The sequence below is a fragment of the Ursus americanus genome, chromosome 22 (assembly GCF_024610735.1).
Source record: "Ursus americanus isolate L20-20 chromosome 22, mUrsAme1.1.p, whole genome shotgun sequence".
NCBI lineage: Eukaryota > Metazoa > Chordata > Mammalia > Carnivora > Ursidae > Ursus > Ursus americanus.
The window spans coordinates 22712736-22854005 of record NC_142148.1 but is presented as its reverse complement, the minus strand read 5'-3'; the positions used below and the strand labels follow the sequence as shown (position 1 = coordinate 22854005).

Here is a 141270-nt window from a genome sequence, read left to right as displayed (position 1 = left end):
CCCGCTCTGGTTCAGAAGTGGTCTCTGGAGTCCAGCTGCCTGGGTTCCTCCCTTGTGTCCTTGGGCAAAGCCACATAACCTCTCTTGTGAAGGGGGGTGATGATAACACCTTTCCCCTAACAGTCACGTCAGGATTAGATGCCTACTGTATGTAAAGCGCTGAGAGTGAAGGCCCAGCCCAGGTAATTAGGCCCATGATATGTGGCCGCTGCTGTTATGTTCCTCGGGCCCTGGCCCCTGAGAAGCTGATTCAGAGGATCTAGGGTAGGTCCTAGGAATATGTATTTAATATTTTTTGCATTGTGGTAAAATCTACGTGACTTATAAAACTTAGCATTTTATCATTTTCACGTGTACAATTCGGTGGCATTAGCTACGTTCAAGTGTTGTGCACCCATCACCACTCTCCATCCTAAAACTTCATCATCCCACACAGAATAGAAATACGTATTTTTAACAGTCCTGCTGCCTCTGAGGGAGCATAGTCTGAGAACGTTTGGTGGCCAGGGATGAGGCTGGCAGAGGCTTCGTTAGTGGACAGAACTGCTCTGTTTCCCAAGGTACCAGCTCCGGGTGTGCGCGTCTGCGCTCTCACCCCGCACCCCCTCCCTGCAGGTGCTGTAACACCTGTGAGGATGTGCGGGAGGCCTATCGCCGTCGGGGCTGGGCCTTCAAGAACCCAGATACTATTGAGCAGTGCCGGCGAGAAGGCTTCAGCCAGAAGATGCAGGAGCAGAAGAATGAAGGCTGCCAAGTGTATGGCTTCTTAGAAGTCAACAAGGTACGGGAGGGACTGAGGCAGGGAAGGGCCAGCTGAGCTGTGGGTTGGCGCCGCTCCACTGTGAACCGACGGCCCACTGAGGCCCTCAGGAGACCAGAGGGAGGATTGGAGAATGAAAGGGAATATCCCCTGCAGGTGGCCGGAAACTTCCACTTCGCTCCCGGGAAGAGCTTCCAGCAGTCCCATGTGCATGGTGAGTGAGCCCGCGTCCGCCGGGGAGTTTTAGAACCCGGATGCCCTGGCGCATTTGAGCGCCCCTTCACCTGCCTGATGTTGTGTGTCTTTGGCCCAGGGGAGACCCTCATCCTGGGGCATCAGGCTAGGGAGCCAGACTGCCTGGGTTCAGAGTTCAGTTTTAGACCTTACTGGCTGTGTGAAACTTGGAGGAAGTTTCTTAACCTTTTTGAGCTCGTTTCCTACTTTGTAAAATGGAGAGGCTGGTCCTTCTCTCCTAGGGCGCTTGTGCTGATGGAGGCTGTGGCACGTAGCCCGGCTGTGGGGGCACTCGTCTAACAGGTAGCTCCTGACGTCAGACGAGCCGCGTGGGAGGCTTTGGGGTCAGCAGAGCGGCGTTGGAACGCAGCTTCAGCCACTCCTGAGTTATGTCAGATCTGAGGAATATGGAGTCCCGCTCTGTTTCTCCTGTAAAATGGGGCTGCAGATACTAGTCCCTCCCTCACAGGGTTGTTTGCAGGGGTGAACAGAGGGGACTTACTCTCATTCGTGTATTCACTCGTGCATTCGCTAGATGTTTAGTAGTCTCCGCGCGCCCCCTCGTAGTCTGGGTGCTGACCGTACAGCACCGAACGAAACAGTCCTCGTCCTCTAGCATTCTACTAGAGAAACAGACTGTAAACAAGTACGTAAAATCTATGGACGGCCAGATGCTACTAAGTCCTATGAACCCAAGAAAGGCAGGATAAAGATGACGGAGGCCAGGGGCTCTGGAGAGATGGTGCGTGTGTGCTGTTGTGTATTGGGCGGGCGGGGAAGGACTGACAGGGCAGCACTGACAGGGCAGCGTTTGAGGAAAGACCTGAGGAAGGTGAAGGAGCTGATCATGAGAGCGTCCGGGCGAAGGGTTGGAAGCAGAGAGAAGAGCAAATGCGAATTTACGAGCTGAGAATGGGCTTGGCGAGTTGGAGGTGCGGTAAGAAGGGGGGTTGCTGGAACACAGCGGGGTGGTGTGGTTAGAGGTAAGGTGAGCCAGGTAACGGGGCCACAGCCCCTAGGGCTTGGGAGGGCACCACAGGCACAGAGCCATCCTAGGGCTCTGAGGAGGTGCTAGGTAGCCAGCACTCTGCTCTGTGGACAAGACTGGGGGCAGGACAGAACCAGAGAAGCCGATGGGAGGCCACGGCCGTGATCCATCTGGGCACAGGATGATGGGGGCTGGGCCAGAGTGGCTGGGCATCGCTGATGTTTGACGGTGATGCTGAGAGGCATGGCTGATGGACGCGATGGGTGAGGGAAGGGGAGGGGTCAAGGTTGACTCCGAAGTTTTGTGGCTGAGGAGTGAGAAGGATGAAGCTGCCATTTAGGAAGAGGGGAAGATTCAGACGAACAGGTTTCGATGGCTGGATGCATAAAGCAGGAATTCAGCATTTGACATTGACAGTGGGCTCTGGGTGTCCTTTTAGACAGCCCAGAGGCAAGTAAGCAGCTGGCTGTTGGATCTGGACGTCAGGGCAGGGGCCCGGCCCCGAGATACAAATGTGGGAGTCCTCGGGTATGTAACCCCGTAGAACGGGATGAGGTCGCCCTGGAGGTGAGGGTAGGCGGAGAGGAGGAGAGCTCCAAGGACAGAGCATGGCGCCTCCACCATCCGAGGACACGGGCATCAGAGGAAGTGGCCGCTGGGACCGGTAAGGAGCACAGGTCAGACAAGAAGCCCGGCCAAGAGGTGGTGTCCTGAAAGCCCGGAGAGGGAGGCGTTTCCAAACCCAGACCAGGTGTTTCTGGACGTCGTGCAAGAGTTGCCCATTGGGTGTATGACCTGGCAGTGGTCGTTATGACCTTGACAGCGGTGTTCGTGGAGTGATAGCACCCATTCTGTGGCTCAGGAAAGAGAGGGAGAGGAGTTGGAGCCGGTGAGTAAGGACCACTCTTCTGTGGAGTTTGCTCAAAAGGGAGGAGAATGGGCTGGAGCTAGAAGAGAAGGTTGGACTCAAGGGAGGGGTTTTGCAAGATGTGGGAGGTAGCAGTCGGTTATATGCGGTGGGAACAGTCTGCAGCAGAGCTGGCCAAAGTCATGCTCCGGGGTGGGCAGGACCGTCACCCGAGTGAGGTCCTGGAGAAGGAAAAAGAAGACAGAATCGAGTGCCTTAGAAGTGTAGAAAGCCCAAACATGGTGAAAGGCAGACGAAGTCGGGACAGGTAAGATGGCAGCTGGGCGATCGGGAGACCATCGGGTAGGGTGACAGGTTGTGGAGGAGAGAGTTGTGGCCAGAGGCTAGAGCCATGGAGAAGAGGTGCGGAAGGGCCACCTTGCACTTCTGTGTGGATCTCGAAGTGGCTTAGACGAGTAGGGAGAGTTGGTATGGTTTGCCACGAGCTGCAAAGCTAGGGGTTTTTAGGGCAGCTCGGGGGACCGTGACCTGGAAGCGGCATTAAAAGAGCAAGGCCTCACTTCAGGCCACGGAGGAGGATAGGTGTGGGGAAGAAATTGTCACGCCTGAGGGGGCTGCAGGGAAAAGTACCTTCACGGGAGGGCCAGGCTGTGGTTGGAGCGAGACGGAGTGGCATGTAGACGCAAAGATGTAGGGGTTTCACTGAGGAGTAGTGGGCCCCCTGGGAGGGTCTGGGAGGGATGGGGGTCGGGATCATATTAGGGGATGTACGGAGCCACGGCGTGATGGGAATCCGGGGATAAGAGATGAACTGGTGGTCCTGAGCTGCCCAGGGGCTAAGGTGAGCGGCAGTAACGGGCCTGCCGGAGATAGCGCTGCTGGTCTGGAAGCCGGTGTGGGGGTGAGGCTGAGTGTGGGGCAGGGGCGGGACGGGGGTCCGGAGCCCCTCTTCTGGAGGGGGCCAGGGGAAGGGTGGTCTCACAGGGATGGTGGGGAGACGGTCCATGTGGAGCTGTTGGCACGGGCTCTGGACGCACGAAGTAGGAGGTCTGGTGGCCCCAGCAGCCGCTCTGCTCCAACGCCTGGGCTCCTGTCCGAGTCAGGGAGCCCAGAGCGAAAGTGCCCTGAATCCTCAGAGGACGTTCAGAACACAGAGCTACAGTTGTCTGAGGCCAGAGATCGCGCTGAGTGGAAGGTCTTGGAGCTAGTTTCTGACATCTTTGTTTCTTTGGGGGTGAGGTGGGCGAGATTATAAAGTTCACCTAGTACTTTTCCATCTTAGGTCCTACCTGGTCCTCAGGACAGCCCTTTGTAGAGATCACTGAGGCCCAGAGAGGGCGAGTGACTTGCCCAAGGTCACACTGCTAGGAAAGTGGCTTATTGGGCTCTAAATCGTTTATTCTTCCTAGGCCACCATACTTCTGCATTCCTCCCTGGCCAGGGAAGAGATTCCCTGGGGACAGGACCAGGAGGAGGCTTGTTAGCTGGGTCCAGACCCTGCTGCTGAGGCAGGAATATTCCAGCCTTCCTTTCTATCATGTGTCTTGCTCCATAGTTCTCATTGTGAAGCTCTCAATCTTTTTTCTCTTCCTCCCTTCTCTCTCCTGCCCTCCCCCATGCTGCAGTCCATGCTGTGGAGAGTAAGTGGCCCTGCCCCCCAAGGAGGCCAAGCCCCTACTTCTGAGGCAGCCTACCTTCCCAGGAGGGGGGAGGTTTGGATGGGCCTGGGATTGGGGTCTTACTTTTCAGGTGGTTCCTCGAATCAGGAGAGATCAGGGCCAGAGGGCAGGAAGCACTGGTTCTGGAATAGACGGTACAGGGTACCCATGGCATTTCCTTTGGGGGCTCTGAAGGTGGGGGCACAGGGGTCAGGGAAATGCTTGGACAGCCTTCTGAGGGCCCACTTCACCTTGGCGTTCAGCGAATGGCCCTCAGCTCTATTTAGTGAGAGACCAGAGTCAGCAGGGTTTGTCTCCTGAGGTGCAAGCAGGGACTTGGTGGGAGTGGAAACCCAGGAGACACCTGTAAAGGGCTCCCTGTATGTGTCGGCGGTGGGGGGGTATCGGGGTGTGTTCTTAAGGCCCCAGGAGGGCGTGGACTTGCACACAGGCCCAAGGCGGGCCTAATGGGCAGCCCTCCAGCAGGGCCAGGCTGGTGGGCGATGAAGGGTCAGAGGAGCCGGGCAGTCACATTCCAAGAGGGGTGAGGAGACCTGAGCAAGGACACTGAGGGAGTCAAGAGGCCAGTCCTGCTCCACCTGGTAACACCTTCTCCCTTCTCTCCTAGTCCATGACTTGCAGAGCTTCGGCCTCGACAATGTACGTACCAGCTAGAAGCGATGCAGGGCGGGTGGGGGTGGGAGATGGTTGCTGCCTTCATGTCTCCACAGGGATGTCCAGGGATGGGGGAGCAGATAAAAATATACCATATTGTGCCAGGCGATCTATCTGAGGGCTAAGAACTGAGATCTGCACAGGCCAGAGATGGGGGACGGGGCTGGACAGGAGCGTCCTGGGCAGAGGGAGTGGAGTACTTCTCAGAACCCGCAGGGGCCGGTATGAAAGAGGAGGCTGGAGAGGTTGGCACCAACCAGACAGTGCAAGCCTCAGGCCAAGCAGCGGTCTGGTCTTCCTCCTGTGGGTGGTGGAAGCTATTGGCCCTTTAACCAGGATCATGATGTAATCAGATTTGCATGTTTTGAAGACCTCTGTAATGGCTGAGGTTGATAAAGACTGCAGCAGGACAGGAGTCAGAGCTGGGAAATCTGGGCTCCCCCCCAGTCTGGGCTTCTCTGGCTTGAGACTTCCAGGCAGAGCTGGCACCTGTCACACCAGGTACATGCCCAGCTTTTCCTTGCTTTGTGCTTGGATGCAGCCAGAACCTCAAACTGGAGGCCCAGAGGCCGTGGACTCCATGAGAAAGGAGTTCCCTGGTGGGGGAGGGGGGTGCTGTGTTGTTCACATTCTCCCAGACAGGACCTCTCCCTCCCTCCCTCCCCTCTCTACACATCCCCTCCCCAGACCCGGGCATCCCTGTCTGCTGCAGAAACTTTGATGGGGTGAGGCCCAGTGGGGCCTTGAGTGCTTGAGGCCAGGTGCTGGTGTTGCTTGCAGATCAACATGACCCACTACATCCGGCACCTGTCATTCGGGGAGGACTACCCGGGCATTGTGAACCCCCTGGACCGCACCAACGTCACCGCACCCCAAGGTACCAGCCTGGGAGGTAGCCCCCGGCTGCCAAAGCCCGGCCCGGGGCCCACGGCCAGTGCTCTCTTCTCCCCGCAGCCTCCATGATGTTCCAGTACTTCGTGAAGGTGGTACCCACGGTGTACATGAAGGTAGACGGGGAGGTGAGTCTGCAGGAGCTCGGGGCTCAGAGTCCCTCCTGGTGCCGAGCACTTGAGGCCTGTGGACCTGGGAAGCGGGGTGCTGCTCTTATCCCCATATGACGGGGAGGTGAGTCTGCAGGAGCTCGGGGATCAGAGTCCCTCCTGGTGCCGAGCACTTGAGTCCTGTGGACCTGGAAAGTGGGGTGCTGCTCTTATCCCCATATGATGGATGCCAAGCTGAGGCGCCCGGTGTGGCGGGGGGTAGGCGGTGTCCCCTCACAGCCAGAGTGCGGGCCCAGACTTGAAAGCACTTGCACTTTTACTTGCCCTCACTGCCTCCATCCATTTCTCTGGTGCTCACTGTCCTCGTGGTCTGCCCTGGGCTGGGGGCTCACCCTTCCCGGGTCCCCTCCTCCCCTTTCTGCTGTGGCCCGTGGAGCAGCGTCCCGGCAGACGGGAAGTCAAGCCTGGCCTTGCCGGGAGCTCCTGGTGCAGCCTTGTGAGTTGCTTCCCGTCCCGAACCCCCACTGAGAGAATCCTCCCCTGTAGCAGGATTGGTAAACTGTAAAGAGCTGGTGACCCAGGGGAGGCCGGGGTGGTGAGGCTGAGAGTGTGTCTGGGTGGCCCCCGGCCTTGCCACGTTCATTGGCAACCTGGGGCCTTGATTTCCCTCTCACACAGTCCGGGTGCTACGGACAAGGGCAGGAGCAGGCGTAGGGACGAGGGGGCTGGGAGCCTGGTCACAGATTCGGCCCGGCCCAGACTCCCGTCCTGTCCCAGGTGCTGAGGACAAACCAGTTCTCTGTGACCAGACACGAGAAGGTCGCCAACGGGCTGATGGGCGACCAGGGGCTTCCCGGAGTCTTCGTGCTGTATGAGCTGTCGCCCATGATGGTGAAGCTGACGGAGAAGCACAGGTGAGGGTGGGGGAAGAGAGGGGCCCGGGACTGCGGGGAGGAGGGGTGCCGGCTGACCTCTCACACCATCCCTCCGCCAGGTCCTTCACGCACTTCCTGACGGGCGTGTGCGCCATCATCGGGGGCATGTTCACAGGTTAGAAGCTCGAGGGCGGCGGGCTGGGGCTGGGGTGTGGTGCGGGATGTGAAGCTTGGGCTCCCTGCCCGAGTTGTAGTTGGGGAAGGAGAGGCACCTCAACAGCCAAGGGGAGAGGCTGGTCTAGCCAGTTAGGTGACAAGGCTCTGGGGTCCAGCCAAGGGCCCAGTGGGGCCAATGCCAGCCCTTGTGTCTCTCCCCAGTGGCTGGACTCATCGATTCGCTCATCTACCACTCGGCTCGAGCGATCCAGAAGAAAATTGATCTCGGGAAGACAACGTAGTTGTCTCCTTCCCCCTCTGTGGTTCTCTTCTTCTCCTGTTTCTCTTTGGCCCTGCTGTCGTTTCCCGGCCTCTTCCCCACCCCACCCCCACTCAGCGTCGGTCTCAGCGCAGGTTGATAAATCTGTTGATTGTGATAGTACTTGCTGGTCTCCATGTGCTTCTTGCATCTGGCCGGAGCCTAGAAACAACCCCTCATCACAGCCACTTACGGAAGGCAGTCGGGACTGACAGATCGGGCCAGATGCCCTCTGGGAGCCCCACGTGGACATCCCCTGGCTAAACCTGTCCTCAGTCCCTTCTCTGCAGTGGTCTTCGGGCCTTTTGGGTTCAGCTCCAGAGCTCCAGGGCTGAGGTGGACCTTTCCAGTATGAGATTCCTGGAGCTACCACGGCCCTCAGGCTCATGACGGTCTGATCCCAGTGGTACTAGGGCCCTGGGTACAGGCTGGGGCTTGCCACCTCTTCAGTGATGGCTAAAGCCGGGGCCTCTCCCTGCCACCCTGGGCTCAGTCTACTGAGAGGGCTCCAGCCAGGTCGTGTGCAGTCTCCTAGGGGTGGAGGCAGAACTGGAAAATGGAGGGATGGTAGCAGTGGCCATTCTGGAGCAGGGCTGGCATCAGACCCCCCGCTGTGGACCTTGTCAGGGCTTCCCATTACAGCCCTTAATCCGTGTGCAGAGCCAGGCCCAGGACCCCACCGCGTGGACATTGTCAGGAATGTCCCGGGGAAGCAGGGACATTACAGCTGGTGAGTTCATCTGATCTCTTCTCAGGGAGTGTCTGGGTAAGACAGTAGTAGGGAGGGAAGTAGAGAGGACAGGAAGCAAAGTGGACGATGTGAGCAAAATCTCTAGAGGCAGAAAGACCTGAGATCCAGGTCTGATGGGATCCCTCACGAGCTGTGTGACCTTGGCCGGGTCTCCTAGAAGTTGCAGATCAGGTTGACAGCTGTAGTGAGCCTTGTTTTTTTGATCAGCCAGAAACCATTCCTACTTGTTAACAGTATGCTGAAATTCCTCTGGGAACCTGTCTACCTTCTCAGCTTCTGTGTTCTGTGTTTGATCTCCCACCCTAAGCTCCAGGGAGGCCCCAGTCACCATCGCCCACCCCCCACCCCACAGTGACCCAGTGCGAGCCAAGCTCTCTCAGGACTAGGAAAGCTTTCTTCTGGATGTGAATGTGGGGAGACGTGAGGTCAGTGCTGCCGTCCTTCAGTTCTGAGGGGGGACCCTGTCTACAAATGAGCTAGCCCCCAGAGGACAGCAGAGCTGAGCCCAGAGGCGGAGAACCCGTCTTAGTGATTTCGTCTGAACCCTGTGACAGGCTGCCAGCTAACCCCCCCGGGGTTGCAGCTATGCAGGCCCCCAGAATCTCTTCTTGCTCAAGCCAGTTTGGGTTGGGATTTCTATTATTTGCAACCAAAAGTGTGCTGATGTGGTTTCTCTGGGCGTTGACGAATAAACAAGCTAACGTATGTAAAGTGCTTAGCTGTCACAGAAGGGCAGAAGCCATAAGCAGGTTAAGTGAAACGGACACAGTCATTGGTGGGCTGCTCAGAGGGCGTGACAGCTCGGTGGCCGGGACTCCTCTTCCTTGAACTTCCTGCCAAGTCCCATTCTTCCTTCCGGCAGCCTCTCACCCCTGGGTGACTCCCCAGCATCTGTCGCCCGGGGACAGCTCTTTTCTGCCCCCTGTATTATCATGTACAGCCAATGTCCAGGCGTCAGAGGGGAAGCACAGTCAAGTTTATTCAGGGAAGCCAGTGAACTCACACAGCTCGTGTGGGTGAGGACTCCCCAGGAGCGGGATTTGAGGGGTGGGAGTTGCGGGAAGAGTGTCCAGGTCAGTTAGGGTCGGGGCTGGTGGAGGGGGCGGAAGACGGCCTGGCTGATCTGGCCGGGCATGGTGTAGACAAGCAGGAGGAGGAAGACGGTGACCAGGGCCAGCAGCAGCAGCAGGAGGCGCCAGCACCGGCGCCAGATGAAGAAGACGAAGGTCTTCAGCGGGTTCACAAACCAGTTGAAGGTTTTCGGGCGGCTGTGGGGGAAGACGAGGTGTCAGGTGCCCCCCGGCTCCCCCTCCGGCTCGAGCCCCGCCTCCCGTGCCTCCCCCTCACTTGGGCTTCTCCAAGGGCTCGGGCTCCTTCCGCCCCTTCCCCACTGGCCGCTTCTCTGCCTCCTCCACGGTCAGCAGCTCAACTCTGCCTCCACCATCCCCTAGAGAAAGAGGAAACAGAGGCCGCGCTCTTAGGTGGGCTCAGGCCCGCCCCCCTCCACCTGCCCTGTCCCTGCCCCATCCCCCCACCTTGAGGATGTGGACGTTGCCCCCGGGGTCGGGTCGGGGTCGGTGAACGCTAAGTCCTCCCGCCGCCTCCTCCGCCTCTTCGTGCCGGCCGCGGCCTCCCGCCGTTCCCGTTCCTCATCCTCCGGCTCCCGCAGCTTCACTACGGGCCACCAGCCCCTCAAGCGGCGGCAGCGAAAGAGGTTGCACCTGGGCCTGGCCCCGTCGCGGGCCAGCCGCACGGAGCAGAGCTCGGGGCCCGGGCTCCCCCCACACCATGTCTGGCAGCTGCAGCTCCAGGGATCCTGCAAGAGCTCTCGGGGTTAGGCGGGAGGTCAAGGTCTGTGTGGGCCCCGGGGGAGGGGCCGCACAGCAGGACTGTGCCCCGGGGCATCAGAAGCTCGTCTGTGGTGCTCAGGCCAGGGCTGCGGGCCACACAGCACAGCCCGGGCGCCAGCAGCTTGTCAGAGCCTGGAGGAGCAGGGCCACGGATGGGACCAGAGTGCCGAAGCAGGGACCATGGTGTCAGAGTCCAAGGTGACCTTGGGTTGGGGACTCTGGGTGGGAATGGAGGTCACAGTGCTCTGGGCTAAGTTCAGTAATGAGGCCAGAAAGCCAAGATTAGTGACCTAGGGTGTGAAACCCAGGTTCAGGACTGGGTTAGAATAGGGAAGGGGGTGGGGGGAGGCAGGAGCAACGAGGGCAGAAATTGGGGCTCCAGGGGTGAGGCAGGAGGAAGGCGAAGCCATACCAAGGAAGTCGTTGGCGGAGATGCGGTCATAGTCCCAGACCTGCAGGACCAGCACCGCCGGCTGTCGGAACTCGGCCTCCTCCAGGGCGAAGGGTCCCGGCCGGCGGACGCTCACCTCCCGCTCCGTGGGCAGGTCGTCGAAGCGGAACACGAAGCGCCAGTTGAAATTCCCCTCCCCAGTCAGAGAGTTGAAGTGAACGTCTGTCTCCTGCTTGTCGTGGTCCAGCCCCTTCACCCAGCTGCAGCCAGGGGCAGGCGCAGGTGGAGGGCTGGGCCCCAGCACAGGAACCCAACCCAGAACCCAGCTCTCCCCCAGCTTGCCCCACCACCACCACCACCAGGCCAGGCTCTTCACCAGCCCTCTGCACTGTCGTGGGCTTCCGGGTCAGTCAGGGACTGACTCCCCTTGGTACACAGCCATGTGCCCGGCTGGCCCACAGGCTCACCTTTTCACATAGATGTCACTGGACAGCTCTCCAGTGAGTGGGTTCACATCATCCAAAACCACGTCCTCCGTGTTCCAGATGATTACTCTGAGCTCACAGCTGGGGAACGTATTAGAGTTTTCAGACTCCTGAGGGATCCTGAGGGGCTGCAGGAAGGACCTAGGCCATGGCCACGACATTCACTGAGCACCTCTGTGTGCCCAGCTGGGTGATCAGGAGATCTGTGGCACTTACAGGGATCACCCCCACCACAGCAGATGGCACCAGGAATGGTCTGTTGACCAAAGCTGGGCCAACAAGTTTCCCCCATAAATTTGGAATCAGGAGCCTGAAACGTTGACTATAACATCAGACACAGAGTTGGGGCCACCACCAGCCAGGGTGACATGCAAGTGGCTGTTCTAGGGTACAGGGGAGAGAAAGCCGGTCTGCAGCGACATGTGGGCGGGAGAGAGACAAAGTGGGGACAGAAGTGTGCAGTCCCTGAGGGGCAAAGGGGGGGGCCCAGCTTTCCTGTACTACCTCAAATAGCCCCGTCCTTGGCTGCCATGGATTTTCCTGGATATCGCTTGTTTTCTCTTGCCCAGCAGCAATTTCCCCTCGTTTGTTGATAGCACCATGATTTTCTGTTGGTGAGCCCCCCACCCTCACCCCCACACTGTCAGTCTGTGTGGTTCTAGTGGGGAAGACCCACCTCTCCCTGGCTCCAGAGGTGGCGACATCCCCTTGGACATCACCCAGGACCGGCCAATCCGTGTATCACAGCCCCCAACCACAAGGACTGGTCAAGGGATCAGCATTTGACACAAGCTGATCCGATGAGAGTCAGCCCTGAGACTTTTGCTCTTACTGGTAAAGACGTGTTTATTTTTCTGCTCAGGGAGTCTAGTTGGTAAGATGTAAGCCTGGCCTGTTAGCAGCCGCCTTGCCCCCAGACTGCAGAAGCCTCCCTGAGAGTGACAGCAAGGAAAGCAGAGCCCAGAGGTAGAAAGCGCCAGATTGCCGACATCTGAGTACATACCCCCTACGCAGAACTCCACTCCAACGAGCTCAAGATGAGCTCAAGTTGGAAGGAGGTTGATTGGTATTTAAACTCTTTCGGTTACAAGTGATGGACCCCCGACTCACAATGGCTTATGAGAAGGAAGGGAATTTAATGGCTCACCTAACTGAAAAGCCTGGGTCAGCAGCCTCTGCCTGCTTCACTGGAGGCCCCCCGAGGGGCAGCCCCCCGCCATGTGCCTGCCCCAGGGGCCAGAGCACTCACCTGATTGGCTGTCGAGGCTTGATGTCAACTGGGGTGGGGCAGGCACATCACAGGGGAAGATATCAATCCACAGATGAAGGGATCCCTGGGAACACAGGACCAGGCTGAAGGGTCCCACTGAGGACCCCACCTCCCATGATAGCCTTGTGGCTAGAGGCTGCGCCTTGCCCCGATGGAGGGAAGAGCTGGGGTCAAGAGGGCACAGTGGGGTAGATCCAAAGGGGGGGTGAGGATGAAGGTAGGGTCTGAAGTGGGGGTTCCAGTGCTGAGTTTAGGTTAAGGATCAGGCCCTGGAGTGGAAGGCTGAGATCAAAAGTAAGATCTGGTGTTCCCAAGGTCCAGATCCTAGGGACCTGCGGTTGAGATCAGATTGGGAGTGCCAGGTCTGAGCCTTGGTGGCCCAGGGGTGGGGATCCTGCAGGAACAAAGTCAGGGGTGGAGGTATGGAGTCCAGGATGGGGGTCTAAGACTGGAATGGGGATGCTGGGGACCAGGAGCAGGAGCCAGAATCGGAAGAGGCCCGGTCGTGCCCAGGTCAAGTCTTGGGGAAAGGGCATGCTGAGGGCCCAGGGTCCAGGAGCAGGTGGCAGTCCTGGGATTCTGGGAGTCCTGGGGTTCTGGGCTTGGGTGCTGAGCCGTCCCTCACCTGCAGCAGCCCTGCGCTGCAGGGGTGGTAGAGGGGCCAAGTCTCCACGTGCTCAGGCACCAGCTGGATCCCAAGCTCCGGCGTCTCTTGCCAGCACCAGCAGTGCCTGCGCCTCCTCGGGGCCCTCACTTGCCACCTTGGGGCTCCCCCTACCTGCAACAGGAGGTGCGGAAGCTTGGGTTCTGCACAGTTCCCAACTCCCCTGCCTTCCTCCCCCACCCCTCAGCAGAGGTGCAAAGCTGAGGTAGCTGCTGTTTGGGACAAAGCCCATGGGCTGGGGCGGGGGGTGCAGGTCAACAGGCGCAGAAAGTGGGGAGATGCTTCTCTAACAACTTTTGCCGGTGAAAAGCCAGCAGTGGAGGGACAGTGGGATTGGAGGGGCCATGGCTTTGCAAAGGCTCTTGTTTAGGGACAGGCCACCAGCCATTTATGAGGCATGAGCTCAATTCTGCAGCCATGTTTTGTCATATGGGACCCCCTATGGCCACCCGTATGTTCTCGAAGCTTGATTAGCTATGCCTCTGAGAGGTCGACTTTGACTCTTCGAGGATCATGCTCACGCACAAAGACCATTTTCTCCCCGCCGTCCAAGAACCTCGTCCTCACTCAGCCAAACTCTCTTCCTCTGCTTGCAGAAGGAGACAGGCTCTTTTGGGGACACACTAGAGTGGGCCCCAGAGGCCCTCTGTACCTTGTTTAACAATCTTGCTCCCTCGGGGTTGTTCATCAGAGAGGGGCTGGTACCTGGGCTCAGGGTCTCAGGCGGTGTCAGAAAGACTTTGCTGCCCACCTTGACAGCCCCGGCTCGGTATTCAGGGCCAGGGAGGCCACAGCGTTGGCACAGCCCCGCCAGGATCTGCGAAGGCCGGAATGCATCACGCCAGGCATTGTACCCGTCCCTGTGGGCAGAAAGGGAAAAATGCCTCAGTTGGGGTCAGCATATGGGCACAGTTGGGCACAGGGGCAGGGATGGGGACCCTTGAGGACATGAGATACAGGTTTATAATTTCAATGCAAGACAGATTAGTCCTCGCTTATGGTAACCATGAAAATCGAAGCTGTACGCCCCATGTTCCAATGGAGGAAATACTGATACTACCTTCATTTTGCAGCTGAGGAAACAGGCTCAGGGAGATCGAGTGACTTACTAGTTATAAGATCCCAAATCCTAAGCCCAGGTCTTGACCACTATGCTATAAGGTCTTGGTCATGGGGAGGTCCCCTTCTATGAAATCAAAGGATCTGGACACACCGATGGGAATGTAAACTTGAATGTCTTTGGTCAGCCTCAGAATGGCTCCTGAGGGTCTGCAGGACTCACGTGTCATACTGGGAGGCCAGCCCACAGTTCGCCCTGTGGTGGCTGTAGAATCGGTTTTCCAGGTCAGTGTGGGTCTCCCCGATGAGGTCGTCAGAACCCACAAGCTCATGATCAAACACAGCCACAGTCAGCTCTGGCTCAGCAGGGAGAGAGACGCTGAGCTCCAGGACCCTAGCCAGGAGGGAGAATGGCTGAGAACACCTCCACGCCCTAGGAGGTGGTCTTGTGGGGGCGGGGGCTCTGGGGGTCTCAGCAGCCTCTGTCCATTCCCTTACCATCACCATGCCAGCTGCCTGATTGGGAGCCCTGGGGCCACGGGGACAGATGGTAAAGGTGCTCCCATTCCCAAGCCCAGGGCCCAGCCTCACTCTCCAAAGATGGGATTCAGCTGCTTGGGGATGTAGCATTTCTTGGTGTCCTGCTGCTGCCGGCCAGCACTCACCACCACGTAAGGGTCTGCCTTGCCGTTGGGGTCCGCAGGAGCCAGGTTGGTAGCCTAGGGGGACAGTATAGGGTGGGGCTGAGAGAAGTGTCACTGTCATAACCCAAGGTTACCCTTGCTGGACCAAAATCTCAGATTAAGTGTAAGCAGCAAGTTACAAGGAGATCTCCCACCATGAGGAATTAACTGAGAGGTTGGACAAGATGACTTTTATTTTCTTTTAATTTAATTATGAAATGTTTAAGACATACAAATAGGTATAATGAAAAATATAATGAAACAGAAAATATGTGGAAAGATGTATAGGGCTTTAATATTCAAATCATAACTTTCTGTATTATTCACTTTTATTTTTTTACAATGATAAAGGTATTTTAACTAATATAAAAGAATAAATCAATGAGCATGTGTGTGCCCAGCTTAAGAAAGAAAACACTACCAACAAATGGAATCCCCTTACCTGATTTAATTCCCCTTTCATCCCTGAAGTAGCCAGAACCCTTTACTTGAGGTTTAGGACTCACACACACAAAAAAAGTGAAAATACTTTTACTGCATGTACACATATCCCTAAGCAATATATAGCACCATTTTGCATGTTTTTTAACTTTATGTATTAAACTTACTTTTCTGTTTTGATAACTACATAGTTTACTAAACATGTAACAAATTACTAAAGTATAATTTATATACGGCAATATACTTTTGGTGTCTCTTACACTCCCATCTGCAGTGTATGAACATTCCAGTTGCTCCACATCTTCAGCAACACTTGGTATCGTCAGTCTTAATTTTCACCGTTCTAGAATATGCAAAGTGGCAGCTCACTGTGGTTTCCATTTGCATCTCTCTGATGACGAGGCATGTAGAGCATCTCTGTATGTGCTTATTCGCCTGTGTGTGACACCTGACTGCCCAGGGCACCTTTCATATGGCAACCAACCAATCCAGAGCCCATGCTCTGAACCATCGCCTCCATCTGGCTCTTTGACTCCAGGACGTAAGCTCCTCTGCCCTAATCACCCCAGAGCCAGGCACCAGACAATTAGAGACAGCAAGACAGCGCCCATACCAAGAGCCTGCTGGAATTTTTCACACTAACCAATCCTAAGCCTGCTTACCCTGCCTTGCCTTGCTTTTCCTGCAGAAACCACAACAGAGGCTCCGGCCCTTGCGTTCTCCTTTAGACTTCCCTGCGTGGCCCTGCACAGCCCAGTCCGCCCCCTCCTCTTGAGAACTGAAACAGACTGTCTTTCAAAGGCAATCACCACCTGATCTGGTGCCTTGCCGTGCGTGGATAAGAACAAAATCCTGGGTACATGATTTGAAAACAGTTCCTGCTTTTAATTTTTTTCTTCTAAAACCACATATTTTCTTGGGAGGCTCAGCACTGTGTTTAAAGAGGTTTTTAAATTTTATCCAGTAGTATTAGCCTTCAGTGAGCAATGCAGGCTTTAACCCTTCGGTGTGCTCTTCCCCTTTGAGACACAGCCGGGGCTGACACTGAGCTCCACTGAGTGATGCCCTCACCCCCTTCCTCACACACACAACTTCAACCACACGGCTCTTGACGGCTCCTCCTCCGGGCTTCCTGCTGGTTTGCAGTTCTAATGCGTTCCTGATTTCACCATAACCAGAAGCTGGATTTTTGCTGTTCTCTTTGGTTTGGGACGATTTTCAGGAAGAGAAAGGGAAAACGCCCTGTTGGTGCCAACTTCTACAAACCAGGAATCATCCAATTTGCTTACTTCACCCAAATTTAAGTTTTTAAGCTTTTGTTTTAATTCCATCTAGTTAACATACAAAGTTCTATTAGTTTCAGGTGTACAATATAGTAATTCAATAATCCCATCCATCATCTGGTGCTCGGCACAAGTGCGCTCCTTAATCCCCTTTACCTGTTTCACCCATCCCCCGACACCCTTCCCCTCTGGTAACCATCAGTTTGTTCTCTATAGTTAAGAGTCTGTTTGTTTCCCTTTGCTCATTTGTGTCTTAAATTCCACATATGAGGGGTGCCCGGGTGACTCAGTCAGTTAAGTGTCTGCCTTCGGCTCAGGTCATGATCCCAGAATCCTGGGATCAAGCCCCGTATCTGGCTCCCTGCTCAGTGCAGAGTCTGCTTCTCCCTCTGCCCCTCCCCCTGCTCATGCTCTTGCTCTGTCTCTGTCTCTCTCACTCAAATAAATAAAATCTTTTAAAAACATTTTTTGTTACAAATAATGCTAGAATGAGCAATACTTACTTGTTTCCTTGTACACGTATGTAAGAATTTGCCTGGTATCATATCTAGAAATATAATTATTAGCCATTGACAATGAAAATCTTCCATTTTCCTAAATATTGCCAAATTATTCTCCAAAAGTGTTATAGCAATTTACATGCTGTGGCGGGCAGAATAGTGCGCCCCCACCACCAAGGATGTCAGCCTTCAAACCCCCTGACCCTGTCGATATGCTACCCGACTCGGCAATGGGGACTTTGCAGATATGGTTAAGAATCATGAAATTGACATTCCATTCTCGACCAAAGCTTCTCTTTAAGTAATTTATTATGAAAAACTGTCACACTAACTTAAAGGAAAGGGTGGAGGGATATATAAATTGTCTGCTAAACAGTCAAATAAAAATACTGAATGTGAAAAAAAATCATGAGATTGTCCCAGTTTATCCAGGTGACCTAATGTAACCACGTCCTTATAAGTGGAAGGGGGAGATGGGAGAGTCCGAGAGAGATTTGGAATGCTACGCTGCTGGCTTTGAAGATGGGGGAAGAGGCTCTGAGCCAAGATACACAGGCAGCCCCCAGGAACTTGAAAAGGCAAGGGAACGATTCTCCCCAAGAGCCTCTGGAATGAATACAGCCCTGCCAACACCTCGATATAACCCAGTAGAACCTATTTCGATTTCTGCCCTTCAGAACTAAAAATAATAAATGTGTGTTGTTTAAGCCACCAAGTTTGTGCTGATTTGTTCCAGCAGCAATAAGAGCCTAGCACGTGTTCCCACCGGCCCTGCGGTGGGCTTCCACAGCCCCCCACCCCCAGCCCTGGTCTGGTAGCCTTGCTCATCTTGCTAACTGAAGGGAAGGAAATCAGCTCTGAGCTTCTCATTGTTTCAGTTATTCGCATGTCCTGAAGGTTTAGGATATTGCATTTAATTATTTAAGAAATTTAAGATGTAGGATTTTTTTAAATGTTTATCGGCCATTCGGGTTTCTCCTTCAGTCAATTGCCTTTTCGTGTTCTTTCTCAAACTTTTTCTGTCTGCTTACGGATTTGTGGAAGTTACTTATGTGTGTTGTAGACACGTAGCCCTTTATTGGTTACGCATCAGGCGGACGGACACCTCACCCCCAGCCGGCAGCTGGTGCTGTCACTTATTTGAAAGTGTTTATGGATGCCCGGAAGTGAATCTGAATGTAGTCACATGTATCATGTGCTTTCTAATTTACATTTCATACTCTTCTATGTATTAAGAAAATCTCCTGCTACCCAAGATCACAAAGATATTTTGATATTTCTATGATTACAGTTTTGCTTTCTATAATCAAACACTTTACAGGATTTTTTGTGGATGCTATACATTAGGAGTCTTGTTTTATTTTTTTCCACATGGATAATCAACTATCGTGGGAGCACTCATAGAACAGTCCCATTTTCCTCCCACTGATCAGCACTGCTGACTCCAGCATAAGCCTCCATCTATGTCTGGGTGTGTTTCGTTAAACCTCTACCCTGACCCATTGGCCTACTTATCAATCCTCATGCCAAAACCACACTGTCTTATTTCCTTATTTAATAAGTATTTACTTATTTAATAATAATTATCTTCCTACATTGTTCCTCAAAATTGTCTTGGCTATTTTTGGCATTTTGTTCTTGCATAGGTATTTTATTTTTTTAACAGTATTTTATTTTTTTAAGTAATCTCTCTGTCCAACATGGGGCTCAAACTCATGACCCTGAAATCAACATCACATGCTCGGGGCGCCTGGGTGGTGCAGTCGTTAAGCGTCTGCCTTCGACTCAGGGTGTGATCCTGGCGTTCTGGGATCGAGCCCCACATCAGGCTCCTCTGCTGGGAGCCTGCTTCTTCCTCTCCCACTCCCCCTGCTTGTGTTCCCTCTCTCACTGGCTGTCTCTGTCTCTGTCAAATAAATAAATAAAATCTTTAAAAAACAAAAAACAAAAAACAGTCACATGCTCTACTGACTGAGCTAACCAGGCATCCCTTTCCATAGATATTTTAGAATTGGCTTGTTAATTCCAGGGTAGCACTCGTGCCTGGCTTATGGTGGACACCATACCATGGGAATGCCAGCCCAATCCTGTTCTCCCTTTGTTTCCACCCCTTTGCCATTCACACTCTTTAGGTAACCAGTGTCCTTAGTTTCCAGTTTATCTTTCCTGTATTTCTGGTGTACAAAGGAGCAAGCATGTATTTTCTTACATCTTCTTCTTTCTTACCTGGAGAGTAGAACACTATAGGGACTCTTGTACTTTGCTGTCTCCACTTTATACTCTGTTCTGGAAATCACTCCGTACCAGTCATAGTCTTATTCTTTGTTCCAGCTGCACAGTACTCTCTTGTATGGACATAGCATGGTTCACTCAACCATTTTGCTATGTATGGGCATTTGATAAAATTTTATGTTTAATGGTCTTCCATTTTTGAAATTTAATTTTATTATTTTCAAAACTGTCCAGTCACTTTTGAAAGCCTTTTGTTCTCTGCTTGTGAAATATATTAGTTGGTTTCCATCTCTACTACTTGAAAATTCAAACATCTAAAACACTTAGAGATTTCATTCTCCTTTGTGTTGTTTTTCTGACAGTTTTTCCTGATAGTTTTTCTTTTCTTTTCTCTTTTCTTTTCTTTTCTTTTTCTTTTTTCTTTCCTTTCCTTCTCTTCTCTTCTCTTCTCTTCTCTTCTCTTCTCTTCTCTTTTCTTTTCTTTTCTTTTTTAATTTGGGTTTGTGAGCCCAAAGTTAGTTACCTAAATCCATGAAACTGGGGAAACCTTGGGATCATTTTAAGCCAGTTTCTTAGCTTTGAGTTTTCTGGACTGAACAGATAATATAAATTGAAGTTTTAAACCAACGTGAGAGCAAAACTCTCATTATAAATTCTTGGGGAAGACATTGTTTTCTATTTCCCCCAGTTGGAGCAGAAGCTGAAACAGACCATTCACCTAACAGGCCCCTTTCCCCGCCGGTAGACTTCCTCTGGCCCACCTTTCACTAAGAGCAGAGCCCCCCCAGGTGCTGCTTCACTCAAGGGTCTTGGTTGTGGCTCCCATCTTCGATAGGCGATTAGAACCCAAGGCTCGGGGTCCAGGTATGCACAAGCCTCTCGAGACAACCTGCACTTCAGAGACTGGGATTCCTGCTGCCTCTTCATCCTGTGCCCATGGGGGATTCTTATTCTTCCATTCCATTGCCCATTCTTATAAGCTTAGCGTTCAGTCGAGATTGTTTATCGAGCAGTTCTCGGTGTGTTACCTCAGGAAGTTATTTCGGACCATCTAGTCCGTGTACTGCTAGAAGCAGAAGACCGAAACGACCCCGACCCCCAAGTTCCACACTAGGATAAGCCACAGAACGTTGCTTTGATTTCTGTCTTACTCACAATCCTTATATTTAAACCACATAAAAGCACAGTATCTATTCTGGTGCTGGGATCGAAGGGGGCAGAGCAGCCCACTCATTCCTCTCATTCCCTGAGATGCCTTTCAGGAAACTTCAGGGCCCCGCTGAGTGCTGTATGAAAACCACAGCAAAGCAAGGACCTGCATGAAGGTATTTGATGACAAGCCACTGTGAAGCTTGAGATTCAGAGCTGCGTTCTTCTTGGAGTTATACTCACCATTCTACAAACTAAGGGTCTAGAACTATGAAAAAGGAGTCAGAAGACCTAAGCGCTAAGTCTGGGTTGTGCATGAGCAAGCTCTGTAACCCTGGGGAGTCTCTTCACTTATGCCTAAGATTCCCCACCTGAAAAATAAAGGAGGTAGACGGTGACCCCTGAGGTTCCTTCCGAATCCTTCAGTCTGTAGTTTCTATGTGCATTACCTTTGCTGGGGTCGGAGGTGTGCTGGGGTGATGGATGCTCACCTTTACCACATATACTCTGACCAGGAGCTTGATGGGCCGGTTCTGTGGGACTCCCCGGGAGATCTGGGGCTCAGAGAATGACACTGCCTCTGATTCAGGGTAAATAAGGAAGGAGCCCTGGGGGACGCCTGGGTGGCACAGCAGTTAAGCGTCTGCCTTCGGCTCAGGGCGTGATCCCAGCGTTATGGGATCGAGCCCCACGTCAGGCTCCTCCGCTATGAGCCTGCTTCTTCCTCTCCCGCTCCCCCTGCTTGTGTTCCCTCTCTCGCTGGCTGTCTCTCTCTCTGTCAGATAAATAAATAAAATCTTTAAAAAAAAAAAAAAAAAAAAGGAAGGAGCCCTGGATTTGGGGAAGACAGAAAAGTTCTTGGGAAGAGAGTCTTTCCCCTGCATCCCCACTTGTACTCCTTGGCCACCCTTCTTTCCCCAAACATACCTTGAACTTGCCCACAGGATGTCCAGACCCTTCTTCCTCTCCATCTCCATCTTGGCCCCCTTGCCCTCGGTACAGGGGAAACACATTCAGCCAGTCTTCAAAGTGGTTAAACTCTTCCTCCAAGGCGCCACTGTAGATCTGAAAGGCAAGGGCCTCGGTGACAGGCCAATGGCCAGAACCCAGCACAGTTCTCTCTCCCGCACACCCACTTACTTTCAGAGCGGCAATTGCTTTCTTCTGGGATACAGAGCCTTTGACTTCAGCCTCACCCTGACCCTGGTTTTGGGCCTCCCCATCCACAGAAATGAGGTTGACCCCATCTGGGAATAGCAGAAATGCCACAATTAAAAATACTGGTGTCAGAGGAGGGAGGGAGACAGAGCAGGAGCAAGAAAGCCAAATCTCCTACCTGACTCTCTGGGATCATACATTTCATCCTCCTCAAAGTTGGTCTAAAATCGAAGGGCAAGTCAGAGATTCTTCCCTTCACTCCCTTTTCCAGGACAGGGAGTTGGGAAACCTCAGTGCAAGGTCAGCTGTGTGAACCACTTTCATTTTCAAAGCTTCAGTTTGTCTAGTCCCGCGCTGCCCAAGACGGTAACCCCCAGCTACGTGTATCTAGTGAGCACGTGAACTGAGATGTGCCATAGTGTAAAATACACACCAGAGTTTAAAGACTTGGTATAAAATAAGAACGTCAAATATCTCATTATTAATTTTATATAATGGTTCCTTGTTGAAATGATATTTTAGATATATTAGGTTAAGCAAAATATAGTATTAAGATCAATTTCACCTCCTTCCTTTCACTTTTTTTTAAATTTGGCTACCTCAAATTTAAAATAACATATGTGGCTCACATATTTCTGACAAGCACAGCCGTAGATAATAGAGTTAGTAATTCTCAGCTTCCAGAACTGTTATGAAGATGAGAAAAGAATCTAATGAAGAGCTCTGAAAAGCTGTAGGGCACCACATTTCACGAGATCCTTCTTCTTGCCATTTACCCTCCCCAACCTCCAGCTGCAGCCTGGGACCCGCCTCTGCCCGCACCTGGCCCTGGTGCTCCTGCAGCGACGCGTAGTACTTGGACCACCAGTCAAGCTCTTCAGGATCTGGGATGTCCTCCTCCAGCTCAGGGCCTTGCTTCAGGACGCTTCCCAGGGGGAGCTTCTTCGGAGGAGCCTAAGGGAGAGAGAACTCAGTGCCCCTAACCCAGCACCACCCTAAGCCCCACCAGCCCCTTCTCCACCCATCTCCCATACCCCATCACCTTCAGAAGCCGTCTGGGCATCCCCACTTCCACCAAGAAGGGATCCAGGGGCTTCTGTCCTGGGAGAGGGGAAATGACACCGGGAGGAGGTCAGGTTGAGTAGAAGTCAGATTCCGTGCCCCACAGGAGGGCCCCCTGGAGCCATCTCAACCAAGAACCAGAGGGGCTTCTGTCTGGTGGCCCCAAGGGGAAAGCCCCTTACCTTGTGGTCCCTTGACCGCTAGGTCCCCTGTCCCCTCCTCTTCTCCTTCCTCCTCACGGGGCTCCTCGTGACCCTGAAGTATGAATCGCAGCATGTGGGAGACAATATGGGAACCCACAAGCACGGTGCGGCCAAAGGCCCGGTGCTTGATCACCAGGATGCTGAGTGGGGGCTGCAGGTAAGGCTGCTCGGGCAAGTCCTGGGGGTGGGGAGAGAGGAACTGGGTCTCTGGAGGCCTGGGGAGGAGGAGAGGCAGCGGCAGAGACGCACAGAAAACAACGCAGCTCAGTCTGCTCTCGCGGCTCAGCTCTGCCACAGCCTCACTGTGTCATGTCTGGTAAGTGACTGAGCCTGTTTTGCTCGCAGAAAGGGGACACAATCCTGGACTCAAAAGACTGTTGTAAATATCAAATGACATCATAGATACAAAACTACTTTGGAGCCTACAAAGCGCTATCAGAAACCTGTGGTGGTGGCTGTTATTATGTAAAGGACGGGTGTTCCGTTTGCTAAGAGAGATTTAGAGCCAGGAAAGTGTGTATGTCCTTTAATACAGGAATTCTGTATCTATCAGTGGGTCCTAAGGGGGAGGGACAATAACAAAAATATCGTATTGCTGGGCTTATATTATAGATGTGTGACAATTGTCGCACAAGGGAGGAAGGAAAGAATGGCGCTATGATGGAGAAAAGTTTTACTGGAACGAAATTACTATGAATCCGAAGTAGGCTGTGAAAAATCAGTCTGCATCCTGCAATCCCTAAAGCAACTACTAAGTGAAAATCAACAAAGGAATTAAAGCAGTACGCTAATAAATATCTGTTCAATACAAAAGAAGGTGGTAAAGGAGGAACAAAAAAATACATGAGACACAGAGAAAACAGACAGCAAAATGGCAGATGTTAATAATAACATCAAATGTGACTTTGATGTGAAAACAAAGGCTAAAGAAATGTAGAAAAAAATGAAATTTCCTCTGCAGCCCATTAACAAGTACTTAAGGCCGGCCCATGACCTTCCTCCAGGAACTCAACTGCCTGGATGCTAACTTTGTTGGAGGCAAAAGGCAACCTTAGCTTGACGGTAGCTCCAGGATCCTGCAAATCTTCTTTAACATAGAAAACATATATGTTAACATATAAAAATCCCTTTGGAAACTTCCTTTATCTCTACCCCCCAAGATACATGTTAGCAATCATCCCCCAAGCATCTGCCCCACTGACGTACACCTGAAAGGTCTCATGATTGAGGTTTTTATTGGACAGTAATAAGTGACCTTTTCCTAACAACAGCTACACCCCCTCACTGTGAGCAGCAGACTCTGGATCTTCCCACAGTCCCGGCCCCGTTCCTCCTCGACCACAGAGAACAGCACATCCTGGGCAGGGATCCGGGCCCAGGCCACACGCCGCCGTCCACTGAGCATCCAGACTAGTGCATCCTGGAGAGGTGGCTGGGGCTGCGGGCAGAGACCCAGGTCACGGATCGAGCTGAGACCACCTGCTCCCCTAGCTTCCACTGGGCAGATGGACAAAATACCCATCTTAGCCCTGACACAGACCCATAAACCCCAGATCCATGTGGCCATCTGCCTCCTAGAGATCTCTCCCCTGGATACCCCACAGGCAACCTCAAAGTCCAACCTGACTTCTTTTGGGTTTTTTTTTTCTGGTTTCTGTGTGTGTGTGTGTGTGTGTGTGTGCGCGCGCGCGTGTGTGTGTGTGTGATATAAAATATGGGTAGCATAAAATTAACCACTGCAACCATTTTTTTAATGATATTTTATTATATTGTGTTAGTCACCATACAGTACATCCCCGGATTCCGATGTAAAGTTCGATGCTTCATTAGTTCACTGCAACCATTTTTGAATGTACGGTTCAGTAGGACGCTGACCTCAATCACTATTGGGCGACCGTCGCCCGCAGGGTAGTCACGGTAGGGAAATGGTGGCCCGGTATTACCTCCCGGGCCAGGAAGCACAGTTTTGCCAAGAGCTTCCTGGCCAGGGCCACCTTCTCTTGCACGGCGTCCTGCCTCAGACGCCGTAGAAGCCGCAGTCCTTGCTTTGCCAACAGGTTCTGGAAGGGCAGGAAGAAAATGTGAGAGGATGGCCCCAGCTAGGTGCCCCTGGCCCCCCTTCCCCAGACCGTACCAGGCTGTGCACCAGCAGTTTCCCTCAGCAGTGATCCAGGGCATTGGGCCGGGTCATGGGCCTATGCTCTGCACTGTGGCAAAACTGTCTGCAGCGAGCAGGGGCAGGCACGGCAGGTGGCAGTCAAAGGAGGGAACGCTGACCCTTAGGGGCCACCTCCCTCAGAGCAGGCCTCCCACCCCCAGACTTCCTCACAGCCCCTCTCTGTCATGTTCTCAAAGAGGCGCCTTTCCTATGCGGACCACTTCCAAATTCGGAGGCCAGCCTCCCCTCGGAGCCCCAGAATGCACTCGTATGTAATTATCTACTGCCTGGCTACTCAAAGCTGCACTAGCGTCACATAGTTAGAAATACAGCATCAGCCCCAGACCTGCTGCTAGAACGCATGTGCTTATACCCTGGTGGATTCCAATGCACACAAAGGCTCAGACGGCTGTGCCTGACAGTCCCAAAACTGACCAGAGGTAGCTCAAACCAAGCGCATGATTTCCGATTACACCCCACCCCCACCCCCAAAAGACCTGCTTTACTTCAAAACTTCAGAGAAACCCTTCACTGCTCTTTCTTTCACTCGCATTCCACATCAATCCATCGGCATATTATTTAGGCTCTACTTTCAAACTATGCTCAGCATCTGACCACTTTTCTCCCTTCCCAGCACCGCCCGAGTCCAAGCCACCATCATTTCCCACCCAGGACTATTGCGACAGCCTCGGAGCTGCTCTCACTATGTCTACTTTTTCCCCCTCCCACCCCGAATATTCTCAATACAGCATCCAGAGCGACCTTTTCAACACTTTTCCAGATTATTTCACTCCTCTCCAGAGGTTTCTCATCTCAGAGTAAACAGCGGAATTCTTAAAAAGGCCCTATGTGATCAGGCTCCCTTGATCTCCCTGTCCTCATCAAATATTACTGCCCCCTCATGCACAACCCAACCATCACACTGGCCGTTCTGCTCCGCTAGGAATACACCCAGCCCATCACCACCTCCAGGCCTTTGTATTAGCTGCTCCCTCTGCTAGAAAGTTCGGCCCCTGGATCTTTGCATGGCTCACTTCCCGTCTTCATTCAGGCCTCTCCTCAAATGTTACCTCCTCTCAGACCTTCTCTCATCATCCCATTTCAACAGCCCCTACCAGTTTCTCTATCCTCATAGTCTGCTTTATCTGTTTCTCCAAATAAAAAGTAATAGAAAGTCTAGGGCACAGACTTCATTCTGATTACCACTGTATCCTCAGGCCCTGGCACCTAATCAATGCTGAGAAAATATTTGCTCGGTAAGGTAAAATGATTTTTTAAAAGATTTTACTTATTTATTTGAGAGGGAGAGAGTACGCAAGAGAGAACACAAGTGGAGGGGAGGGGCAGAGGGAGAGGGAGAAGCAGACCCCCCGTGGAGCAGAGAGCCTGATGTGGGACTCCATCCCAGAATCCCGGGATCATGACCTGAGCCGAAGGCAGACACTTAATGGACTGAGCCACTCAGGGGCCCCAAATTATTTTTGAGACATAACATTTTTGGCCTTTGATGACCCATGATGATTTCTTAAGTTTTTATTATGGAAATTTTCAAAAATATATAAAATAAATAACTCCAAGGATTTTTCACGTAATACTGCTCCCAGAGCTTACACTTTTAGCTTAGAATAATTTCAGCAACAAAATAATTTTAGTAAAGTGAAAAGAGAAACAGTTTAATTGCACTGTATAGAAAATCAAGCAAGGAATTAAATTGGATTAAGCGTGGTTACTCTTTTGGAGATGAAGAGAATGTAGACAGAGAAAAGAGTTTTACAGTGAAATCACGTATCTGCAATATGTACAGGTCAAAAAGAGAGGGGGAGCCGGTAAAAGAGAAGGAATGGCCAAGGAAGCAGAAGGAAAACCGGGGCCATGGAAGCCAACAGGCAGAATCTTTCAAGAAGAGGGTGGGGTCAGCTGCATCCACTGACACTGAGAGGTTGAAAGATGAGGGCAGAAAAGTGGCCACCTACAACCAGGCCCTTGACTGAGTCCTCCTCTCACCCTACCTCTGCATGCTGGAGCTCTCCAGGTCCTCAGATTTCTTTTTTCTCTCCTCCCTAGATAATCTTATCCAGTTTCATCTATGTGTTGACAGCTCAGTTTTTCATTTCTAGTCTAGGAGTCTCCCCAGAACTCAATTCATACAGCTAAGTGCCTAGCAGACATGTCTGCTTATAAGTCTAATAGACATCTCAAAGTTAACATTCCCCCCAAAGGAGCCTCTGATATTCCCTTCGCTCCGATCAGACCATCTCCCTCTCTTGTTTTCCATCGCTCAGTAAATAGCACCATCTACATAGTTGTGCAAGCCAAGATCTTGACAGTCATTCATGACTCTTTGCATATTTTTCTCATGCCCTATACTTTCCATTCACAAGTCCTGAGGTGTCACCTCCAAAATCCAAATTGCTCTTGAATCCATTCACGTCACTCCATGTCCCCTGCAACCACCCTAGATTCCATTCATCATTATTGGTCACCTGAATTATTACAATGTCCTCTTTAGTAATCTCTTTGCTTCCTCTCTTATATCATCCCTCCACCACTGACACTTTTTAAGGATAAGTTAGGGCATATCCCTTCTCTTTTCAAAACCTTCAGTGGCTCTTGATATAAATCAGAGAAGAAGCCAAGGTCATTACAATGACCAATGAGGCTTCTACCTCATTGGTAGAAGATGCTTCTCCCCACCATCATCTTCTTTCCCCCCACACCCTGAAGCCTCATCTACTCTGCTCACTCTGCCACAGTCACACTGGTTCCCTTCCTCCTCCTCAAACACACCAAGCATGTTTCACCACAGTGCCTTTGCACATGCTGTCCCTTCTGGCTGGAACACCCTTACAGCTACAGCTTGCTCCTTTAGCTTCTTCATGTCATTTCACAATGGCCTCTCCTCACCACCCTTTCTAAAATTGCAACACCTCTCTCTCTGATATTTCCTAGCTTTGTTTTCTTCCTAACACTATCCTTATCATAATTCTTCTATTTCTTCCTTTCTGATTACATGTTTCTTATCTGTTTCCATCCAACTCCTGCCCTATCCCCCACCCGAAGATAAATTTCAGGATTTTTTGTGGGCAAGAATGCTTTTTCACTGTTATTCCTGCACCTAAAACAGTGTCTGGCATGATAAGTGTCATAAGTATTTATTGAATAAATGCATTGACAAATCTTTTGAAAAGAGGATCAGAAAAACACTGAAGTTCCTGGAGCAGGTTATAGAATTCAGGGCAGTGAAGGTCAAAGATGGAAGCCACTAGAACAAATGTATGTGGTTACAGTAATGACCTGGTAACCAGGGATCAGTTGATGCTGCAGGAGAGAAAGTGGACAACTGCAGAGCTAATTCCTCCAGGAGGTGAAAGATGAAATCAAGATCACAGCCATGACTGTGGGACAGGGACCCTTCCTCCACTGTAGCAGGAGGGAAGGTGAGCAGATGGATGAAGAGTTGGCAAGGGGGTAGGTTGGATGGAGGAAGGCTGAGGCTTCTATTTTCTCCATGAAGGAGGAGGGGAGGTCAGTAGCTGGAACAAGTGTGGAGGAAAAGAGCAAGGGAGATTTGGGGGAGGGCGGGTAAGGGAGCTTAAGTCTCTAGGAATGGAAGAAAGGGAGCTTACTGGAGGGGAGTGGCCTAACCCCCAATAATTTCCATCAAGCTCCCTTGATACAGATAATCATCTCCTCCTCATTCTTCTGTAAAAGTGCTGAGCACACGCAGGTTCCGGCCGCCCTTGGCTCCAAACAGCCGCCGCGAGCCTCCCTCACCCTACAAGTCGGCGGGGTGACCCGCAGAGTGAAGCGGAGGCTCCCAGCTCACCTGCTCCCCGCCACCAGCTCTTCCAGCGCCTGCTTCAGCCGCATGCAGGCGCCAGGCCCGGGCCTGCGCTGCAGAGTCTCAACCTCCTGCAGCCCCTGGTCCTGCGCAACAGGGTCGAAGGGTCGGATTCACAAGGGTCCCAGACTCCGACCTCTTTTAGACCACACCCCCACCCAGAGCCCAGTCCACTCAGGGCCGCACCTCGCGGCCCAGAGCTTCTTTAGTTCCAACCCGGGTCATGGATCCTTTTTTCTAGCTCTCCACTGGCTCCACGCCTGTGGGGCTGGACCCCCAGTACCTCTACGCGCGTCCTTCGTCCGGCCCCTTCTTGGGTGTAGCAGTTCTGAAGCCCTGTCTTCCCACAGCTTCTGGCCTTCTCAGTTCGCCCGGAGCTGTGCTCTTTGGCTCTCTAGCCTTGCACCTGTGAGGTGCTGGCTCCCCGGTGCTCTACCTAACAGCCTCGCTCCAGAACTCCCTTCAAAGGCCAGTCTTCCCGACAGCCGCAGGCGCTGGCCTCTCCCTGTGCGCGCCCGCCTCGCTCTCACCAGCCTCTCGGCCACTTTCTGCACGCAGTTAGTGCTCTGCAAGCGCCACGTGTGATCCTCCCAGCGGCTCCACACGTGCACGCACGGCTTGCGGTGACGCAGGGGCAAGCAGAAATAGGGCCTGGGCGGGGCAGAGAAGAGCAGAGGCTGCGAGGGGCAGTCCTGGGCCGCTGGGGACCTCCCAACGCCCTCCTTCCAGCCACCAGGAACACTCACCCGTTGCTGTCCATGGGCTCGGGCCGCTGAGCAGGGGTCCCTAGCTCCTCCCCCCCCCCCCACTCCCACGTCCATCTCCAGCAGAGGCTGCGCTTTCCCTGCCACGCCCTCCGCTCCCTCCCCGGCCCTGGACCCTCGGCCCAACTGCTCCTCTCAGTGGCCTGCGCGACCTGGCAGAGCAGCAAGGTCAGGGGGCACGAGGCTGAGGGGCTGACCCCTCCTTCAAACCCCCTCTGCCTCAGTAAAATTCAGAGCCCACCCCTTACTGAGGGTCAACTGTCCCTTCCAGGGGCCTAAGTCTGGAACAAGAGTCACCTCCCTCAGGGAGTGACCCGCAGGGGGTTCGCTAGGCCACACACCATTGGAGATCTCGAAGCTGATGGGCTGGGAGGCCAAGGCAGGGTCAATCATGGTCGCCTCGAAAAGCACACCAAAGAGCAGGAAATCTTGCAAGGGTGCCAGGGCATTCTGAGGAAGGAGGGTCAGGCTACAGTCAGCCCCCACATATCCAGGTTGCAACCTGGACTTTGCCTGGCCACAATGTCCACTGAAAGACATTGCAACCAAGGCCTAGACAGGTCACTACACGTACCCTAACTCTGACTGGTCAGCCCCCTCCCCACATATGTATATTCACAAGAGCACATGTATACACACACTGCATTCTTTATCCAGGCCTCAAAATCCAGACTCCACCTCCTGTGTTAAACTCCTGGGAGCCAGTTACACACCCCAAAGCCGAGAGTGCCTCAGTCCCTTTGCTAAACCCCAGCCCCCACCTCTGGCAGAGGCAGCACCTCCTCCACCCCCACCTCCATGGCACTAGGAATCTCAGGACCATCAGCCCTGGAGCTGCCATCCAAGGACTGTGCGATCCTGGTTGAGGTCTGGCCCCGCCTGGGTTTCTTCTTCTTTCTCATGAGCCGGGACAATCTGGGTCCCTGTGGGACCTGGGGAGGCTCGGGTTCAACTCTCCCTTCGGACACTTGCATGGACACAGCCACCAGCAGGCGGCCACGGAACCAATTGCCTTGGCCAAGGCCTTCATTGAGACTTTGAAGACCATCCCGGAGCCCCCCACTGGGGGGAGATCCATAGAGAGGCACCCATGCCGGGCCAAAGGTGGGGTTAAACCCCGCTGTGGAGGAAAAGAACGGCGTTTTGGAGGGGAGCATGGGGCAGATGGGTACCAGGTCAGTCTATGCAGCACACCCTTATCTCCTGCAAATCCAAGGGGGCGGGGAGTCGGATTGGGCCTTGGCAGCTCCGACATGGAAGTCCGCGAACAGCTGCGGACGGACAGCTACGGACCAAGACCCGAGAACCCCTTCTAAATCAGTCCAGCTCCCAGAGGCGCTAGGGACAAACGGAGCTGTGGCTCTGGGGCCGGAGCCAGAGCCGTGGGGATGGAGTCACGATTGGGGCGCAGCCACGGGTGATCCCTTGAGGGGCGGGATGAACCGACGATGTGTGTGACTGGGACTGTTCAGGTACGTGTAATTCTGTAGGGGAGCACAGCTGGTGTGGTGACTGGACATGCAGCTGTACTTAGAATTTTTGTCACCCGAGGCAACCCGAGAGCGGGGTTTGTAGTCTGGGGGCAACAGGTGAGGCTCCGAAGCGAGGGGCCGGCTTGGAGCACGGGTTTCTAGGGGTGCACCGAACTCTCTAAGCGGAGCGGGGTCGCCGGGACGGCGTTGGCCGTCGGGGGCGGGACCCAGGGCAGGGCGGGCCCGGCGGAGGCAGCCGGCGCCGGCCACAGGCGCTCACCCGCGCGGCCGGGGTGTGAGATCTGCCTCAGGTCCAGCACGTGCGTGGCGACGGCCACATCGACCAGGGGTGCGTAGTCGGAGGCCGCGCGTCAGCGGCGGGAAAAGCTCCACGAAACTCAGCTGCTCGTTCCACTCGGGCGCCGCCGCCTCGCCGCGCACGGACGTCTCGCCCTGAGGGCCGCGGCGAAGGCCGGCGGAGAGGGGTCAGCGCGGGACCAGGGCCTGAGCCTCGGCCGAGTGGGGACGGGAGGGACTTACCTGCTGCCCCAGGAAAGACACGCGCACGTAGGGGTCCAGGAGGACGCGCTGGCCCTGCAGGGCGCGGGCCAGACTCCCCAGCAGCCCCCCGCGCAGCGCCCGCAGCCCCTCCGCTCTGTACACGCGCACGCGCAGCCGCGCACTCTGGGCCGGCACCCCGCGCGGCAGGAGCAGGTTCCTAGGGGAGCGCGGCGCTGAGGCCGGGGGAGGCCGCCGTCTCGGCCCCTCCCCCTCTCCGCCTCCCGGAGGCCACGCGGGGTCCTACTCTCCACCCTCCCACCACCCGCTCTCACCCCAGCTCACTTCTCGATGTCCGAACTGTGCCCTGGGTCCGGGGCTGGCAGCGGAGCCGCGGAGGGGGCAGGTCCCCGCGCGCCCGCACGGACAAAGTGACCTTGACGAAGCCTTTGGTCCCGGCGCGGGTGTCCCGGGGATCTTGCAGCGGAGCCCATTTCTGATAGAAGTGGCCATCTGCGGGCGGAGGGGCGAGCCACGGGTCAGGGGAGACTGGTGGGCTGCACCGGGCGGACGCGGGGCTGAGCTGACCCGGGTTCATGTAGGGAGGAGCGGGAGTGCCCGAAGGAAGAAGCTTTTTTTTTTTTTTTTTTTTTTTTGATTTTATTTATTTATTTGACAGATATAGAGACAGCCAGCGAGAGAGGGAACACAAGCAGGGGGAGTGGGAGAGGAAGAAGCAGGCTCATAGTGGAAGAGCCTGATGTGGGGCTCGATCCCATAACGCCGGGATCACGCCCTGAGCCGAAGGCAGACGCTTAACCGCTGTGCCACCCAGGCGCCTCTCGGAAGAAGCTTCTGTCTCCGAAGTTAGTATCTAGGGATTTGTGCCCAGAGGGTCAATTTCCCCTATCGGGGAGTCTAAAGGAGGGGAGGGTTCGATACCTGGCTGGTCGAAGATAATGCCCAAGTCCATCCTGAAAGTGCCTGTCCGGGAGGCCATAAAGGGGAGGGTCTGCGAATGGAAAGCCTGGGGGAAGGTGGCGTTACTTCTGGAACTTCCTTCAGCTTCCCTCTTTCTCTGGCGGATACCCCTCATCACTATCCGCCTCACCGTGATCTCCAGCAGCAAGTCTTGGAGGCGAAGCCGGGTCTCATGAAATTCGAACAACAAGTACTAGGTTGAAGTGGGGTAACAAGAGAGGTGAGAGAAAGTATATGTGAAGGGTTCACGCCAGCTGGCCCCTGCCTCTTGCAAAGAGAATGCCCTCCTCCCCGTCCCGGCTCCTCTTGGCACCCTTTCCCTCACGGAGCCCCCTCTTAACTTCAGGCACTTGCTCAATTCAACCTAGGCCACGCCCCCCCCCCCCCCCCCGCAGACAGGGTAAATCCTGGGTCCCGCCCGTTCTCTGAGGCCCCACTCTTCTTCCTTGGTCGCAGGCACCTCGTTGTAGAAGGGGCAATTAGTCCCGCGCTGCGTGGCGGTCATTCGGCGCTGCTCCCTGACACGCATGGCCACATAGGGGTTAATGTTGACTCCTACCAGCTTCTGGGCCTCCAGCACTGTGACCCCCACCTGAAGGGGGCAGAAGCAAGAGAAAAGGAAGCCATCTGCCAAAGTAGTGTGTGGAAGTGGGTGGTATTCACCAAGGGTGAGGGCCTAGAGGGAGAGCGGTACCTGGAGGTCCCGAGCTCTGGACACCTGGAGAGGATCCCCTCGAGCCAGACCCAGTGCTCGGCTGCCAGGAAGGGCAAGATCAGCTCTCACTTCTCTAACTCTCCCCAACAACCTACAGACTTGCTCAGTGCTAGGGATAAGACCTCCTCTCCCTCTGAACTTCTGGATTCTCCATCCTTCCAGTCTGCCTGGCATCCATCTCAACCATATACCTCAGATTGGACTCATTCCTGGAGCCCCGAAACCATTCATTCATTCAACAGAGATTTGTTGAACACCTACTCTGTGCCAACCCTATTCTAGGCCCTGGGACACTGAAGTGAACAAGAGACAAAATTCCTTACCCTCATCAAGCTTTCATCCCCTATGTGGGCTCCAGAAGCTCCACGTGTGCCAGCGTAAGTGTGTGTGTGTGAATGGGGCAGGGTGTATGTCTAGGAGTGATGACCCTTGACCCCAGGATATCCACTCCTCATCCATACCTTGGGATTGTGTGACTGTGAGTGTGGATGAGCATGGGCCTACATGTATAAACGTGTGAGGTTGACACACTGGTGGGTGTGGGAGCAGGTGTGCAGCGGGTACAAGTTATCTCTTGAGGTGGCTGAACACGACACCAGAAAGCTCCACATCAGGCTCGTCCTCCAGCTCCAGCTCCAGCTCGTTGTCTTCATCATCCTGCTGAGCTAGGCCTTGAGCTAGCCTGTGGCCCAATGCCACTGCCTGCTGCTCCAGCCGGGCCTCCCCGGGCCTGATAGGAAAGGCCTTCAAGGGACATGTCTGGAACCTGTCATCCATATCTGGGCACCCCTGGACTTCCCTGACCCAAGGACTGACCTCTGACCATTAGACTGACCCCACTAATTTCAGGACTGACCCCTAACCTGGGACCCCTAACTCCAGAATTGACTCCTGATTCTAGGACTGAATTCTCACCCTAGAATTGATTGAATATTGATCCCAGACCCTGGGACTGACCCTGTGTCACTGACTCCTAATCCCAAGACTGACGTGGTGATCCCAGATCATCCCTGCATACTTACTCCAGCTCCTGGAAGCCCACACTGGGGATGATCAGTTCTGAGCTGGAAGGAGGATAAATGAAAGGAGTGAGGGGCTGTGCGTGACTACAGAACTGCAGCCCGGGCAGCATGGGTCCAAGGTCACCACATCCATCAGATCCAGAGAGGAATTAGGTCCCACTTCTCCCTTCCAAGACCTGCCTGGGCTGGGACAGTCTGGCTTTGCTTAGATGGCAGAAGGTGGGGGGGGGGGAAGGGGGGGTACCTGTCCTGGATGGATGCTCCAAAATCCTCCTCTGCCCAGGCTCCAGTTGCACCCTCTGGGGGCTGACACTTCAGGTCAAGCTCCACCTGGATCTGAAACCAGACACACAGTGTGTCACAGCACCCCTTAAACTGCCTGGGGCTAAGAGAAGTCTAAAGACAATGCCTTTTGCTCCATCTGTATTTTGGCCTGCATCTGTGATGACTTTGTGGTTCCTCTCTGGTCATTAACAATATTGGCTAATTACAACCTATTTAGAACTTAGCATGTGCAAGTTACCTCTTGAAAGGGCCAAACATGACTCCAGAATGCTCCTTGCTCTTAGAAATTCATGGCTGTGGGCTTCACAGCACTGCATGATCTGGCCCCTGCCAACCTTTTCAGCCCTGTGTGTCTGCTCCTGACCTGCACCCCAATTATGCCCTCTCAGAGCACTGGGATTTTGCCTCTGCCAGTTCTTCCACCTGGAACATTCTCCCTTCCCACTTAGTTAACTCCTATCATCTTTCCATTCCAAATTCAACCACTACTTCCTCGGGGAACCTTAGCTGACCCCCAAATAGGTTACATCCCTCTGTTATACATTTCCCCAGCCCCCTACCAGCTCTTTTGTAACACCCATCAGTGACAATTTTGCATTTATTCATGTGAATATTTGTTTAATGTTTGCTTCTCTCTTTAGATATGGAACTCTAAGAGGGCAAATCCTTATCTGGCTGTGCTCACCACTCAATCCTCATTGCCTGGAACAGCTTACAATCAGAGCTCAACAAACAACAGACTGACTGAAAAGTTCAACATTTCCTATGACTCCACATACTGTAAATGAGGAAACAGCTTAGTGAAGCTAAATAACTTATCCAAGTTCTCAGCTGGGAAATGGTGGATCTGAGATTTGAACTCAGGTCCATTCCTACCAGGTTATATGACCCTCCATGAAACACCTGGAAAATCCAGCCAGGTTCATCTTTGCCTTCCAGAAGAACTGAGTCTGGTCCTGGGCCAGGGAGCAGAACAGAACTCCTTCTCCTTCCCCTGGTCCTCAGAGCTGAGCCTGGCTCTTAACCCATGTAGGGGCTAGCCCGTGTAGGGGCCACAGTGAAAGGAGTCCTGGCTGGGGGTCCGTGTTATCACTCCTATCTGGGTCTGGGTTTTTCACTCTGAAAAATGGAACTCTCCATCTAGAGGGACTCTCTGGCTTGGGGAGGGCAGGCTGAGGACTGGTGGGACTCACCGGGGTCACTCGCAGATTCTCATCCACTAGGGCCTCCAGTAGCACCAACTGCCCAGTACTCTGTAGTTGCTGCAGGGAGATCACCAGGGTCCCGAGAGACCTGCAGGTGTGGCAAGGAGCAGAAAAATGATGCAGGCTGATGGCCCTATGCCACGTCCAGCCCCACCTGCATCCTTGGCTCCCCCAGGCCTACTTACCTGGGGCTGAACACACGGCTGCAGTTAACCACCTGCACGGATAGACACTCCCCAACCAGCGGAGACCCATAGTGTGGCCAACGAAACAGCTGGGGATAGGAGGAATCTTGTGATACACAACGTTGCCAGTCCAGAGCCTATTCTAACCCGGAAACAGGGTCCAACCCTCCAAACTTGGAGCTAAATCTATGACTAATGTCCCAAACCTGGAACCAACTCCCCCTCCCCCAACGCAGGGTTGACTCCAAACTATGGCTGATCTGAGGGTAACTACCAGTCAAGAACTAATCCCCTCAGTCTTGATTCTGACTGGGTCTGGATTCTCAAGCCTGAGACTGACCCCACTTTCTGAGAACACAGCTCCCAAAACCCAGGAATATGCCCCCCAACTCATCTAAAGAGGGACTTAGTTGGGACACAGATCAGCTTCTCCCCATCCACGACCCTACCCTACTCACCTCACCGACATCTGCTTCTCGACCACCGCGAATTCTCCTTGTTTTTTGGGTGAAGCCTGCTCAGAATTGAAATAGTCATTTATCAGCCCCTCCCCACAAAAAAATCACACACACACACACACACACACACACACACACACACACACACGCCCAGCCCAGGGTCCAGTCCACCCACCCTTAAAGAAAGATAGAAGATGGACAGGGAAAGAGGCAGAGAACTGGGCTGGGAGAGGAAGGAGACAGGCTGGTGAGATGCCTAGGCACTGGACTGAGGGCCTAGGGAATGGAGAAATGGGAGCTCCCCCACCACCACCAGTTGCAAAATCCTTAGACCACCCCTACAAGCCTTACCCCGAAAGCTGAGCCTCACTTGTCGGTCATGGGTGCCTGGCAGCCCTGTCAGTCGCCGCACACGCACGGTCAGAGCCATTGTCCCAGAGCCACTGGCTCTCCCTCTGCCCGCCTGCCCTCCTGCCCACCTGCCCGCTCACCCAATTCGCCTCTGACTCAACTGGACTCACCCAGCAGGTTCAGCAATCCCTGCCCTTTAGTCAAACATACGGGCAGGCCTGGGGGTCATGGTGGAGAGGGAGCCGAAGGACTGAGAGAAGGGGGTAAGGTCCCTGTGGTCAGCTTAGTCCTCCCTGCCTGCACTAGCTTTAGCCTCCACCCTGCATGCACCCTTGTGGAGTGAGAGCTGGGATAAGGTGGAGATGGAGTCAAGGGGAGAGACAGGACCCTAGTCTGTCCCCACGAGCCAATGAGTCCTCAAGGGCACAGGTCTCATGATGCTCCTTATTCATCTCTCTGTCCTTGCCCCACTGAGCAGGTCTGGTACGTGGTAGACCCTCAAAAAAACTGACTAAATAAATGGATGGATTACAAAACGAATCCCCTAGCCCCCAGCATTAGTGCTGCAGGCACTCAACACATTAGAATTAAAAAGTGGTTGAATGTACGTCCCTAGTTTGCACACAGCAAGTGTTCAGAACACTTCTTAACCAGGAGCCAGAGGTCCTTAACTTGAGGACTTGGGGTCTTACTAGTGGGACCATGGATAAGCTCCAGGGGGTCTGAAAATTCTTGAAATTGTCTATAAAATATTGAACAATTGTGCATTTTTCTGGACATAGAGCTCCTCGCTTAGGTTAGTAACCCTGAAACAGATGTGCAGTACTTTTACTGAATGAAGGAATGAATGTATATGGTAGTCTGAACCCATGTGTGATTGTAACTGTGTGTTGAGTGCATATCCATTTAATCATTCTGTTTAATGACACCTGCTATACGCAAGACTTGTGCTATGCCACCACGTAGGGGACGGCCACAGAGGTGAATCAGACATGTTCTGTCTTCCAGTAGCTTCACAGATTCCAACACCACACAAAGTGTAGAAAGTCCAATTCCCATCAGAGCAGGAAAGGTTCAGGATTCAGGAACTCAAGAAGAGGGAGGCCAGAGGCGCTTTCCCTGAGGAGACAGTGTTTAAGATGGGCTTTTGAGGGGGCACCTGCATGGCTCAGTCAGTAGAGCATGTGACTCTTGATCTCAGGGTCATGAGTTCAAGGCCCACATTGGGCAAGGAGGCTACTTAAATAAATGAAAGAAAGAAAGAAAGGAAGGAAGGAAGGAAGGAAGGAAGGAAGGAAGGAAGGAAGGAAGGAAGGAAGGAAGGAAGGAAGGAAAGAAAGAAAGAAAGAAAGAAAAGAAAGGAAGGAAGAAAAAATAAAATGGGCTTTGAGGACAGGAGTTGAGCAGAGGACATCCAGGCAGTGGGAAGGAATGCAGGGTGGGTTCTGGAATCTGTGTTTGTCCTTTTGACCTGTGTACCAGGAATGTATCAAGCAGCAGCACAGATAAGATTAGACCTTCAGAGGAGCTGGGTCTTGCTGTGTGGCCTTGCCCCAGACATAGTCCCTCCTTGTGCTTCAACTTCTCCAACTCAACAGAGGGGTTGGGAGGCCCTGTTCTCCTGTTTCCCAGGTGTTAGCTGCTCAGATAAGCTTTGAGGTCTACAAAATACCAGACAATCAGGCATGGGTTGTTCTATTTTTAAGTAAGGTCCAGGTTAGACCTTAAGGCCCCAGATGTTAGGGGAAGTCTTCATCTCCCCAGTTGACAGACAGGGGCAATGGGATCCAAAGGAAGGCAGAGAGGGGACCAGAATTCTTAGCTTGCAGTGCCTTGGCCTTTCCCTCCCTTCACCCCTGAACTCTGTGGCATATAATCAAGCATCTATTGATGTCACCCCTCTGGAAACTAGTGTGGGCACTTCCCCTTTTTCCCCTCCTCCTCCTCCTCCTCCTCCTCCTCCTCCTCCTCCTCCTCCTCCTCCTTCTTCTTCTTCTTAAGATTTTATTAATATGAGAGGGAGGGAGAGAGAGAGAGCAAGCAATAGCATGAGAGCAGGGAGAGGGAAAAACGTACTCCCCGCTGAGCAGGGAACCCCATGGGGGGATAAATCCCGAGATGCAGAAGTGCTCAACCCACTGAGCCGCCCAGGCATCCTGGCCACTTCCGCTCTGGGCAGGAACACAGGCTGACAAGTTTTCCCTCCCCCTCAGCCCCTCTAAGAACTGTCACTTTCTCTTCCTAACATTCCAAAAAAGATGGGATGTGGCAGAAAGTACTGGGCTTGAGGGCAGGATTTTGGAATAGTAATCTCTATCATACATTGTGTGGACTCTAGAAACTCCTTTCCCGTTTCTGGACCCATTTGCCCAGCTGTGTAATGTGCATGGAATGCACTGCATTGCTTTTCAGTGTGGCCTTTAATCAGGATCACACATATGGTTGTTAAAAATGCACATTCCTGCACCCACTCAAGAAATGCTGAAGTCGAATCTCAAAATGTACCTGGGAACCTGAACATCTTTTCTGCTGCACAGCGGGATCCCGGTCTGGGAACCTCTGGTCTCTTGACTGTGACCATCCGTGATTCCTCATTTCATTTTCAGTAACTCAGGATCTGAGTATGGGTATGGTAGTTGATGGGTACTGAATTCTCACCCCACAGGCCCCTGGTGAATATGGGTCTGGGAGAGGGAAGCACACATCCCAAGGTCAGAGTTCTCTGGCCTGAGGAGGAGAACGAGAGGAGGGGCCTGAAGGGTTTGCCCGCAAAAGAAACTAAATGTTTATTTAGAAGTGCCCTGCCCCTTCTTAACATTATTCATTAAGCCTATCTAGGTCCTGGAGGATACACTAGTGAACAAGACAAAAATCCCTGCCTATTTACGTTTTAGTGGGTGTGACAGGCAATGAAGAAATATGTAAGTAAATATACAGCACGTTGGTGATATGAGCTGAGGAGAAAAACTAAGCAGGAAGGGGGATAGAGAGTCTTTTATGACAAGTGCATAAGATAGGGCGTTCTGGGAAGTGATGTGATGTCATCGCTTGCTTTAACATGGGAAAGAATGAGACTACCGTGGCTCCCAGGGTCGTCACGACTAGCTCTGTGACGCACCCTCAGGGAGTTCCGTAGAGACCATAGGCTCCTTTATGACGTCAGCAGCCGGGCTCAGCTACAGGGGAGAGGGTTGAATCCGGCTGGGGGGCCCGCCGGCTGCACACAGGGTCCGTGGGGTCCCGACGGCGCACATCGGCTGAAGGAGAGCCGAGGGCCTAGGCGGCGGCGGCGGCGACTTTGGCGTCCGTGGGAGGGCGCCCCGGGGTCAGGATGCGGCGGAGCCCCCGCCCGGGCTCGGCCACGTCCCCTCACAAGCACACGCCCAACTTCTACAGCGACAACAGCAACAGCTCAGTGAGCGTCACCTCCGGGGACAGCAGCGGGCACCGGTCAGCTGGGCCGGGGCCCGGGGAGCCCGAGGGCAGAAGAGCCCGGGGCTCGAGCTGCGGTGAGCCCGCCTTGAGCGCAGGAGTGCCCGGAGGAACCACATGGGCTGGAAGCTCTCGGCAGAAGCCGGCGCCTCGGAGCCACAATGGGCCGACCGCCTGTGGCGCGGCAACCGTGAGGGGCGGGGCCTCGGGTGCGGGCGGGGTCGAACCCGGGAGAGCTGAGGGAGGGGGCGGGGCCCAGGGGGCGGAGCTTGGCACGGAATCGGGATGAGATCTATCTAGACACCCCTAGGGGGCGGGGCTTGTAGGGCGAAGAGGGGAGGCATCAAATACGATTCCCTAAGGGGCGGGACCTCGGTGTGATGGACATCCTGGGAAGGGGCGGGGAAATCCTGAGATTGGACACCACTGAGGAGGCGCGGCCTCTGTGTTAGCATAAGTGGCTACAAAGAAATAGGGCAGCATCAAGACTTGCCTGCGCGCCTCCGTTTGGCGGGGGAGCGGGGGGAAACCAGTGTCTTGACTGAGCATTCCCTGAGGGGCGGGGCTTCAGAGTGCAGAGAGACCTAGGGTGGGGATGCGGTGGGACCAGTGCCTGTGGGGGCTGCCCCGCTTCTGGGCTGGGGAACCTGCGGCCTGGTCCCGGGGGAAGAGTGGACCTGCCTTGCGCAAGGCCCCAATGGCGCCCTTGGGCTCCCGCAGAACCGGCTGGCTCTCCCGTAGTCTCTGAGGAGCAGCTCGACCTTCTCTCGACGCTGGATCTGAGGCAGGAGATGCCTCCACCGCGCGTGTCCAAGAACTTCTTGAGTACGGGCCAGGCCAGCCCGGAACCCCTCTGACCCGCCGGCGGCCCTCTCTGAAACCCCAGTTCTCATTTCTGGAGACCCTGCTCGTTCTAAGCCCCGTGCCCGTGTCAGTCTCCAGCCCCTTCCCTGACCCCGATCCACCTTCTCTGAGCCTGAACTCATTCTCCTTGCCCCCATCTAATTCTCCCAGCCCACCCCTCTCTTCCCAAGCCCCTGCTGAACCTCGAACCCCACGCTCTCTGAGCCCTTCTTCATCTCTGTCCCGCTTCTAAGCCCCCTCTCCTCTCCCCAGGCCTGCTGTTGCAGGTGCTGAGCGTGTTGCTGTCCCTGGTAGGAGACGTGCTGGTCATTGTGTACAGGTCAGAGGGAGGGAATGGGGCGGGGAGCAGGGCCGGACCCGCGGAGGCTTGAGCCTGACTCAATCAGACCTGGCTGAGTCGTGTCCGCGGGAGCTGGGTCTAGGGCCCAGCGTGGGGCTGCGGGGTGCGTCAGGGGCCGGGGCCTCAGTCTCCCTCCCGTTCTTCAGGGAGGTCTGTTCCATCCGCTTCCTGCTCACGGCTGTGTCACTGCTGAGCCTCTTTCTGGCAGGTGAGGGGGTGGAGAATCCCCTGGGGTCCCAACCCTGGATGCTGTGCAGCCAAACCTGGCACATTTTCTCCTATATCCCTAAGCCCACTCAACGCCTTCAGCTGCTCACAGTCCCCTTCGGAGCCCACGAGCCCCCCTCAGACGCAGCAGCCCCCCTCAGGCCTTTTCTCTCCTCACCACCCCTTTATGCCAGGGAAAACCTCTCCCTTGGCTTACCCTGAGACCACCCCTCTTTCTCCAGCACTCTGGTGGGGGCTGCTGTACCTGGTCCCTCCTTTGGAGAATGTGAGTCAGGGCAACTCTATCCCAGGGTGGGTGGTTGGCAGGATATGAACCTGGAGATTGTGGGGGTCCCCTGGGCTGTTGGGAGGGGGATATCCGCTCTGGAAGCGCTAATCCTAAGGAAGGAATATAAACAGATCTCTGAAAGATTGTGCCCAGAGGTGGTTGGGGGTCTCTGAGAGGTCCTGGCAGGTCAGGGAAGGGGGGTGGCAGTCCTCAAAAAGAAGGCCCTTTGAGTCAGGCTGCTCCCAGGCTGAAGGGGAGAAGAAAGTGGGTGAGACCTGAACAGCCCTGTATTTTGTCCCTCCCTCTCTCCAATAGGAACCGAAGGAGATGCTGACTCTAAGGTGAAAGAGGGCACCTGGGGTGGGGAATTAGGGGGCTTAAAGGCGTTTCTGTGCGGGGCCTTACGGGAAGTGCCGAGGGGGACAGGGAGCCAACCGTGCCATGCCAACCTCCCGCCTGCAGCGAGTACCACGAGCGTGTGCGCTCCCAGGGGCAGCAACTGCAGCAGCTCCAGGCCGAGCTGAATAAACTACACAAGGAGGTGTCCAGCGTTCGCGCAGCCAACAGCGAGGTGAGGCCTGCAGCCTCCTGTCTGTCCGAAGTGCCGCCCCGTGGCTTCGCACACTGCTCAGTCCAAGGTCCACCTTGGAAGCCCCTTGCCGAGCACCGTTCCCTGGGTCCCGAGCGCTAAGCCCCGCCCCAGAGCCCCGACTTGGGATTTCTCCCAGGACCCACAAAGTCCAACCCAGAGAACCTAGTCCCAGAACTCTGCCCCCCTATAAATCTGCTGCAAGCTCCGTCCCTCCAGGACCCGCCCTCCCTCTTTTCAGAGAGTGGCCAAGATTGTATTCCAGAGGTTGAATGAAGACTTTGTGAGAAAACCCGACTATGCGCTGAGCTCTGTGGGTAAGACCCAGAGACGCTGCAAGACTGAGACTCTGAAACACGGAAAGAGACGGAGACATTGACACAGACACAGACAGACCTACGCTCATGACCGGCCCAAAGAGACCGACCTCAGAGACCTTGCCCCAGCTGTCGGTCAGGCCTGGAAGCCCCTGAATGATTGCTTCTCCCTGCTCCAGGGGCCTCCATTGACCTAGAGAAAACATCACACGACTATGAGGATGCGAACATTGCCTACTTTTGGAATCGCTTCAGCTTCTGGAATTACGCGCGGCCGCCAACGGTTATCCTGGAGGTGGGCCTGGAAACTGGATCGCAGAACCAGACCAGGGGCGGGATGCTGGGGAAAGGACCCAACAGCTCCCGGGAGGTGGGACCCGGCAGAACAGAGGGCGTGGCGCTAGGCGGGGCCCTGACTGGCAGAGGATGGGCCCGGCTGGAGGCGGGGCATGGTGGTGCTGGGGACTGGGGCACTGAACAGGATCTGGCTGGAAAGACACCCGCGCTAGGGGTGGAGGACTAGGCGGGACCGATGAAGAGGTGGAGCTGAGGGCGGGGCCTACCTGAACCAATGCCCAGGCTGGGGAAGGGCCGTAGTCGCTCTGTCCGTGGGTTCTGAAGGTCTACCTGCTCGCCTGCAGCCAGATGTGTTCCCCGGGAATTGCTGGGCTTTTGAAGGCGACCAGGGCCAGGTGGTGATCCGGCTACCGGGTCGTGTGCAACTGAGCGACATCACCCTGCAGCACCCACCACCCAGTGTGGCACACAGCGGGGGAGCCAACAGCGCCCCCCGCGACTTCGCCGTCTACGTGAGTGGGGCTGAGGCTAAGGAGGTGGGGATTTTGCCTAGAAAGTACCAGTCATGAAAACTGGTGTCACTATCTTGAGTCTTCGCTTGCTCACCTGTAAAATGGAGATACTACCACTCTCCTCTCAGGCCTATAGGTTAGAATTACAAACATATCCAAACATTAGGTATGGCTTTATTGAGCACTTATTCTGTGCTAAGTACTTTACCTGGATCCAGTAACATCCCATCAACATCCACGCATCCAGTCATCCAGTCAACAACCTAAAAAGTGCTATCATCTCCCCCCTCACCGATGAGGAAAGTAATGCTCAGAAAGGGGATGTTATTTGCCAAGGTCACACAGCTAACAATTGGCTAGACTAAACTGCAACCTGGTTTCTTGGGAGCCCACATCCCACACTACACTAACACCAAAAAAATACATGAGAGTGCGCATACAACTACTGCCATAGTAGGTCCTCAATAAAGTTTCTTTCTCCCTCTTCCACCTGTGCCTCACTGTTCCTCTACTCACTCTTCACCCACCAGGGCCTCCAGGTTGATGATGAGACTGAAGTTTTCTTGGGGAAATTCACCTTCGATGTGGAGAAATCAGAGATTCAGACTTTCCACCTTCAGGTGTGTGTCTCTGGGGGTAAGGGTGCTAAAGGAATGGAACGGCAAAGGAAGACTGGGGAGGAAGGCAGCCCTTGGGACAGCAGGCCTTGGCACGATCCATTTGTCTCCCCAGAATGACCCTCCAACTGCCTTTCCCAAGGTGAAGATCCAGATTCTAAGCAACTGGGGCCACCCCCGTTTCACATGCTTGTATCGGGTCCGAGCCCACGGCATGCGAATTTCAGAGGGGGCAGGGGACAATGCCACAGGGGAACGCCATTAAACATGCTGATTGTTGGAGTAGAGTGCAGGTCTGTGCTGAAAGAAGTTGGATCCATGCTGAGGTGGGGTGGGGAGGGCTCTGGTTGCCTTTGGCATATAAATACGGTGGGGGATCTACTTTCCAATGCACTCTCCTAATTTGGAGAAGTTCAGATTAATATGATAGCAGCTCATGTTTATGTAGTGCTTACCATATGCAAGAGATGGTGCTCTGAACATTCTACACATTACCTAACCAATACTCGTAACCTCAGTGGGGGAAACCACTCAGGTCAGGAAACGCTCAAGGTCACAGAGCTAGTTAACTGTGCCACAATGGAACCTAAACCTACATACTTCCAGAGGCCACCCACTTTAACTCAGAGCTGCCAGTCAGCCTTAAGTCGTATTTATGCACCTCAATTCCTACCCCCACCCTCTGGGAAAGTCCCCCCAACTCCTGCTAGGTGCAGGTGGAGAGGTTAACTACTGCTTTTCTTAAAGTAAACACTCAAAAACTAAGGAGACTTGAGAACCTCTAGGAAGCATCAGAGTCAGAGTTGATGCAGACCTGGTAGCCCCATCTCAGGCTATCTTTATTGCAAGGCCCAGTACAGTACAGGTGGTCTAGTGTTGATCAGTCCCTGCCCTCAGGGAGCCTGACAGGGGAGGGAGGATGCTCCAGGAAACAATTTCTTTACTGATCCAAGAATTCTTTACTCTAAAGATCAAAGTAGAATTGGAAGAATAAAAGATGGAGGAGACAGGTATCAAAAGATTAAGGGTTCAGGCTGGGCAGAGAATAGAAAAAGAGGACCACCCTGAGCAAAGGAACATACACCATCTTGCCTGTTAGGATTCTTCCCTATGTGTTCATGCACTGGAAGAATACACATACAGATTATGAACAGTGGTTAGATCTCTAGGAAGTAGAATGCATGAGTATGTGTGAGGGTGAAGCACATATCCATTCATTTAAATTTTCAGGATATTACTTTTGTAATTTAAATTACTCTACTGAGGGGCACCTGGGTGGTTCAGTTGGTTGAGCATCTGCTTTGGGCTCAGGTCATGATCCCAGGGTCCTGGGATCTCCTTCCTGCTTTTCCCTCTCCCTCTGCCTGCTGCTTCCCCTGCTTGTGCTCTGTCAAACAAACAAACAAAATCTTAAAAAATAAGTAAAATAAAATAAAACAAAAAACAATAACTCTACTGAGTGCTCTCAAAGCCTAAGGTTAGAAATATGAACTAATACGGCTTCTCTGGAGGGCAGTTTCACAATAGGAACCAAAAGCCTTAAAATTTTTTATATTCTTTTTTTTTTTAAAGATTTTATTTATTTATTTATTTGACAGAGAGAGACAGCCAGCGAGAGAGGGGGAACACAAGGAGGGGGAGTGGGAGAGGAAGAAGCAGGCTCTTAGTGGAGGAGCCTGATGTGGGGCTCAAACCCAGGACGCTGGGATCACGCCCTGAGCCGAAGGCAGATGCTTAACCACTGTGCTACCCAGGCGCCCCATTAAAATTTTTTATATTCTTTAATCATAGTAATTCAATTTCTAAGAATGGAGCCAAAGGATATATCAAATGTAATCAAAGATAATACTTTCAAGGATATTCTTCACACTGTTGTGTATAAAAACTGGAAATAGTATGTAAGAAGATAAACCAATTTTTTAAAAAAGATTTTATTTATTTATTTGAGAGAGTGACAGAGAGACAGGGGGAGGGGCAGAGGGAGACAGAGAAGCAGACTCCTTGCTGAGTGGGGAGCCAGACGTGGGACTTGATCCCAGAACCCTAGGATCATGACCCGAGCTGAAGGCAGATGCTTAACTGACTGAGCCACCCGGGCACCCCACATAATAAGACAAATTATGCTACAAAAATGTGACCAAAAGAAATGGTAATATTTAAGGGAATGTTCAATGTCATGGAAAGTAACTGATGATATATGGATAATTTCTTAAAAAGCAAGCTAGACTGGTATATGTAATCAACTTCCATTATCAAAAGAGTCCTATGGATCAGAAGATACTACAAATGAAAAGGCAATAATTTGGGAGGAATTATTATTATTTTTTTTAAAAGATTTTATTTATTTATTTGACAGAGAGAGAGACAGCGAGAAAGGGAACACAAGCAGGGGGAGTGGGAGAGGAAGAAGCAGGCTCCCAGTGGAAGAGCCTGATGTGGGGCTCGATCCCAGAACTCTGGGATCACGCCCTGAGCCGAAGGCAGATGCTTAATGACTGAGCCACCAAGGCGCCCCTGGGAGGAATTATTTTTAATAAGAATAAAGGCAACAGCAAAAACCTATATATAGGCTATTCAGAAGAAATATAACTCACAAATAAACACATGAAATGGTACTTCACCTTCAAAATTAAATTCAAGCTAAAAATGGAAATATTTCTTGCCTGTCATATTAAACAGAAAAAAGGATAAAAAACTATTATGAAGGGCAATTTACAGTATCTATTAAGATTTTAAATATTCATATCCTTTGATCTAGCATTTCTACTTCTAGGAACGCCCTTCAGAAATGCTGTGGTAAATGCACAGATAAATGTACAAGGACATTCATTACAGTACTTTGTAATATTGTAAAATTGGAGAGGACCCAAATCTCACTAAATAAGGGATTGGCTAAATAAGCTATAAGATACTCATACACAGAATAATATATACGCATTAAAAAGAATAAGGTCACCAATAAGTTCTAATGGGTAAGACACCCAAAACATAATAAAAACAAGGTGCAAAGAGGGCTCCTGGGTGGCTCAGTCGTTAAGCGTCTGCCTTTGGCTCACGTCATGATCCCAATGTTCTGGGATCAAGCCCCACATCGGGCTCCCTGCTCAGCGGGAAGCCTGCTTCTCCCTCTCCCACTCCCCCTGCTTGTGTTACCTCCCTCGCTGCCTGTCAAATAAATAAATAAAATCTTTAAAAAAAAAACAAAACAAACAAGGTGGAAAGAGCGTGTATAATATAATATCCTATTAGAAAAAAAAAAAGTCAGACCTAGGAAAGACAGGAACCCTCACCTGCTATTTTATACAATATTTATATTTGAAATAATTTTGTACTAACTAGCCTACATTTTAAAGCATGTTAAAACAGTAAGTATAATATCCCACTTTTGTAAAATAAAAAACATGTATAGATTATAGATATGCACCAAATATTGTTTTTTGGCACATGGGAGTTTGGATATTATTTTTTCTGTATTTTCTCTTTTATAATGAAAATACAAATTAATTTTCTAGTAAGAAAAAAATTAGCTGTTAAAAAGATTCAGGCTTTTATAGCCTATCTTTAGGATTAGAACCATCACTGCTCCCTCCTCCAGAAGTCTAGCATAGTCCTTAAAACTCATCCTCCCCTAGCATGTTCCATCTTATCTGTGTTCCCAGCTCAGCCCTGTCCTAAGGCAGGGCAGGCTGGGTGTTTGGCTCACATTCAATCCTTTTATTTTTAAAAATAGTGTCTCTAGACTTCTGGCCTGGAATACCCAATTTTTTGCCTAGGCCTATGATGTCAGAGGTGTCCTTCACTCAACAAGCTCTAAGGCAGATAACCCGAAGCTCAGGTAAAATAAACATGGCTAACAGCAAATTCCCACTCAAAAACACAGAGTGGTGGCAAAGCAGTGAGTGGTCTTCAGTGATCTTTATTAAATGAAGGACTCCCAAGGGCAAGCAGGAGGGATCCAGAGCAACAGCAGGAGCAAATATAAAAGTATAAAATGTAAAGTGCAGCACTGGGGAATGTGTGCAGGGTTGAGCCATGCCCACAGGGACCTTGGGGACACAAGGCTGAGGACCAGCCATAGCCCACCCTCTAAGGGAATCTAGGCCTGAGGAGCCTGTGCAGGGCTCTTGGCTGGGGGTGGAAGTGGCTTGAATGGGGCCCAACCTTGGGCCTTGAAGTAGGAGACCAGCTGCATGGGCACTTCTGCAAGCACAGTCTGTGCCAGTGTCTCCCGAGGGGCCTGCCAGGAGAAAAAGGGCAAGGTCAGTGGTGACCCATAACAGCTTCCCAAAGTCTACATTTTCATACCTAAAAAAGGATACAAAGGATATAAACCCAAACCCCCAACCCTGCCCCAATGAAAGGGTGAGTATCCCCACTCAGAGAGAGGTGGAGGGATAAGCTCCTAGGTCTGGTCTGCCCCCAGGCTTGCCCCCACTCACATTCTGGAAGCGGCGGTAGGGCACAAACTGCACAATGTCACGGGCAGCTGCCTCCCCGGAGCGTGCACGCAGGGGTCCGCCATCAGCATCCAGCTGTTCCATGGCCTCGAAGTCAGCACCACCCACACCCACGATGATCACTGACATGGGCAGGTGGGAGGCACGCACCACAGCCTCACAAGTAGCCTCCACATCTGTCACAGCTCCGTCAGTCAGCAGCAACAGCACGAAGTATTGCTGGGGATAAGTCCATTCACAAACTGAGGCAGACCTTCTAAACACCCCAGCCACACATTTCCATACTGATCAGAAGTTTCTTGTTACATATCCCTGAAGGGAACCCTTCACCAAGACCCCACCCCAAAACCCTTGACCCACCACCACCACCACCACCACCTCCCATGATCCTCACCGAGGCAGTCTTCTGATGTGCAGCCTGGGTTGCTAACCCGGCCACATGGTTGATGATGGGTGCAAAGTTGGTGGGGCCATAGAGGCGAACTTGGGGCAGGGCTTGGCGGTAAGCATCCACAATGCCCTGGATGCCTACAGAAGGAAAATACCAATCCTGATCACCCCATCCTGGCTGAGGAGATCTGGGAACTTGGGTGCATTTCATTCCACCATCCCTATAACCCAAGGTACTTAACTTTATCCTCTAGATGGGAGAATTAAGATCAAAGAGAAGAGCACTTGCCCTAAATCACAACTTGAATTAAATCTGATTAAGGGAGTCCCCTGAACAAATCTAAGATAAGATAGTTAAGCATCAGATTGTAACCCACTTAATAAAATAATGAATTATAATCCATTTAATAAAATAAGAATCCCTAGATAATAAATAAATAAATAATGGGAAAGAAGAGGAAATGTAGAAAGAGGAATTACAAGATCATTTGACAATCATTGATTGCGAAAATCATCAATGGGTGCTAAAACTACAGGGTACTAGTTAATGAGTAACTGGATATTGACATAGCCTCAAGGTATCTTCCCCAAAGATACTTATTACAAATAGTGAGCAAACCTGGTAGACTCTACCTTAACCACGTGATCAAAGTTAACATGATGCGTAATAGGATAAATCAGTATCAGGGCCTCCTGACACGGTGTACTGAGAGAACACATAGCATAGCTTCTGTAATATGCCCACTGGAAGTGCACAGTCTGAATCTAATCATAAAGAAGTATCAGGTAAACCCAAACTGCAGGACATTCTACAAATTATCTAGCCTGTAACTTAAAAAACGTCAACATCATAAAAGACAAGAACAACTCTGGAAGCCAAAACAAATGAATGCATTGTATGATCTGAGATTTTCTTTTACTGTAAAAGACAACTGGCAAAACTTGAATAAATTCCAGATTGGATAATGGTATTGATGTTAATCTCCTGATTCTGAGAATTGTACTGTAGTTACGTAAGAGAATTTCTTTGTTTTAGGAAGCATACACTGAAGTATTTAAGGGATTAAGGGTGCAAAGTTGATGGGGCCACAGAGCCAAACTTGGGGCAGGGCTTATTCACTATAATTCTCAAACATTTCAGGAAAAAAAATGTGTACACATGCATACACGTACATACAGATGTAGATATACAGCTATATCCATATACCTAAGAGGGGGGACAGGGAGGGAGAGGAAGGGAGATAGAGAATTTGAGTGACCAAGAGAGAATCAGAAAGCAAGTGTACTAAAAATGTTCATGTTTGGGGAATCTGGGTGAAGGTAAACAATAGCCTCTGTGACCCAGGCCCTGACCGCTGAGCCCCAGTGACCTAAACCCCCTATAACTACTCTCACAACTTTTCTCTAAGTGTGAACTCATGTCCAAAACCCAGGTCAGATCAGGTCAGGTCAAGTTTTCCCCTTTAGTTTGTTGTACACGTGGGGGATACTGGGGAGCCACGAGGTTTGGCCCTCTATAGACAAAAGAGCTTGGGCAAAAAGCACCCAGAAAAGAGCTGCACCAAGGCTTCCACTGATGCCCAGACAGGTACCAGTGAGCTTCCAGCCAAAGATAGTAACGATAATAGCTACCATTTTTTAGAGACTGCTTAGTATGTGCCAGGCTTACTGCTTCAAAGTTTGTATGTATCCTCTCCTTAAATATTCAATATCCTATAATAGTTATCGTTTTAAGAAGCCAAAGCACACTGGCCCCAAGTCACATGGTTTTAGAAAGAGGCAAGATAAAGATCTGAGACCTAGATTTGAGTCCAGAGACCTAGCTCTAAAATCCACTCCTCTGGACGACAGTCAGGTATCTACCCCATTACCCCCACACTCCCTTGTCTGCATAAGCCTGGCCGCCTAGGCGTGGACAGATCTGCCTTACGGTGGAGGATGAAGGAACTCACCTGTGCAGTAAGGGTTACTGGGGTTGAAGTTCAAGGCAAATTCATGGGAGACCTGAGGGCAAGAATGAAAATGAGGTTCTTTCCCCATGACCATCTATGTGCAAAGAAAAAGGACACTATGGTATATACCAACCATTGTATAGGAGCTTTGTAGTCCTGAGCACTTGCCGTACACATGCCTGCAGGGATACATCCCTGCATCTCCACATAAAGCTGGGTGCCACAGAGCAAGTCAACCACATCTCCCCAAATCAGGACCCTGACACTGAAAATAGGAGTTGGGGAAGCAAAAACAGTGCTCACCTGCCAATCAGGGGGTACCTGGGCCCCAAATCCAAATGCTGGGAATAGCTTGTCCCTGTGGGAAGACAGTGAGTTGGAGAAGAGACAGAGAGGGGACTGTGAGCCCAGAGGCTGAAGCATCTGCAGGGAGGGGAATGGGCAAGAGAACAAGTTACTCACGAGTCATAGTCCTGAATCACGCTGCCCACACTCCACAGTGCTGTCAGGTACTCATTGACCCCTGTTGGGCTCAGGTAGTGCAGGGAATCCGGGGAGGAAGGATCTCCATTGGAGCCCGTGAAGTCAATGCCTACCTAGGAGGAGGGGAAGAGGGGAGCTGAAGGTCACTCTGAAACCCAGGTCTGTTCTCTTACCCCTGATAAAGCAACTTACAGTGAAGTTGATTTGACAGCCTCCCATCACATAGTCCAGGAATGAATACTGTGTTTCTACCTGCAGATGAAACCAGGATCATGGCTGGGGTGAAGGGGTTGGGGCCATGGAGCACATGGGTCAGAGCCTGGGTCACATGGGCTATTGCCTCACCTGGCAAATCTTGACACGAACAGTCCCAGAGTTCTTGTAGCTTTTCTTTTTCTGTTGTTTCTCAGGGTGGATACATTCAAACTCAGCCTGGTGAGGAAAGAAAAATTAGGGTAGGAAACTCCTAGAGCATCAGCCGGAACTGGCCTGCCCTCCCTCCCTCTCTCTCTGGGGCTGCAGTCCTTTAGACCCACCTCAACACCCCTGAGCAGGGCTGGCACTCACCGGGACTGCTTGCAGCTGGGCCAAGCTGGTGTAGAAGGTACCAATGAGGTCATGTGAACCATCACTGTCATAGTCTGAGCATCGCACCTGTTGGGGAAGGAGTGGGGGGAGGTGTGTATGTATATACAGAGACCAGGGGTAGGGGGCAGGTGAGAATAAATCCCCCCCACCCCAGGTCCATTCAGGGGGCAAACTCCTCACCTGAATGGGTGTGCTGGGGTCTCCCCCACAGAAATGCTGAAGGGGAACAGAGAAGCGCTTCCATGTAGGGTTCAAGTTGTTCTTGATTACCTGAAGGTAGAGGATAAGGCCCCTAGTGAGCTCTGGGCTGACGTATCAGGAGCTGTCATCCTTCTCTATCCATATGCAGTCTCTCTCTCCCTATTCCAAACCTTGGTAATCACAAGCCCCAGGAGAGTCTCTCCTACCCCGTTCCATCCAATCCCAGGGGTCTCACACCTCAGATCTGTATGCCAGGTGCCATTTCCCATCGCCCTGACGGAAGAACTCCAAGAATGGATCCGATTTTCCCAGGAAGTCCTGTCAATGCCACAGAGACCCCAGTATAAGACTCAGGGAGAGACAACCATTTTGCCAGTCCCCAGCCTCACCCCCCAACACACCACCTGTGCCCCTTAATTCTTAAACCCCCAGGGCTTCCTTCCAGACACACCTTCTTATCTAGGTTTCTGGCTTCTACCTCCATGGTCACTATACGACTATCCTTCATCTCCTGAGCAGATACCTACAAAGGGGAGGCAGGAGACTGTATCCCCTCATGAATTCCTCATTGATGTAAGCCCCTCCCCCACAGAGTTCTTCCTTACCGTGATGGTCCCCCGCCCAGCAGGTTTTCCAGGCTTCAGCATCAAGGGTAGAGTTATTATCTGGCTGGACACAATCTGGGGCAGAGTAAGGGAGCAAAATCTCAGGCAGGGTTAGGTCTTGCTTGAACCCCACCTCCACTTTTCAGACAGTTTGGGCTTTAGGGCTCTTACTGAACATGTGTCTAAAGGATTTTAACCCCTAGGCCTACATACCTGTCCTAAGGAACACTCAGCCCCTCCCAGGAAGTCATCATCCCCCAGCTCAGGTGTCTTGTTGTCTATGTCATAAATGCCAAATCGGAGCTTCTGGACTGTTTCAAAGTGGTACTCAAGCTGCAGAGTCTTGGAGAACTCGGGGCTCGAGCAGTTCCGTACTCGCTCAGTTCGGCCAAGCTGTGGGCAGAGGCCAGTAGCATCACAGTCACACACCCTCCACCCCCAAAACAGTTCTAACCTTCCTCCACAACTTTAACTCCCAAGGCCCTTCTCACCTCAGCCCAGCTGCCCCCTCCCACATCCTGTAAAAGGACGCAGAGTGGGTCAGACTTGGAGCCGATGTCCTTGTCAATGAGGTGGTCACAGGAAATGGATAGCTGAACCAAGGTCACGCAGTGGGCCATCTGAGAAAAAAAGGACCTGAGTCAAGCACTGAGGACCCTTCTCTACCCTTCCCTGACTATATGTCCCAATTTGGGAAGGCCAGCAGACTACCCCCAGGCAGGGCTGAGCCTGAATCCAGCTCCATGACACCCAAGGAAGAGAAGGCTTTAGAGCCTCCATACTCCTCTAATCCCCACAGGTGAGTTCAATAGGACAGGATATGGTGAGCACAACCAACCCTGGTATGATGGGAAGATGCAGAAAAAGTATACTGGCCTTCATCAACAACTTTGAGCCCAAACCGGTCCTCACCCTAAAATCCCTATAATGTTCCCAAGACCCAGAATCCAACCCTGATCTTCTGAAACCAATGAATCTCACTCTGACCCTTTACTGGCCCCAGATCAGACCCTAATCAAAGTTCCAATACCAACATGACCATGATCCAGATACAACTCCCCAAAAAGTTTCTTCTGCCAATGATTTCTCACTAACTCTCAGGCCCTGCATCTTGAGGTGGTGTTAGAATTCTCCTAGCAGGTAATCAGCTGCTCGTGACCAACTCCTCACTAGTCTCACTGCCACTACCCAGTCCAAGCCATCACAATTTCTCACCGGGCTTATCGCATTAGACTCTTTAATTGGTCTCCCTTATCCTACGCCACCTCCACCTCCACCTCACGCCAACAGACTATTCCCAATACAGCAACCAGGGTGATCCTGCCAGTTATAGTACACATCTGCTCAAACCCTCTAAAGATTGCCCATTACTTAGAAAAAATGCAAACTCTACCATGGTCTCCAAGGTCTCGAGAGATCTACATCTCTCTAACCTGATTTCCTAAACCTCTCTTGCTCACTCCATTCTGAACACACAGGTCTGCTTGCCTGCCATTCCTCAAATAAGCTTGTTTCTTCCCTAAATGGCTTGCTGTTTCCTCAATCCCTCTAGGTCCTTATTCAAAATCATCTTATTATGAAGAAAAAGGCTCTCCTTTTCTAGATACTTAAAATTTCTTTTTTTTTTTTTTAAGATTTTATTTATTTATTTGACAGACAGCCAGTGAGAGAGGGAACACAGCAGGGGGAGTGGGAGAGGAAGAAGCAGGCTCCCAGCGGAGGAGCCTGATATGGGACTCGATCCGGGAACGCTGGGATCACGCCCTGAGCCGAAGGCAGACGCTTAACGACTGCGCTACCCAGGCGCCCCTCTAGATACTTAACATTTCAACCCTACTACTACTGATGCATCACATACCCCTTTCCTGCTTTTTCTCTTTAGCATATATAATTGACTGTCTAATATATAACACCTCTTCCCCACTAGAATGTAAACTGAGGGAATGTAAACATGAGAGGGAAGGGATATTTGTCTGCTCTGTTTATTGCCTATCCCAAGCCTCTAGGTAATATTTGCTGAATGAAATCCAAAGGCCATCTTCAATCTCATCTCCCAGCCCAGCCATCTCCAAACCGACTGGCAATCAAGGAGCACTAACTTTTCCAATTTACCCATCTCCTTGGCTGAAACATGATCTTCTTGCATGGATCACGATGACTCCCATGTAACCCCTCCTCCTACAGTCCCCCATAACAATTACCCTTAGACTCCTTACCATCCCTGTGTCCCTGCTGACCTATACACCTTACACCTGCAGACTGTCTGTACCAAAAGTGCGGATGATGTCAGATCTCTCACCCAGCTTCACTCAGCACTCCAGGATTCCCAGCACTACACCCCAGGATGCCTCCAGCCTTAGGCTCCCCTAAACTGACCCTCAGTCAATTCAATCCTTCCCCCAACCTAACCCACAGTTAGTGCTGTTCCCATCTTGGTGCCTCATGGTCTCCATCTGGAGTACTACTATCAACCAATGTTGGAATGACTCTTAACACTTTGGCTTGCTTCACATACTGCCTGTTCATAGCACCTCGGTCTCTGCTTGAAAGCATCCAATGATGGAAAACCCATCACTCTTCTAATCCACTTAGATAGTCCTGCTCCATAAAGTCCTACCCAAATCAACTAAAGTCTGCTAAATTCTCATTTCTACGTATTTGTCCTATTTCTCCCCGGTCTAAACTTCCACAAGGAAAGCCTTATTCCATCTCCCTCTGAGAACCCATCTGATACTTGGAAGCAGTGAAATCCCCAGCTAAAATCTGGAAAAAGAGCCCCAGTTCTTTTGAATGTTGCCCCTAGAATGTGGCTTGTAGACTTTGACCAGCCTGATCATCCCCCTTTTGGAAGTTCCCTAAGAACAGATCCAGAGAAGAACACATACTCCCAAAGGAGTGGGACCACAATTTCCCCAAGTCACAACTGGACTCCATGCTTCTCACTTCACATGTTCTCTGAGGCAGTGTTTGCACAGAACAGAAACAAACGAAGAATGTTCATTTCACTATTGCAGAGAACAGTGAAACTACCTGAGACCACTTAAAGGTCTATCGGGTACTAAGTAAATTATGGTACATTAAAACAATGGAATGCCAAGCAGCAGGTAAAATACGAGGCAGAACTATACTATATTGGTACTATATGAAAAAATAAAGTCGCAAAAAATGGTAAGAAAAGTATGACTCCATTTTAAACTTCAACTGTATGTGTATATACAATAGATTTGAATACATACACAAAATAAATACACAGAAAAATGGAAGGCACACCAAAAATTCCAACTTTCAGGGACACCTCAGGAAAGTGGGATGAAGGTGAGGATTTTATAATCTCTATATACTTCTGTATTATCTCATATTTTATTTTGTATTTTTTAAAGGACTTCATTAGCTTTTTTCCCCAATCCACAACTCAAGTCCTCTCGATTATTCAAAGCCCAAAGCCTCTACCTCTGGTTCAACAACCCCTACCGAACATCAGGGCTCACTGTCTCTTGCCTCCTCACTGGCTTCTCCTCCTTCGCAATGCCTCAGCTAGTCTTCCTTGTGTCAGCTTCCAGAGTCTCTACCCTAACTAGAAGCCCTGCACACATGCCCGTGGCCCTTAGGTTCAGAGCAAAACTCCCTAGAAAGGCCACTCTGTGGCACAACTCCAGAGAGTACATCTACACAGGATTCAGTAGTTGTATAATATGGTGACCCTGCATCCCTACATCAACCTTCAAAGCCCTTCCCAGTCTGCTCTACCTCCTGCTATTCCACCACCCAACCAACTACTCATCCAAAGCTATTTCTGGTTCCTGGAACACACACATGCCGACACCTCTGACTTTCCTATCTAACAAATGCCTTTTCATTCAAAGTTCTGCTATGACATTATTCCTTTATGAAGCCTCACCCACATTCCCCAAGCAATATGTATTATCTCTCCTCTGGAGGATTACACGGGTTCCTCATCATCTTCCTGCAAACACACACAGACACACTTCTCTGTTTATTAGCCGAACAGAAACTAGACCATACCATTTCTCTATTTAAAACTCTGGATTGGCATCCCCAAACACTCAAAGTTCAAAGTTCTTACCATGGTCTACAAGGCCTTCCCTGAAACATCTGATACTTAACTAATCATCTAGCCACACGAGTATGTTCCGGCCAGGTTTCATTTCTGACCCACATACACACAACATCAATCTCATTCCCCGTATCAGAGCTTCTGCACTGTCTTCATCCATAGACATCCAAGAAAACAAGCTCTATTAGAGTAAGAACCATGTCTGATTTGCCTGATCTATCTCCAGTATCTGTAATAGTACCTACCCTATAGCAGGAACTCAGTAAATTAAATATTCGTGATATACCACTGAAACTGCCATATCAAAATTTTTACTTTTGTCCATCTATCCTCATAATCTATGGGCTCCTTGGAAGCAGGGCTGGGTATTATTTCTGTATCCCTAATACCAGTGCTTAGTACATAGTTAGTACCCATAAACATTTGCTGAATAAATGGTAACATGTGCTTTTGCTCAACTTAAACTTTGAGGCCTTTCCCATTTGAAATACTGTCCCAGCAGTAAGTCTTCTCTATCCTTATCTTGTGCAACTGAGCTTTAAAATTTAAATGCAGGACTCCTGGAACTCAGTATCAAGTGACAAATAAAAAATGGGCAAAAAATTTGATCAGATACTTCATAAAAGAAAATAGATGAATTGGAAATATGCAAAGGAAGAATAATCAACATCACCAGTCATCAGGGAAATGCAAATTAAAACCACAAGATATTATCACATACCCATCACAATGGCTAAAAGTAGAAAAACTGACAATGCCAAACGTTGGCAAGGACATGGAAATCTCACACATTGTTAGTAAAAGCATTAAATATACCACTTTGAAAACTGTCTGGCAGCTTATTAGAAAACCAAACACACATCTAGTCCAAAAGCAATTCCACTCCTAGATTTTTATCCAAAAGAAAACATTATGTCCGCAAAAAGATTTGTACAAGAATGTTCATAGCAGCTTTATTCATAATAGCCAAAAATTTGAAACAACTCAAGTGTCCATCAATATGAGAATGAATAAACCATATTTATACATGTAATATAAAACTACTCAATAACAAAAAGAAACAAACTATTAATATCTGCAACATGGATGAATCTGAAACATAAAATACATAGATTCCACTTACAAAGTTTTAAGACAGGCAAAACTAATCTATAGTGAAAAAAATTCAGAATACTGGTTGTTCCTCCCATGTCCCCCAGGGGAGGGGCAGGTATCAACTGAGAAGCAGCAGGAGATAACTCTAGGGGGAATGGAGAAGTTCCTTATCTTGGTAAGAATGTGAATCACAAACGCATTTTTCATTTTCATCTAACGGTACACTTAAGGTATATAAATCTTATTGTATGTAAATGTTACCACCTCCCCCTGCCCAACAAACCTATATGAAATGAATGCAAGACATGCTGAAATATTTATGGGAGAAGTGTGCTCATGTTTGCAATTTCTCTGAAATGCACCAAAAAAAATAAAATGGTATGTTGAATGGATATGTGATAAAACAAATATAGGAGCATTTAAATTATAGAACCTAAACGGTAGATACATGGATATTTCCTGTATAGTTTTTTCAACTTTTCTGTATGCTCAAAGTTTTCACAATAAAATGTTGGGGAAAAATTTAAGTGGAGGACTCAAAGTGGAGAACTCCGGGTTTATCCCTGACACTTTGAGAACTACAAAAGTATTATCAGTAATTATCTGTGGTGGTGAGGTTACAGGCAACAACGGGAGCTGCTGCCTTTTCCCTCACTCTGTGACTTCTCAAAGATCCTAGACAGAGAGGTTTTTGATCTGGGGAAGACACACTGGCAGTGGGCCAGGTGCTTCTTCTGGTTCTAGGCCTCAATTTCTGGTAGACAAGAGCATTCTTCCCCAGTTTATTACCATGTCTACGCTTTCCCCACAACTGGTCCTGTTCTATCCTTTTTCAGTTTCTTCTCGGACCAGACTAAAACCCCAACCAGAATGTTGTAGGCCCACATGTACATATGGGACTGGATTCCATTTCTAAGAGACCAGAGCTTCCTGTGCTACCAGTTGTTTTTTCCCCAATCTCCCTGCTTTGCTTCTCATTGGAATTAGCAATTCTTTATAAGCAAATCTTTATAATGTGTACTTTTCTATCCTTTGAGTCATATTCTCTTTAAATTGTCTAATGCCTGGGATTATTAATCTCTCCCAAATCCTGTTGATCTCCTTTAAAATCTATTTCCAAGCCTACCTCTGTTTAGAAATCTTACAGAATTAAAATTCCTAGTTCATGTCACTTTTCTGTCCTATATCCTTTGAACAGCTACATCCTTAAGCCAGACTCATTTACTTTTCATCTAGTGCCATTATAATTAATCTCATGGGACTTTCAGCCTCCTTTATAGGACTCAAATTTTACAAAACCATACAAAATACTACATTTAAGTGAGTCAAGTCTCAGAAATTTTCTCATTTACTTTTGTAAGAGAGGTCTGGGTAATATTTGCCAGGTCTTTGTGTGCACTCTCTTCTGAACCAGCATATCTTGCTTGCCTGGATGTCTGTAACTAACAGTCTCTTAACTGGTCTCTTCATTTCCATTCTCAGTTCAACAAAGTCAGAGACCTTCCCTAACTCCAACCCAACAAAACCCAGCTTCTCATAAACCTATCAAAATATGCAACTTGTTTATTTATCTATAACCTCTAATAGACTATAGATTCAACAAGAGAAGGGACCAGATCTGTCTTGCTCCCGTTCTAGTGACTCACACATAGCTGGTGCTTTGTAAATATTTGTTAATTACTGCTAGGAAAGGAGTGATAATCCAAGGATCCTCGAAATGACCCAAATCTAGTCCTAGCCTGCTGCTGAAGCCATCAAGGGAGAAATGAGCTTTTTAGGAACACTTAACACAAAAGACTAGCTTGTTATTTCTATGTACTCCCAACACTCCTAACCTTTCCGTTTGGTGCTAGTCAGGACCTGCAAACAGAAACTAAGTATATAGGACCAATCTTTTCTGCCTTTGCTTTCTACCACTTGAAGCCTTGTTCCCTTCTGCTCTCCCTTGTAGGCTGCTTTCCTCCACTTTTCTCCATTGTCAGAAATAAAAAGGAACTGAGTGATCATTTAAAACCAAGTCCCTCAATTCAAGGCAGAGAGGTAAAATGTGATTTAGCTAAGGCCACATACATAGCTAAACAAAACAAGGACTCCTTGTTTCTGACTCCTACCTCGTCTAGAACTTCGGACTAAAGTCATACCCTCCTCTCCTGAAGAACTTTCCTTCTTATATCCAACAGCAATGTAATGTAGTGGGCAAGAGTATGGGTTCTGTGGCGAAGTGACCAGGATCCAAATACTGGCCTTACTTCTCTCCCTTGCCACAATGAGATACTACTACACACTCACCAGAATGATGTCCTACCTATGTAACTTAGGCAAAATACTAAGCCTTGTGTTAGTAAAGTAGGGGATATTATCTTTTTTGGAAGGTTCATATAATGTATGCAAGGTGCTTAGCACAGTCTGGAACTATTATTACCAGTAAGTGTTAGCTATTATCATCCTTCAAGCCTAGCTGTCATATGCTCTTTTTCACAATATCTCCATCACTCAACAATTTCTCACTCTGGACTACTATACTCAATCCACACCACAATTGTATTGTCAACGTTTCCAGCTCCTCACCTGTCTGTAAAACAACGTCTTTAAAACAAACACTGCTTCAGCATCTATTTCACATAGCATAAACCTAAGCACATGATAGCAATTCAAAGCACCTCGAGGGAGGCTTGCAGCAGTGTGCTAGAGCAGGCTTGTATGGTTTGCAGGAGACAAGTGTTAAATACCAGGTAATTTTGTAAATGAATATGGTAAAGTTTTAAGCCACAGAAATTGGGCAAATGCTAAAAATCAGAGCTTCCCTTCCCATAGCTGGCCGGTTTACCTCTGTTGACTGGGAAACCCACTCTGCCAAAAGAGTGACTTGTCCATTTTCTATGGCACCCCCTTCCCTAGCTTGGAGAGTCTAACTCTGCTCTTCATAAATCCATGAACACATCTCTTCTCTTGGATCCAATTCAGTGCCAGTCGAGCTGAAACTCATTGGTCTTTCATGCTCAGGTATCACACTGCCCTCTTCCCTTCCCAAAAGCCTAACAAAGAAAGGAACCAGCCTTCAATCCCATTTCCGGCTTTGAAGAGGAAGAATAGAGCACCAAAATGTCTGGGTGGCAGGATCACTCCTTCAACAAACCAAAGCCATGCTCACATTCCTGTTGCCTACCTTGGCATGCTGGAGCAGCTCAGATGCTCGTTCAAGTCTTGAAAGCCAATCAGGAAATTCTCAACAGGCTCCCAATGGGCAGAGCACCACCCATGGAATACTCTTTGCCCTTCAGATTGGAAAAGACAAACTATGCCCATCACCACAGTTCCTTTCCTTCTCTGCCTCCTCAAGGGACATGGTTAAGGTCAGCAAGTTTTTCTTTACCCCTGTTTCTCCCTTTGTAACTCAGAGATTCCCCAAATTTAAATTAGCAGCCCCAAAGACAGTCCTCACAGGTCACAAACTGAACCAAATATGTAAATCCTTACTATAAGATGATACATTTTTTATTCACACACACGACTACAGGCTACAAAAATTGTGCTTAAAATTAAAATTTTAAGCAATAGTTTGGTTTAGATCCATATAATACTAAGTAGTCTGGCTGCCACTGTATTTGGCAATACTATAAAGCTTAAAATGTGAATGTCACACAAAAAGTGAAAAGCAAGAAAATACGGTACAGTGAATGGTCACAGGGTGTCCCATCCTGCTACATTCTGTGAAGGTCAAAAAAGTTTGGAAGTCAAACTATAACATCCCCAGAAGACTTATCCAAAGTTTGAACAAATACAACCCGTGTCCAACTCTTCAAAGAGAACCTAGCTTGAGGAGCAAATTGGATACGGGGAAAGAAGCAAACTGAGGAAGAACATATGGCCTTCAAGCAAGATAGGACGGTATTGGAGTGGGAGTTTTTCTCTGCCCTAGGACTCTGAATGGGTTTACACAAAGCCTCCACCTGCCTACTTCAAAATAAACATTAGAGTATTGGAGCAAGACCAAAATCCCTTCCCCAGCAGGCTCAAGAAGAGTGTTGCCAGTGGCCTCCTACATCTTCTCCCAAAAGTCAGGGACAGGCAATGGTTGAAGGAGGGGTTCTGCCTCTGGAGTCATGCAGGCAGCCCGTGATTAGAATAATCTCTGCTTACCCTTACTATTAATGAGACTTTGAGCAAGTTACTTTGCTTCTCTTCCCCTGGATTTCCCCACTTGTAAGGTGGGGAAAATAATAATAGTGTCAACTTTACAGGGTTACTGTGAAGATAAAACGAGGCCAACCATGCAAAGTATACCCTGCCTGACACTAACAGAGTAAGTGCCCAATGTGTTAACTGCTCCTCTTCTCAGTGCTCATAAATGGATCCTTTGTGGTACCATTATCTAACCTGTTGGTTCATGGGACAACCAAGAAAAAGGCCTCTCTCTGGTCTACCTGCTCCAGAGGACCTAACCGGTGGGAATGAAGAACCTCTCTACTTTCCTCTCCTAAGGAAATTCTCAAGCGGCAATGTGAGACTGCTGTCAAAATCAGAAAAAGCAGCAGAGCAGTAACCAGACCAAAATTTTGAGTTCCACTGATTTTTCTGTAGTTTAAGCTTCAAATTACCTACAAACTTCCAGAAAGAAACAGAATGGCTGGGTTCACAGAATCACAGAAGCTCGAAACTGGGCATGATGAGATTATCTCATTGTCTAAAACACCGAGGCCAGAGAAAGGAAATGACTAATCCTGGGACATACATTAAGTAATGAACCACAAGTCTGAGAATATGATTTCTATTCCATCCCTTTTAGCAACAGCTCACACCTTGTAATCCAGTCCAACCTGAAATCCACCCGGCCACTCCACATGAGCAGTTGAGGCTCATGTGGCCTCTTCCCATGACCACACCAGCTAGACTTATACTAGATGGAAAAGAATTCTGCACCCATCACGTTTCCCCTAGTTGTCCATCAGGGCAGGAACAGAGGAACTGCTAATCTCCACATGTATAGGACTAGAATTTAAGTTTATTCAAAGGAATAAACCTTAAATAACAAGCACAAACTCTACAAAGTAGAACTCAGCTCAGGAAAATGTGATTTTTGTCAAAATTTTCAGAGAATACCTACTAGGCAGCTAATTCTGCCCCTAGTCTGCCCTGCTGGAATCTACATTCCGTTAATCTACCTTCTTTTAATGAGACCCCTGCCTGTTACCTGCAGAGTGTAGAAGACAACAGTACTGGACCATCTCCCTGAGCATCTCCAGGGCAAGGACATCAACAAGAGCTTGTGCATTTCCAGTGTGCAATGTGATCTATGGCATAAAGAAGCCAAGTGAAAAGCAGCAGACCAGAGCCTTGGGAAAAGAAACCTACCTATTGTTCATAGTGCAAGTCCCTCTTACTGGAATAAATCCACTTGCGAAACATGGGAGGTCTTAAAATGGGTTGTTATTCACAATTTGTAGGTTAGGTTAGTTGAGAAAAGTGAGGGTTTGAACAATAAGGAAAGTGCGTTACAGACACACAATGAGTTGCCCACTTGCCATTGTAGATGGGGTACAGGGCGGGGGTCGGCGGGGGATGGGGGAGATTCTAGTTCTGCTGGATTGGTGGATTAATAATTTCACAATGTAAGAACCAGTTAGCGGGGGGAAAAGGTAACTGTAGCCCATGAATACGGTAACCGAGGCAAGTTAACTGATTCAGAAGACTGCCAACATAACAGGAACGGGAAAGGTTAGGAGGAATGCAACAAAACTCAAATATTCAAAAGCAAAGAAACAGCTGAAAGAGGCAACACAGCTAAAAGAGAAATGACCGGGGTGACTTTTCTCATATTCTAAATCTACTGTCCAGAAGGATGGCCTCCTACCCACAAATGGATACTGAGCATTTGAAATATGCTTAGTTCAAATCACAATGTGCTATAAAGTATAAACTGAAAACAGTACCAAAACAGCTCAATAATTTTATATACTGAAATAGTAACATTTCAGATATACTGGGCTAAAATTTATTATTAATTTCACCTGTTTCTTTTTACCTTTTTCATGGCTACTAGAAAAATTTAAACAAAAGTGACTCTTATTTCTATTGGTCAGTATTGCCTAACACGGTGATCTCCAAAGATCAGATATGGAAGACGAAATTCTGTCGCTCTGTCGATCTAGAATTGCAGTGTTCAATACAGTAGCCACTGGCTGGCTTTTCAAATTTAATAGTAGCTACAGTGGTGGGGCGCCTGGGTGGCTCAGTCGGTTAAGCATCTGACTCCTGACCTTGGCTCAAGTCACGATCTCAGGGTCGTGAGACTGAGCCCCGCTTCAGGCTCCACGCTCAGTGTGCAGTCTGCTTGAGATTCTCTCTCTGGCCCTCTGCCCCCCTACCCGCCCCGGCTCACATGCTCTCTCTCAAAATAAATAAAATCTTAAAAAAAAATAGTAGCTACAGTGGCTAATTAGCATATGAATGCTGACGAGAACATTTCCATTGGACAAGTCTATTGGAATAGCACTGGTCTAGAAGAACAAGAACAAAGAGGTGGACATTTCATATAGAAAGGCCAAAACTCTTTCGAATCAATGCAAAACTAGAAAAGAATCAATTTCAGATAGTGGACTGGGTAAATGGTGAAATCGATGGGGAAATTCACTTAATTCTGGGGCATTTATGAATGTCTTATTAGGCCATTTGGTTATAAGTGGTACGTGGCAGCTAGTCAAAGGGTTATTAAAAAGATAAAAGGTTCTATCCCTCTGGTAAGTCAGAACACCCCTAGTACAATCCTTACCTGCCTGCCTTACTCACCATTCAGCTCAGTCACGCCACTCAGACTACACTGTTTTGGGACAACTTTAAGAGCTTCCAGGACAAACACCATTTTAGGTAGTGCCACTGTGTTCCCTCACACTATTAAACATTTCATTTTACTAAATTAATATATTGTGTCCTCAAGAACCTCGGTTAGAGATCATGCCTTTCCTCAGCTTACACACAAGGCTTCCATTATACTTCCATTATACTTATTTAGCAACTGGCCAGGAAACCCTTATCCATCCAGTTCCTGTAGGACATGAGTGTACCCTGTACATGCACAAGTACAACCGAGCACTTACTTATATAATTTAAAACCTTAGGTCTTTAAGAACAAGCACCTTATTTTGCTTTCTTTTCTACCACAGCGTGGAAGTGCTGGGTGTGTAACACTGCTCAAAGAATTCAGTTAACATGGGTTACTGCTATGGCTAAGCTGATTATCCATGTGAAACTGTCTTAAAAGCTTGGAGGCAACAGACATTTCCAATTCCAACCTGTCAATTCAGCGGTCACAGAAGCAAAGGTAATTGGCAGTATCTACTTCAGAAAGTAAGAGCTGCTTTAGTCTTTCCACTTTAGCCAGATTTATAGCAGAGGGACCCTGCTGGTCCCATAGGCTCACACCACAGAAGGGAGTTATGTATAAAGGACATAACCATCTCTGTACAGCAATACAGTATGTGGGGGAGTGTAGTGGAGGATGGCATTAACTCATTCCCAAGTGGAACAAAAGAAAAATGAAATCAGCAATAGCACCAGTTAGTATGATTTAAGACCCCTTAGGTAGCTGAGTATCTTTACTCTTAAGCCTTCCCCACTCTGCAAGGTCTAAGAGGTGACTTACAGTAGCAAAATGTGGTTGTTACATCTTGCATGTAACACAAATGCTTAAGTGACAAATCTTATTCACTGATCAAGAACCGTGAGCGAGCTCACTGATCAAGAACTGTGAGCGAGCTCACTGATCAAGAACTGTGAGTGAGCTCACATTCTCCCCCCATCCCCCCAAGTTAGGCGGCTAGGCTACAGAGATAGCAGTGAGAAACTCACAGCCCTGGTTACCAGCGGACTTACTTTATAAGCAGGTAAAAGGGAAAAACTGGCAGCATCAGAATGGAGAGGGAATGAAACACTAAGGGGCAGCCTGTCTGAATACAGCACAGCTCAACCCTGGGAGTGTGTTATGCTCCTTCAACATCTGACTGTCCATATTGAACTATGTTCTCTTGCTGGTCATGGCTCTATTTTTCCCCAAGAGTCATCTCCTCCTCCTCCTCTCAACATGAAATAGCAAGCCACTGGCTGACTAGGAAAAATGACTTGAAATATTAAGCTACTAAAATCAGAATCCAGATGTCTGGTACGGCTGGGATGCCAATTCCAATGTCTGCTGTGTCATTTAGCCCACAACTGGTGTTTCCTTAGTCTCTAGGACTTAACTATCAATCAATATTTTCACTAGGGGAAAATCCCTGGACCTCTCAGAATTAAAAGAATGAGATTTTCCCCAGCACTATTTGCTGCCCCCAAATTTTTAGAGTGCTGCCCTTCTGCCCCTGGGCCTACAACACTTTCATCAAGTGGCTTTTTTGCCCCCTCTGGATTCTTCAGTAGTAGAGTAATATGTAGAAAAGCAGTGCCACCTTAGCTGCTCGCTGTTAGTTATGTTGATCCAGAAAAGGAGCCATATTCTAAGATGTTTGTGAGATCCTCTGGCACAAAGTAGCACAAGGCAACAAGAATAAATCCAGGAACAGCACAATAAAGAATTAACATTTACATGAACAGGCACCACTAAGAGATGAACTTGTTCTTACTGTCGAACAGAAGGGTTTTTCCAGAAAGTCACTACAGCATCAGAGAACTGTGCCACTGCCAGAATACACTCTTTCTAGAAATTTTAGAGTAAGTCAATGCGATCTATCAGATTTTATACTGAAAAGACAAAACTGAAATCAACCATTTTTTTAATTAAAAAGATAGTCCTAAGTTTGGACTCTACCATATCCTATAAAAACTCTACATTTGGGGGGTAAGGAGAATGGTGGCGATGCACATAAGTGATAAACCGTTTCTTTTTGTAAAACATCTGAAAGCAGACAACAATGAATTAAACTGAGAGTTTTCTCCTGAGCAAGAAAATGAAATATTATCAGCATACAGTCTATCTGTAGGCAGCTGATTTCACTCTGTGATTTTTCAAATGCTTATTAGTCAAACCTTCATAATTTTAGAACAGTTCAGCAACCACCTGGAATTAAGTATGTTTAAATCTAAACCCCTCTAAAACAACCTGGGTACTGAAGCTCAAATACAGGCTAAAAACTCTTTCATGATAAAGGTAAAAGTTATATATATGTTTCAAGAGCTTTGGTTAAAAGGAATAGCCTGCTAATTTCTCTGCAACTACAATCCAGATTATTTTTAAAGGACTCCGGAGTTCATGGAAACTTTTCATTTGCTAATTTTTTTTTTAAGCAGTTGAACAAATGTGGAAAGGACAAAACCAGAGCATCAACGTCAGAAAGCAGCAAGATTTTTGATTCCTCTCCCCTCTTCCCCACCTCAAAATACCTCACATACTAATGCAAGAATAAGTAGACAAAAAAGCTCTAATTAGAAGTATGTGCAATTGACAATGTATTCTGAAGATTTCTTTTCCCATTCCTTAAAGTAATCAGTTTTTAAAAAGATAATCCCTTTAAGACACCTTCTGTAAAAAGGAGCACATGGTTTCTGGTTCCTTCTCAGTCCACATTACGAAGTGGCTGTCTAGCAAAGCACACGAAATAAAAGTCTGAAAAGGTGGATACCACAGATTTGACCTAGAATTAAGTTTCCTCCCTGCCGTTCCAGGTATCTTCTTTCCACACTTCAGCATTAGCAGACAAGGATAAGCAACAATGGTTACCTCCAAGATCACCAAATCCACCTTTCCAAAGGCACAAAATATTTGTAGGAGTTAAAAACAAACAAACAAAAAACCTGATGGTATAGCTCAGTAGAGTACTCTTGTGTAAAGCATTAAAAGCATCAGCCTCTTTTATTTTGTGACAAGTTTATTGAACAGTATTCAAGACTTCATCGTTATAAACAAAAACCTCTGCTGAATGATGCCAAGGCAGTATTTGCTGGCAATGTCATGGCCATATTGGCAATGAATTATTTTATTGTGTTTGGTTTCTAACGCTTGGACTACTATAGAACTGCCAGTAAAACTAAATGTGGTAATTTTCCAAGAGTGGGAAATAAGTTTTAAAAGTGATCACTGCTAGAAATTCTTTACAGATTTAACTAGCAGCCAACTTTACGGTTTCTTTACTCATTTTTAAGTGGTCTTGAAATTGATGAGTGGATTTATTTTTAAACATTTGACCCACACCTGTACACAATGACAGAATCCAATAAAAAGGACTTTGAGTTTGATTAAGGCTTTCATGGATCCTTATTTTATCCAAGGTATGTCTGCTATGTCCATACACAGCCCTAGACTTTCATCCAGTGGGTTAAGACTGACCTAATTACACTGAACATTACTCTCAGAAATTCTGAATAAAAATTTCCTAATGAAATTTTCACGGTTGATGCTTTGACAACTTGGAGCACAAAGCTAGGAACTACATTTCACTTAACAGTGTTGCATTTTTTTTTAAAGCCACTAATAAATGTACATCCAAACTACAGTATTAAACACAGAATACACCTCCAAATTTTGCTTGTGAACTAAATGTTTCACTGAAGTTCAGAAAAGTTTACAAATTTGCTTATTTATAAAATACATTTTGTAGATATCTCTAATCCTTTAAACTAAAAAAAACCCAAAACACCCAGGCAAGAGGGTGGGAGGAATTAAACCTAATGGAAAAGATTCTCTTCCATTCATGTCAGTCACCAAAGACAAAATTTACACATAAAATTGAAAATATCATGATAGTGTTTACAAATGCACACAACTTTGAGCAAAGCTTTACAAATCCTTCATACCATACAAAGCAAATGAGAAAATAAATTCATTTTCACCCCAAACCTAGTTCTTCTGAGAAAATTTGCAGGAAGAGAGGTATGAGTGATTGCACAGAACATATTTTCAAGAATTTTTTAAAAACTCAAACTCCAATGCCCAGAACAAGATGAACAGTATGCTTAGCAATTAGCACTATAATAAGTCTCAGATACACAAAAATCAAGTTCCAGAGGGCAAAGCATTTAATTACATTTCACAACAAGAGAAGCACTGTTGTGACTCAACCAAATATGAAACATAGTTCTCTCCAAATTCTACACAAACCACTATTTTCTTAATTTATTTAATTTGATGAACAATGAAATCAAGTTTTCCTTTTCAGCATTTATCTAAGATGTAGAAATAACAAAGTAGTAGCAATAAAGTATATGAAGTATTTAATAAGATTGTACGAACATATAACCAAAATAAACTGTGAAAAAAGATAAAGGGCTTTTATCTTCAAACAACCCATTTTTCTAAAATGAAAATAGTCAGCTCTCCAATGGGGAAAATAATCTGCAGTTGAAATAAGACTCCCAAGCAGCGCTGAAGTTTTCTGCACTCGGTCTTTGGAATGAGAAATGATTACTTAACAGAAAACTTAAATTGAACAGCATAAACATCATATTGCTTTTTTAGTTGAGGAGGCAATATCTAGTGATCTGTCAAAGCAAATTTGTATTCATGAATTGTCAAAACACCCACAACACAGCCATGTCTTCTTTGAAAGTCTAAACAATCCTTTCCCTAAACAAAAAATCCTGTACTGTCAATCCTCTAACGTTGTAGTGATGAAAAGGCTTTCCAAATCTTATCACACAAATGAAACTGCTGCCACTCTTAACTCTAAATTACACGAGACGCTGTATTTCAGTGTTCCACTGACTTGCAACACCAAAAAGGCACTATTTTTTTAATAGGAAATATTTCTTTTAAAAGGCTGACCCCTTTGTAAGTACATTGATTTGCAGGAAATGTTGGGGATGTTTCAAACCAAGACAGAGGCCCATGTAAAAGACAAAATTTGTTTTTCATGATCTCTCACCAATCTCCCATTCCATATGTTTATAATATAATGTGACACATCTTTAGAGCATTGTAACTAAGAAGGAAAGTAATCGTAAGTAGAGCCTTTTGTAGCAGTGAGCAGATGTTGTAAGGCAAATGTTTTCATTACAAGGACACTTACCAACCAGAACCCATGTGGTCCTCCTGCCTTAAGTGTCCTGAATGCCAAAGAAGAGTATGAAAGGGCAAAGAATCTCAAATCTCTCCCCTCTGGCAGCTGCACTTGTACTCTGTATGAAGAATTTTTATGAACAGGCTCCTGATCAAACAACTAGACCAAAAAGCCTCCAAGTAACAGGATTAAATGCACATCTATGGAACAGCTTATGACTCTTTTATTCTATAACACTACTGCTAACAAAGCTAACAATTTCAACTTCAGTTTAAAAAAAAAAAAAAACCTAGATATAATGCTCTTTCTTAAAAATGGACTCTCTTTGTTTAGTTACAGGCCAAAATTTCACACAAATTTGGGACAGAAGGAAATTGCCAGAACATTAGTCCATCATGGACAGGACTTCAAATCTGGCATCTTAAACAATGATTATTAGAAATGGTTTCTGGTTTTTGATGCCATCCAAACAACATGAACAATTTTTAAACTGACTAAACTAAAACATGGCGGTCAAACCAAAAAGGCTCTGGTAGGTAGAGGACTCCATATTTTATTTTTGTGGCAGAAGTTCTTATTTCACACAGTTTTAAGTGTGACATTAGAAATCAAAATTCAAGGTTATAGCACAAACCAAGTGTGGAGTTTTATATTAAAACAACAACAACAAAACAGTTCTGCTCATTTACAAATGAGTCAATTAGGCAAACAAAAAAGCAGCAACTTCAGAAGCAGGACTGTCTATACAGCAAGAACCCTCAAGAAGCAATAAAGGTACATACAGTGAATCTGTATACAGAGATTTTATTCAATTTTAAAAGAAAATGAGGACTTTAGACAAAGCTTTGACCCTATAACAAAGCAAATCTGTCCAGCTTTAAACCAAATTCCAAGAGTAGCCAACTTCTATTTTTCAGCAGCTGGCAAGAGCACCTTTAATGAGCTCTATTGACATTTCTATTTTCTTCATCCCATATGGTATAAAACAAAACCAATCTAAACTCCTTGATAAGCTTTATGTGGTCATTTGTGTTTTACAAATGGTTTCTCTAATGGTACGCCAAAATCATTTTTGTGTTCTCTCCAGACAGCTTTACTGTAACATACAGCAATATTTATCCTGGTAGTGAGTCTTCTGTAAACAGTCAACCAATGCTCTATGTTATAGAAACCAATCTATATGCAATTGAAACAATCCACAGGTTCTAACCTGGAAATACTAGGAAAACAATCTGGATGCATTAATCACAGCACTATGAAGATCTACCCTATAAAGAATTGATGTGAACGGCTACCCTAAGACAAGTTTTACTTTCCTTGAGCCTATAGGTCTGTCATTTAAGTCAATGACAGCAGCTGTGGCTTCATCCCGAGATTCGAAGGCCACCATGGCTTCACCTGTGGGCATACCTTTTTCATTGTACTTTAAACACACTGAGCCTGGGATCACTTGATAGCCATAAAAGAAATCTAAAATCTCATCAATAGACACAGTGAAGGGCATATTCTGCACTTTAATTACTGTTGGTCCTGGTTTTCCAGAACTAGATCCAAAGCCAGGGGGACCACCAATGTGAATTGGACCAGGGCCAGGCCCAGGGCCAGGCCCAAAGGCTGGTGGCCCGCTCAAATGCCCAGGGGCACTTCCAAGACCAGGAGGGCCACTTCCAAAGCCAGGGGGGCCACCTAAACTACCAGGGCCATTTCCAAAATTCTGAGGGCCTCCTCCAAATCCTGGCCCACTTAAATTATTTGGTCCACCTCCAAAACCTGGAACATCCAGTCCTAGACCAGGCAAACCACTATTTCCAACTGAAGGCATACCAGGCCTAGCATCACCAAAGGCCCCTCCTAATCCTGGAGGAGGGAGTGGCGGCCCAAAGGCATTCGAACCACCAAAATTACCAGGAAAGTTAAATGGAGGCCCATTGTTCGCCTCCTTAGATCCTACAGTCAGGAAGGCATGCTCTTCACCTCCTGCACCAGGCATTCCTGCACCGGGCATTCCCGCACCAGGCATTCCTGCACCAGGCATTCCCGCACCAGGCATTCCTGCACTGGGCATTCCTGTACCGGGCATTCCTGCACTGGGCATTCCCGCACTGGGCATTCCCACACTGGGCATTCCTGGAACTGCAGGATTACCTGGCACAGGCACCTTTAACCCTTTTTTTCCTTGGGCAGGGGGATTTTTTTCAATCTCTCTCATATCTTCTACAGTAACTACATGAACAAAAGCTTCTCTCCCATTAAGTTTTTTACGGTGTAAGCGTTCAGACTTACGTGCATCATCTTCATTTTTAAACTGAACCAATGCCTGTCCTAGACCTTGCCCATTGCTATCAACAAGAACATGTACAGCATTTTCATCCACTGGGATTCCTTCTAGGAACTGAAGAACATCCATCTTGGTAATGCTGAACGGAATATTTGTTATGTGAGCACAGACTTTGGCAGAGCTGACATCCCCCTCCGGATTTAACATCATTTCCCTCTGGTCATAGCTGAAGTTCTGCAGTCTTTTACGAATCATATCTATCTTTTCTAGCATACCTTTCTTAGTAATTGGATGAACTTGAATAAAGCGATTGCCCATGTATTGTTTATGACGACACAGAGCAGCCTTATAGTCAGCCTCATTCCTGAATTCTACGAAGCCTTCACCAGTTGCTTTCCCATTGGGTCCATAAGCAATATAAATACTATCTTCCACAATATCCAACTTTTTAAAAAAATCAATGACATGTTTGTTTTCCGCTTCAAATGGTAGCCCTTTCAAGTAAACACAAAAACCAGCCTCATGTGGTGATCTTGACCTTGACCTTTTCTGCCCACTCGGCGATTTTGACCTGGGAAGTGTCTGAGGAGGGGGATGGGTTTGTCCAGAAGGTCCTATACTTTGCTTAAAAGTGATATGGCCTCCAGCAGCTACCCACTGTCTCTCTGTGGCAGGACTAACTTCCACATAGCGTTGAATCATCAGCATTCTGTTTCGTTTCAAAGCTTCAAATGTATCTTGAGGGGAGAGAAACTTAACCAATCCATTCCCATTATTTCGACCTACATGATCTTTCAACAAATGCACTGCATCAACACGGAGCCCATGGAAAAAATCTCTGACATCATTTTCCATTGCAGAAAAGGGCATTCCATGCACACTGACATACAGATCATCAGGATTGATGGGAAGTGGTTTCACACTGCTTTGAGAGTTCATCTGGATGGGGTTAACAGGATTCAATGGACCCAGAAACACAGGGTTCAGGTTATTGTTCAGATTCATAGGTGCTCCAGAGCCATTCATTCCAGCAGGTAGAGGTGCCACAGGTGGCGGGTTCAAGGGTGGCATGCCAGACATGGGTGGCAGTGGGGTCATGGGTGGCACAGAAGGGACTGGGGGAATTGGGGGCACAGGAGGCACGGGAGGCAATGTAGGTACCGGAGGAGGAACTGGTATTGGGGGAATGGACGGCATTGGTGGCAAAGATGGCATCGCTGGGATTGGAGGAATTGGTGGTGGTGGGACTGTGTTCATTGGAGATGCTGTGCTCGGAATGGTTGAGCTAAACGTTGGGCTCCCAAAAGAAGCCCCCATATTTGGAGGAGCCGTTCCTATGCTGGCTGTGGAAAATGTCTGTATGTTTTTGTTGCTTTCATGAACAGATGTGGCGGCAGTAACTACACTGGGTGAAGGATTATTAAAGTTAGGTACTGTTGTAGGCAGGTTTACCCTGCCACTCATTCCTGAGCTAGGTGGCGGTCCTGATCTACTAGCATTTGCTGGTGGTATATCTAAGTTGGCAGTTTCAAAACGCCTACGACTCAGTTCAATCATATTCTGCATTTCCGTTTTACTACTCAACAAAAGTGTTACTTTTGACCCTTTAATTGTACCACCTGTGCGCATCATACCAAGCCTTGCATCTTCATCAGTGGCAAAAACGATGAAAGCCTCACCCAGTTCACCCCCTACAATATGCACGCCCCCATCAGGGATGGTCAATCCAGAGAAGAAGTGGCGAATGTCCATGGTCCCCGCCACAATTGGGAGACCTTGCAAACGGATGACCACAGCCATGCTGCGCTGAAACCACACACACCTGCAGATGAGAAAAGGCAACGGCCAGGTCAGACTCCTGTTTATCACACCAAGTTTTTAACTACAAGAATGACCAGCTACCTATTAGGCCCTCAAATATACCCTCAAACTATCACAAGCAATGTAGGGTTTTTTTTTTTAATTTGAATATTCTAAAAACTGAACATTATGTGCCATTTACAGTGTAAAACCTAGACAATTTCAACTTCCAAAAGGAATTAATGCTATAAACAATTAGAAGTTCAGACCCATGACTCAAAAGTTTCAGGGAAAAAACCACCGTAAGAAGTAGAATCACCAATTACATCATTCAGACCACTAATCATTCAGTAAGATTTAAAAGAAATGTGTAAGTCAAATCAGGACACAAAGTTGAACAATCTGCAGGGAAAAACATGGCAAGGATGTATCAAAGTTAGTATTTAATAGTGGCTTAGCATTTTCCTTATAAACATGACAACTTTGTAGAATTACCAGTGTCATTTTATATGACTCAATCTCAAAATGCAAAACAGAAACAGAAAACTGGAATACTAACGAATTACAAATAATACTTAACACTAAAGTAGAGTCAAGTCTCAAAAGAGAACGGATTCCATATTTCAACCTAAAACTCTTCAATCTGCATTACAGCTCTATTTATTAAAGAAAACTATATGTGGAATTATTTATTATAAACAAGGTTGATACATACGAAGAATCCAAAAGAAACACTGAATAACAGCCCAAATCTTATTTATATTCATCACTCCAAAAAGTAGAACCTGGTTGCAGTGCCATTCACCATAGCTGTTTTAATTAAAACTCAGATCCAATGACTCATTTCCAAACTCACCATTAAAAAAACCAAAAAACAAAACAAAAAACACACGCATACACACACACTCAAAAAAGTCTCGTTTTTCCCAAAGAAGGCTGAAAACGAAAAAAGGGTATTTTTTGGTTTTGCTTTTGTTTAAAAAGAACTAGCGTATGAACTTTATTCAGTGACTGTTATAGTCCCTACTCAATATAACTCCTGTGGGATTTCTGGGAGCTCACTACTCTCCTTAAATAATGTCCCGTTCTGAACTTTTTCTTTTTGAGAAGTTTCTCCCAGATTTAAGCAAAATTTCAGTATTTCAGTTCTTATGGCTTCCAAAAGAAAATGCAAGGGAAGCCCTTTGTAAAGTGATATAAAACAAACTCTTAGGACTGGAAAAAATATTAATTTGAAATTTATGTGATCAACAACATAGGATATTTTCCAAGCCATCTTAAATATCAACTTTTAAATATAAACCTATTAAACTAGTTCTGTAACCTCAGAAAAATGATAAATGATTTGAGCTTTGGTTTTATCACTTCTCAGTCAGGAACATTAAAAGAGCAAAGTTTCCTGCTGCAAGCTCTAAGAATTCTGTAACCCCATGAAAGCAGTTTTTCAATGTCGAATATTGTGTGAATTATTAATTTGATACAACAAAATCTGTAATTATATCTCAACTATTATGACTGCTGTACACAAAAACAGAAATATATTGTTTAGCTTTGACAGTCTTCTCACACACATACACAAAAATAAAAGCCACCTTCAAATTTAATCCAGAAAGATGGACGGGCGAACAGAAAATGCTCTTTGTGAGACCATTATAAAACACTAGAAACTTGGGGTATGAGGGAAGCTTTTCGTTTTTGGTTTGCAAGAGTCAACAAGAAAAATCAATATTAAAAAAAATAAATCACACCAACAAACTCTTTTCTTCTTATTTACTACTATTTACAGTCTATATGTAAGCTCATCAAGATTTCAAGATATTAAGGCAAATTCTCATTCCCTACTGTCTGTAGCATATTGGCTACATGCAAAATTAAGATAGCATTCCTGTTCAACTTCAAAAAATGCTTAATCACTTAATCACATCATGAGTAAGTAATCTAGGCACCCAAAATGACTTGAAAGATAGATGTTAGTTTGCACTGGGACAGTAAAATAGGAATCTGATATAGTCCCAAGAACACAAAAATTAAACACAGGGCTAAACTGACATACGCAGTAATTCTTCAAAAACCATCTGCTACTAAGAGAAGGGCTTTAGTGAAGTCTGCACAAGGTACATATGAAAACATGATACTGAAAAATCTGGCCAGATTACCAGCTAGAAAAAGGCTGAGGATTAAACCAAAGAACACAAAAGTTATTCATAAAGCCATCTAAAGAGAAAAACAGTTTTTAGGTTCTGAAAAAATATGAAATAAGATCTGCTACTCTTTTACTAAGTGCCTGTTTGACAGGCAAGTCATTTCAACTATCTTAAGCCTACCACTGTTATTTAACAAGAGGGTTAGAGTCCAATCACTAAAGTTCCATCTGAAGTCAAAATAGGTACTCTAAAACGGATAACCCATTATCTACACCTTTACCTCTAAGAAATATTAAAAAACCATACCAATAACAAGCACCTATATTTGTAATTAATCTGGAATGCTACACTGGAAAAAAAACAAAAAAACAAACAACAACAACAAAAAAAACAGCTTACTGCCTAATAATCAGGAATTCAGCAGAAGAAATGCATCCATATAAAACCGAACCCCGAAGAAAGCAACAACTGTTCAAGGCACCCAGTCTATCCCACCCCCATCCCTCAGATAAAACTGTTAAAAAAAAAGAAAAAGAAAATCCCCCACAATTCAGTTACTACACATATTTTCATGTTACTAAATAAGCTGTCTCATTTTATTTTGTATAAAAACAAACCCTCTATTCAAAATCTCTTACCTGATAAAACAAGAGATGTATTTTCTTAACAAGAAGTAGAGGCCAAGTCAATCCTGTGGGCAACCAATTAAAACCAACTTTTAGACTGCAATAGAGAATAAACGGAGGCAAAAATCAATGCAGGAAACACAAAACAACACGCACAGGCCACACTGAACTGTACATTATGAAGGCGAGTGTGAAACCACCAGAGTACTTCATTAGAATGCATATTAAAAAAAGAAAGAAAGAAAGAAATGTACCAAAATCCCACACATGCTTGTTACTTGGTATTGCTTTCAATTTTGAATATCTCTCAAAACATTATATATTTACATACATCAAGAATGTGCCATAAATTAGTCCAAGAATGAGTCAATTAGAAACTAAAAGTCATAAAGCTCAGCTTCACAGATGGTAATTACTTTTATCACTTGATGATTAAACCAGTCCAGAAAATTCCATTAATGTAAGTCCAACTACAACCTATTTCCTCAGGTCCCACCAAACACTTGATGAAAAAGCACAAATTCACACACAAACAGTTCCAAGGCAAATGACAAAGTCATCAATTCAAGGGTACTTATGGAAATTCTTGCAATTGCTCTTTCAAAATATTTTCCTTTGCACCAAAATAGCATTGAGCATCAAGAAACATAAATTAAGTGAAAGTTCAGGCTATAACGATTAATTTTTCTTCTAACACCAAAACTGTTCCAAGAGACTTGTTAAAAAAAAAAAAAATCTCTAAAAATGTCTGGCATATTAAGAAGACTTCCCAAAGTAAAAACAAGTCACTCATCTCTTACTGGAATTTCTCCCAAATTGGTGAAGTTTGAACAATTCACAAGCAATATATAAGACCAAATAATTAGACAACTACATTCAAAAGATCATTTTTTGATTCAGAGAAACAGAGAAGAAAATCGTCACTGTTAAGTATAAAGATTACCAACAGAACACTACTTAGAACAACACTCATTTTTAACTATCTTTCAAGTTCGGGATACCACCTGCGAGTTTAATATTCAACACCAAAAAGTAAAACATATTAAAAAATTTTAGTGTTACTCCAAATTTTTTCTAAAGGACAAGCTAAACATCTTCTAGACAACTACTCAAATTAATGAAGAGATTGTTTTGCCACAAAAGCTACGCACATAAGTCATGAACAATGCTTTCAAAATCCCAGAGCACTGTATTAATTTTTTATATGTTGTATAAATCAGTTCTAATTAAGTCTAAAGAGTTTTAAAACTCTTTATTTAAAAACCACACCTAGGAGTTTATCTAACAGGTCACAAAGGGAAACATGAAACACAAAAAAGCCTGCTTTTAGGTGAAGGCTATGCTCCATGAGGAAGAGCATCAATTTTGTAATATTAATTTCTAAATGTACAAGTCTGACTCTATAACCAACAGAACCACAGTAATTTTCTAGTTAAGCATTTATGATTAACAGATGATTCCCCCACTGGAAACTCCAATTCAAAAGGTCTGGTATGGGGCCAGGACATGTGCCCTGAAGGTAAGGGAAACAAGTTCCTCAGCCTTTTCCCTTCCAGACCCAAGAAGCCTCCAAATGTTCATCTGGATAGAACAAGTTTAGAGTCAGACAGTTAACATCCAAAGGGAACACACTAGAGCTACTATCAAAAATTTCTAACGGGTTGCCAGAAATTATCCTAACAAGAAGGAAAAGTCTCATTCCACAAGAAAAAGTTGAAGTTCCAGCTGAATTCGGCAAATGCCTCAAATTTTACGTTATTCAATTTAAAGTACAAAATCAATCTAGAAGTAAATTCATGAATCTTTTCTATTTAAGCAAAGGGGAAGGCCCACATCAACCCATAGCAAAGAAAAGTACCCAGGAAGTTCAGGCTAGAAGCTAGAACTTCACAACTTTTGGTGTTACACTTCTTCCTTCAAACAGACAAAGTAAATAGAAACTGAAAACTGAAGTAGTACTTTTGTTTTCAACACCTCACTTTGCAAAGAGCACAATAATTTAATAGAGGCACCACTGTTCTCCAGGAACTACTCATTCCTGTGTCCTGAATGTGAGCTGGTAACAGAATGCAGGATCCCAAAATGAAAAATCCACTTCAACCACCTTAAGACTTGAATTTTAGAAGGGTAAAACAAACAATTCTATGCATCGAAACAACTAAAACACATGTTTTACCTATTTGTAAAGCATAAAGGTACAAAAGAGAAAATGGGCCTGATTTGCCATTAAATTCACTGATATATATATCAGAAGATCTAAAACAAGAAGATTGCTCTAGTATACTTTTCCACTTTGTTAGGAATTAGTCCTAACATAGTGGCTTTGCTTCAGCTTTAGAAATACCAGATACATGAACAAATTACAAATATCTGCTATGAACAGTTAGCATATTATTACGTCACATGTTTTCTTATTTACTAGTCATTTCAAACCCTTGGAATTTCAGAGTAAAATTTCTGACAACAATCCTTTTATCAGGAAGCCAAAGCACAAACCAGTTGAACTTAACCATTCCCACTCTTCATCTGGTGATAAACATCAAAAATAGAATTTCAACTTTGTTCAGTTGTCAGTCTTTAATTAACAATAACCAGAGCTAAGTTCTTTAGATTAAAAAAATACAAAAACCAGCACCCCTCAAATGTTCACCTCAAAGATGAGCAACAGAGAACCAATCATAATGGGCACAATGCTATAAGCCGCATAATCACATTATGGAAGGCATTATGGAAAAAAATCACAGCTTCATCCACTTGAGTTTGTTCCCATCCCCAAATGAATCACATTTCAGATTCTGGGATTATTCTTAATGAAACAATTCTTCTGACACTGAGGGACATGAATCCTTTAGACGGCTCGTTACTCAACTTTCCCATTAACCTCCAGAAAGTTCTCAAAAGTGGCAAACCAAGACATTTCTAAATAAGATATATATTCCTCCTGACAAAAACACTGTATTATTTTTCAATCCCCCGAAATGCCAACAAATACGTTATCTTGATTTAAACTTAAAAGCAACAACATCACTTCTAACCTAGCCAACCACATTCACCCTCACTTAAGACTTAAAAGGTGGCTTGAAATTTAATGAAATAAACTCGTTGCAAACCAAAAGGTGTATGAGTGGTGGTAGTAAAATCCGATAAACTATAAATTAGATGAAGTTATTTTTCTGCTTAGTTGACCTACACATTTAACAACATTCATTTATACCACGAACATTTATTAAACACTTATGGCCGGGACAGGAGATACAGAAATGGACGACAGTCCCTAGATTTTAGGGAGAGATATCTAAGAGCATCTTTTGTGCAATTACTGACACTTAGAAGTTCTTTCTACAACATCTACAGAAGAATTTATTCACCTAAACTGAAAGATGGAGTGGCTCTCTACAAAATGGAATGAAAATGTTATGAACATTGTCACTGGATTCCAGCACCTGAACACTGGTCCACAAAATCAAGTTTCACATCTAAAAATTGTACCAACAACCCCCAAACTCTCAATATGCAATCATCAAAACATTTGGCAGTCACAAGAAAGTGAAAAAAGCCAGAAGTATGCTGATAATAACACATAACAATAGGTTCCAAGTAACTACCACAATGGTTTCTAAAGCTTCACATTTTTCACCTAACAGATATGAACATAAGAAAAATACAAATTATGCATTACAATCCATAAACAAAATAAACATTTAATTGAGCATATAAAGGTCATATAAAACGCATTCCCTGTTTTGTTAATTTTTCCAGCAATAATACTGAGCACATCCTCAACCTTTACATAAGCACGCCAAACATTTCATTTTCTTAAAAAATTACCACAAAATTATTTTAACCACCTGTAACAGTTCTTCCCAACTTTTTAATATTCTTGGAAAATGCCTGAACACAATTACTTCCCACTAAATCCAGAAATGGTCTATTTGGTCAAAACCACCAGATTTCAAAAACGAGTACAACCAGTCTTGTATTACATTTCTATAAAACAAAATCAGCCTTTATGTCCGAACTTGTAGGACATTTCTGAATTGCAAATACTCTGAAATACATTAACAACATAAACTAGATAACAAAGTCCAATGCAATTCATTTTACTAATACTGCATTTTACAAAAACTACACGATTTTAAACCATTCAAGCAAGAAGCTCTAAGAATACTCCAGTCACAAGTCCCTCCTTCAACAATCCCTCAGTTGCAATTACATTTTTTCTCAGGTTATATTGACTGGAATTACACTATTCTTGAATAAATACAGGATGGTTCCTGACAACTACCACAATTTACATTAAATCATCTCTGGAAATCCAGGAATCAAGGACAGTTTTCAAAGTCCAGAAACCTCTCCTATGGAGCCTGCAACTCAGGGTACAAAACTCCCAGCATGTTTTGTGCTGAATAACCCAAAGTTATTCAGCCGCTGAGATTTTTCACTATAAAATACACATTACAGGCACACATGAAGTCCATGCATTTATAGTCTGGCAGCTAAGCCTCCTGCACTGGTGTCCATCCCCGACACTAACCTGTAGATTCTCAACCCCACCCATTTCACGTGGCTGCCAACTAAAACCTCCTTAATAAATTCACCATCAAGAGCACCCAACCTTCACCTCCTATTGGGCCTGCTCCTTTCAGTGCTGGAGGCTCTCTCCCAAGCGATATGTAAAGGTGGTGCTCTTTGCGGTCCCTTCCCTGCTTGGGTATCAAGGGCCTGGCATCTTACTATAATTCTCAGAGGTTTGGGAGGCGTACTCACCCCCACTTTCTCGCTACAGAGGCCGGCTTCTCAAATCGCCGACACCCTCGAGGGTAAGCCCCGCCCAGCGCTGAGCCGTGGAAGCATTTCCTTGCAACCCCCTCCACCTTCAGGCCACGAAGGCGGCCAGTTCTGACTTCCTTCCTAGACTCACAGGAGTGTACCGACTGCAGCTTTCCCCCCACAGGTGTGTCCAGACTCTAGACCCCTTTTCCCGTTCGGCCACAGGAGCCTCCTTTCCACTTCGGATGGAGGGAGTGTCCTCACTATGTTTATCTCCTCACTGCCGGGCACAGAGCTGTAGTTACAATCTCTGTCCTTTTTGGGAAGCATCGAAAATCTCGCTCATTCGGGATGTAGGTGTGTTTTTACTGCAATCCCCGTTAGTTCGCAGGCCGCTGGGCCACCCAGCAGTGGCCTCCTCCCTCTCAGACCACGGGGGCGTCCTCCCTATGGCCTCGTCCCCACTTCGGTATGCAGGCTCATCCTCTCTTGCGTCCTTCCTGCAGCCTCTCAGGCTTCAAAGGCGCAAGCAGCTCCCCAGGCCCCCCCGCAGCCATGCCGCGACCCTTTTGTGTGGGGCGCTCGCTGCGGCGGGCTCGGAGGCCTCCGAAGGCCCCGCCCCGGGCCACCAAGGGGCGGCTCGAGCCCCGCACAGCCCCGCCCGTTCCGGGCTGCGGGAGTCTTACCGGGGAGAGCTGCGCGGCACCCGAACCCAGACCCGAGTTACCCCCCGCGCGAGTGCCTCCGCCCCGCGGCCGACAGCCCCAGCCCGAACGGCTTCCCGGAGCCCACAGCAGCCACCACCTCTTTCGCCGCTTCACAAAATGGCCGACAGCCCGCTCAGCAGCTCCGCGTTCCAGAAGGGGAGGGACGGAATGGAGACGTCACGGGGCGGGGCGGCGCAAGCGCGCTGAGGTGCTTGGGCAATCTCCCGGAAGTTGCGGGTATTTGTGGCGAGAGAACTTTGAGTCTTTGCGTGCGACGTTTGCGCACTAACCCCGCCTAAGGAGAGTGACGTTGCGGGGTGGGTTGGGTTAAGAGTGTCTGGCTCGGCCCCTCGCTGCGGAACTCAGTGCAAATTAATCTTCTTCGATCTTCTGCGAAAGGGAACAAATAGTGCCTTCTTCGCGTGATTGTTTTGAGGATGAAATGGGCCACAAAGTAGTGCCTGGTTCTGTTGATGATGCCCTGGCAGAAGAACCGAAACCTGCTTTTTTTCCCCATTTAAAATTTCAGTCCGGGGGGCCTTACCCACCGGTCCTCGTTAACCCCTCCACGGTTGCACTTTGGTTATTATTTTATTATAGAAAAAAAAAAATTATTCTCATGCTGCTTTGGTCCTAGCCTCCCAGACGCCACTACCCCTGCCTAAACCCTATTATCGTGATGGAAGCCGCTATAGAAACGTAAAGATGGATAGAAATTAAGATGGACACACTAATGCTTCAGCAAGACTTTGAACAATGTCCCCCTCCCTTCTTAAAGCTTCTCTCTTCCCTTCACTTGTTTTTCTGTGGAATACTTTGTTCCAGGAACTCCGCACCAACGTTGTCATCTTGCTTACCTCAAAGTATACTTAGGAATGGGACTCAAATGGCGATTGCTAGTGCTAGTCATGAAACCGCTTTGAAGACATAACCAATAGGGCTGGCGATGCTACCAGATTCCTATCCAAAGCTCCCAGACCCTGTATTTTCCTAAAAAACCCTCAGCCTTTTACCCAGAGCGGGTCTGCAGTTTTGAAGGCAGCTTCCTGGAGCCTCCTTTGCCTGGGAGTAATAAAACTGTCTTTCCTCTTTATCCCAAAACTCTATCTTCGTGTATTATTTCAGTTCTGGAGCACAGAGCCCGGTTTTCAACAACATGATGACTATCACCAAAATTGAACTAATCTTCCAAATCAGAAAGCGAGGAGTCAACTGAGCAAGAAAATCAGGGACTAAGTTCCCCCAACTCCAACAAGTTTTGGAGAAGATTTGTGTGGCAGACTTGCATGGTGCTAGCCCAATTGTCAAAAACAGCAAATTAGAAAACCAGACCACCTTTTTAAACCGAACCTACACTTCTTTACATATACTCTTTGCAGGTATAGTATAATGCATTGAAAATAAAACCTACTAAATGCAATGTTGTATCCAGGACTGGCTCCTGGAATAGAAAAGGGACATTAGTGAGAAAACTGGTGAAATCTGAATAAGATCTGAAGTTTAGTTAATATTAAACGTACAGACGTTAATCTCTTAGTTTTGACAAATATACCATATAGTGTTATATTAGATGTTAAAATTAGAGGAAATTGGGCGATGGACATCTAACTCTGTACTATCTTTGCAAACTTTCTCTAAATCTAAAATTATTCAAAATAAAAAAATTGTTTAAAAACCTCCTCCTCATCCATCTGCATTTACCATACGTTCTAGCTAGTAGCTTTCAAACTTTTTTTTTTTAAGATTTTATTTATTCATTTGACAGAGAGAGAGAGACAGCCAGAGAGAGAGGGAACACAAGCAGGGGGAGTGGGAGAGGAAGAAGCAGGCTCCCAGCAGAGGAGCCTGATGTGGGGCTCGATCCCATAACGCCAGGATCACGCCCTGAGCCGAAGGCAGACGCTTAACGACTGAGCCACCCAGGCGCCCCACTTTCAAACTTTTTTGACCATCACTCACATAATACATTTGCAACCAGGTATACACATTCAAATATATACTCAAAATAAAATGCTTAAGGGGTGCCTGGCTGGCTCAGTCGGTGGAACATGCAACACTTGATCTCAGGGTCTAGGTTGGAGCCCCACATGGATGTAGAAATTACTTAAAAATAGATAAATAAGAGGTGCCTGGGTGGCTCAGTGGGTTAAGCGTCTGACTCTTGATCTCAGCTCAGGTCCTGATCTCAAGGTCAGGGGTTCAGACCCGCACTGGGCCCACATTGGGCGTAGAGCCTACTTGTAGATACATAGATAGATAGATAGATAGATAGATAGATAGATAGATAGATAGATAGATATAGATAGATGATAGATAGGTAGATAAAAGATAGATAGATAGATAGATAGATAGATAGATAGATAGATAGATAGATAGATAGATATAGATAGATGATAGATAGATAAAATCTTTAAAAAACAAAACAAAATACTTAAAATATGTGTGATGTACTCTATTTTTTCTCTTTCTTTTTTTTAGTCCTGGTAACTATTCACCTACAGTCAGACCCACAAATGGAAAAACTACTCTGGCTATATTAGCCTATTGGTTTCTCAAACACATTATGCTTCTTTTAACCTCAGGTCCTTTATTCTTCCAGCTCCTTTTCATTTCTCATTCATCTCTGGTTTTTTCCATGGCTGGAAATCACATTTTTGCTTATGTAACACTTCCTTAAAAAGTCATCTATGGGAATCAAGTGGAGTGGTAGTTTGCTCCTGATTCCCAAGCACAGGTTGGAATTTTCTCTGAGACTTTCATAAAGTCACAAATTAAATAGAGGAAGGTGATTTTATTTCTCTAATCTGAAAATTAACAATTTTTAAAAAGAAACATAAATTATTAGAGTAGTGGGTGGAGTCATATAGATATTTCTAGCTCCATTAGGTCAAAAAAAAAAAATGAAGGGGGACAAGAACAGGAGACAAGCCTTCTAAGAAACTTGCTCTCAGTCTATAATCAACATGAAGAGGTGGGCTTTGGAGCCAAAGAAGAAATTAAATAGTAGTTGATTACGCTTGTTCCTGAAGGAATCAGTCTTGCTGAGCAGTAGTAAGCAACAATTAAAATGTCCACATAGAGCACTGAGGTCTCTGAACAAAGAACCTTCTTCCAGTTTCTCTGGCTCTCCCCACCAAGAACATCCATTCACCATAAGACCAGAGAAGGACTCCTGGAGAGAAATGGTGAGTGATCCCCACCAAAGGAGCTGAGGCTCAGGAAAGATAATTTTCTTGTGTTTCTATCTTGGGCTGATGGTGGGCTGATGCTGAAGTCAACTGGGCTACACCAATTCTGGTTTGAACATGAAACACCCACTGGGTATAACAAGGTACCCAGATGTGCATGGGTTGGTGAGACAGGAGAAGCCAGGTCGGCACAAAGTCAGAGGCCCACTCTTCTAGTGTTGGGTCCACTTGATGCTCTTGAGGTCAATGCCATCCTGCACCATCTCCCAGAGAGGGCTGCCAAAGAAAAGAGACATTGGGTGAGTAAGGGCTTAGATAGGAAACAACAGACATTGGTCTCTGACCCCTGAGCCCTGAATTATCTCCATTCGTTCTTGTCTCTCCACTTTCTTGCCCTGACAGACCCAACATAGTGGTTAGCAAGTCTTTCCCAGCTCTCTCTCTCTTTTTTTCTTTTTAAGATTTTTATTTATTTGAGAGAGAGAGAATGCACGAGCAGGGGAGATGGGGAAAGGGAGAAGCAGACTTCCCGCTGAGCAGGGAGCCCTATGTGGGACTCGACCCCAGGACCCTGGCATAGTGACCTAAGTTGAAGGCAGACGCTTAAGTGGCTTCAACTGAAGCCACTCAGGCACCCTCCCTGACCTCTTTAAATCCTTGTCAGCTCTAGCCTCTCCATAGCTGCCAACAAATAATAACTGAGTACCCCAGGCTCAGCACCAGTGGGGCCAAGCCAGTGGCATCAGGTTGTGGTCACATTCAAGAAGCTCTCAAACCATTCATGAGAGACTATGGGCACAGTTTCCCTGGTGGAACCAAGACCCTTGAAACCTGTGTAAGCAGCAAGTTTCAGCCTCTCTACTCATCCCCATCACACATGGACCACTTTTCAACACTTCTTTCCGGGTTTTGCTCTACCTCTCAGGTCTAGAGCTTAGCCCTAAATTACCTAGATATGCAGCACTCTTAACCAATTCCTACCAGCCTCATCTCCCCAGAGTTGGCATTCTTGGTTCCAATTCAAAGCATCTTTTGGATATTAGACCTGAGTATCCCATCTGACACAAGAACTGCTGCTGATAAATCTATTAAGTTCTGATTCCCTTCATCTTGAATGCCTTAGATAATATTCCCAGACCACATATTACTTCAAGGTATTATGACTGTGGAATTTTGGTTTGGATTTCCCCAGTTAATTTTCTTCTACCCAGTTTTATTCTGTTCTTGGCTAATCCCTCTCCTTATGCCATGCATTCAGAGCCTGCCTTTCTATGTATGACATTTTCCATGGCTCCTTAAAGTTAGCCATCTCCTTTCTGTCCTTTCTCTTTAGAGGTCACTTATTGTCATAGACTCACATTATAAAGCTTTAGCTGAGAGATAATGAGACCAGGCTGAATTCAGTTTGTAAAGGCCAGAAGAAATAGGGTGAAGATGCTGAAGCCACAGATAAGAAAAATAAGGCTTTGCAGCATGGTCAGTAGAAATGCCCTTTGAGTGTGCCAGATAGTACCAAAAAGCCAAGCCAACGAGGAATCTTGAGCCTAAGAAAACTAAGCAAGCTGTAGATATTTAAGCAATACAACTAGACCCTGAGAAGGAAAATCAGAGCCCAGAAAGGCCTAGGAAAGTTCATAAAGGGAAGAAGGGCATATATCCAAACTTCCTCACTCTCAATAACTAGACCAAGAGAATCCTGAAAATTGAATTTAACCAGGATGGAGCCAGACTCTGAAAAAATCCAGAGGCCTCAATGTCCCCAGGAAGAAGTGGAGCTCTATGGCTACTAAGGGAGGCCCTGGTGGCAGCTGGCTGATAAAGCATCTCTTGACCTTGCTTATGAAGCAACTTTACAAAGAACACAGGAATAATAGTTCTTAAACTTTTGAGAATTTGATGAAAACTATGAACTTTCTTTCAAAGAAAATGCAAAACAACACAATATTTAGCATACAATTTCAGGGCTATCATGTACCTCCTGAAGTCTAGCCACAGAACCCAAATTAAGTATCCGTATCTTAAAAGGAGGTTTTCTCTACTTAGTATACAAATCACTAATTTTGTACTGATATTAATACTATGATAATGAAAAACATCTGAATTTATGTAGTTCTTTAGTTTTTAAAAACACTTTGTCCTATTCTGAAAACAAGTAGCCAAGGAGATCCACTATCTGGCTTTGTGGAACTTTTTTTTATTTTTTTATTTTATTTTATTTTTATTTATTTGTTTATTTGTTTGTTTATTTATTTTTAAAGTAAGCTCCATGCCGAATGGGGGGCTTGAGCTCACAACCCCGAGATCAAGAATCACATGCTCTACCGACTAAACCAGCCAGGGGCCCCAACTTTGTAGAACTTCTAAATCCTAAAATCTGAGTTTTCTCGAAAGGCTAGTTTCTGGCAGCGTGAACACATAGCCTGTGGACAAGAGAGGAGCCAGCACTACAATTTCTTCCAAAGGCTCTCTGGTGCATAGTGCATACCTCATTTCTCGAAGACGCTTCACATGGTGAATGCACTTCTCCACTGTGTAATCCACTTCCTCCTCTGTAGTGAAACGGCCAATGCCAAACCTGAAAAAAGGCACAAGAGAAGAGCTCCACATCTGAACTCTGGCACCAGGGTAAATTCATTCAGCAAATACTCAATGAGTATCTATTCCACAAAAGACATGGAAAGAACATAACCAGAGTTTTTCAGAATGTGGGTCTGTGGATCACCCACATTACAGTCACCAGAGAAGTCTTCTATACCTCCTCCAGTTCTAGTGAATCAGAATCTCTGAGTGCGGGGGGCGCCTGGGTGGCACAGCAGTTAAGCATCTGCCTGAGGCTCAGGGCGTGATCCCGGCGTTCTGGAATCGAGCCCCGCATCAGGCTCCTCCGCTATGAGCCTGCTTCTTCCTCTCCCACTCCCCCTGCTTGTGTTCCCTCTCTCGCTGGCTGTCTCTCTCTCTGTTGAATAAATAAATAAAATCTTTAAAAAAAAAAAAAAAGAATCTCTGAGTGTGGGACTCAGAAATCTTCACAACTTCCCAAGTGATACTCACTGAAGTCTGAGAACCGCTGCTCTAGAAACTTTCAAGAAGAATCAAGGGATAAGGAAAACAAGTCTGAGGAGACTATAATAGGAGATGAATAATACAAAAGAGGATGCTTTTCATATAAGTTGCAGCTCAACTGACTGACCTGATAGAAGAGTGAGCTAAATCCTCATCAGTGCCAATTGCTCGAAGGACATAAGAGGGCTCCAGGGATGCAGAGGTGCAGGCACTGAGGAGAAAGACAAGGAGCCTTGCTCAGTTCATCATCAACATCTGCTTTTAACCACAAACCCCTGGTCTTGCTCCCATCCCAGGTCCCTGAAGTCATTACATAGAGATAAAAGAGACATTCTAATCTGGTAGAGCTAAAGGGCCTAATGCTGCCTGCATTTTCTGGAATGTGAACCTAGCTCCTCTGGCCCTTATGGAAGATATCCTCCTTAAGCAAGGACATTACCAAAGCATGACAGAACATGGTACCACATGAGCTGGTTCTGACAACCAGAAGCAGCAGAGAACCAAGTGCTCACTCCTCTATGATTGAACACACCATCAGTACCAGCCTAGATGGCAGCTAAACCCTTGGTGGCCTTTGGAGCATCCTTCAATTCTGGGGGTCTGCAACAGAACTGCTAGTATAACACTAGAACACATGCATGCATCTCCTGGGGCCACAAAAGGCACAAAATTCTACCCCAGGAAGCCCTCTTAAGGCGGCAAACTTCGGCCAGTGCCAAGCCAGCTAAATAACCAGCACTTACAAAATGACCTTTACACTTAGTCAAGAGCTCTTGTGCCTGTCATCTCCACACTAGGAAGCTTAATAATCTGTTACACCACTTAGAGGCCAGGCTAATGAGGCCTGTCATAGTTCCTGTCTATCCAGTCCAACTCACCTCCCTGAGGATAAGGCGACATCCTTGAGTGCCATCAGCAGACTCTCCCCTTCCACATATGCAAAGGAGAGGTTGATACAGCCTGGAGAGAGAATCACTATGAGAGGAGGTTCAAAGTCTCGGGCTCTTCCAGAATGGGGACAGAAAGGGCATGTCCACACCTGGATAATGGTGCTCAGGGTCCCCATTCATCACCACATCTGGAAGGCTCCTCATTATCTTCTGTGTCAGCCGTTCCGCTAACTTTGAGATCCGCTTATGGTCGTACTGAGGAGCAGGCAAGGAAGGACTAAGCATAGTGACCATTAACAGCTCAGAAACACACAAAATGAAGAGCCCTGTTCCTGTGCTCAGAAGTGACTGTGCATCAGACCCGCCTACCATCCTGTGTTATTCATGGAGACCACTGTATGCCCAGCACTGAGCACAGCACCCAGCATGCAAAGGTGTTCAGTAACTGGACACGTGGTTCCAATAAGCTAGAAATGAATGAGCCGATAACTACTGAAAGGACCTGGATTTTGGGGCCCATAACACCTCCCTCAGAACAAGATGCCAGGAGCACTGGGACAACGATGGGTTTCCTAAACCTCCTCTTCCGGCGGAGGTCTGACTCAGTTGTGCTGAGAAGCCTCTAATAGGAGACCCAGCACGGGGAAGAAGTTGAGGAAGGGAACTGCTCTCCCCATACCTCCATCTCTTGCTGTGCCACCTCACATGCGGCCCCCAGCCCCACCACCAAGGGTGTGGGCACTGTCCCAGACCGCATACCCCGCTCCTGCCCCCCTCCACTCTGCAGGGCCTCCACACGCACACGGGGCCGGCGGCGAATGTAGATGGCACCAACCCCTGGGAAACAAAGTTTGTTACGAAAGAGAAAAAAAGAAAAACGCAGATGAAACAAAATATCACTTTTGAAAGGGGTCAAAATATTCTTTCAACTTTTCCTTAAGCTTGAAACTTTTCAAAATAAAAAAATGGAGGAAAAGGAGAAACATCAGTAAAAGCATAATGTTTATAAAAATTATTCAACATCAGGAAGGTAAGTACTAGGAGTAATGGTTTAAAGTGGCTCCCTATGCATTTCTGAAATGACATCATGCAATGCATCATTATTCATAAGAGCAAAATACCAGAAACAACTCAGATATTCATCATCAGGGGAATGGGCAAATAAATTATGATACAGTCCACACAATGAAATACAAAGCTGGTGTATAAAAAAAAGAGGAAGCTCCTTCTGTATTGCCCCTGTAAAATCTCCAAGATACACCGCAAGAAAACTAGTGAAATCTGAATAATCTGTACTTTACTTTAAAAAAATACATTAGGTGAAAAAAGGAAGATGCAGAAAAATGAGTACACTATGCTATTTTTTGAATAAAAACAGATGGGGAGGAGGGGAAATATATTTGTGCTTGTAAAGGCATAGAATAATTCTAGAAAAATATTCAAAAAAGATCCTCCCCCAGAAGAGAACTACATTAATGGTAGAAAGAGGTGAGAGAATTTCTGGCCTTGTACTTTTTTGTAGCTTTCGAATTTGGAACTATGTAAATATACTACCTTGGCTAAACAGAATAAATTTTTTTTAAGATTTATTTATTCATTTGAGAGAGAGAGAGAGCAGAGGGAAGAGCGAGAGGGAGAAGCAGGCTCCCTGCTGAGCACAGAGCCCGATGTGGGGCTTGATCCCAGGACCCCGGGATCATGACCCGAGCCGAAGGCAGACGCTTAACCGACTGAGTCACCTCAGGCACCTCCAGAATATTTTTTTTAAAAAGGGGCGAGTGCCTGGATGGTTCAGTCAGTGGAACATGAAACTCTCAATCTCGGGTTTGTAAATTCGAGCCACACGTTGGGTGTAGAGAGTACATAAAAATAAAATCTTTAAAAAAAGCAAAACACAAAAAACAAAAACCTCTGAGGAAAAAACAGAGAAAGATCAGAGTGGAATTAAAAAATTAGCACAATCTCCCAAAGCGTACCAAAGCTTAAAAATGTATATAACTTAAGGGGCGCCTAGTGACTCAGTCGGATGAGTGTCTGACTCTTGGTTTCAGCTCGGGTCATGGTCTCAGGGTTGTGGGATTGAGCCCCATGTCAGGCTCTGTGCTCAGCAAGGAGTCAGCTGGAGATTATCTCCCTCTCCCTCTGTTCCTCCCCCTGCTTGTGCACTCTCTCTCGCTCACTCTTTCTTTCAAATAAATATAAATAAATAAATAAAATCTTTTTAAAAAAATGTATATAACTTAAGACTTGGCAAACCAACTTATAGGAATTTCATGGCAAAATATGAGCATGAATGTGCAAAGATATTCGCAAAGTAGTCACAGGTTTTAAACAGAGTGGCCACTCGGTAAAGCTCATCTTCTTCCACACAGAACAACTTCTTAGGCAGAGACTGTAGGCACTACCAAACCTGAGGCAGTACTCCCCAAATTTATTACAAAGGACCCCAATATTGAAATAATTTATGTAACAAACTATACTCAATTAAGACATATTTCATGTCCTCATCAAATTTAAGTATCCTCACTATGTGAATCTCTGCAGCTCCCAAGTTCAGAGAGCACATGCTCTGACCCCATGTCTGGATAGTGAAGGACACCATGTTATCTAAATCCACTGAGATCCTGATTTCAGAAAGCAGGAGTCTGGATAGTGAGAGATACCTACACACATTTAAATCCTGATCAGAAATTCTGCTCAATTGGATTTGTCAAAATATATATACCTACAATAAAAGCCAATAAAGCAATGTTTTAATTAAAGATAGAATGCTTATTGGGTTTTTTATAATAATAGCTCACAGAAACACTCTATAACCTCTGGAAGCCTTGAGAAGAAGCCATCTTACACGTTTCCAGTAGCTATCACAGCTTTTTCCTCAGGGTGTATACCCCAAGGACATACCCTGCTAACACAGAAAGTGTACCGGCATTACCAGCCCTCACAGGCCCTCACCCCAGGGACAGAGGAGTTTTATGGCTACCTTCATAAAATAGAAAACAAGATTGGAGTGAAAAGAATTCTAGCGAGGAAAAATTCCTGGGCCAACAGGACCATAGGGAACAGACAAGTATCCTTGAGAGACTAACCGGAACACATTAAATCTAGGCATAAAGACCAAGAGATGTAAAAGCCCAGGGGCGCCTGGGTGGCACAGCGGTTAAGCGTCTGCCTTCGGCTCAGGGCGTGATCCTGGAGTTTCGGGATCGAGCCCCACATCAGGCTCCTCCACTATGAGCCTGCTTCTTCCTCTCCCACTCCCCCTGCTTGTGTTCCCTCTCTTGCTGGCTGTCTCTCTGTCAAATAAATAAATAAAATCTTAAAAAAAAAAAAAAAAAGAGAGAGAGATGTAAAAGCCCAATCTTCCCCTAGGCTACAGAAAGACACAGGTAATGAAGGATTCAAAGAACATTGTTCTAAATATCACAGTGGGGCAGACAAGATAGCTGAACTTATCTAGCTAAATTTCATATGACAAAACCCTTTGTTCCTCAACCAAATAAACCTCTACTTGCTTTCTAAGGATTTTCTAAAGAGACCATGGAACAATGGACTGCTATATACAGTTAAGGGCAAGAGTCTACAAATAGGCAAGTGTTTTTGGTTATTGCTAAAGGACACCTGCATTCTGCAAACACTATGAATGTACAACATCCTCTGAGAACAATGGGAGTCTGAAATGAGTTCAAGGAACATCTGTCAAAGAGTTTACTGGGAGATCTGAGAGAAGGAACTCTAGGAGAAGCTGGTACCTTTGGGACCATAGATTTTATGACCACTGATGCTCATGAGATCAATTTTCATGTCATTGACGTCAAGTGGGATTTTTCCAACAGCCTGGGCTGCATCGGTATGGAAATATACCTTTCTGGAACTGCAAATCCGCCCTGAGGAAACAACAGAAGGGAAGAATCATACCACAATATTGGGAAGTCACCTGACAGTGACCCGACAATGTACCATGAGTTCTAAGGCAAAACTGCATCTGGCATTAGCCTCCAGCCATATAGTAAATAACTTCTCGCTCTCTCTCTTCCTCTCTCTTCCCCTCTCTCCCTCCCACTCTCTCTGTCATTCTCAGCTAGCTTCCTTGACTAGAAAAAGTAAGGGCACATACAAATCACCAAATCAAAACAACCCTGATAGGTGTAAAACTATTACCTCGTTAACGCAGGCCTTTCGATATATCAGATGACCTTTTATATCCTTCTTAATTTAAAGGAAGCAAAGATTAGCAGAACTATTTGCTAATGTGCCTTAGAAGTTACAGGGTGACTCTCCGGCTCCAAGTGAGCATAATAAAGAGATCTACTAAAGTGACAAAGGTGAAAGAGGAAGAGAAAAAGGGATGGTGTTTTGTTTTGGGCAGCAACTGCAGTTAAATGAAAATAACAGAAAGAACACTAGACCTGGATTCAAATACTGCTATGCCATACACAATAGGCCTTTGAACAAGGAACTGAAACTCCCTTTCCCTAGATCTCCCTCCCAGACCACTCCTTCTCCTCATATGGATCCCAGTGGTGGACAAGCATCAAGGCCACCCATGGTACTCACCTATTTCTGCAATGGGCTGCTTCACTCCAATCTCATTGTTCACAGTCATGACTGAGACCAGGCTGGTATCTGGCTGGATGGCAGCCTCTAGTTCCTAAGAGTATCAGGAGCAAGGAGACTATATAGTACCAACAAAGTCCTCCCTAACTCATAATGTAGGCAAGCTTAGTCTTGGAAAGGGGCCTTTCACCACCCACTTATCAGAATGGTTAAAATAAAAATAGTGACAACACAAAATGCTGGCAAGGGTTCAGAGAAACTGCATCATTCACACACTTGGTTATTACTACTAGCAGGAACGTAAAATGGCACAGCCACACTGGAAAATGGTTTAGCAGTTTTTGTCTCTTACTAAACTAAACATGAAATTACCATATGGCCGAGTAATTGCACTGTTGGGCATTTATCTCAGGGAAATGAAAACAGATTCACACAAAAAACCTATACATTAATGTTCACAGCAGCTTTTGTCATAACTGCCAAAACCTAGAAACAATCCAGAGGTCATTCAACAGGTGAATGGTTAAACTGCGGGACTTCCACCACATGGACTACAACTCAGCAATAGAAAGAACAAACTACTGAGACATGTAAACCTAAATGACTTGCCAAAGACTTATGCTAAGTGAAAAAAGCTAGTCCCAAAAGGTTACTCACCATAAACCAAAAGGTTTATGATTCCATTTATATTACATTGGTGAAATGACAAAATTAAAGAAATGGAGATCAAATTAGTGGTTTTAAAAGAACAACATGAAGCATCACTATGGTGATGAAACTAATTTGATGGTGGTGGTAGTTACACAAACCTACACATGATGAGTGAGTACAAGTAAAACTGGGGAAATGAGAACAAGACTGACTGTGTCAATATCAATACCCTGGTTGTGATATTGTACTATACTTTTGCAAGATATTATCATGGGAGAAGTGGGTAAAGGGTACATGAGATCTCTCTGTACTATTTCTCACAACCACATGTGAATCTACAATTATTTAAAAATTTAATAAAAAAAGAGAGAGAGAAGCTTTCCTACGTAAGGTTGTCAGAGTAAGCTGCAAACAACAAAGTAAGTAGCAAAAAACAAGGTTATTGGTGACAACACTGAGGTAGGGACCTCACTGGACTAAAACGTTTCTCTTAACAGAATTATTAATCAGCCTCCCTACATCTTACTTTCCCGGTCACTGGTCTGTTAGAGGGGCTCAATGTCATGTTTCTCTCAGCTTCTTGTTTGCATCTTTCATAGCATTTATCCCAATTTGTAACTACTTCATTTATATGTTTGTTTATATGTTAACTGTCCCCTTCACTAGAATGTATGCTCCCTGAAGGCAGGAACTAAGCTTGTCTTGTTCCTCCCGCTATTCCTAGAGCCAAGCACTATGGCATAAAAAATACTATTTATTATGGTGAAAGAAAAGCACATGGTAAGTATTATGAGAAATAAAAAGCCAGAAAATACATGCTCTTAGTAGTCAAGAGACTTAACTTAGTGGAGAGATAGACATAAACATACAACAGAGCACAGCAGTAAAAAGCCATTAAGGAATTTAGAGAAAAAAAGATATTAATAGGGGTGAGGGCAGTCAAAAAGATATCAGCAAAGAGCTGAACTTGAGCTAAGTGGTTAAAAGAGGGAAAGAATTAAGGAAAGTGCAAAGAAAAGGAGAAGACATCAAGGGTGAGGGGCTATGTGAGAACAGGCCCACAGCAGGATTGGTCACGGCCGATCAGGGAGATGTGAAGGCAGTGTGGCTGAACCGGAGGGTTTTATGAAGGGGCACAGTGATCAACAATACTGGGACACTAGGTGACAACTACCATGTCTATTCTGAGACCAGTATTACCCTGGTATCAAAACCAGACAAAGATATCACAAGAAAACTACAGATCAGGATCCCTGATGACTATAGACACAAAAATCCTTAACAAAACACTAGCAGACTGGGGCACCTGGGTGGCTCAGTCATTTCAATGTTTGCCTTCAGCTCAGGGCATGATCCCAGGACCCTGGGATCGAGTCCCACATCGGGCTCTCTGCTTCTCCTTCTCCCACCAGCTCTTGCTATCTCTCTCTTAAATAAATAAAATCTTTAAAAAACAAACAAACAAAACAAAACAGCACTAGCAAACCAAATCCAGCAACCTATCAATCAATGTATAACACCACTGTATACATGTAATAAACCACATGACTACCTCAATAAACACACAAAAATCAACTGATAAAACCAAAATGCATTCATGATAACCAAAAACAAAAAAGCAAAAAACAAAAACAGACTTGGAGGAGAACTTCTTCAATCTAATAAAGGACATTTATGCAAGAATGGCTATAAAAAATCCACAATTTAGGGGCGCCTAGGTGGCGCAGTCGTTAAGCGTCTGCCTTCGGCTCAGGGCGTGATCCCAGCGATCTGGGATCGAGCCCCACATCAGGCTCCTCTGCTGGGAGCCTGCTTCTTCCTCTCCCACTCCCCCTGCTTGTGTTCCCTCTCTCGCTGGATGTCTCTCTGTCAAATAAATAAATAAAATCTTAAAAAAAAAAAATCCATAATTTACATCATACTTAATGGGGAAAGCTTTTACCCAAGACCAGGAACAAAACGAGGGTGTCTGTTCTCACCACTTCTATTCAACTTTGTACTAGAAGTTCTTGCCAGGCAATTGGGCAAGGAAAAAAAAAAGGCATCCAGGTTGGAAACAAAGTAAAACTCTCTCTACTTGCAAATGACAGGGCTCCGTCTACAAACTGCATCTTAGGATTTGACTAGGGATGCTGGTATCCAAAACCTGGTTAATGAGATGAGTGAATTCACTACCCAAAATGTACATATAAGGATATGGGCCATAAAGGGAAACATTCTTCACAAAAACTACACCTCCTCTTAAGAGGGATGAGAAACATCAGTACAAGGGAGGAGGCCAGAGCTTTCCCATGGTGAGTGTTGAGTCCCTGGCATCCTGCACACACACCCAGTGGTCCTCAGACAAACCAGGAAGCACTGACAAAGCTGAGAACTCCTCCAGAGAAAAAGAAGATAGTACACACTCAAGGGGAACATATGCTCAGTTTCTCTCCCAGGCCTATTTCTCTAAGCTCGCCCTCACCATTAGATCCAGTCCTTCAAGCTCCAGCTGAGGCTGAAGACAGATTTACAGGCTGAAGCCAAGCTCCTCCTGCTTTGCCCCTCCTGACAGCAGCCACTCCTACCTTCAGGTCGATGATCCCACTCTTCTTCACCGGGAGGTATGTGACCTGAAAGCCCTCAGCTTCCAGTGAACGGCAGGAGTCCAAAACACATTTGTGCTCTGTCTGAGTGGTGATCAAGTGCTTCTTCCGTGACTTGTAGAACCTGGCCACCCCCTAGAAATTAGTGGTGGTGGAAGGAAGGAAGGTATACTCAGAGAAACAGAAAGGACTTCAATCCCACTTGAAAGAAAAAGCGGGAAAGAGGTGTATGCTCCACCATCATTTCTGTGACACCAACTGTGTATGTCTTACAATTCAACTGAATTCTGACACTAACTACCCTTAGTTAGTACAAATTCCACAGATTAAGGGGCTCAGTCCCACAAGACTAAGCCCACTTCAGATGTCAGCCACAAGGCCCAGGTGTCACAAGTTAGCCTCTAGTACTTTTGCCCAGCTGGCTACAAATTCAATAATTCAGCCAAATGATGCTCAGAACTCGCTGAAAGCACTACACTATTACAGTTCTGTTATAAAGGATAAAATTCAGGAACAGCCAAATGGAAGAGATGCATAGGGTGAGGCCTGAGGAAAGGATGGGCACAAAGTTTCCATGCCCTGTCTTTGTGAATCTAGGTATGCCACCTGCCCAGCACACCCGTGAGTTCACCAACCTGGAAGATCTTCTTAGCCTTACTGTCGAGTTTTTATGGGGATTTCATGACCAAGGTATGACCGATTAAATCACTGGCCACAGGACTGAGCTCAAGCTCCAGTTCCCCTCTCCTGCCCTGAGGGAAGTAGGGCTGAAAGTTCCAACCCTCTGATCACATGCTTTGTTCTTCTGGAGCAGCCAGCCAGTCCCTTGCAACTAAGAGTCCACCATGAGTCACTACATTACCATAAACTCAGGTATAGCCCAAAGAGATTTATTATGAAAAACAAAAGATATTTCTGTTATTCATGAAACCCAAGGATTTTTGAGGCTCTGTGCCAGGAATTTTTTTATATAAAAAAATATATTTTTTATGATACCACAGGTAGAAAACAGGGAACGTATCTATCCTTGCATCCTAGAAAATTACAGCCTCTCTCTTTATTTCCACTTACTAGTAAAACATGCAAATATGGCAACACTGATACCCAAAGCTGCCAGTGTAGAAGTGAAACTCATACACTCATTACTTGCTGATGGAAGTAATTATGCTATAATCTCTTCAGAAAATCATTTAGAAAGATGTCTTAAGGGGCACCTGGGTGGCACAGCGGTTAGGCGTCTGCCTTCGGCTCAGGGCGTGATCCCAGCGTTATGGGATCGAGCCCCACATCAGGCTCCTCCGCTATGAGCCTGCTTCTTCCTCTCCCACTCCCCCTGCTTGTGCTCCCTCTCTCGCTGGCTGTCTCTATCTCTGTCAAATAAATAAATAAAATCTTAAAAAAAAAAAAAAGCATCTGATTTTGGCTCAGATCATGATCTCAGGGTCCTGGGACAAGCCCCACGTGGGGCTCCCTGCTCAGTGGGGAGTTGGCTTCTCCCTCTACCTCTGCCCCTCCTCCCAGCTTGTGCTGTCTCTCTCTGTCTCAAATAAATAAATAAATAAAATCTTTTTAAAAAAATTTTAAAAAGAAAAAAAAGAAATAAAATGTGGTGGGGCACCTGGGTGGCTCAGTCAGTTAAGCCTCCAACTCTTGATCTCAGCTCAGGTCTCAATCTCAGGGTCATGAGTCAAGCCCCACGTGGGCCTCCACACCCAGTGTGGAGCCTACTTAAAAACAAACAAACAAACAAACAAACAAACAAACAAACAAAAACCACACAACCCAAATCCCCCCACAAGCTTATAACAGAGTACTACATTAAAAGCAGAATATAGGGGCGCCTGGATGGCTCAGTCAGTTAAGTGTCTAACTCTTGGTTTCAGCTCAGGTCATGATCTCAGGGTACTGGGATCCAACCCCTGATGGGCTCCACATTCTTAGTGTGGAATCTGCTGGAGATTCTTTCCCCTCACTCTCCCTCCCCCTCTGCTCCCTACCTGCTCACTCTCTCTCTCAAATAAATAAAATCTTTTAAAAAGCAGAATATAGGGGTACCTGGGTGGCTCAGATGGTTAAGCATCTGCCTTCAGCTCAGGTCACGATCTCCAGGTCCTGGGATCAAACCCTGCAGCAGGCTTCCTGCTCAGCAGGGAGTCTGCTTCTCTCCCTCTCTCTCCTTCTGCCCCTCCCCACTGATCATCCTCTCTAATAAATAAATAAAATCTTTAAATAAAAAAAAAAGAATATAGGGGCATCTGGGTGGCTCAATTGGTTAAGCTCGGGTCATGGTCCTGGGGTCCTGGGATCGAGCCCTGTGTAGGGCTCACTGTTCAGTGGGGAGTTTGTATCTCCCTCTCTCTCTGCCTCTGTCCTCCACTTGTGCTCGCTCGCTCTCTCTCAAGTAAATAAATATAATCTTTTTTTTTAAAGACTTCATTTTTTTATTTGACAGAGTGAGAGATAGAGAGAGAAAATGCATAAGCAAAGGGAGCAGCAGGCAGGCAGAGGGAGAGGGAGAAGCAGGACCCTGGGATCATGACCTGAGCCGAGTACTTAACCCACTGAGCCACCCAGGTGCCCCTAAATAAATAAAATCTTGGAAAATAAAAATAAAAAATACAAAAGCAGAATATAAAATGAATTAGGCCAAAATTATAACTACATAAAAACTGTACATTCTTGAGGATAAGGAACATAAAAAGGAAAACATTTAAAAGTTCCCCACCCCTGGGAAACCCATTCAGGACCCCTCTCACTGTAGAGAGCTTTTTTCCTTTCCTTTCTGTTCTCACTTTCACTTAATAAACTTTCATTTCACTTAAAAAAAAAAAGTTCCCTATCACTTTCTACTCTCTCCTATCTCAGTTACCCACAGTGTTGAATCCTGTAACAACAGATTTACCCATTCAAGAGACCAAGGGAAAAACTGTTACAACTATTCTTTTTTTTTTTTTTTTTTAAGATTTTATTTACTTATTTGACAGAGAGAGAGACAGCCAGTGAGAGAGGGAGCACAAGCAGGGGGAGTGGGAGAGGAAGAAGCAGGCTCCCAGCGGAGGAGCCTGATGCGGGGCTCGATCCCAGGGATCCAGGATCATGTCCTGAGCCAAAGGCAGATGCTTAACGACTGAGCCACCCAGGCGCCCCTGTTACAACTATTCTTGGTAATCCCTGCCTCTAGGTTTGGGGACAGTAGAGACTTTCAAAGTTTTAAAAATGCTCCCCATTCCAGAAATCATCCCCATTTTTTGAAGGGATCTCCACCCTGGTTCTGTGATTTCAGCATTCCAAAGGTAGGACACCTTCTGGCTAACAAAATCGGCTAACAGAATCAAGTAGAGTGCCGAAGACTCTGGAGCTCCTCCCAGGCCCCCTACACCCAGTCTAAACTCAGAAAAACAAATACTGGCAGCACAGTTGAGAGACAAAGGTGAGAGGGGGTGGAGACAGTTGAACCTAGAAAAGTACACACTTTCTCAGAGCCTTGGTATTTACACAAGTGGTCCTGGCAACCAGGCCCAGTCCAATGTGATTAAGGAGCATGAAACACCAGCATGACTACTGAGAGTGGAATTTTATTTTTGTTAGCACCAAAGACCCAAAGATAGAGTGACTGATCTCAGAATGGGTGATGAACGTAGAGGTTGCTTTTAGACAACAGGCTTGAGCAATGGAGACTTGATCAAGGTAAAAGGGCCCAGAGTGACTTCCTTGCTGAAAACAGACATCAGGAGACCCACCTCAAAATAACCACAGGCCCTAACTAAACAATGGACTACTTACAACCAGGCACAGTTGCCAAAAAAGGGAAAATTCCATCCATCCCCATACCTCCTCACCTTCCCCTTTAAAAAGTAGCCCCCACCCACTGCCTTCGTGCAGACCATCTCTCCTTTGCTGTCCTGCCCACCACTCCCCTACTGTGTATTCAATAAACTTCTACCTCCTTTGTTCTGCCTCAGGTGAATCCTTTCACCACCTGTGACACCAGCCTTGACCCAAATGGTTGACCCCACATTTTGGGGGCCCCCATCTGATCGGGAGAGACACCACAATGCAGTAAATACCTGCAGAAGCACAGCAACCAATACCTCAAAATGGGAACATCTAAAGAAACAGGAGGGGCACCTGGCTGGCTCAGTCGTAGAGCATGCAACTTTTGGTCTTGGGGTTATAAATTCAGGCCCTACATTGGGTGTAGAGATTACTTGAAAATATAAAATCCTGGGGTGCCTGGGTGGCTCAGTAGATTAAGCATCCGACTCTTTAAGATTTATTAATTTATTTTAGAGAGTGAGCGCGAGCACAAGCAAGTGCAGGGAGAGGCAGAGGGAAAAGGAGAGAAAGAATCCTCAGGCAGACTTCCCGCTGAGTGGGGAGCCCGACATGGGTTCAACTCGAGAACTCCGAGATCGTGACCTGAGCCAAAATCAAGAGTCAGCCACTTAACTGACTGAGCCACCCAGGCGTCCCTTGGTTAAGCATCCAACTCTTGATTTTGGCTCAGGTCATGATTTCAGAGTCATGAGGCTGAGCCCTGCGTCAGGTTTCACGCTGGGCATGGAACCTGCTTGAGTCTTTCTCTCCTCTTCCTCTGCCCTTCCTCACCAACCCCCACTCATGCATGCTCTCTCTCAAATAATAATAATTATTATTATTTATTTATTTAACAAATTAAAAATTTTTAAAAAGGGGTGCCTGGGTGGCACAGTCAGTTAAACATTGTACTCTTGGTTGGACTCTTGGTTTCTGCTCAGGTCATGATCTCCAAGTCATGGGATCGAGCCCCATGCTGGGCTCTGTGCTCAGCATGGAGTCTACTTGGGCCTTTCTCTCCCTCTGCCTCTCCCCACCTCTAAAATAAATAAATAAATCTTTTTTTTTTTTTTTAAATAAACCTTAAAAAAAGAGAGAGAGAGAAAGAAACAGGAAAAACTTGTTACAAATAGATCTCATCAGAAAGAATAGGGAAGGCTGAGAGGAGGGCAGCCCTAAAATCACGTATATAAGGGTGAAGGTGGTAACCAGAAGCAGAGAAGCAAGCCCAACTGCAAGTGGATTTTGGACTTCGCTGTGATTAGATCAAAAGGATGGTGAAAGGGCACCTAGCTGGCTCAGTCAGTAGAGCATGTGACTCTTGATCTTGGGGTTGTGAGTGGGAGACCCACATTGGATGGAGAAGTTACTTAAAAAAATAAAATCTTAAAAGAAAAAAAGGATGAGGAAAAGGGTTGAGTTACCATTATCCACTCCCTGAAGTAGCTGCCATCCAAAACACCAGTGGTTAATGGTTAAAGAGCCACATCCTTTCATGTCCAACTACCTCACTGAACTTAGTTCAACAGGAACGAAGATTTAAGATGGAGTAGATCACAGAGGGTTGAAGGAAGCTACAAATCAGAAAGAGCTATGTTTGCCTGTGTCTTTTTTCACAATAGGGTAGGAGAGGGTAGCTGGGAAATACATATATGAGCCCAAATGATGGAAGGACACCATCTCCCAAGTCAGGAAAGCCCAGATATGTCCTCTGGTTCTCTTACCTTAATTGCTATGTTGTTAGATTCAGTAGCGCCACTAGTGAAAATGATCTCACGAGGATCAGCCCCAATCAGAGATGCTACTTGCTGCAAATCAAGAAACAGAGATAAATAGCATCAGCTCCCCAGGCAGGAATGCCACTGCAGACATAGCTGGGACAGAGCTCTGGTTCAAGAAAAGCTCCACTGCATCCTATCAACTGCCCAAGAAGAAGCTCTGCACCCACCAGGGTCAGACAATGGGTAGATTCACTTCCATCCCAGATCTGAGGCTCTTTCCCTGTCTAATACAAAATAATAATAATAATAATAATAATAATAATAATATTTATTTTTAAAGATTTTATTTATTTTTCTTACAGATTTTATTTATTTAATTGAGAGAGTGAGAGAACACAAGCAGGGATAGGGGCAGAGGGAGAGGGAGAAGCAGTCTCCCCACTAAGTAGGACCCTGGGATCATGACCTAAGCAGAAGGCAGAGGCTTAACTGACAAAGCCACCCAGGCTCCCCAAAGATTTTATTTTTAAGTAATCTCTACACCCAGCACAGGGCTCAAACTCACAACCCTGAGATCAAGAGTCACATGCTCTACTGACTGAGCCCCAATGTTGGCTTTTTATGTATGTATGTATGTATGTATGTATGTATTTATTTATTTAAGATCTGTTTATTTATTTGAGAGAGTGCGTGCACACAAGCGAGTGGGTGAGAGTGGGGGGTGAGGGGGGAGGGTGGAGAAGCAGAGGAAGAGGGAGAGAGAATCTCAAGCAGACTCCCCACTGAGCATGGCTGAGTGTGGGGCCCAACATGGACCATCTCAGGACCCTGAGATTCTGACCAGAGTTGAAACCACGAATTGGATGTTCAACCGACTGAGCCACCCAGGTGCCCCACGATACTGGCTTTTTTTTTTTTTTTTTTTTTAAGATTTTATTTCTTTATTTGACAGAGAGAGAGACAGCCAGGGAGAGCGGGAACATAAGCAGGGGGAGTGGGAGAGGAAGAAGCAGGCTCCCAGAGGAGGAGCCTGATGCGGGGCTTGATCCCAGAACGCCAGGATCACGCCCTGAGCTGAAGGCAGACGCTTAACAACTTAGCCACCCAGGCACCCCAATACTGGCTTTTTAAAAAGGGGCGCCTGAGTGGCTCAGACAGTTAAGCAACTGAGTCTAGATCTCAGCTCAGGTCTTCATCTCAGGGTCATGAATTCAAGCCCCCCGTCAGGCTTCATGCTGGGTGTGGAACCTACTTAAAAATAATAATAATAAAATAAAAAGCACTTATTGAGCTCTTAGTATGTATAAGCATTGTGTTAATAAACACATCATCAGCAGTATCTCATTGAATCCACACAAAAACCCTAAGGAATAGGAACTAATAAAATCTCCATTTTCAATGTGTGGAAACTGAGGCTTAGAGAAATTAGATAACATTCCAAAGGTCATTTAGTTAGGAAATGTAAAAACTAATAAAATGCCTTCAGAGGGACTCCAAGACCTGCTCTCTAAATCTCTTCCTGAAAGAGCCCCAAACCACTTCCACCTCCACCCAGAGCTATCAACAAAATGCCTCCCACAGTCCACTGAACCTCTGACATCAGAACCTTCTAGGGACTTCTATACTAACCTGGCGAGCATGTTCCATGGCTGCCTCGCTCTCCCAGCCATAAGCATGTGTCCGGGAGTGTGGGTTCCCATAGTAGTTGACTAGGTAAGGGAGCATGGCATCAAGCACCCGAGGGTCCTGGGCACAACAGAACAGATCAGTCTCCTTGAATCCATAGATCACTCAGGCCCCACTCCAGCCCCTCAGACCTGCCCAACCTGCCTCAACACACTCCCAAACCTTCAGACACTGCCTAGATTGAGCCTCAAACATTCCTCCATCCCCTCAGTTACTAAACAAATACCAGCCTAATATACTCCCACTCTCAACCCACCTTAAATCATTCTACCAGATGATTATTCTACCATCTCCTCAGGTAATCTACAAACATTGCCTTGTCCTGACAGCCGTTTCCATTCCTGCCAGGAGATGTGATCTACAAGGGCCAGGAGACTACAAGAGTCCACATGTTGATGAAATCTTCCACTAATATTGAAGTGCTTATCATGTGCCAGGTTCTGTTTAAAGGGCTGCTTTATATCTTTTAATGCATTTAATACTTGCCTAAATTCACATAGTAAGTAGCAATCCAGCTAATTCCAGAGCCTATGCTTTTATTCCTACTATAGTGCCTATACTGAAGTGATTTGACCAAGGTCAATAGCTAGTAAGTAGTAGAGCCATTTCTAGTTTATTACAACTTAAATCTCCTGACTTCTGGCTCATAGCTTTTCCCACAACTTCGCAATGGCTCTCACTTCTGCAGGATCCAGTCATTTCTGTGCATTGTCATTTCTGCAATATAATTGTTATAAACAGCCTTGGGGAAAGCTGTCCCTCCATCCTTACCAGAGGAGTTGTAGCTTGCACATCCATATACAGAGGTCGCAGCACTGACTCCGCCTGTGGAGCAGTGGCTGTATCTGAGGGAACAGCAGACTGGGGAGCATGGTCTGCAACTGACAAAATAAAAAAAAAAATTTTTTTATAAGGTATGGAGTGGCCAAGCGTGAGAAAACCTATGTACACAAGGTATCCAAGACAGCAGAAGGTGAAAGCCGGACGGAGGGGAGATGAGCTGAAAGCATGCTGGGGTTGAAGCGCAATGGAAAAGAAAACAAAACATCAGAGAACTTAAGCAAACTGTAAAGGAAGGGAGAAAGACCATGATCTTGGAGGGGGATGTTGGGACAATATTCAAACTGCTTTTTGGGAGCGGGGAGGGATCTGAAAGGGCAAAGCCATTTACAAGGACTGAGGAGACAGAGTAAGATCTCCATCAAAGATTACTGGGTGGACGACCAGCATCTCTTAAAGTTGGCCAGGAGGGGTTTGAAGGTCGATCGAGCTTCCAAGGATCCGACGGCCTGTGGGGGAGGATCTGAAGGGCGACGCGGCGAAGTCAACCGGTCTGAGGGCGGGCCTGAGGAAGTTTGAGGGGTGCAGCCAGAATGCAGGGTCGGGGGTCTGGGTAACCGGCGAAAGAGGGAGGCTCTGTAATGTTCAGGTGCGTCGCCACGCGAAGGGGGAAGGTCCGCGCCTGCAGGGACGGTGGCGGCGAGCGGGACCCGGAGCGTACCGCGCAGGCGCAGCCCCCGAGTGGGCGCCTCGGACTTGGGCCCCGGAGCGACGGGCACAGCCGCGGCCGCCCGCCTCCAAGCGGTTCGCAGCAGCATGGTCCCGCAGGCAGAGCCCCCCGCCCGAAGCGGCGACAGTCCTCAGCTACGCGCTCCCGGAAGTTCTGCTCCGCGCCCCGGAAATAATTCCTCCGGCCACGGACGCGCTCCGCCTCGCGTTGAGTGTGAGACGTAGAGCTGAGCGACCGAAGCCGAGAACGAGGTGAGGTGGGGGGCACCGCGGCGCGGGGACCCGAACGCTAAGAGGGTGATGGAGTGGGGCTACGCGCTTATTTCCCTCCCTGGACTTGCCCGAACCCTTGGATCAGCTCCCCACCCCTCCTCCTCCCGGCCCTGCCCGACTGGGGGAGGCGGCTAGGCCCATACTCCCCTAACCTTCGAACCCCGCAGATGCCGGTGGCCGTGGGGCCCTACGGACAGTCGCAGCCGAGCTGTTTCGACCGCGTGAAGATGGGCTTTGTGATGGGCTGCGCAGTAGGCATGGCGGCCGGGGCGCTCTTCGGCACCTTTTCCTGTCTCAGGTGAGGGGCGCGGGTGGCGATCTTTGGGCGGGACTGCCGGACCTTCCTGTCCCGCGCCACTTGGCCGGCAGCCTGGATAGAGCCTACTTAGTTTCAATTCTCTCACTGTCCTTTAACGAGCGAGACTGATTTCCTACTCACCTTCAGTCTGGAAGGAAAGGTTGGAAGCCTCGGCGCTTGAGAATACGAGTTCTGACTCAAACTGAAAGTCAGAAAATCTACTTCTGTAACCTTAAGCACGCTGGAGTCTGGGTTTCCTTCAGTGTAGAAAGAGGTCAGTAACATCTGCCTCATAGAGTTTAAGGATCAAGTCAGAGCACACTTAGAACAGAATGTGGTATATATTAAGTGCTCAGTAAATGGTGGTTGCTTCCGTCGCTGCGGTTATTTTTATTTCCAGTTGCGCATAGTGGAACAAAGTTGAGCAATTTTACTGCACTGCAAACAGGATATAGATACGGAGCAGATAAACTCTACACCTACACCCTAGGTTTTCACATGTAGGAGAGATTATTGTTCTCATTTTCCTAGTGTAAGTTACCATTTACTGAGCACTTACTCAGTGTGAATCACTGTTCTAAATGCTGCATGTGTTCTCACAACAGTCCCGTGGTTATGACCCCCCATTTTACAGTTAGCACAGCCTGTAAATTGCAGAGCTGGGGCATGAACACAGATCTGACTCCACAATCATTGCTTTACCACCAGGAAACCATCAGATCTCTTTATTGGAGCGTATGCGCGCGCGTGTGTGGGTCTATCTATCCATCCCGGAGGCAAAAGCAAAACAAAAAACTAGTTTCTCTGCGTACATCAGTTGCCTCCCACAAACTGAAGGCAGATCATAGGATATTCATCAGAATACCCCTAGAGACCCTGACGCATCGTTTTCCTAATCATTACCCACCTCAGGTGGGAAGAGATAGTCTTGGCAGACTTCAAGAGTGCTTGATTTACTATGAAAACAAATTGGAAAAGGGCAGTTAATGCCGTTTCTTGTATTTTTGTTCCCAGTTGGCCCCATCTTCGTTTCCTCCTCTCTTAGGATCGGAATGCGGGGTCGGGAGCTGATGGGCGGCATCGGGAAAACCATGATGCAGAGTGGCGGCACATTTGGCACATTCATGGCCATCGGGATGGGCATCCGATGCTAATCAGGGCAGTGGTTGCCCAGTACAGCTACCCCTTCCCATCAGTCCCAGCTCATGTACTATAATAAAACAAAAGTCTTTGAGTAGTCGGAGTGTTAAAGGCATTTTTTTCTTCTTTCTGCCTATACCCAGCTTAGAGAAAGCTGCTGAGGTGGGCCAATGAGTAGGTTTGAGGTCTGTTTCTCAAATTCTCTGTTAATTCAAAATTTTCCATGCCTGGAACTTTTCATAGATTCTAATAAACTCTTGTTATTCAGCCCCATAAGGTTGATGCTGTTCTCACCATTTTGAAGGTGAAGAACTAAGTCTAGATTTCAAGGTTGCACTGCAAAAGGTAGTGTTAACCCAAGTCTGATTTCCAAAGATATGTTCATCCAGAACATGTCCTTCAGATTTTGTGCAGACTTAATCAGAAAAAGAACAAGTCATCCACTGGAAAAGAAATTCAGATTGACACAATGTAGTTTAATGGCATAAACCTCCCAATTTTCTAACCAGCCATCCGCAAAGATGTTAATTGTATAAAATGATCCCCCCCCTTACACATGTCTGTTAATTGGTTTCATAAGGTAGGAACCTTGTAATAAGGTCAAGTGCCTCTCCACTACTCTGGCCACACAGTCCTTGAGAGATTGTGCTTTCATTGCATCTCAAGGAAAATGGTTATGATAGACATAAGAAACTACGTAGCATATTTGGGGGGTCATAAGGACTCTACCAGAATAGCTACAGCAGCTAGATTTCCCAGTGTGAGATGTTATCTCAGGAATGGATTACCTGTAAAATTCACCCAGAATTCTTTTGAATTATTTTGTCACGCTATTCAAATTACTTGTGCCACATTTGCTTTAATATTGTTTACAACCCAAAATTCATTCTGTGGCAGTCAAGAAATTTTTACCACTTGTCTTTTGCCACCTCTTTTTAACATCTGAGATTATAAAGTCTACCTCTGCAAGCCCAGCTCCCTGGAAAGTAATGACAGAACAAATCAGATAGGACATGAATCAAGAATAAAAAATTTAATTATGAAGATACTAGGAGATATTTTGGAAAGAAAAAAATGCGGACATGTCTGCCCCAAAGCCCATGGCTGCCCACTGAAAAATAAACTCAAATCTTGAAATTTTTCTTTAGGTTCAGTAACCGAAGCAATTAAGAAATTTTAAGTATCCGTCAAAAGGGTTAGTATAAAATTGTGATGCCTCCAAATTCAACTGATTAAATATTTTGACATCTGAATAAACCTATAAACTTTGTGCCTTAAAACTAAGAAATCAACAGAAATAAGGGTGAGGAAATCAATACTGGAAGTTAATTATTCCTTTAGGAGCAACACTGCCTACTCAAAGGTTCTAGGTAGATACAAAAACTTTAAGCAGAATTCAGAATATAAATGATGGCTGATTGCCCAAATACAGTTAAATCAGTTTGGGAAATCAGTTCGATGTTTGAACTTAAACCATTCTGTCTGGTATTTAAATACGGAAACATTTTTTCAGAGATGCCCTAACTAGGAGAGACTTAAAAATATCCAGGTTTGAGGCCTAGGTGATTTGTTTGGTCTTCTTGTTGGAAAATCCCTAAAGGTTTTAATACATTACCCTAATAAGTACAGTGCTAAGATATGGTGAAATGGAGACAACTTGAGGGCAACAGTCTTCCCAGACTCTGCACACTAAGAATTTTCCCCAAGAGGCAAGTCTTGATTACTAAAAGTCAAAGAAACTAATATTCTACTTTCAAGTTTCTATGACTTCAAAACATTTCAAAAATGAAGATTTCTTGTGGCCTTTTTAAGAGAATTTTATTTGAGTGGTTCTTACAAAGGTTGTTGCAATATGAAAGTCATTTGTTTGATAGAAATATCAAGCTGTCTTGTCAAACACACTGAAGTAACCCAAAAATATATTTCAGAGCTCACAGAGCTTAAAAAGAGCAAAGATTATATGCAACCAGACAAAACCTATTTCTGCATTTCCTATTTCTTCCTCAGACTGCTTTGCTTACCAGACTGTCACTAAACATCTTGAGGAAATGCAGGGATCATTTTGTTTGGAATCTTAGACACACCAGAACACATAGTATTTACAAAGAAACTTTTACAGATACATTAATTGAAAAGATACCATCCAGAAATGTAATCTTGAAAACTTTTCTTGCCAACTGATCACAATGCAAGATGAGATGTTAATCAAACAGCCCTTTAGCTGTCTTGGATTTTCCATACACTAAGTGTGTACTCCAGAAACCTCTGATAAACCATTAGCTAAGTATCAACATTAGTGAAACGTGAAATGTAACTGCTGTGTAAAAAGTTAGGCTTCTGAAACATTAAAAACATAATTACATCCCTGTCTGCCTTTTTACATTAAGCACATTTGTTCCCCCCTAGAGCTATTCCTATAGATCCTTAATGTAAATTTCTACATGTACATTTAAAAGGCAGAACAAGAGAACAGCTTTGTATACAGTGGGATTTGCTAGTTAGGGATAATGAGCACACTGCATTCCTGTTAACATTTTTATTTTTTCAAGGTAACAGGAATTGTATACAAATGACAGTAGACCCTTGCCTCTTTATTTTTATCTAAATAAAAGATAACTCAAGATGAATTCTCAAGAAAGAAAAAAAGCTATGTACATAAGGGACTATATCTTCCTTCATCGTCTACTTGGAACCAGTAGTTGTGTTGCTGTCATAGAATCAGGGAAGAGGTTGTGATAAGTTGGAAGAGGTACATATGCTGCTGTTATCATTTTACCTGTTGAAAGAAACAGATATGACGGTTTAGCATTTTCACTTAAATTACATCCTTCATAATAATCACTCAGAAATACAGATCAAACTCACCAGCAAACCACCTGCCATGCAATGCATTGACAGCAGCAATGGCTGCAGCAATTGATGGGCACTTCACATACACGTTGCCCTGAAATACAACAACAAAAAGATAAGGGTGGTATACAATTTTTACAAATTGCCTGTAAAAAAACCCTCAGAGCTCTATAACCAAATACGTGTTTCATTAGCTAATATGTACACCTAGAATTTTACTGAAGTCATTTTATCCTCCCCAAACTTGTATTTTCCATTTTTTTTATGACTTGAAAGCAGCTGAAGAATGAATCAAGATGCCAGGATTTCATGAAAAACTTTCAACTCTAACCAGCAACACTGCTACATGACAGCCTGGTCTAATCTTCAATTATTAGAGGAATCTCCTTATGTTGGAGAATGTATATTTAGTTGCTATGTTAAAATTTCTTTTAACAAAACTTCCTGGGACAGTGGTATTATGTCCCAAGTATGGGTGAAGGCTAAGTTGTAGAAGAGTAACAATATCCTATCTTTATTAATATTAAAACACCTGAGGTGAGGTGCATAAAGGGCAGATTAAACTTTTCTGGCTTTAGCGGGGGAAAAAAATACCTGAGCTGAATTTTTGTCAACATAAATATGAATAACTCCTCCATGTTTATTACATTCTTCAATCACATCATCCTTAATCTCTGTATCCCATCCAACTTCTTCTTCTCTGTAAAAAAAAAAAAAAAAGTATTAAGGTCTATTAGACACCATTAAAACTTCTAAAATGTTACATACTCAGACTTCCAATTAATCCTGGAGTCTGACATACCAGGCTTGATCCCAGGAACCTGAGATCATGACTTGAGCCAAAGTCAGACAATTACCACTGACCCAACCAGGCACCCCAGCTTATAAATTTCTTAACTCTAACATTTAAAATACTAACATATATCAAATGATATGTATACCAAAAGTTTATCATTTCCCAGATAAAGCTAAAATAAAGAATTTAGTGTTATCCAGATGCCTGGGTGGCTCAGTCGGTTAAGCATCTGCCTTCAGCTCCAGGTCATGATCCCAGGGTCCTGGGAATTGAGTCCTGCATCGGGCTCCCTGCTCATTGAGAAGCCTGTTTCTCCCTCTGCCTGCTGGTCCCCTGCTTGTGCTTGCACTCTCTGACAAATAAATAAAATCTTTAAAAAGGGGGGGAGGGGGTGTTACCAAAGGAACACAAGAAATCAAGGCTCTCTTTCTATGATAAACCATGAATATAAACAATGCAAACAGCATGTGACAAATTATATAAAACAATGTTTCATAACATAATGGTTCATTTACCAAAAGCAATGGGATATCTGCATTTACCTTGGAATGTATTGTAAATATGATTCATAAAACAGAAGAGTCTGGACTTATAAAATGGCATTCTAATCATTGTGTCTAAGCATTAGGAAAGAAATTCCTAATTCCTGGCCTGCATTAATCTAAGAAGAATATTTTAAAAGATCCTCTTTATCCTATATGATATTAAAATAATATTAAAATGTAAAAGCCAGGAACTGGTAGCAAAGTAAACTGGCAATAGAAATAAACACAAATACACATATGAATAAACAAAACAAGCAGAAACAAACCCATAGAGAACAAAATGGTGACTGCCAGAGGGGAGAAGGGTGTAGGGATGGGTAAAATGAGTGAAGGGGAGTGGAAAGTACAGGCTTTCAGTTACAGAAATAGTATGTCAACAACGATGAAAAGTACAGGATAGGGAATCCAGTCAATGGTACTGTAATATATAGCTTTATATGGTGACAGATGGTAAGCTACACCTATACAGAGCACAGCGTAAGGTGTAGAGTTGAAGAACAACTGTTATGAGCCTGAAACTAATGTAACACAATGTATGTAAACTAAAAGTGATAAAGATACAAAACTTCTGAGAAAAGGATTTAGATATAACTGGTAAACAAAATCTGCATAACTTTTACTTCAATACCAATCTTACAAACACACTCAAAAGGATGTAGCAATTAAAAAAGCTATTAAAATTAATACCTTAAAAGGATGAAAACTGTTTACTCTTTGAACTGTAAGATATATTGAAGCATCCTAAATGTTAACTTAGAAAAGCTCAATATTAATACTTTCGCAGTACAGTTAACCACTGAACAACACGAATTTCAAGTGCACAAGTCCACCTATACAGTATTCTATTACAAATGTAGTTGCTCTTTAAGATTTTCTTTTCTCTAGCTTACTGTAAGAATGCACTACAGAAAACGTATATATACAAGATACATGTTTATTAACTGTTTATGTCATTGTAAGGCTTTCAGTCAACAGTAGGCCATTAGCAGTTACATTTTAGAGGGGAGTCAAAATTTACACAAGGATTTTTGACTGTGCAGGCAGGGGACTGCACCCATAAACCCCGCATTATTCAAGTGTCAATGGTATACCCTTTTCAACCTGACCAAAGTGTATTACTTACGTCTGAGGGTTAAACATGTTAGAAAGCTGGAAACACTGTGTTGCAAGAGGCTGAACAGAGGCAGCTGCAGCTAAAGCTGAAGCTAAAAAAAAAAAGAGAGAGAAATTAGTTTCATGGAAAATGCATCAGAACAGCCCTGATGAGTAAAATAAAACCAAAACCCCCACTAAATCCCAACTGTGAAACTAGGATAGTCTGTCACTTCCCTAATTTACCTTATTTAATAATGCTATCGAAGTGTGTAATGGTACTGGATTTGAGTTGCCAGAAAACTGAAGCAACCTAACATCTGAAATTGCCAATCCCCAGGAGTTGGAAATTTTATTTTTAGAAGAGAAATTAAACTTTAAGTGTAATCAAAACTCATTCAATTAGATAAATATCAATACAAATCAATCCAGAAAGGCAAAGGATAAAATAGAAGATTGATTTTGTAGAACTGCTTGAGTTTATACTCCAAGAAGCAAAGGATGATGAAAATACAATCTTTTCTTAGATGTCTGCCCATGAATATAGTTCCATATTTTCTTTTAAAATAAACATTATAAACAGACTGTTTAACAGATAAGATGCAGAAAGCCATCCAACCATTTACAATTTAATATCCCAGGAATATAAACCCTATTTCAAAATCAAATGAGTATTTTTTAAATGACTAGGTCACAGCACAAGAAACACTAAAAATAGATCTATAATATTATAATATTCACTATTAAAAATAAAAAACTACCGGACACTAATATCCAGGAGGAACATTTAAAACCCATACTGGTTTTAGGTTTGAAATAAGAGCACTGTCCAAGACAGCTGGCCCATTGCTTTTATATGTGATTCACAAAACATTACCAGTAGCTGTTACAGAACTCACCGTAATCATTATATCTGACCAAATTTCATTCCAATATATAACAACAAACAAAGCTAAGGATAAAACAGTGCATTAGAAATTATAGTAATTAAAATTAACAATCACCTGAGGAAATATCAGAAATTATTTCACTGAATAAAAATTAGGGCCATGCATGAAATACATCATAAAAAATGATTATTTCTGTTATCATTACAAAAGTGCTTTTTGCCCCTTTATTACTTCAATAAACAAGTTTTTTCTTTCATGAAGCTTTGCACTAAAATATAAATGCTAAAAAAGCTAACAGATGTCATATTCTAGTCAGAAAAGGTAAAGATGTAACCATGTTTGTGTTACAATGAATATAAAAATGAGGCCCACTATGTACTTTATCACAAACAAATGGAAGTATTCTTGAAAAAAAAAAAAAACACTAGGTCATTACAAAACAACTGAGGAATACTTTATTTTTTCCATTTTCTTACATGAATTAGGAATACTGAAAAAAATTAGGGAATATGTGATAGGAACATTCCAGCTCAACCTAGATGAATGCAGAACACAATGAATTCAGCATAGAAATTTAGCTAATAGAAAAATCCACTAGTTATACTTTTTAAAAGGATTGAGTGTAACGGTCTCACTTGCTGGAAAAAATTAAAATACGTATTTAATTCCCATCAAGGAACATGGTAGACCTTTTCATATAGAATCATTCTCCTGAACAACTTTTAAGTACAACCTATGAAAGACGGATACTGAATTAGCTCAACAGCAAAATGCTCTAAACAAATGGCAGAGATGTGGTAATCAAAAACAAGAAAAAAATAGTCTACTTTATAATTATTTCAATCGTTGGAAATATGCATGCAATTTAGTTCTGGATAACTGCCTCATTGCTTGGTACTGTTAATAGAAATCACGGACGTTAGAGCCCCTAACCTTATGTTAATTAAGTTCAGACTCCTGTTCTGAAAGATTTGTACTAAAATAACAAATTCCATTTTCTGACTTCTGTATACAACAATCAAAACACAAAGATAAGCATACAGACAAAAATTATCCTAAGTAAACTAAAGCAAATGCACATGCACAGACATTTTAATTTTAATCCATGGAATTGTAATGATTTGGATCAAGCCAACTGAAATATACATTAAGAGATGGCTTACTGTATATACACAATAGGTCATTCTTCAAAAAAAAATCCAAAATCCAAAATGTAACAAGTGATATAATGAACAACTATGTCTTGCTAACACTGACATCTATTTCAAAGACAAATAAAAAGCTCAACTCACCTTCGGTCTGTTGAGAAAGTCTTGTTTGCAAATCTATAACAAAAGAGAATTCTACAGCTCAGTGCAGGAACAATGAAGAGCCTCAACTAACAGGGTAAATGTCAGGAAAGCATTAATAAAAGAGGACTACATAGCAGGGTTTATCAAAATAAACTTATAGTAAAACCTGGCAGCCAAACCTCCTTCCCCATTCCTCATTGACAAGGCTTTGGGGCCTTTTTCTTTCCTCCTATCCTAGAAAACTTACACTTAGGCCTGTCTTCCTACTCCTAGTACTCTTCTGCATCTCCTATGTATTCCACTATACTACTCTTCACATGGGAATAATGGGAAATGGGGAAAGGGAAGCACACCGGTCAGAAAATCCATGAAAACCCTGATCTTGAGAATTCAATTCCAAGTACTTGGGATAGTCAACTCTGGTCGAAAAGATGACAGCTTAATTAGGTCTGATTTCCTGGAATAGTATGGAAATTTAACGAAGCAGGAATAAATTATAACCAAGTTTATTATTATCTATGAAATACAAGAAGAATTTAATCATCTAGTCACTATTATTAATAAACAGAATGGGGATTTTTACCAGTATATTTCCCCATATAGTCATTAAATTCTCCACTGGAAAGCAAGTTAACAGAAAGCTGCTTGGCACTGAAAATAGCAGTAAGTGTAAATAAAAAAGAAAATGTCATTGTGTTTAAAATTATAAAAATACAGGACATAAAAATTGTTTAGATCCAGTAACCTAATTTTCATTAACCTGTGATTTAATTGCAACACTTTATCATCATCTGGGTGTCTTGCTAATTACACAAAAAAATTAAAAATGGGCAAAAATGGCACCTGGCTTAGTCAGTGGACAGTGCAACTGATCTCAGGGTTGTTCAGTTCAATCCCCTCGATGGATGTAGAGGTTACTTAAAAATAAAATCTCAAAAAGGGGGGTCAGTGAAAAGGAAAAGGGATCGGTACCCCAAGTTATGCTGGCATAAAAAATACCTGGGTCCTAGGTGCTCAGAACTGGTATCTGAGGGAGTTGAAGAAATGTAACTGGTGTAATACTGAAAGAACATGAAGATATGACCACAGAAACTGTCAAACTTTGAATTTTAACACAATTTGTCTTTTCTTTCCATACAACAGGAAAAAGGTATAGATATGAAAAAATCTATCCTATGGGATTCCTGGCTGCCTCAGTCAAGAGAGCACAGGACTCTTGATCTCAGGGTTGAGTTCGAGCCCCATGTTGGATGCAGAGTTTACTTAAACAAATGAACCTTTAAAAAAAATCCACCCTATTTTAAGGGTATGTAAATCCCTATCAAGATTTCAAAAATGACTTTATAGGTCATTTGTGACAAGTTAGGAAACAAAGCATAGATTTCATAAAGGACTCTTAGAAACAACTTGTTAAATTTCTAAAATAAAATGGATAGAGTGATGACTCACATTTGGTTTTAAAAAATAGCTTTAAAGAATTTAGGAGAAAGGGCTTTGGACACATGAACACTCAGCAATTTATAGTATTTCAACAAAAAGTAAGGTTTTAATGATGACGATCTGGAGAAAATTACCCAGTTATGGAATTATTACCTAAAAATTGAGTGATTATTAATTTGGTAGCAATAGCAATCTATTGTAAATATAAGTGTAAGAAGACAGAATCAAACTTTATAATCATCTCAATTAACACTAATAAGGGTGAATATAATAAATACAGATAACTGGCTGTTTAACCAATCCACATTCACCTTTAGAGAGTTCTAGTTGATCACAATCAGCCCACCTTAATTATAAACTGCACAGTAAGTGTGCCCAAGAAGGTATAGCCATGTATTAGGCATCGAGAAAAAGTGGCTAAAAATAGTAATAATGTCGAACTTTCAAAAATCTTCAATTAGGTGAAGATATTGTTTATGAAGAACATCGAATAACTATCTGATAGCACACCCAGAATATAACATAAGACTGCTTAGAAATGAATCCTATGTTACTACACCAAATCCCTGAAGTCAGTGGATATTCACTAGCATCTAGTGAAATACCTAGAATATGATAAACAATCAAGCATTTCCTAAATTATTGAAAGAACGATCTGAATAGGAATTAATATGAGGCTACAGTTTTCATATTACATACTAAGTTTAAAGCCACAGACTGAGTTATATTTCTGGAAGGGCTGGATTCCTTAAATGTCTTTGATTAAAGCAAGTGGCATTCTTTGGCTATTTGCTCACTCAAGAAATTAAATGTCTAATACTTATTAATAAATCAAAACAATTACATAGGGGAGTTATACAGTGACTCAAAATACATAAAAATCCATTAATGGTTACGATTTTTCCCCATAAGGATAAACTAGCATGGTTTTATCAGAAATTTTTTAAGATTTGAGAGAAAGAGTGAGCCAGCGTGAGTGGGAGGGGCAGAGGAAGAGGGGGAGAGAATCTCCAGCAGACTCCATGCCCAGTGCGAGGAGACCAACTACGACGTGGGGCTGGATCTAATCACCCTGAGATCATGACCTGAGGTGAAATCAAGAGACCGATGCTTAACCCACTGAACCACCCAGGAGCCCCAGTTTTATCACAAGTTTTATAAATACCTATCAGATTTCAAAATAAATTAATATAACCTGACAGGAGAAACACAGAAACACAAAAGGCAGAATTTCTAAAGTTACTCACAAACTTATGGACATCCACTAAAATGAAACACTGAAGACCCTTCTCTCTTAATAACAAAATATAAAAGCAAAAGTGATCCTCTCCTTTAATTAATGAGTTTTTGATTTAAATGGAAATCATGAATCAACCACATGGACCTTTATGTATATTCAGATGCAGTACTGTGGTCTTAAACTTACATACTGTCAGTTACAGAGTCTCACTTTGTAGATACAATTCATAATACAAAGTGTTATACTTTCTTGGGATATATATTTCCTGTCTTCCAAGGTCCAAAATACAAATGGTTCTTCTTAGATGTTTAGGTCTTCAACATTACAAAATTAAATGCTACCCTAGCTCACAGCTTTGGGTTAGCATCAAGGTTTATAAAAGCAAATTTGAGGTACTTAAGCCATAACGAAAACAATGTTTCATAAACTGAACCCCTGTTACACAACTATAATAAACCACCACTTCTCTATTTTCCTGCCCTCTTCAGGAGCTCCCATTCCCCTAACTGAAAATCTCAAAACAGCATGTACTATTTAGAGGAAACCAGTTTTCTCTGCACTTTTGATACTGTGATTATTTTACATAAAGCTTGACTTAAAGGCCCCTGATAGTTTTTCTGAACTCAAACACTACAAAGAAACATTTTTTGAAACAATATAAATTTCATGTTTAAGAAAAGTTGTATGTTCAAAAAGGTCTAACAGGCGATTCAAACTAAAAAGTGGTATGTAGGGTTAAAAAAAAATTCCCTGATAGCCTATTAGTGAATAATTCTATTCTCCAACTCCAATTCCTTTAAATTTGCAGGCTAGAAAGTACTTGATGAATTGAATTCTCAGTAAGTCCTTTTAAATGCAAAAATTTGGCAAATTTTCGAATTAGGTGAAAAAACAATGATTTCAAATTAGAAAAGATTCAATTCCTACCTGCCACAGCACCAAATGCCAAAGAGCCACTCATTTGTAGAGCCTGCTGTGCTGCTGGTGGAATCTGCAAACCTGTACCTGTGTAAAAGAAAGAGACCTTATAGTCCTTACTGTGTTAAGGGCAGAAAAACCCAATTTTCTGGGCGCTTACTACTACCAAAGTCAGTTAACTGAAAGTATTTACAAGCAGGACATCGTATAATACTGGCAACTATGTTTATTAAATATGAGAATATAATTATTGTAAGAAAGCAAAAGGAATCCTATAATGTATGCTGTGGCACTCCAAAGGCACCACCATAAAGTAGATTCCATTACAACTTTAAGTAACCTCATCTATGAAATTGCATATATTGCCCAAGAATAATGAGGTCAACTCCAAAATAAGAAAAAATATTTTTTCATTTATTAGTCTGTGTGGGTTACCTTTCTCTTACCCTCATCCACAAGAAATCATTCTCAACACACGGAAAAACTTACCTTCTGCAAGTCTTGCCATTAACTGGAGGCGACCAGTTGTTCCCAAGTCAATTCCAGTCCTTTCCAGTTCATCACTGTCCAAAAATGAGCTAGCACTGGAAGCATCAGTACGTTCAGTAACATGACCAACTTTCATTGGTCTTCCTGCTAACTCAAATCCATTAAGTTGTTCCAAAGCCTTCTTGGCACATTCTGAATCAGAAAACTGTATAATTAAGAGAGGGGTGAAAAGTAGAAAGTCCATTATGTTAGTTCACGCATATACCTAAGATAAAGAAATGCTTACTTATTAAGTCTAGTCTATTCAATAATTACATAACTGGGTGGATGATAAAGTAGAAATTTCTAGCTTTACATTAATGTAACACATCATCAGACCACAAGCTCATTCACATCAGCTTTGTTGATGTGATGGACTGAATAACAAGATATTACCAAATGACGACACCTAACCTTTGGAAATATGGAATCTTAGTAACAGAATATGTAATTTTTCCAACATCAAAACACTTTTTAATGTGCTGGAATAAACTAAAATGGTGCTTTGTTTCCTTTCAGAAAAAAAGAACTTTTTAGAAAAATTAAAAAGTTCGCTTGGCTATTATTTTTATTTTTTCTTAAAGATTTTATTTATTTGACAGAGTGGCAGCCAGCCAAAGAGGGAACACAAGCAGGGGGAGTGGGAGAGGAAGAAGTAGGCTTCCAGCGGGGGAGCCTGATGTGGGGCTCGATCCCAGAACGCCAGGATCACACCCTGAGCCGAAGGCAGACGCTTAACGACTAAGCCACTCAGGCGCCCCTCAGCTATTATTTTCAATACAAAATTCTGGGGCATTTTATTGCCAATAAATTCATAAAACTTATTTTTTTCTTTGAATCATGAAAAATCTTAATTCCCAGGATGCAAACACAAACTTAGCTGCACGCTCTGATTTTCATTTAATGGGGGAAAAAAATACTCCCAGCAATTCCATAGCTTAGTATTTCATCAGTATGATTCAAATTTTCTCTTATTTAGATAAAATAAGAAAAATTAGATACTTAACACCAACACACAGCACTATGTAAAAATTTAAATAATCTAGCTCTGTACACAGACAACTAAATCATAGCCAATAGTTCACCCACAGCTGATATTAAAAATGTTTTTTAACAGGGGCACCTGGGTGGCTCAGTCAGTTAAGTCTCACCTGCCTTTGGCTCAGGTCATAATCCCAGGGTCCTGGGATGGAGCCCCATGAGCCATATATCCAGTGGCCTGCTCAGCACGGACACTGCTGCTCTCTCTGCCCCTCCCCCTGCTTGTGCCTTCTCTAATAAAATCTTTAAAAAAATGTTTTTAATAAAATGCTTTGCAAAATATGCTTTATTCTTTACCTAACATTTAATAAGATTTCTAGTAAAACTGCCTGCCTACTAACCAAATATTTAAGCACCAAACCTATTACATAAAAAAGTACTTCAGGTAACACATGATGAAATACTCAATTTCATACAAGTTATGTGTAAAATCCCTTGACCACACACTTTGGGGAAAAAAGAAAATAACCACACACGTTATTAGAAACAAAATGTTATTGGGGCACCTGGGTGGCTCAGTGGGTTAAGCGTCTGCCTTTGGCTCAGGTCATAATCCCAGAGTTTTGGGATTAAGCTCCAAATTGGGCTCCCTGCTCAGTAGAGAGTCGGTTTATCCCTCCCCCTCCCCTCTCGCTTGCTCTCAAATAAAATCTTTATGAAACAACTTTTCTCCTTTCGCCAGTATATAAAGATGAAAATCCTGATGACTGATCTCACGACCCTGAGATCATGACCTGACCCGAAATCAAGAGTCAGATGCCTAACCTACTGAGACACCCAAGCGCCCTAAATTTTATTGAAATTTTGATATAATACAATTATAATTTTTTCATTTCAACTGGGACCTATCTGTATTTAAAAATTTTTTCCCTATGGCAGCAGCAATGGTGACAATCTGCATTTTACACTAGAAATAGCAGTTTTCAGAACCTTCCAAAAGTTCTAACACCAAACATTTGAAAAACTGCTATTATGTAATTGAATTGCATCAGGAAATACAACATAAGAGGGTTTACTTCTAAAGGGGCACCTCCATTTGCAGTTGTTTCAGCTGCCACCTAACACTCTCATCAGGGAATGGACTGCGATGGTTAGCCACAAACTTTTTTTTCTAGATTTCATTTACTTATTTATTTAGAGAGAGCACACATGTGTGAGCAGGGGAAGAAGGAGCAGTGGGAGAGGAAGAGAGAATCTCAAGCAGACTCCATGCCCAGTGCAGAGCCCAATACAGTGCAAGGTGATCAGGACCCTGAGATCAGGACCTGAGCTGAAATCAAGAGCCAGATGCTTAGCCAACTAGGTCACCACGGTTCCCCGGCTCCGCCACCACCCCGACACAAACACTTACTTAATAAACTAATTCGGACTGTGGTTGTGAGATGCACACATATAATAAGAATTTTAAGTAAAACAATATTAAAACACTTTCACTCAACTGACAAAAACGTATCACAGAAGAATTACAGATCAAAGAACTCATAAATGGGGTCATAAACTTCAATTACATGGAGACTTAGCTATGCAAACTGACTATATACTGGATAACAGAAAACTGGCAAAAAGTCAACATTTGGTAGGCATGGCTACTAAAGACAAACTAATTTAAACCATTTGAAAATATTAACCATGCAACCTTCCCCACTATCAATAACTGATGGAAGTTTTACTATGGTACTTTCATCTAAAACCTTGAACTCAATCAACCAAACCTTTAAGTCATAATGTTAATAATGGTGACTGCTTACCGTAATAAATCCATATCCCTTAGATCGACCTGTTTCACTATCCATCATGAGTTGGATACTTTCAATCTAAAAATGTAAGAACATTGTATTAGTGCAAAGGAGGAAGCAAAAGCATTTTTATTCCTTGAAATTTAAAGTCTCTCCCTCCCTCAAAACAAAACAAACCATTATAACCCCTCATTTCCAAAAGAATGCCTGAAAGCCTAGATACTTCCCAAGCAAGAAGTTACGCACTGTGGAGCAGGAAAAAAAAACAACACGTACAATCTTAGTCTTTTGCCTCAAAAACAAACTACTAAATACCAGAGGTCCTTTGTAGACTACAACCAGGTGTTAAAAACGAAATTAACATCGTTTCCTTTCCATTACGCTAAAAACACCAAACATTAATTCTCAACAATACCAGACATGATAAATTGTCCAAGATGTTCTAACTAATATAGGGGCACCTGGCTGGCCCACTCCGTACAGCATGCGACTCTTGGTCTCAGGGCTGTGAGTTCAAGATGCACAGTGGGTACAGAAATTACTTAAAACAAAAATCCTGGGATGCCTGGGTGGCTCAGCCTGTTAAGCATTTGCCTTCGGCTCAGGTCATGATCCCAGTATCCTGGGATCGAGTCCCGCGTAGGAGTCCTTGCTCAGCAGGGAGCCTGCTTCTCCCTCTGCCTGCCACTTCCCCTGCTTGTGCTCTGACAAATAACAGATAACATTTTTTAAATAAATAAAATAAAAAAATTTAAAATCTTACAAACTGGGGCACCTGGGTGGCACAGTTACATGTCTGACTCTTGGTTTCAGCTCAGCTCATGATCTCAGGGTTGACAGATCAAGCCCTGCATTGTGCTCCACTCTCAGCCTGCTTGAGACTCTCTCCCCTCTGCCCCCCCCAAGCCCGCTCTGTCAAATAAATAAAACTTAAAATCTTGAGAATAAAATCAACACTCAACATAATTTTATCACTGCACAACTCTGTGTATACATTAAAAGGCAATGAATTGTTCCCTTTATGTAGATGAAGTACATGGTTTGTGTACTACATCACAGTTATCTCAATAAAGCTAGTTCATATATAGAAAAAATAAAAAATTAAAATACAGCATGGGTGTACTATATTTCTTCATGTCCTGGTAATTTCAGGAATGCATTAACTTTGTAGTGACTAACAAAAAAACAAAACAAAACAAAAAAGACTTGTACTGCCACTAGTTTGTGCTATTTCTAATTTAATAAAACACCCACAATCAACACCCAACTTCTACCATTACTGACTCTTCAAACAGTTCAACAAAGGGGTTGAATGGAAATAGTAAACAAGTATATCCAAGAGCAATGAAGATTAGTAGTGGATACACTGTAACTGTTACTAACATTTTTATTCATGGCCACATAATTAATCTTTTAAACTAGAATATAACTTACTAGCATTAACATTTATTCTAATATAAAATGTCCACACTAAATTGAGGACCAACTGGATAGAAACAGTCTAACTCCTTACTTTAGTAGCTAGAGAAGCTTCTCTACATACCCCTAAATTTTCAGTGAGGCAAAAAACAAGCATCCAAAAAACACCAACGGGGGGGGTACCTGGCTTGCTCAGCCACAAGAGCATGCGACTCTTGATCTTGGGGCCATGAGTTCGGGCTCCCACAATGGGGAAGTAGATTATACTTAAAAAAACAAAACAAAACAAAAACAAAAACCAAAGAACATAATACCCCCCCCAAAAGACCCAACCAAGGAAAAAAAAAATCTTGTTACAAATGCACAGGATACTCTTATGCATGCTGACTTGAAAAAAACCATTGCTTCTAATACTCTATGCATTTCGTTGTAGCATTATGAATGACAACACTAGCAGATTCTCTATCTTCAAATGTTACCTTCTGTCAGAGATACTATCTTAATCTAAGATGCCACAATACCCTTTCAGAACTACCCTTTCCCATCTCAGTATTAACCTCACTGAAACATGACAAAATAGATACATGGAATTACTACACAGTTGTATTTGGATCAAGAACCTACTAAAGGTCATTGAAGATATTGGGACTTACCCTTCCAAAAGGCTCAAAGATTCCTCGAAGCATATCTTCAGTTATGTTAAAGTGTAATGAGCCCACATAAAGCCTCATAGGTCCAGCACTTCCCTTTTGTAGATTGTTTGCCATTGCTGCAGCTCTGTTTTTTTCTGCCTACAAGTTGAATAAGACAAAATGCACATCACACAGCACTAACCCAAATCATTTTAATCATAGAAAAATCCCATTTACTTTAGGTTTGCTTAATAACAAGTGAATCCAAAGTTGAGTGATGAAATTACGCTAAGTTTGGGGTGCCTGGGTGGCTCAGTCGGTTAAGCGTCTGCCTTCGGCTCAAGTCATGATCCCAGGTTCCTGGGATCAAGCCCCACATCAGAGAGCCTGCTTCTCCTTCTCCCTTTGCCCCTGCCCCCTCATGCTCTATCTCAAATAAATACATAAATCTTAAAAAAAAAAAAAAAAGAAAGAAAAAGAAATTACACTAAGTTTATAAAGTCATACACAGCACAAATATTCCACTTACACGTGACTGTGATTAACTGCCCAGAATTAGAATTTTAAGAAAATGGTTCAAATGCCAATTTGCTAAAGAAAACTTCAACTTATTTTATTCAACTTAATATATTTTGCCACAATAAAAAACTTTTAAGTTTTACAAGCATATGCAAGTCATATGCAAAGCAATCATACACTCCATTTCATATGTAAAATGAAATCAATCCTAAAAGTACAGTATGCCATCTAAATGAAATGCATCCTGATACCAGGCATGCTAAATGTGGAAGATAAGACTGTCTCCTGGAATTCATGAATACACTTGTTATTTATTAAAATTAACGTACTCTCAAAATTATTGTGAGAGTACAGTACACACCAACTGGCTAGCTGCCATAAACGGACTTTTTTGTCAATATAAAATCAAATCAAGCAAAGCGTTTAGTTTAGTGGTCATTCATTCCAAGAAGTCTTTCTCAAAGGTAATGGTTATCAATTCATATTCTACCACAAGCTCCTTTTCTTGTTAACAAACTTAGGCATTTTGAGTATCTATGTCCTAAGGACGTTAAAGTTAAATGAATTCAAAAACTCCTTTAATTTAAGGATTCTCAGCCCTCTTCAGGCCAAGCTACACACTATTAAATTTGTCCTGCACTGCAGGAAGTGAATCAAGGAACTAATTTCTCCCATTTCCTAAAAATTATTTTCCTACTGTTTAGATACATTCAAGTGATAAATACCCAATATTAAGTACTTCTAAAATATTTAAATAGGACCTATTACTGTCTTGTAGTTATGGCAGAAACTACTTTTTTTTTTTTTTAAGATTTTTATTTATTTGACAGAGAGGCAGCGAGAGAGGGAACACAAGAAGGGCGAGTGGGAGAAGGAGAAGCAGGCTTCCCACTGAACCCAGAATGCTGGGATCATGACCTGAGTGGAAGGCAGACACTTAACGACTGAGCCACCCAGGTGCCCCAGAAACTACTAACTTGACCAATGTTACATACAGCTTAACAGTGAGAAAAACTGGAATTTCAAGTCAGATCTGGTTCCAAAGCTTGTGCATAACTTTATAGTATCATGTAAATTTGATGAAGTAACCAGATTATTTTGGAGTTACAGGGTACTTATTTCAGTGGTTTAGAAAGCTATCAACATGACTATGTTATTATGTGTTGCTCAAAAATAATTCTTCAAATCCTATATTCTCCATTAAAAAAACACCTGAGCTAGGCAAGCATGACAGGTATCAATAATGGTCTTAATAAAAATAGCTACTGATAAGGAATCCTAAAAATGCTTTTTTTAAAAAAAGATTTTATTTCGGGGCGCCTGGGTGGTGCAGTCGTTAAGTGTCTGCCTTCAGCTCAGGGAGTGATCCCAGAACGAGCCCCACATCAGGCTCCTCCGCTAGGAGCCTGCTTCTTCCTCTCCCACTTCCCCTGCTTGTATTCCCTCTCTCACTGGCTGTCTCTGTCAAATAAATAAATCTTAAAAAAAAAAATTTATTTCTTTGACAGAGAGAGTGAGCACAAGCAGGGGGAGCAAGAGGCAAAGTGAGAGGTAAAGAGGGAGAAGCAGGCTCATAAAGCAGAGAGCCCAATGCAGGGGTCAATCCCAAGACCCTGGGATCATGACCCGAGCCTAAGGCAGACGTTTAATGACTGAGTCACACAGCCGCCCCTAAAAATGCTCTTATAATAAAATGATACATCTTGATTTTTCCACATTTAAATGAACTATTATTAAAACTAATTTCATTTCCTGAAGGCATAAAGTACCAGCAAAGAGGAATTAAACTTCAGAAGACATTTTAAACAGAAAACATTCTCAAGAGTAGTTTGAAACATCTTACAATCAAGAGATGCTAGAAATGACAGCTGCTCAAACTACTCTTAACATTTTATAAAATCTTATATAAGTTGTGTATTATAAAATACTGAAAATACTAAACTTATTAAAAGTGTCAAAATCACTCTATTTGAAAGAAAGGGTAATAAACGTTATTCTTTTTTTTTTTTTAATTTTATTTATTTATTTAACAGAGACAGCCAGCGAGAGAGGGAATACAAGCAGGAGGAGTGGGAGAGAAAGAAGCAGGCTCCTAGTGGAGGAGCCTGATGTGGGGCTCGATCCCAGAGCACCGGGATCAAGCCCTGAGCTGAAGGCAGACGCTTAACGACTGCGCCACCTAGGCGCCCCCAACATGTTCTTAAATGCTTATATCCCTAACTAATAAATTATCACAAATCAGTAAAATTCTAGACCAAATTCTCAGGTCTTTTTCATGAAACAGGTATTTACAATTCATATTAGAATAGGATGTTGTTAAGAATGTACTATTATCGGGGGCGCCTGGGTGGCACAGTCGTTAAGCGTTCTGCCTTCGGCTCAGGGCGTGATCCCGGCGTTATGGGATCGAGCCCCACATCAGGCTCCTCCGCTATGAGCCTGCTTCTTCCTTTCCCACTCCCCCTGCTTGTGTTCCCTCTCTCGCTGGCTGTCTCTATCTCTGTCGAATAAATAAATAAAATCTTCAAAAAAAAAAAAAAAAAAAAAAAAAGAATGTACTATTATCAAAGTAACCAAGACAAAGTTTAAAAAAAAAACCCGAAAACTATTCTGAGGGGGCGCCTGGGTGGCTCTGTCATTAAGCGTCTGCCTTCAGCTTAGGGTGTGATCCCAGCGTTCTGGGATCGAGCCCCGCATCGGACTCCTCCACTGGGAGTCTGCTTCTTCCTCTCCCACTCCCCCTGCTTGTGTTCCCTCTCTCTGTCAAATAAATAAAATCTAAAAAAAAAAAACCTATTCTGAGAACATCCAACCCCAATAATGAATGATTATGTAAAGATACTATAGCTTAACACTAAGCAGCAGGTTTTTGCACTATCGCTAATCAAATTCATAACCAAGAAAATAATTACCTGTGATGCTTGTACTATGATTGGCACTCCTAAAACGCGTTGGCCAGTTAATCCTATTGCTAGAGGCACTGAGCTAACATCAACAAACTCCACATATGCAATTCCTTTGGAACGTCTTGAATTTCTATCAGAAATCATTCTCACATCTCGAACCTAAAAAGAAAACAAACACTTAACATAAGCTTCTGTTTATGCAACCATCCACTGTAAACCACCAAAAAAAAATTTTTACTGATCACGTGGTTTTACTTACAAGTAATCTCTACACCTAACATGCGGCATGAACTCACGGCATGTTTCTCCAAGTAAACTACCCAGGTGTCCCCCAATGTTTTAAATAAGTGAACTTGTCAGTCCATTTCTACTTTCGATGAATGTATGATAATAGTTATTAATTCCAACACTATTAACTTCCAATTGAGGCAAAAACAGATTCTGTTACCCAAAAGTTTCTCTAACTGAATTCTTCCAAATCAAAAGATTTGATGTTTAAATATTCTCTAATTTAACCTAGCAAACTGACAATTATTAAAATGTCATTTGCAATTCCCATTTACTCGACCTCCCTAAATAGACTAAAAACTTACCTTTCCTACTGTAGAGAAAAACTCTTCCAAATCCCTTGGCCGAATTCTTGCTGCCAGCTGCATGCAGAAAACTGTCCTTGCATCTCTTTCCTCAGGAGTTAGATTATCAATAGGTTCCCTAACAGGAATAAAAAAATAATGAGTTTTATAAATTGTATTCTTAAAATAACCTTATAAAGTTCATTTTCAATAAACAGAATAAACTTTACCAATAGTCTGTCACTATTCCCAAGGCCGTTTTCTTTTTTTAAGATTTTATTTCTTTGAGAGAGTGAGGAAGAGAGAGCACGCGTGCGTAAGCAGGTAAGAGGCAGATGGAGGGAGAAGCAGACTACCCCCGCTGAGCAGGGTGCCAGGTGGGATCATGACCTGAGCGGAAGGCAGACACTTAACTGCCTGAGCCACCCAGGTACCCCTCCCAGGCCCACTTTCACTAAGATTTATACAAAATGTCCATAAAATAATTCAGTGTGACTCAATTCCTTCAACAAGATAGTTACTAAATGTTTCTTCTGCTAATATCTTACAGGGTATCAGTACCAAAGTCCATTAGCATCTCAATCTTACAAATGGTTAATTTCTACAGAATGAAAGACCAATCTGAAGCCTGAGAGTTTAAGAATAGTCACAGAAGGGGCGCCTGGGTGGCACAGTGGTTAGGCGTCTGCCTTCGGCTCAGGGCGTGATCCCGGCGTTATGGGATCGAGCCCCACATCAGGCTCCTCTGCTATGAGCCTGCTTCTTCCTCTCCCACTCCCCCTGCTTGTGTTCCCTCTCTCGCTGGCTGTCTCTATCTCTGTCAAATAAATAAATAAAATCTTTAAAAAAAAAAAAAAGTCACAGAAAATAACCACTTACTAGCTACAATGACAGAATGGTCCAAACTAGTGAAAGGATGGCTTTCCAGAACAAAACCATAAAACCATAAAGTGAAATAAAGTTTGACAATCATAAATGACCAACTTGAGATGATGAGAACTATTTTACTCTAATTTCCCCCTGAATTTTTATTTAACAAACTGAGATAGATATACGGAACCATGACCTGGTTGTTTATTCGACCAGTCTTACAAGATTCTACAAATTTAATATCCAAAGCAATGTTTCTTGATGGTTATAAAATACAGAAACAATACCCATATACAAAACAAAAATGAAAAGCAGGAAATTAAATAAATACCAGCAGTGGGATTCAATTTATTCATTTTTACAGATAGCCTTGAAGATCGAAAGCACTTCTGATTATATGGAAGAAACTAAAGAGCCCACGTAAAAGAGCACAAGAGACGAAACTTAGTTTCACAAATTTCAAGGAAAAAAACAGAAGTGCTTATTAACATTACTTAATACAAAACATCACTAAAGGTTAGGTCCTAAGTGAATCCCTAAAGATAAAAGCACAAACATGCTCTTATCCACGTTCTGGACATTTTCAGGAAGGTACTTTTGAGATATTCCACCTACAAAATTCTGGTACATTTCTCCTTGGTCAATCAGCAGGTAATTTTAAAATATGAAACAGGCACAAAGTTAGACTACATCCAGAAAAAGAGAAAACGGGATTTCCTTACGAGAGTAATTACTGAAGAGTAAAAAAAACAAACAAAAAAACAAAACAAAACACCTCAACAGGTTACAAAAAAAGAGCTTTTATTTTTTATTTTTATTTATTTATTTTTAGATTTTATTTATTCATTTGACAGAGATAGAGACAGCCAGTGAGAGAGGGAACACAAGCAGGGGGAGTGGGAGAGGAAGAAGCAGGCTCATAGCAGAGCAGCCTGATGTGGGGCTCTATCCCATAACGCCGGGATCACGCCCTGAGCCGAAGGCAGACGCTTAACGACTGTGCCACCCAGGCACCCCCCACAAAAAAGCTTTTAAAATCATTAAGGTTTTCATCAAATCCTAGAATTAGAATATACCAGATAACAAACGTAACAAATAATGAACTCTAAGTTAAAAGGTGCCCTTTAAGGGAAGTCAGAAAGAGTATCAGTAAAGAACAATGCTGCCGTGTATCAAAATTTTCCCTAAACCAAAATAAATGGTAGACTTCATAAGTAAGTCTTAAGGTTATTTAAGAGGAAAAACAACAAACATTTGATAACTAAAGATTACTTAGAAACAAGTCAACTTGGTATGGATTTGGAAATTAAATACTTTATCTCAGTAAAGAGAGCCAGATTAATAAAACTCATGATTGTTACAACCAATTTCCCATGAGGCTATTAGTAACTCAAAATTTATTAATTCCAAGATAAGCAGAGGCAAGTCTATTTAAAGTTTTCTGTAGTTACCATTAAAATTTAAAAGGGAATTAAGAGCACATGTAGTACCTTACATCTTAGAACTGTAATTACTGCTCCATTCTTATAGAACATTAAAATGAGAACTTACACATGCACATTGATTTAACGCAGTCCAAATTATTAAATGTTAATAAATTTAACAGTAGCAGAAGGTGCAAAAGCTTTACAAAAGCTGAAAGTGCTAAAGAAAAAAAAATAGGGACAACAGCTACCTCACAGGGCTCTTGTCTTTTCTGAATGGACTTTTGCTTCGGGAGCGTCGTCTGCTGCAAAGTTAAAAAGTTTCAGAAATTACCCAAACAAGTACACCACATTAGTTCCTTGAAAAACAATTTAAACAATTCAGAAGTATGTTTAAAAACCTTAATTTGATGCTATGAGGCAACCCAATCTTTCCTCGGATGGCACTGTTAAATTTTGGTCCGGAGCTAAAAAGGAAACACAAAATTACACTAGTTACAGGGTTAGGGTCTTGCTAAGATCGCGTTCATGCGCTCTCCAGCAAGTTTAACATTGTTTAGGCTGATTTTTTCCACCTCAATTATGAAGAGGAAATAAGACTTTTTTTCCTTAACTCTATCCCAGGCAACTGCTCTTATATATAGTTATCTATCCTGGACCACTGAAAGGTGCCGAGACCAAAGGTTACAGCCTCAATATTATTAAGATTCTGAAAATTCTATCATTTTCAGTCTACTGCTTTTTCTTAATTACACATTAATGAATACATTCCTGAGATTTTTTTTTTAAGTGAAAATAAATCACCCTGAACTTCCCTCACACCAGGAGCAACTATAGTTAACAATTTGGTGTGTATCTTTGCAGATCCATTCCCAGGAATTTATGTATTTATATGTATGTATATACATAAAATTGATACACATATTTTGTTTGAGGAGTTTTTAAAAAGGGGACTAATTCTTTATTATCATGAAACTCCCATCTTTTCCATTTAACATTAAGTCTCAGAGACTGCATGAAAGCAGTTTGTGTGTCGTACTTCATGACAAAATATTCCATAGTAAAAATGTAAAGAAAGTTCATTAGATTTCAAAGAATTTGTGAACTTGACATAATTAAGGAATGTTTTCAAGAGATCATAAAACTATCTTAAGATCCAGTTTCATTCTGAATTCTAAAAAGGCCTAATTGTTTTGGGGCCTTTTTATTTATTTTGAAAGACCAAATTAACTTAAAGGGACAGGTCAGATGTCCCTTAGTGCTCATCCTACTCTCCTTTTCAAGAAGGGTTAACAAAATCAAAGTATCTAAGTGGTATGTGATCCATATGTGGACTCATTTTCATGAACTCTAGGCATACCTGCAACACCCAAGCAGCTCCAAATAAAATTTTATATTAAATGGGTCCTTCACAATTCAGACTAATAGTCATAATTAAGAACATAAATTTACTGAATAAATTAAAGATCACATGAAACCACACACAAGAACTAAATCATTTTTAAGTCAGACCAGGATTATAGGCCAACTTCAAATATTCATCACCCAACAGAGATATTACACAGAATTTATTAAAGGTAATCCCTTTCCCCCCTATTTAATTAATTCTGGTAAAAACAAATATGGTAAATCTTAATAAATTAGACAAAAAAAGCATTGATCATTTAGAATTAAAACACTGTGGTCCTCTTCCAGCTCATAAATGTTTGTGAAATAAATAGCTAGGAGGAACTCAGAAGACAAGGAGTTCAATCCCTTCTATTTTAAAGGTTAAAGAGCCAGAATCGGAACCTGAAGCGTTACTAACTTTAATGGCTTCAAATAATACCCAAACGTTTTATGAACAGCAAGTACTGTGGGTCCTTTATTTTCATTCTCTTGTCAATTCAATACTCATTAAAGTTCATCTGTCAGTTGTTACCGCTCAAAAGATGAGAAAACTAAAGCTTAGAGTGTTATCTTGTCCAAGTAAAAGAATCAAAACTTATTCACATCTGTTTGTCTTTCAATTCCATCTCCAACCATTCAAGTTAGGAGTGCTGATTTTAATACATTCCCCCACAGTTTACAACAGAATATTCATTAAGAGGAAAGAACAAGGTGAAGGGCTAAGGACGGCTATATTCAAACCTTTCACAGGAGTTGTAGGTAGGTTCCTTCCAAACTTATTAACATTTTTAAATGGCTACAATAAAACATGTTTCCAACTCGTTAAACCACAAATTTCCAGTGATTTCAAAGCACTTTTAGTGTTTTACTGTTTTCCAAAATCTTAAATATAAATGTGATGAGCCCCAGAATTCATCATTATCAAGGAGCACACACCAAATTCACAAAGGATCTGTCATTTCAGCTGAAGACAGCCAGACAAGGTTATTGACAAGTTATTTATTTGACTAATTATATGTATTTATAACATATCTGAGCTTTAAAATTTTAAACAAATTTATGGTCAGCAAAGAATATCTGAAATAGCTCACATAGTTTAAGCTTTCAAATATTTGGCACTGCAATTATCAAGTCTTTTAAGCACTCAAGTGCTTTGGTCTAGTTTGGACTGGCATACAGTTAAAATATTTTAGATGGAATAACAAAAAATAATCTGTATGCCTACTGAAACAAAAGTTATGTATTGGTCCACACATTGTATTTCTACTTTGTTAGTCTTTTCAATGCCAATATCCTTATTTAATGCTTTTCAACTAGTCATATTGAAAAACAAAATTTTACAATGAAATTACTCAGGTTAAACTGTTTTCTGGATACCCAGAGAATGACTCTAAAACCAAAATCATCATAATTATAGTTACATACTAAGGACTTCTGTAGCGGCCTCTGAATCTGCGATCTCGACTTCTTGAGCGGCTCCGTCTCCTTTCTTTGCTCCTACTTCGCTTCCTTTCACGGCTTTTGCTCTTTTTCCTTTCTCTATCTCTACTTCGTTTCCGTTCCTTACTTTTGCTTCTTTTTCGTTCATGACTACGACTTCTGCTCTTGCTTTTTTTCCTCCTGAGAAGAAAAAAAATTACCATTATCTTGCTGGTTTAAGAATATGCCAAAATATACTTCCTCTTATGGTCAGAAATCTTTTAATCTTTTTGTAAATTTATCTTGCTATTTTTACTATTATACAATGATACATAATCATACTTATGGAAAAATAATTCCTAGGTAAGGTAAATAGCACCCTACCTTTGCCTTCTACTACTGAAAATCAGCAGTCATTTGAAAATCAGTTGAGAACAGGAACTATAATCATCACTCCTGAGTCAGTTACAGCTTTAACAAGGAAATCATTTGTTGGGAGGTAGATAAAAACCTGAACTTTTAAATAAAGTTTGACCAACACGTAACTGGCCAACGAGTATTACTGTAATCCACTAGATACAGTAATAAAGTTACAACAGAATATATTAACATTTAAGTAATAGTGGATCATATGTAAAAGTTTTCACTAAAGATGCTAACTTCCTTTATGTAAGCCAATTCGGACCCAATTTACACATATTTTCTACTTCAAAGGGCCATACAAGCATCAATACTTTGGTTTTCATGGGCAAACTTACAAGTATTGACAAAGAACAATAAAACTAACGCAATAAAATGCATTCTGACACACACCTAGACTTTTGTGACCTTTTCGGATATGTTCTATTTAAAGTTAAAATGAGTACACCAGATAATGGAGCATGCCAAGTTTATACAAGCCTGTGGGGTGCAATCAAAAAAAAAGGATCAACACCTTTATCAATCTTTATAAAATCTCAAACTCTGAAAAGTAAAAAAGCCAGTCAGTCATATCTTTCTGTTCATTTCTGTATTCTTCATAGTATACCACCCATTCATTTCGTAATTAAATCTTACCATCTGTACCTCTTTGTCATCACCCAAATTTTAGAGGTGCCTTCAGATATTTCAATATAAATTCAAAGACATTTAAAAATAAACTTATTCCGCTAAAATGTCAATTTGTAGTGGCTAAAAAGATAATTAAACATTTTGACAACTCTACATCATTTGGAAAATTTAATTAAACTGTTTAGTCCTTATCAAAGCAAAGTTAGCACAAGAGCAATTGAAGTCTGCCTCAGAGAACCTGTAAGCAGGTCATCTTAGAGTGCATTGAAAATAGAAAATGAAGACACCCACCTTCTGGAATCTTGAAACCCACACTCCAATCACAAGGAGATGTAGAGCTTTCCAAGGAGGCAGAAACTTTGTCTAAAATTTCAAGATAATCCACCTGACTGTCAGAAATGTATATGCTAGGTAGCACATGACAGAAAATTAGGCTACACTCATTATATAGAAGTCATCAAAGCAATGCCCAGAAGGGCAACAGATTACATTCCAACTTTGTTGCCTGAAATACCTGATACTGTATCTTATCCTAAGAATTCTGTGAGATAGCTATAATCAAAAGTCCTACATATAATCCATCAGGGGACAAAGTAAAAAGTAACTCCATCCCCCACAAAAAGGACAGACAAATAAAGTATTGCTCTGCTCATAGATGGCCCACAGCAGAGAGGCAGCCAAACTCCCAATCTACTTCTTTTTAGGCCCAAAACTTACTCTGCCAAAGGACAGGACTGGAAAATTAGAGAACTAACTTCAACTAAAAGTCTTCCTAGAACTTTTTACGAATGAGTCCCCACCCACATCTGAAGGCAACCCCAGACAGGTAAAAAGACAGCAACATACTAAGACATTCAAAAGCACAATCCTCTTCATAAAAACCCAGACAAAAATTTAAGAAAGCAATATACTTCTCTATAACAAATTGCAGCTTGAAAGAACATTAAGTTAACTAAAGAAGGGTTATCAAAATCCACACTAATAGTCAAATCCTGTTACAACTTAAAAGGGACTTTCCAAAGTCTTTAGTGGCAGTGGAATTTTGTACTGAACATCATTGAAGTAAATGGTCCACTGGGATGGGCCTTTGGACTTTTTGGTTATATGGCCTCTGCTGTAAAGGTGTTTTGCTATAACTGGATTTGACCTCTTCCATGTAAGAAGATCTAAAATTTAAATGCAAAGTACTCTGGAAAATAAGAAAAAAAATAGAAAAGTCATTTATTCCAAAATTTATAGATAATCCACACACAGTAGCCAATATATTTCAACTGTGTCATTTTATTGTTATCCTTTTTTGAGTAATTCCTAAAGAGCTTAACTGAATGGACGTTGGTTTAGACTTTCCAAAAATGGTTACACTAACAAATAATATTCCCATGATGGCAAGCTCAGATACTTTAAAGTAATAGTTTGAGGTCTTGCCAAACTCAGGGGTATAGCTATTCAGAAAGCAGACTAATTGATAACCAATTTGTGTTATTCTCAACTTAGTTCCTGCAACTACTACCAGAATACAACTGAGAGTATGTACTGAGAATCAGAACTATTTTTTAAAGAAAACATTTACTAGCTGGTTAATTCTCAATTTCTCAGAACGTGCATTTTCTTACCACCTTAAAATATATCCCAACACTCAACTGCTTTTAAGACAATGAAGTTTTAGGATGAAAAACGCAACATGGCATTTTCCTTTAAGAGAATTTATGCAGCACACTAAAGTACAGAACACTATTTGTTTTACATTTTATCTAACCTTAAATATGAAAATTTTCTTCTAGATAACTTTAAAATTAATCTGAAAGATCAATTCCCTTTAGAAAAATGGGTGAAAAGTTCCTGATTGAACAAAAAAGCCATTCATTTAAGCAGCTTTAACGGAGAATAAGAAGTATGACAGAAATAATCTGTACATTTAAGAAGATACTAGACAGTAGTTGGGATGTTTCAAAAGGACGGTCCCTTAAATTAGCTATCCTGTAACCAATGAAAGAAAATTATTCATTCTTCTATTCAGTGTCACAAGACTCTTTACATTAAATAAGGCCACAAAGCATCAGTCATGGAAAGCTTGATACTTAATTTCCTGTAAAAAGCTTGGTAGCCTTAACGAGCTCAGATGCAGAATGGAAACAAGTATAAACTGGAGATCAAGTTAGTAGCAAGGCATGTCATCTGAGAATGGTCAAACAAAACTCTGACACCAAAGTGCGTGTCCTCATCCTTTTGGCACTTGGGGTAAGAACTTTACCCACCCAATAGGCCCAATACCTAGATTGGATAACTTCAATTTATGTGGATACTCCTTCCTAGGTTTTCATTACGGATTGGGAATTAAAACCGTTAATTAGGAAGCTGTTACTTTGGTAAAACATCTAAAGCCAGGTGATATTAAACCATGCAATAACTGGTTGATTGCCTTAAACCGTAACAATTCAAGACTAAACCCAATGTGATTAATTCCCACAATGTGCTGTGATTAGACTATAACAGACCCTCTACCCAACTTTGAATCAAAAAAAAAAAAAAAGGGGAAGACATTTTCTACAAATTGCATCATTTTAAATTCATCACTACATTTTTAGGGGAATCTTAATAAAAAAAAAACATCAGCATAACAAAGCCTGCATAATCCAATCTAAGAATCTTCTCATCTATTTTGTGAAATTCTATTAACCTACCTAACGAAGTTGTTGTGAGGATGTTGACTTAGTGTATTATGAAGCATTCTGAGCTCTTTTTAGGAAAAGAGCCAAAAGAATCAAGTAAGTGGCTATGTTATTTTGTTATCATTTTTCATTAGATGGAATCATGTACATGACAAATTACTTTAATGACATCACAAAATAGGCTACTAAAACAATTTAATGCTTGTAACATGTCCACGTGATGTTAAGAATCACTAATTTTTAGAGCAGAAAGAATACTCCAAAAATAGGATCCAACTTTATAAAGTGGTCTGTCTTATACTGTCAAGACTGATCACATACTGTATTCTATACTAGTTTGTAACACTGAGTTCCTGTTACAGGTTACTCATTTAACCTAGTAAATTGCATTAATATGCACAATTCTTTAAAAAACTCCATTTTCACTATTTAAGTATTTTAGAGTTTAAAAAGCTTAAGACAACAAAAGCCATGTAAAAGCAACCTAAAAAGTACTTAACATGCTATAATGTTGCCACAAAAAGGGCCTTTCAGCAGCAAGGAGCATAAATAATTCACAGCTCTGACTCCTTCCATGATTTAGAGCAAACAATATTCTCCACTGGCTAGTTATTTGTTACCTTTTCTTCTTCCTAGCCCATCTTCAGTGGATACGAACGTTTTATTGATAACACACTACCAAAATATTAAGCCAAAGTTTATAAATTTACGACAAAGACAAACTCTAATACAGGAACTCTCATCCAGACTGTCATGGACAGACTTGGAGGGGAAGGTGTCCAAAAGGTCTCTGAAACTATATCCTGAAATCTAGGTAAAGAATCCAGTTTCATATCCTCAAATAGTTTCTCATCCCTTCAGAAGGTAAAGAATGACTTTTTAAAGAGAGACAAGGAAAAGCTTCTGAAGAGAACTTTTAGTTTGATGCTACAGCCACAGAAACACAACTTAAGATCTCAATCACATAAAGGTCTCCCCACCCCAGGTCCCTTCTTATAACTTACTTTTTGCTACGTTCTTCATGGCCGTTAGCACTGCTCAACTTGTTCTCATCCTAAGCAGGGTTGATAGAAGAACATCATGAGGACGAAGTGGTAACATTTCAAGTTGTCAAAGGGTAAAGGGAATAGGAATAAGAAAATACAAAACAATTTTAAAACTAATTACTTGTTTATAGTTTAACATGGAAGGCTATAAAAAAATTTAGATGGGTATGTGTTTAACCACTTTGTTGCTTACAATTAAGTCATCGAGATACAAAAATAAAAATGCACATTAACATGTTAAATTTTACTTTCTTATATAGTTAGATATTAAGTTATCCAGATTTACAGTGTTGAAGTGGTTAAATAGAATTTCTATAAAACATGAATGAAGTCCTGTTTTGAGTTTTATTCCATGTGCTATGGTCCCTTTGGTCAGTACCATGGCTCTATTTCTGCCTAAGCCCCAAGTGGCCATGCTAGCAGCCAGCCACTATCGATTTCCTGTGACCGATGCCATTCCTGAGATCTTCGCCCATTTCCGTTGGAGGGTTGGGACTGTAAGAGCTTGATGCCACCTCTGTCACACATCTCGCCCTGAAGCAAACAGGGATTCACACTGCTTTAGTAATGTTGACTCCCAAGAACCCAAGAAAGTCAATTAATAATCCACCAGTCCAGCCTAAACATTTCCTACTTCCATACCTGTTTACATGGAATTACATCCATGTTAAACTAAGACACAAGAATCTTAACATTAAAACAGAAAGTAGTTCTTCAAGAGTCTAAGCATTACAAAACGACATACACTATTTAAAGCTAAAAGAATTCATCCAAATTGGTACCACATGGTCGTGCTATACACTCCAAAACAGATGTATTATTTTAAAAGGTTTAGCGCAATGTTTATTTTTAAAGTTTGATCACATCAGTTATAGAAGTATAAGTGCTAACTTACAAAGCTTACAGTTTGTGACACCAGTGATAATGCATGCATACTGCTATTTTCACCACCAACTGGTGAAAGAATGAAAAGACACTTTACTTTTACTGTGATACTGAAATGGGTCAGACTATACTACTAGCCAAAATAATTCCTTTGTAGCTTTTAGTGTGAAATATTATGGCAGGGACTAATTAAAAATAAAACAATACGGAGCACAGTAAAACAGTCATCAAGTGACTCTAAGTTGTGATACTGCCTCCTTTGCTTTAAAAAAAATTTTCTATTCAGGGATCCAAGAATTTCAGTAATTTTTAACTGAGCAGATCATCACCTGCCCGTTTCAATATTTACTATCACCAGTCGTATGTATGTAGAAAAAAATTTTAAATCTCACCCATTTCTTCTTGTAAAACTTAAAGATTTGCTTGCCACAGACTGGTTATGCTTTGTTATTCTTGGACCCCTGCTATTTTCCCAAACCACTACATTCACCTTTTTGCTATACCAAACTGGAGCTGGTAATTCTTAGTTGAGTCATTTTACCTAGGGGACCACGGTACAGCGATAAGTCACTCAATTACTACCTTATGATTGACAGTTCACACTGGAATCAAAGGTGAATTCATGGGAGTAGAGGTGAGATATCGTTAGGCAAGTCTACAAAGAGAGATAGATGGGCATTTATTCATCACGCTGAAGTGAAACTACTGCACAATATTATTACATCAATAGCATATATTTACTTTTGTAAGTTACACGTAATGCATCTCTGATAAGATAAATCAAGAGGGCTCCGGGGAGGTTAGTTTACATTTCAGCAGTAGTTTCGTGATAATGCTAAATTAAGAACTATATAAACCTCACCGACATGTTTTTTCTCACCTTCTTGTAAGGAGCCTCAAGCATTGCTTCAATATCAATATCGTCTGCCATTTTCTCTAAACGCCTAGAAAATAAGAGAGATAATTCAGTTAGTAAACATTTTTCAATTCCACTCAATCTCCTTCATACCCGACAAATTCCAAAACTTCAGAAAAATCTTCAAAAAGCCCTGGAATGGCTAAATGGCCCAATGCACTTTACCAAGCTTTGTAATTAAATCTGAAACGTCTCCAAGACTGAACACACGGAAATACATTAAACGTACGATCAAAAAATAAAAAAGGCCCCCTCTTAACTCCAAAAACAGAACCCGCATGCCGTCAGTAAGAGCGCCTCTTTCCGCGCAAAACCCGCGCTGCCATTTTAGGGGCAAAGGGAAACTCCCTCGGTTGGGAGGGGTTGTGTGCCATGGTAGCGTTCGGCTGGCGCCATGTTGGGAAGTCGCGGCCGGCCAGGCCTCCAAGGGACTGGTCGCCATCCGCCCGAAGCCTATCTGGGGTCCCTGCCACCCAAGAATCCTGAAATCCACACGACCGGAAAATAAGGGCGCGGTCGCCGAAATGGAGCCCATTTGTCAAGCCCCCCCCCCAAGTCGTTAAAGACCGCCTAAGGAGTTCCCCTCAAACCAGACGAAAACCAAACCTCTGAAAAACTCTTGACATTACCCAGGCCCGCGACATCTCCTTACCTGTGCGGGCTTTCGGGCCCCTGGGGTGCTTGTATTCGGAAAGAGGGGGGCTGCTGCTGCTGCTGCCGCCGCTGTTGCTACTGTTAAGCCGCTAGGCCCAGGCCGCGGTACCGCCCAGCCCGAATTTCGGGCTCCGAGGGCGGATAGGCCCGAGCGAATCTAAAAAAAACAATGGGATTAGAGGAGCCCGCGCGGAAGTTCAAGACGGCGGCTTCGGCAGCTCAGGATCCACCCCTGCGACAGCTTCGGCAAGCTCTCTGAAATGGCGGCCGCTGCTTCCCCGTACTCACATCCACCAACACACATACACACACACAAACACACGGGGCCTCACAGAGCTCTCAGCACGGGCTCTCGCGAGAAGCTGCCTCTAGTTCCAGACCGGAGCAGCTGAAATATCGCGAGATATAAGCAAGGCCCCAGCGACCATGGCCCAATCTCGCGCAATGATTGCGCCACAGATATTCCCATCCCCCACTCAGAGCGGTGCCTTTGACACCCCCTCCACCTAGACGTCCGTATCTCGCGAGACCGCGCAAGAAGCTAGAGCGAAGACAGTTGGTACAGTTCCTGTCAATCTTTTTAAAAACTGAACGCTGAATGGAGCTCGGTGGTCGCCTCCTTCTTGTGGCACCTCCTCACAGCTATCTGAGGGTTTCTCTCCCAGAGCTGACCGCCTCTCCCCTCCCCCGGGCCTCCCACCCTGGTGTCTGTCAAGGTCGCCATAAGGAAACCTAGTCCATATGGCGATAGAAAACAACGAAAACCGTCATGTATAGGTTATCCGCTAAGAACGAAGAAGTGAAAAGCGTGTAAGAGAGAAGGCAAAAAGAGACCGTAGGGGGCTAGGGGTTATGGGTGTAGAATAAAAATTAGATACTCCGGCCTTTT

At 44.7% G+C, this 141270-nt stretch overlaps 8 protein-coding genes and 1 pseudogene across 21 annotated transcripts in view; 4 read left to right on the top strand and 5 right to left on the bottom strand.

Moving 5' to 3' along the window:
* ERGIC3 (ERGIC and golgi 3) overlaps nucleotides 1-7657 on the top strand; it is a 13877-nt gene extending 6220 nt beyond the window's left edge. For both annotated transcript variants that reach the window (XM_045805946.2, XM_087853616.1), the window contains 8 exons: nucleotides 616-781; nucleotides 917-974; nucleotides 5137-5168; nucleotides 5964-6060; nucleotides 6138-6202; nucleotides 6962-7098; nucleotides 7179-7234; nucleotides 7438-7657. In XM_045805946.2, the coding sequence (XP_045661902.2) occupies nucleotides 616-781; nucleotides 917-974; nucleotides 5137-5168; nucleotides 5964-6060; nucleotides 6138-6202; nucleotides 6962-7098; nucleotides 7179-7234; nucleotides 7438-7517 (691 nt within the window). In that variant the 3' untranslated portion in view covers nucleotides 7518-7657. The remainder of the gene's footprint in view (nucleotides 1-615; nucleotides 782-916; nucleotides 975-5136; nucleotides 5169-5963; nucleotides 6061-6137; nucleotides 6203-6961; nucleotides 7099-7178; nucleotides 7235-7437) is intronic.
* Nucleotides 7658-9248: 1591 nt separating this feature from the next.
* Nucleotides 9249-36729, bottom strand: LOC123800706 (fer-1-like protein 4). Its single transcript, XM_087853946.1, is given in 47 exon segments — nucleotides 9249-9553; nucleotides 9633-9714; nucleotides 9717-9732; nucleotides 9821-9862; nucleotides 9865-10068; nucleotides 10070-10101; nucleotides 10548-10786; nucleotides 10961-11092; nucleotides 12261-12294; nucleotides 12297-12345; nucleotides 12907-13000; nucleotides 13002-13059; nucleotides 13651-13805; nucleotides 14228-14398; nucleotides 14596-14723; nucleotides 20784-20900; nucleotides 21220-21357; nucleotides 21433-21539; nucleotides 21629-21671; nucleotides 22273-22404; nucleotides 22493-22551; nucleotides 22695-22893; nucleotides 24001-24153; nucleotides 24659-24775; nucleotides 24850-24937; nucleotides 28700-28800; nucleotides 29230-29365; nucleotides 29461-29517; nucleotides 29519-29630; nucleotides 29820-29928; nucleotides 30240-30598; nucleotides 31231-31304; nucleotides 31306-31403; nucleotides 31491-31668; nucleotides 31794-31846; nucleotides 31849-31961; nucleotides 32391-32475; nucleotides 32560-32622; nucleotides 32890-33021; nucleotides 33124-33186; nucleotides 33718-33874; nucleotides 34167-34208; nucleotides 34411-34502; nucleotides 35645-35744; nucleotides 35842-35930; nucleotides 36300-36355; nucleotides 36651-36729. Coding segments are annotated over 47 exon segments (5127 nt in total). The 3' UTR covers nucleotides 9249-9363.
* Nucleotides 36730-39981: 3252 nt separating this feature from the next.
* On the top strand, nucleotides 39982-44396 carry SPAG4 (sperm associated antigen 4). Of its 2 annotated transcripts, none has more exons than XM_087853614.1 (12): nucleotides 39982-40291; nucleotides 40803-40907; nucleotides 41199-41265; nucleotides 41433-41494; nucleotides 41736-41779; nucleotides 42098-42123; nucleotides 42245-42353; nucleotides 42613-42688; nucleotides 42868-42983; nucleotides 43330-43497; nucleotides 44028-44117; nucleotides 44230-44396. In XM_087853614.1, exons 1-12 carry the CDS (start codon nucleotides 39982-39984, stop codon nucleotides 44377-44379), a joined length of 1323 nt encoding a protein of 440 aa, XP_087709740.1. In that variant the 3' UTR covers nucleotides 44380-44396. The 2 variants fall into 2 exon arrangements, with proteins under 2 accessions (XP_087709740.1, XP_087709741.1); XM_087853615.1 differs by having other exon boundaries at nucleotides 40072-40272.
* Nucleotides 44397-48010: 3614 nt separating this feature from the next.
* Nucleotides 48011-82453, bottom strand: CPNE1 (copine 1). 6 transcript variants are annotated; one of them, XM_045805914.2, is made up of 17 exons: nucleotides 82246-82329; nucleotides 76802-76854; nucleotides 53282-53410; nucleotides 53004-53183; nucleotides 52791-52865; nucleotides 52637-52708; nucleotides 52423-52503; nucleotides 52165-52254; nucleotides 51964-52050; nucleotides 51742-51828; nucleotides 51589-51648; nucleotides 51376-51509; nucleotides 51217-51271; nucleotides 50914-50965; nucleotides 48966-49099; nucleotides 48554-48790; nucleotides 48011-48351 (listed from the first exon to the last, which is right to left on the bottom strand). In XM_045805914.2, the coding sequence occupies exons 3-17, from the start codon at nucleotides 53408-53410 to the stop codon at nucleotides 48211-48213; spliced, it is 1614 nt and encodes a 537-aa protein (XP_045661870.1). In that variant the 5' UTR covers nucleotides 76802-76854; nucleotides 82246-82329; the 3' UTR covers nucleotides 48011-48210. The 6 variants fall into 6 exon arrangements, with proteins under 6 accessions (XP_045661870.1, XP_045661845.1, XP_045661879.1 ...); XM_045805889.2 differs by having other exon boundaries at nucleotides 76802-76886; nucleotides 82246-82293; XM_045805923.2 differs by lacking the exons at nucleotides 76802-76854; nucleotides 82246-82329 and adding an exon at nucleotides 82364-82453.
* Nucleotides 54402-74019, bottom strand: RBM12 (RNA binding motif protein 12). Its single transcript, XM_045805873.2, has one exon. The coding sequence runs from the start codon at nucleotides 74017-74019 to the stop codon at nucleotides 71233-71235; it is 2787 nt and encodes a 928-aa protein (XP_045661829.1). The 3' UTR covers nucleotides 54402-71232.
* Nucleotides 78243-82692, top strand: LOC148108037 (uncharacterized; annotated as a pseudogene).
* A 2350-nt stretch (nucleotides 82693-85042) lies between these two features.
* Nucleotides 85043-106059, bottom strand: NFS1 (NFS1 cysteine desulfurase). 2 transcript variants are annotated; one of them, XM_045805847.2, is made up of 13 exons: nucleotides 105925-106059; nucleotides 105195-105304; nucleotides 104367-104483; nucleotides 102741-102824; nucleotides 97183-97335; nucleotides 93965-94058; nucleotides 93160-93294; nucleotides 90087-90244; nucleotides 89557-89662; nucleotides 89396-89477; nucleotides 88645-88728; nucleotides 87940-88029; nucleotides 85043-85730 (listed from the first exon to the last, which is right to left on the bottom strand). In XM_045805847.2, the coding sequence occupies exons 1-13, from the start codon at nucleotides 106019-106021 to the stop codon at nucleotides 85667-85669; spliced, it is 1374 nt and encodes a 457-aa protein (XP_045661803.1). In that variant the 5' UTR covers nucleotides 106022-106059; the 3' UTR covers nucleotides 85043-85666. The 2 variants fall into 2 exon arrangements, with proteins under 2 accessions (XP_045661803.1, XP_045661809.1); XM_045805853.2 differs by lacking the exon at nucleotides 102741-102824.
* Nucleotides 106053-107740, top strand: ROMO1 (reactive oxygen species modulator 1). The gene is made up of 3 exons (XM_045805860.2): nucleotides 106053-106184; nucleotides 106373-106503; nucleotides 107549-107740. Exons 2-3 carry the CDS (start codon nucleotides 106373-106375, stop codon nucleotides 107655-107657), a joined length of 240 nt encoding a protein of 79 aa, XP_045661816.1. The 5' UTR covers nucleotides 106053-106184; the 3' UTR covers nucleotides 107658-107740.
* A 1695-nt stretch (nucleotides 107741-109435) lies between these two features.
* On the bottom strand, nucleotides 109436-140697 carry RBM39 (RNA binding motif protein 39). Of its 6 annotated transcripts, none has more exons than XM_087853612.1 (18): nucleotides 140380-140697; nucleotides 139692-139755; nucleotides 137885-137934; nucleotides 134499-134574; nucleotides 133168-133359; nucleotides 130755-130820; nucleotides 130605-130658; nucleotides 128081-128198; nucleotides 127494-127646; nucleotides 124084-124221; nucleotides 122024-122089; nucleotides 119196-119400; nucleotides 118716-118793; nucleotides 115109-115159; nucleotides 112958-113039; nucleotides 111088-111193; nucleotides 110509-110587; nucleotides 109436-110419 (listed from the first exon to the last, which is right to left on the bottom strand). In XM_087853612.1, the coding sequence occupies exons 3-18, from the start codon at nucleotides 137901-137903 to the stop codon at nucleotides 110319-110321; spliced, it is 1584 nt and encodes a 527-aa protein (XP_087709738.1). In that variant the 5' UTR covers nucleotides 137904-137934; nucleotides 139692-139755; nucleotides 140380-140697; the 3' UTR covers nucleotides 109436-110318. The 6 variants fall into 6 exon arrangements, with proteins under 6 accessions (XP_087709738.1, XP_087709739.1, XP_045661744.1 ...); XM_087853613.1 differs by lacking the exon at nucleotides 140380-140697 and adding an exon at nucleotides 139394-139466; XM_045805788.2 differs by lacking the exon at nucleotides 134499-134574 and having other exon boundaries at nucleotides 133168-133362.
* Nucleotides 140698-141270: the final 573 nt, after the last annotated feature.

Bases quoted from the DNA above. Each gene is read 5' to 3' on its own strand.
- SPAG4 (XM_087853614.1), top strand. From the start codon at position 39,982: ATGCGGCGGAGCCCCCGCCCGGGCTCGGCCACGTCCCCTCACAAGCAC. The intron at 42,124-42,244 runs GTGAAAGAGGGC...TCCCGCCTGCAG, and splicing joins AAGGAGATGCTGACTCTAAG to CGAGTACCACGAGCGTGTGC. The intron at 44,118-44,229 runs GTGTGTGTCTCT...TTGTCTCCCCAG, and splicing joins TTCAGACTTTCCACCTTCAG to AATGACCCTCCAACTGCCTT.
- CPNE1 (XM_045805923.2), bottom strand. From the start codon at position 53,410: ATGGCCCACTGCGTGACCTTGGTTCAGCTATCCATTTCCTGTGACCAC. The intron at 52,051-52,164 runs GTGAGGAGTTTG...CTTCCCCAACAG, and splicing joins ACCCCAGCACACCCATTCAG to GTGCGATGCTCAGACTATGA. The intron at 48,791-48,965 runs GTGAGGATCATG...ACTTATCCCCAG, and splicing joins CACATCAGAAGACTGCCTCG to CAATACTTCGTGCTGTTGCT.
- RBM12 (XM_045805873.2), bottom strand. From the start codon at position 74,019: ATGGCTGTGGTCATCCGTTTGCAAGGTCTCCCAATTGTGGCGGGGACC.
- NFS1 (XM_045805847.2), bottom strand. From the start codon at position 106,021: ATGCTGCTGCGAACCGCTTGGAGGCGGGCGGCCGCGGCTGTGCCCGTC. The intron at 97,336-102,740 runs GTAAGAGAACCA...ACTAATTTCTAG, and splicing joins CTAACAACATAGCAATTAAG to GGGGTGGCCAGGTTCTACAA. The intron at 94,059-97,182 runs GTAGGAGTGGCT...TGATACTCTTAG, and splicing joins GTGGGATCATCGACCTGAAG to GAACTAGAGGCTGCCATCCA.
- ROMO1 (XM_045805860.2), top strand. From the start codon at position 106,373: ATGCCGGTGGCCGTGGGGCCCTACGGACAGTCGCAGCCGAGCTGTTTC. The intron at 106,504-107,548 runs GTGAGGGGCGCG...CTCCTCTCTTAG, and splicing joins GGCACCTTTTCCTGTCTCAG to GATCGGAATGCGGGGTCGGG.
- RBM39 (XM_045805788.2), bottom strand. From the start codon at position 139,742: ATGGCAGACGATATTGATATTGAAGCAATGCTTGAGGCTCCTTACAAG. The intron at 130,821-133,167 runs GTATGTAACTAT...TTTCCTTTTTAG, and splicing joins GGCCGCTACAGAAGTCCTTA to CTCCGGACCAAAATTTAACA. The intron at 111,194-112,957 runs GTAAGTAATACA...TTTTTTTTACAG, and splicing joins AACATGTTTAACCCTCAGAC to AGAAGAAGAAGTTGGATGGG.